Source organism: Aethalodelphis obliquidens, unplaced genomic scaffold (genome assembly GCF_003676395.1).
Source record: "Aethalodelphis obliquidens isolate GAN/ISIS:26980383/991018 unplaced genomic scaffold, ASM367639v1 scaffold1, whole genome shotgun sequence".
Lineage (NCBI taxonomy): Eukaryota > Metazoa > Chordata > Mammalia > Artiodactyla > Delphinidae > Aethalodelphis > Aethalodelphis obliquidens.
The window spans coordinates 100,149,806-100,293,984 of record NW_020837945.1 but is presented as its reverse complement, the minus strand read 5'-3'; the positions used below and the strand labels follow the sequence as shown (position 1 = coordinate 100,293,984).

At 32.8% G+C, this 144,179-nt stretch overlaps 1 protein-coding gene across 1 annotated transcript; it reads right to left on the bottom strand.

The window, feature by feature from the left end:
• Positions 1-46,865: 46,865 nt before the first annotated feature.
• On the bottom strand, positions 46,866-143,388 carry SI (sucrase-isomaltase). The gene is made up of 47 exons (XM_027113432.1): positions 143,271-143,388; positions 142,284-142,420; positions 140,542-140,659; positions 140,139-140,248; positions 133,240-133,391; positions 131,877-132,048; positions 130,344-130,443; positions 129,288-129,400; positions 126,170-126,295; positions 125,174-125,305; positions 124,967-125,086; positions 118,720-118,833; positions 114,042-114,126; positions 112,986-113,103; positions 105,444-105,615; positions 102,127-102,243; positions 100,067-100,221; positions 99,136-99,220; positions 98,312-98,368; positions 97,065-97,189; positions 95,034-95,122; positions 92,564-92,613; positions 91,442-91,612; positions 89,548-89,703; positions 86,551-86,757; positions 85,067-85,221; positions 83,505-83,673; positions 81,779-81,875; positions 81,577-81,689; positions 81,364-81,489; positions 79,742-79,870; positions 78,522-78,632; positions 76,788-76,847; positions 73,240-73,356; positions 71,873-71,960; positions 70,835-70,973; positions 64,121-64,254; positions 62,601-62,635; positions 62,397-62,513; positions 59,798-59,946; positions 57,904-57,988; positions 57,764-57,820; positions 57,035-57,159; positions 54,235-54,323; positions 50,348-50,397; positions 49,946-50,110; positions 46,866-46,934 (listed from the first exon to the last, which is right to left on the bottom strand). The coding sequence occupies exons 1-47, from the start codon at positions 143,386-143,388 to the stop codon at positions 46,866-46,868; spliced, it is 5,478 nt and encodes a 1,825-aa protein (XP_026969233.1).
• Positions 143,389-144,179: the final 791 nt, after the last annotated feature.

The window sequence follows — 144,179 nt, the reverse complement described above, 5'->3', positions numbered from 1 at the left end:
CCAAAAAACCCAAAACAACCTAATTAAAAAACAGGCAGAGGACCTGAATAAACATTGCCATTTGTTTTTTTTTTTTAATTTGGGGAGGCTAATAACAGTTTATATACTATATATGGTCATGAGGAGTTAGTCTTTTTGTAATAAGTCTATTATTCTGAAGATCAGGAATGTAATGTTATGCCTGTGCTTTCTTACAAAGAAAATAATTCATTATATTAGATATAGATTTGTTAAGACATCAAATTTACTTGTTCGTTAAAATACAGGCAACTAAATCATAAAAGATAATTTAAAAACACATGGGGTTTTGTGAAAACACTAGAACAATTCAAAGCAACTTCAGTTTAGAGTATTGTTTTACAAGACAAAACCCATGGTCCATCCAACCTTTTTCTTGTCTCTGAGAGATGGCAGCAGGTACATCTATTTTAAGAGTTCATGAAAGACATCAAAGTTGGATTGCATACTGAAATTTCTAACTTATTAAACATATATTATAGCATCAATATTCATAGATAGATCAAAATATTTCAAGCAGGTAAATTAGTATATTCAGGAGAAAATGTGCAGATCAATTAGGTCTTAAGGAGAGTGGAAACTTGTAGGAAGAGAAAGGCAAAACACAGAGAGAAAACTCACCAAACTGTGGTCTGATTTGCATTTTTTTATCCACACTACTGAAGATGGCTGAATGTCTCATAGTATGTGATCCTCTCCTCATTTCCCCAGAAATAGGATTCCTATTTTAGGAAAGGCATTATAATTAGAAAATCTTTTTTTTTTTCCATGTAAACTTTAATTAATTTAAGGGTCACATGTGATTTCATTCATTCCATTTCAGGGGAAGGTTTGAGTAGGAAGTTCAAAGGTGATTGCATCACACAGAAAGGTGTCAGTAAGGAGAAACATAGGAGATGTGGAAAGACTTAACTAGATCCTGCAAACTGAAGACAACTTCTGTGATTCACTAACTTCTTATGTATTCCACTGTCTTTGGTAAGAATCAGTAGTTGTTTCCTCACTGTTTTGAAAAGGTATGTATACAACTCTCCTGGTGCCCTAACGAGGGATTCAGACAGACACTATGTCTAATCAGACATCATGGACCTTGCCAGGGAAAATAAATATGTTCAGAAAATTACTTACAGTTTTCTGGGAGAATCCAATCAAGAAAAATCTCTATTTTATTTCCTGAGGAGTTTAACAAAAATCCTCTTGCAATTGACAGAAATAATGGTGGTCAACCACCTTAACCTAAATAAATCATTTTCTTTCCTTGGCAATAAAGATTACAAAAGTATAAAACTATGAATAGTACTTTGAGTTTTTCCTTTAATGATAAATGTAGCTTGCCATATGCAAGTGCTTTTAATATCTTGTTATACTTTCTTCCCCCACTGTGTATATATGCGTTTTTCTGGGTGTGAGTAATGTATACATTGTGTAGAATCTCTTTTTTGAAAGCCACAGTACTTTAACATATTAAGGGTTCTGAGTTGTCCTACAATAAATTAACCTATTTAACTTTGTTTTAACTGGTATTTTCTTAACATATTTAAGCACATTAAAAAAAAATAAACAACACCTGACAGAAAAGTGTTTCACAGATCACTAGTCAGCTAAATGTGGCTATAAATTCTTTATGTATTATATAATTTGCTCATATTCCTTCTTAAAGTGAATAAAGGGAAATCAAATTTGGTAGGATGTTGGTCATAAACTGCGTGGAAGCTTGCCTAGAATGTTTACTGCAGTAGCTGTTGGAATTAAAGGTGAAGCTAAGGGGATGTGAGGTGTGTCACAAGAAGTATCTCTTGCAAGGAGTGTTCTAAGAATATTTTAGGCAATCTGCAAAATGTGGATTGCAATATTTTCACAAGAAAATTGTGACATTTATTTTGCTAACTAATGAAACTTCACATGAGGATAGGTAGCTTGAAGCACTTAAAGTAGGCATTTCTCAAATGAGGACTTTCTGATTACATACCTTCCCTAAAGGGTAACTGATCTGAACAATGAATTCACCTGGGGTGTAATCAACAAAACTAGCACATGTGTGCACACACATTCACACACACACATACATGCACACACATGATGTAGCACTGCCAATGCTGAAATATTTTTCAAAAAATCACAAACTTCCTAGCAAATGTTATTTGGCGATTATAAGCATTTGAGTTTGTAATCCCTCCAGGGAAATCTTGTTGAGTGGAGTCTTCCTGTTGACTACCACATAGAATGCTTTCTAGGTTGTAGACTCTAGACTATATATTGTTATAACACAAACATGATGACTTAAGTGTAAACAGCCTCTAATTGTCACTTCCTTGTTTAATACCAGAATTTTATATATGATTGCAATTCTGAGGTTATCCAGAAGAGGACGATATATTAAAAAAATACCATTCTTGGGGGGGTTTACTGCAATATTTGATAGAAATATCTCATTGATATGAGTAATCTCTACATCTTGTTCTACATTTATTTTTGGAAAGAAGAGTATTCAGTACTGACATATATAATCCTCTTATCTCAGTACAATGAATATAAAATTTTGTGGAATGTCTTAAAAATTATACTCTTAACTTGAAAAGAAATTCTCACTATTTAATCATGAGTCTAGATTTTGTGGTTAGCACTGTTTGAAACTCTTTGAATATATCTTTATCAAGTGTAACTGTTGAAGAAAATTGTCACTTTATTGAAATAGAATGAATCTAATTTTATAATTCTTTTTCATCTCTCAGGTTCTACTTAAATTCATTCATCAAGAGTAAACAACTCTTAAAAATGATATAACTGTTGGAAATAAAATGATTACTGTTTTAAACAGCAAATGGGCTATTCTTCATTTTCCTTTACCTTATGCACAGAATTAATATGAGGAAATTAATCAAGTACCCAAGGAAATTCTGAATATACTTAAACCTGTATACCTAATCTCTTTATCTTTAAAATCCATGGGAAAGCCAGCTGACATAAAGTATTTGGTTTAATTTCACTTCATGTAAGTAATGAAGTTATGAGATGAGCTTATTTCAGAGCCGATGAAGTAAGGCAGTCAAGGCTCAATTGTCACTGGTGTATTGGCTTCCCCTTGGAACAGCTTATTCATTTTCTTATTACTCACTAACCCCCAACAGGTAGTAGTCACTTGATAATTGCTGAAAGATCAGAATTCAGCTACTCTCTGCACTAAGGGCCCTTATTTTGTTTTACTGGTGTCCTTTAAATTGCCATTCATACCACCAAGTGTGCCTTTGTAATTTTACACAGAAAAATAAACCAAGTCTAATTTGAGAAGTTCTTCAGTAGGAAATACAACACACTAGGCACATTTGACCACTTAATATTTATCCATGAGCCTAAATGAGTGGTTTCCTTTTGCTTAAATTCTAGGAATATTGAAACATCCAAGCTAATTGCAAAATATCATCCTACAATTAAGTATAATAAACTTTATGGACTATTGGTTATACTGTTCTTTTCAGTTTGAATGAAAAATTGATTAAAAATGTCACAGTGTCACAGTTTGATCAAAAAGAGGAAGGTTTAAGTTAAGTCATAAATCAGAAATAAAACATGGCTACTATGCTGTTACTGTGTGCTGGAAAATTATTGTGAGATATATAACGTCTGCAAATTAGAATAACAGAAAGAAATCATATCACATAATGAAGTTGAAATTGTTAGGTAGTTAGACATTAGCAGCAAGGAGGTGACAACGTGGAAAGACAAGAGGAGAATAATCACGTCACACCCCAACCATCTGGGGACCCTCCCCTGACATTTGCAGCAAGGAGGTGGCAATGGCAAAAAGACAGGAGGGGAGTAGTCAAGTTACACCCTAACCATCTTGGGACCCTCCCCTAACCCCACCCACAACGGGGAAACTATGGTCGGGTGGTGGGCAACTTATCCTGATAAAGAGGGAGCACAGTAACATGAGGGAACTTCCCAGGCTGTGTGTGCATGCCCAGACTAGATAGGCTTATAACCTATAGTAAACCCAAACTCATTATACCATCATTATAATAAAATCTGCACGTGGTTTTTCTCCCCCGCCCCCAGGGGGGCTATTCTTAGTGAATCAAAGGCAAGGGCATGCGCGAGAGTGAACTTGTTACATAACTCGGGACTGTCAATCAAATAATGATCCCCTGTCACTCATTGTATATTTATTCACTATAGTTGTAAGAAATAATACAGAGAGATTCCATGTACACTTTACTCAGTTTCCCCCAATACTAACATTTTGTAAAACTGTAATACATCACAACCAAAATATTGAAATTGATTCAATCCACTGATCTTATTTATATTTCACCAATTTTTTTCTGTACTCACTTGAGTGTGTGTATTTAGTATTATGTATACAATTTTACCACATGTCTGTATGTTCATATATCTACCACAGCAGTCAGGATGCTGAATGGCCCATCACAAGTATCCTTCATGTTGTCTTTTTATAACCACACCTACCTCCCTTCCACTGGCAACCACTAATCTGTTCTCCATTTTAATAATTTTATTATTTCAAAAGTATTATAAAAGTGGAACAATGAAGTTTGTAACCTTTAGGAATTAGGTATTTTCACCCAGTATAATTCCCTGGAGTTTCATCCAAGTTGTTACATGATTCAAGAGTTAGTTCCTTTTTATTGATATGTAGAGTTTCCATGGTATGTATGTACCACCGTGTGTTTATTCACTTTTTGAAGGACATAGGAGTGTTTTCAGTTTTTGACTATTACAAATAAAGCTGCTATGAAAATTTGTATACAGATTTTTGTATGAACACAAATTTTCATTTCTCTGGGATAAATTTACCAGAGTACAAGTGTTGGGTCATAATGTAGTTGCATGATTAGTTTTATAAGAAACTGCCAAACAAATTCCTACGGTGGCTGAACTATTTTGCCTTCTCACCAGCAATGTATGAGTGATCCCATTTCTTCACATCCTTGACAGCATTTTGTATTGTCACTTTTTTTTGCCAGTCGATAAGTATGTAGACTATTTTTGTTTGTAAGATGGTCTCTTGTTCTCTAAAAATAACTGTGGATCTGAAAGCCAACATTTGTATTATTCATTTTTATGTTTTCTGTACTTAACATACTACCTGGCACATAATGGGTCTTCAGTAAATATCTGTTGGACAAATAAATGGATAAGTTAGCGGATGAAAAAAAAAACTTTTTATACTCTAACATTTTAGGGTCCAATATATTTAAATATTATATTAACGCAAAACAAATGGGAGCTAAAAATAAAATCTATACTGTAATTAAAATGGGCTATCATATATATAACTAAAACAAGGAGATATTTCCATTATATTAATTGAATTTCATGGATATATTGCTTGAAATTATGATGTTATCAGCTGATTAAATTTCTGAAGACATTCATTGCATTATAAATATGTGGTAAAAAAATGGTCTCTGGGGCTTCCCTGGTGGCGCAGTGGTTGAGGGTCCGCCTGCCGATGCAGGGGACGCGGGTTCGTGCCCCGGTCCGGGAGGATCCCACATGCCGCGGAGCGGCTGGGCCCGTGAGCCATGGCCGCTGAGCCTGCGCGTCCGGAGCCTGTGCTCCGCAACGGGAGAGGCCACAACAGTGAGAGGCCCGCATATAGCAAAAAAAAAAAAAAAAAAAAAAAAAAAAAAAATGGTCTCTGAAAACTTACTGATATGATTTCATAATGAAAAGATTATTCCAGGATAATCATTATAGTTATTTCACAATAGAATTCTTATTAAAACTGAACATACTATAAGTGAATGTTTATAGAGATGATAACATCTCATGATAAAATATTACAGCAACATTATATTATATTAGCAATAATAACATTTTCACCTCCCTTCAAAAAGCAGGTCAGCTATTATATTATCACAGCAAATTACTATAGGCTCTATACATAAAAAAATTCTCACCATTAGATGAGAAAATAGAATTTTGTGTTTAGTATTCATTTTGGACAAAATACTCTTATTATCTGAAAATGTGCATTGGCATGGAGTAGACAGTGAAGCAGCTGAACTCAAGGTTTCATTTCTTTTTAATTTAGGGGGGAAGAAATATGAAAGGCTCAAAATGAAATTACTTCATCAGAATTCACTTTTGATTTTCATCTTTTCAGCTACCCAGCTGCATCAATGCTCAACTGACTATACTCCCAGCTGCATTATTCAAAGAAGTTATTCAAGAAGAAATACTTGCAATATGTGTTATACTGAGTAGCAAGCTAATTAAAAGAAATTCACAGCTGGATTTTTTAAAAGGATTTTATCTTAATTGTAAGGTGCTGAAAATGCTTGTTGGTTGGATTTTGTTCTTTATACCCTAAATCTGAAGTCTTCCCTTGTAAGAAAATTGGTAAGAACTGTTCATCAATGAATGAGTGAATCCTTCTCTCTGCTCTCTTTTTTTCTGTCAGAGCTTAATCAACTATACATTGTTTTTAATTTCTCACATTTCAAAGAGATCTCCTGTCCAGGAGTAATGATAAGATTGAGATACTACATCTTCCAGGAAGGTTCTGTTGTTTATAGTCAATTAAAAACTCTATATTTAAAAAATATGTGTTCTGAAAACTGTATTCCTCTAATTGAAGATTTATAAAATGTTTGTAATGTTTTGCTTTGGGTTTATTTTTCCTCACCAAATTGTAGGACTTTATCTTTGCTAAAGTGATTTAGACCACATGAGCTCTAATGGGGGTGAGGAGACAAAAATAATAAAAGAATTTAAACAAAAAAGTAATATGAAAGTAAATAGAATGGACCATATGAAAAGAACATTGAACAAAGAAGAAGCAATGGAATAACTGAGTCTTAATCCAGCTCTATCACTGACAAAGAGTGTGACCTGTGAATCCACCCCTTAAGTTCTGTATATCAATTTCTGCAATTGCAAATGTATAAACGTGCACGTTAGTGTTTTTTTATTCCACAGGCAACTTCTTTTGTTGAAAGTAACTAAAATTTACTCTTATTGGCTTAAGCAGAAAAGGGAAATTTAATGTAAGGGAAAAAGGGGGAACCTTAATTAAACCAAAACCAGAAAGTACAGCTGGGACTTGCATGGAATGAGAAATCTACTGGACAATAGTATTTCTAAAGCTACTTGGTTTCTTCTCTCTTCTGTGTTCTGAGTTTGATTCAGGCCTTTCTTTGCTTCTTTGGTCAAGTCCTCATTCCAGTGCTGACACAGCCTAAGTAGAATCAATGTATCCTCAGTACAATTTCCAACTCCGTAGACAGAAAAACAGGTTAGGCAAGTATGAATCAGAATCTGCTCTTTTGCCTCTCACTGTTGTGGCCTCTCCCGTTGCGGAGCACAGGCTCCGGACGCGCAGGCTCAGCGGCCATGGCTCACGGGCCCAGCCGCTCCATGGCATGTGGGATCTTCCTGGACTGGGGCACGAACCCTGTGTCCCCTGCATCGGCAGGCAGACTCTCAACCACTGCGCCACCAGGGAAGCCCAAAATCTGCTCTTTTGAATCAACTAACAATAGGGGTGGGGTCATATGGCTCACTGTCTGTTCAGCAGCGACCGATGTAACTTCATTGAGAAAGGTATCAAAAGAATAGGACAAGGGGATTTAACATGTTCACCTCACTGAAGAAGAGGCTATTACGGAATTTAGGAGTAGCAAAATAAAAAATATTTTCTTTATGTATGCAACAATAAAAATGTTTGTTGTAAATATGACTTGCATATATATGTAGATTTAGAAAGTGTAATGAAAGTAGAGCTATCTGGAGAAAGAAGTCACAATTTTTTTTGTAACCTAAATTGCTTGCCATCCTTCAGACTAATTCAGTGAATTAGTCTCCTGCCTTGCCAGGTACAACTTTTTTTTCTCTTGATATTATTTGAAAATGAGCTGTTAAGCATGTTTTTGATGATTTCACTTTCCTGTAAAAGAATCATGTAAAAGGAACGAAATCACTGGATGATGTTTAGAAAACTGGAGAATTTATATTTGTTCACATTGAGCTCAGTGAACTGAAATTCTCATTTCCAGAAATGGTCCACATTCTTAGGACATGGTTTATCCATTAGTATGAACCACCTCAATTTTCCCTTAAGCTGTCTATTTCTCACTAGTTGATGTTATAATAAAATTTCTGAATTTTGAACTATATATTTTTAGCTCCTGAAGGAACTTAAAATAAAAATGGAAGTAATTAGCAGTTTGAAATTTTCAAAAAGATTGTTTTCTCATTTGACTAAAATTTATCTAAAACCTGAATTATATAAGGTCATTCAGATCAATCTCTATCAGCTATAAATATTTTCAAATTATCATTAAGTATTCTAGGATAGATGTGATTTGTTTGAAAATGAGCATGGCGACTGACCATGGTTGATTTTCCTGGTTGATATTCCTGGTTAATTAAGGCAAAATGATAATAATAATAATTATTATTACTTATATTTGATATTATTTTAATTTTTGCAAAGACCTATAAACTTGTTTTCACCTGATCTTAATTAAAATTGTAAGGTAAAGATAGGAATTATTTTTCACTTTATATCTAACAAGGGCTCATAGAAATGAATTGTCTTGCCTATACTCATATAGCTATACAGAAGCAAAACCCAGACAGGCACCGGCACTCTGATTCAAATTCACCTTTCTTTCTATTATACTGCAGGGTCTAATATTCACTAATAATTTCTATGTACATGATAATCATCCTGCTCATTTAAAATAATCCAACTGGGATAATATTTTGTGTCTAACAGGAGCAATAAAGATTGCTCTGGGAAGAGAATTAACATTTCCTTTCAAGCAATTTTCCTTAAAAAAAAAAATCCTAGCATGTAATTATGTAACACAAATATCCATAACTCCTTTGGTGCATTACTTATGATTTATGTAAATTCTTCTTGAGCCTATTTAGAATTTCATTCTAAACTCCTTCTTAATGATATCCATGAAAATCCTGAACACTATAATCCTTTTATTTTCTCCATTTAATCCCAAGGCCAGAGTCTTTACTCTAGAATTCTATGATTTGGAGATTACTTTCACATACAATGTAACTCCATTTTTAATATTTTCATCCATTTTTTGTGTCCTATTTAATTTGAACCACCCTTATTTAAGGTATGACTAGAGCCTAAACACTATTTGATACCGAGCACCGCCCTGTGGGGCTCCTGTGCACAAAAGCCTTTCTGTGTCCCCCATCATTGATTACAGGAAATAGGCTTCATTCAGCCTCCCTGACCTTCCCTGATTTCCAACGGGCATATTCAAGCAGTTGTTAATTAGGAAGGGAGGGGATGCAAGACAAAGGAGAAACAAATAGTCAAGAGAAACAATAGTGCAGCCTTGGGGCAAGGTCCTGGTTCCCCTTCAAGGAATACACACAACAATATCTTTGAGCTGTTTTGCAGAAACTCCCACAAGGTGGAAGAATTAAATGGTTAATGACGGTATGCTCCCCACAACCAAGTAGACCCCAGACCAGTTGGAACCAGAAGGTTGATGATGCTGACTCCCAATTACCTCACCACCAACCAATCAGAAGAATCCACAAGCTGATCGGGCCCTCTTTGAACCATTACTATAAAACTTCTTACTACCCTCTCCAAGTTAGGACACATAGTTTTGAGGCCATTAGCCTTCTCTGGCCCCCTGTGCTTGGTGAAGCAATAAAGCTATTCTTTTCTACTTCACCCAAAACTCTGTCTCCAAGATTTAATTCGGTGTTGGGGTACAGAGGCTGGATTCAGCTTCAATTTTAAGGGTAGAAAAGCAGCTATTGACATTAAGAACTCTTAATAAATGTTCCTTGAGTAAAAGTACCAACTAGAATCATTTTATTGCCTGTACTAGAACAAAATCATTTTATTGCCTGTACTCAAACAGATTTGTGAAAATAAAAGTATATTTCATTTCTCTAATTTTAGAGGCTAACATTTGAGGCTAAAATATTTACCATAATAATAACTAATATGCAAAATGTTATTACTACATATATTAACTCTTTTAATCTCTGTAACAACCACAGATGTACTGTTATTTTCTGATTTTACAGGTAAAGAAACTGAGATACAGAGAGGTGAAGATATTTATCTCTATATATAGCTAGCAAGTGGTGGAGCTGATACTTGAACACAGGCAGTATGGATAATCTGCTCCTTATTTTTATTATTAAGATCTATTACTAGCTTTTACTGAAAATAAATGACCCTCAGATATTTTCCTGCTAGCACTTGTAATAGGTATAGATCTACTGGCTGGTACCTACTAGAGCCTGACTAAAGGATCCTCCACCTGACAGGCAACATGACTCAGATGCTCCTGTAAATTTCTAACAACTTCAACTTTCTTCCATTGCCAGTCTCTGAGGACTTAATACCTTTGCCTGACTGTCCAAGAGTGTATCTTTTGTCCTCTCTACTTTCCCTCAAGCCAAAGGCTCCTCCTGACTTTGGATGGCCTGTCTTTTCTAAGCTGAACAAATAATTCAAATAAAACACCAAAATCAAGACCTCACAGACTGTTAACAAAAAAGAGGGTGACATAGTATCATTCAGGTGATCACTAAACCGTCTTTGAGGTCTCAATGGGGAATTTGTTTTTAATGAATATCCTTGTCTTCTTGTGTGGACAAAGGACAATTCATAGGGAAGAATATCAAACTTCTGATGACTGCTACAGATAGCATTAGTATCCAGGTCACAGCATCATGACTTATAGTGGAACTGGTAGGGATGGGTCCAATTCCTGGGAGAGAATCAATCCTTAAACCTGAGATGACTCTTTGCTTTAGTCTCAGTAATACAATTGGACTAACAACTTCAAGTCTTATAATCTAACATTACATAAAAAGACTATTACAAGTTTTTTTTTTACTGTATTAATCGTTTCTCTAGCTAAATAAAGAAATCAAACTATCTAACTACGTGATCAGTTAACCTTCTGCAAGTAGCATTCTATAATGAGAAAACATACCTGTGTCTAAATAGACTCTTCTGAGGTTCATCTTGTGGTGCTAATGGCTTGAGCTAGAAAAATAAACTCTTTTTTTTTGTTTCTCTAAAAGCAGATTATACAAAGAAAATAATATTTCTTGAAATAATAAAGCATAATATGCTGAAAATGTTGCTTTTTTCTTCCATCTTCAATACTTAAATGACTACACAAAAATTCACCAATTTTGATGTGTTTTTTTTTTAATGCATGCTGATATGACAGCTGTCACAATACAATAGAAGAAAATTGTTTCGAATGAAGTTAAAGACAACTAAGCACTATTAGAGCCATCTTATGGGAAAAAAAATGAATGAACTTTTGGCCAACCCAACACGTGGTACGAAAATACATTTGTACTTTAATCATGTATTTACACAGCCACGTCACAGGGAAGTTTCTCTGGGAAACTGACTCTGAGATTTCCATACAGTAAGATTATTGGATCAATTGTGAGGGAGAAGGGGAGTAGGGTTGAGCAGGGCAAGAAGGAGAACTGCAAGGCAATTACAATAAAGGCCTTAGCACACCCCTTGGGGAGTTCTCCAGCTGGGATGGTCTTACACAATCATCCTGTCTTAAGACAAGGAAGTTGTCTTTTACGAACCCCTATAAACCAGTCCTCAAATGCAAGCTGCCCTGGAAAGGAGGCATGCATTTAGGCAAAGGGAATCTTTTGAGTTGAAGACAATTCCTGGAGAGGGATTGAGTTGAGAGCCATCAGCAATCAAACTCCTACAGCTGGAGTAATTGAGCTCTCAGTTCTCATCCAGCCATCTACTAAAACTCACATATTAATAGAGAAAATACTACATACCTACTTCCGTAAATTTGTGGAAGCACTGAGATACTCTTCCCAATTCTGCCCTCAGCATCTGATCTGGGAGATTTATTGGATTTTGAATTTTTTAGACAAAAGATAGTTTTCAGGACATTTGGAATTATTGTTTCCTTTCCTCTAACACTTTACTGATACCTGGAAATGAATCAAAGGTTTCTGGAGTTTCTGAAATTTAAGAGAAAAAGACAGAACAGTCATCAATAGAGGTAAGATCTGTTGTCAAAGGAAATAACAATCTTCTCATTCTAGATTTGTCTCAGAAGTGCACATGAATGACAGAGAATTGGTCATTCACAAAAAATTAAATCAGATTTTTCCAATTGACAAAAATATTAATTATATGAATTGTTTTCTTTACTGCAGTGAAAGTGATGTCACATAAAGAGGAAAATGAAATTTCTTCTGCCTCAGTTATTCTACTATTGATTCTTTCTAGTGTATTTTTCATTCCAGTTATTGTATTGTTCATCTCTGTTTGTTTGTTCTTTAGATCTTCCAGATCTTTTTTAAACATTTCTTGCATCTTCTCGATCTTTGTCTCCATTCTTTTTCTGAGGTCCTGGATCATCTTCAGTATCATTATTCTGAATTCTTTTTCTGGAAGATTGCCTATCTCCATTTCATTTAGTTATTTTTCTGGGGTTTTAGCTTGTTCCTTCATTTGGTACATAGCGCTCTGCCTTTTCATCTTGTCTATCTTTCTGTGAATGTGCTTTTTGTTCCACAGGCTGCAGGATTGTAGTTCTTCTTGCTTCTGCTGTCTGGCCTCTGGTGGATGAGGCTATCTAAGAGGCTTGTGCCAGTTTCCTGATGGGAGGGACTCGTCCTATGGGATTCTGATGTTATAATAAAATAAATTTAAGTATGCAAATGATTAAAACATTTATGGCAACAAGTATTTTTAGAAATAGAATGTTAAATTATCCATATTTGCTTACTTTTTTTGAAGTGGAAGCATAAGTCATTAAGTGAATGAGATGGTTATGTGGAGGACAGAAATGAGAATTAGGAAACAAGCTACACTTCTCTGAATATACTCTTTTGTATTCTTGGCATTATAGGCATGTAAAAGTTTTGCATAATTATAAAACAAATTTAAATCAAAGGAGGAAAAATAAAGCAATCCCTAAAAACCATGAACAAAATAGAACAATTAAACCTGTGTTGGTAGCTATATCATGCAGAGAGGACATATTTTAAGTGATCTTAAAGGACAATAATTTGATTATGGATAAAAATAACTTGGGTGAAAAATTAAACAGCTTTTAATACTGTTAGAGACAATATTAATATCCTTATTCTGAAATAAGCATAGCAAATAGTTATGTTAATGTTTAGGAACTAATACTTTAAGTGTAAAAAAAAATAGAAGATATATTAAAGAAGATTTTTAAAAAACCACACAATTCTACATTTAAAGTAGAAATATCAATGTAGTTCCCAATATACTTCTGCTTTCAAATTATACATATTTTGTAGCTCTGTTCATTGCAATAGGTGTGGGAACAGTGACCAGTTCCATGAAAAACAAGCATCCTAACATTCAGATGGAAGACTCTGAATAACATTTCTCACTAAAGGGAATTAGAACTACTTAAAAAAATACAGGGCTTCCCTGGTGGCGCAGTGGTTGAGAGTCCTGCCTGCCGATGCAGGGGACACGGGTTCGTGCCCTGGTCCGGGAAGATCCCACATGCCGCGGAGTGGCTAAACCTGTGAGCCATGGCCGCTGAGCCTGCACATCCGGAGCCTGTGCTCTGCAACGGGAGAGGCCACAACAGTGAGAGGCCGCATACCGCAAAAAAAAAAAAAAAAAAATTCGAGGTCCAGAAGAGGAAATGTAGAATGAGCCATAGCATTTTTTTTTTAAATCCCTAAAACCAAAGAATATTATCAAGATTCCTGGGGTCATGCTAAATAAATACATGAACCAAACTGAGGAGGTTGACAGAAGAATTTATGCAAATTGGCAAATATTCATTGTAATATAAGCCTCATAACTACATACCTCAACCACAAACCTCTGTTCCCAAAAGCAACATTGAGAAAACCAAATAATTTACCAATAGTCTTAATTCACAAGAACCAAAATGTGAACTCCCCCCCTCCCCACAATTATCTTTAAATAGACAAAGGAACCACCTTTATTCATTTACCTATATCTTTCTCAATATAATTATTTTTACTTTGTGTCAATATAAAAAGATTTGAAACAGCCCATAAATTATGTACAAGAAGGTAAAAATGTAACTGAGAAAAATCACATGAAGGAAAAAGAATAAGGGCAGGTAGTATTAAGATTCAAATTGCTTGTCATTTATAAGCAAGTTACAAAAGTTGCTAAAGGAAAATAGCAAATCTTTGGGATTTGCAACTAGCCATCACAAAGTAGGACATAGTAACAGGTAAATTGTTTTACCCTCATAAGTTAAAAACAAGCTAGTTAGTCAGCAGAAACACATTTCTCTCCCAAGAAGCTTTATGCTATGCTATAAAGAATGTTTTTTAATGATAGTTCTGTAGAAAATACAAGAGAGAACATGAACAGGTCATTTTTTGTAACTAAGGAAGAGAAGCAAATCTGAGCCATGCATGGCATAAGCAGCACTGTCTAGCACTCTCTGAACATCTGATGGAATCCAAGGGTCATCTTTCACACATCTCAAAAGGGACAGCTGCATTTTCTTCCAGTTGTATTCCCTAAATAGTATTTTTTTTCAGCACAGCTTTTGATTGAGCCATCGTAAATTCGTTATGTCCCCAACAACAGATTATACTACTCTCTATGAACTTTCAGGCTGGTTATTAAAATATGAATAGCAAATGGGCAATGGAAGGTCTTCTTTAAGTGTACTAGTGTATTATTGACCTGGAAAGATTCCCCAGTATTTTAAGTGAGAAAAAATAAGATAAAATACTGTGTGTAGTACAATTCAATCATTGTAACAAACAAACAAACAACAATAACAACTAAATGAGTAAGTAATTGCATGTATTTACATTTAAAATGCCCTTCAGGATATCCAGTAATATGTGAAAAGTGAGTATCTCAAGGTATGGAGATGATAGATGTTCTTTACACTTTATTGCCTGGTATTTTACAAATATTTTGATAACATGTATATGTTATTTGAATTAGCTATAAAGTTTAGTTATGATCATAACCATTGGGCTGTAATATTGTGTGATTCACAGTAAACTGATCCAGATAAAATTAAGATATTTCAGTAATAATTATTATTGAAAATATACCAGCTTTTACATCTGTATTTAAGAAATTTTATATGGAAACATACACTAATATTCCAAAACTCATATAGCTGTGGTAGGGGACTGGTTCCAGGACCCTCCTTCATACCAAAACCCATGGATGCTCAAGTCTCATATAAAATGGTGTAGTATTTGTATATAACCTATGCATATCTTCCCATATACTTTAAATCATCTCTAGATTACTTACAATTACCCAATACAGTGTAATTCTTACATAATAGTTGCTGACAGGAGGCAAATTGAAGTTTTGTTTTTTGGGCATTTCAGGAATTTTTAAAAGGTATGTTTTCAAACTGCTGTTGGTTTAATCTGTGGATGTGGAACCTGAAGATACAATGGGTGGACTGTACTTATTTTTTTCAGGAGAGAAGTGATAAAGAACGCTGAGCCCCATAAGAACTGAGTGTCCTCAGTTCAGGTATTTGTTTCAAAATAAAACTTAACGGGCTTCCCTGGTGGCGCAGTGGTTGAGAGTCCGCCTGCTGAGGCTAGGGGACGCGGGTTCGTGCCCCGGTCCAGGAAAATACCACATGCCACGGAACGGCTGGGCCCGTGAGCCATGGCCGCTGAGCCTGCGTGTCCGGAGCCTGTGCTCCGCAACGGGAGAGGCCACAACAGTGAGAGGCCCGCATACCGCAAAATAACTTAAGAGAAAGCAAAATATGGGTGTGTCATAATTAGTAAACATTATGGCAATTAAACTTTCCTGTTCTAAGAAAATCTTTCTTCATCTTCTTGGGATTTTAAAATTTCTCTCCATATCTAGTTTTTATTTTTATTCACAGCTCATACTTTTATTATCTTTTTAAAATAATGTACAGCTCATTATTAAAGTAAATGTTCCCTAGGGATGAATAGAAAAAAATTATTTCCATAATTTATAATTCTTATCAAAACGGGAAAATATACCAGAGCACTCTAATTCCACCACTGAACTTTTATTACTCTTAAATTTTAGCTGCTAATCTGTTTTTTCAAGTATCTGAACATAAAATACTAAAAAAGATTAACTACAAATTTAGTCTTTTCTCCTCGTATATAACTTCCATATCACAATATGTTCCACCCATCTTTCCATTTGTTGGTAATATTCAGTATTGATTGTCAGTTAGTTACAAATCCTATCCCTTCAATATCAAAGGAACAGTGCTATACAAAGTACAATGGCCAACATTTCATCATAAATGTATTTATAAATCATAAAAAGTATCTGCAATATTTTTCTGGATAGTTATTTCTAACTATGAAAATCTTTAAATAAACCTCTGCTACTTAACTTAGTTATTTTATTTTAAATTTATACAATATATACCCAGTGATATTTTAAAAGGTAATTGAATATACCTGGAAAATGAAACAAACTTGTGTGTACTTGATTTTCTCATGCAGAAGTGGCCTTGATACTGTGTCTCATTCACATGGGATTTATAAACTCGAGTAAGGAGATAAGATACCACTGTATATCAAATGTTCAAAAAATGCTTTGACATGGTGATCAAAAGGAAGTTACTTCTAAAATATGCTAGAGATCTTGAGGCTAAAAAAATTAAATTGCATTAGAAAAAATATTAGAATGATACTATGCTCTGTGTCTAATCTAAAATATTTTAAGAATATATTTTACTAACAGATTTAGCATTGATAACTCTATATTATTTTATTTAAAAATATAAAGGAATATAGCTGAATTTTAATTTCACCATTTCCTTTAAAAAAGCAAAGTGGTATGTCATTTTAACCGCAATAAAATTTTCTGTGTTATTTCAGCTATTAAAAATTCAGTTTTAATTTTAAGTATTATGAACCCCATTTTATTACGCACCCTTCTAAATCTCCTTCCATCCTCTCCCACCTCTGCAGTGGGAAATACAACATTGAGTTAGGAGACAGGAAAAAAGGGAAAAAAATGTCTTCTCCCTTAACTTGCATACTCAGGTTCTGCTCCACAGGTAAGAACCTCTTTCAAGCTTCTTATTGGCTAAAAAGCATTGTGAATAATCATCTAGCTGCATTGCCTCAACTTACACTAGATATTAATAAATTTTGCTCTGTAGAATACTTATCCATACATCTTAAATGTACGTTGATTCCCAAAGCCACATATAACTAATGTATTAATGTAAATCAGCAGTCCTGTTTTGAGACATGTTCACAGGAGTGACCTGAAACAGTTTTCCCTGAATATGCATGTTTGTGAAGATACACAGAGTGCCTATTTCTTGGAGATTCTCAGTACATACTGTCATAGTAGCATTTTAAACTAAAGCATCCTCTCCCTCTGTAAAATTATTTCTTCAATTTTTTGTATCAGTGTTTATTTGTTGAAATATAGAATTTTTTTTATTATAACATATCAGTATATGTGTGTATGTAAGATGTGTTGGTTTGTTTTATTTAGATTTTGTTCTATTATTACCCAACATGCCAGTTTGGGAAACACTGAAATGACATTTAGTTCATTGTTGATATTACAGTAATGCATAACCATAGATAAATACACATGATTAAATAATAACTCACTGACATTTTAAGAGTTTATATTGCTTGGTTTATCATTTATTTATGCAGTTCATTATTATTCTCTCTCTTGATGGTGGCTATAGGGTATCTAATCTCCTCAAAAACACAATCCTCTCTAAGATATCCTTATTTGAATTCAGACATCTTACTTGCTATGAGGAAAGTTGCCTTTCAAAACTAAAATGAATGCTCCATATTATACTTAGTTACCAAGGGAGACCAAAGAAATGCCTGTTTCCCAATTTCTAGTTACCACCTCTTTCACATCACCCATAATTAAATAATTCCAGTGGCTCAGGTGGAATTCAAGTGCTCAGTATGAAGATATCAATAGTAGTCCAATAAGCTTGGGCAAAGAAATAAAGACAGAGGTAAGAAGTAAGAAATTTATTTAATTATATTTTAATAAGGATCCAAATTTCCCTGCATTGTGAAAAATAAAGATTCTGTGTTTACTCAGAGCTATAAATGTCTTACCTTGAAATTTTGCAGTTTGAAAAACTTGGCTTGTTATTTTAGCTAATCATTATATATATTTACTTGATACACGTGAATCTATAAGAATTCAGTGAAGTGGCAAATAAGTTCTTTGCTGTTCAGTGAATCAGAGTAGGCATTAAAGGAGTGTTTCATAGAAAACAAATTGAAACAATAATAGGTAAAGTCTGCTTTTTAAATTTCTGACTCTGAGTAAAGAGGAAAGTTAGACAATCGCAAAGTCTTGTGAAGAAATCCTGTTTTCTCCTACTTCAGCAGCTATTATTGAGGATTAAATGAAGTAAGCATGTAGTTTAGAATGGTACCTGGTCTAGAAGAGCACCTGGTCTGTAGTTAGCTCTCAAAAAATGTTAACTGCATTTAACAGAGTCTACGTTAAAGTTTTATATTTAAAGGTAAATATCTATATAAATAAATATGTATATTTATGATTTGGGGTAAAAATCTAGGTTCCCCATACTTAATAAGTAAATTGTCTTAAGTTCATAAGTAATCAAATTGTTTCTCCCAACAGAAACATATTACTGACTTCTAAAACACAAAAATACTGGGATCAGAAAAAATTTCTTGAGGTTCAGATTGTAAATTAAAAAAACCAAAACATTAAATTAGTATTTCATTTACTTTTTTTGTATTTATTCACCCAAATTAAATTAAAGTCACATCTTCCCAGAACTTCTTTTCTATTTGTGCTCTGTCTTAAGATGACATTGTGAAAGTCTATTATTCAAGAAATATACAAATATAATGCTGATATTAATAAGAATATTATAATTATCTATGGCAATTGAATTTAAGTTATTTTTGTATAACCTCACTTGGGACAAAAGCTCTGTCACATAGGATCTCTACCAAGCAACGATGGCTTTGATTAAAAGTTATCCTTATCATCAATATCATCATCATTAAATTTATTATCCCAAACATATACCATTACTTTATATGAGTGCCAGCAAAATCTCACTTTAGAAAGGTTTTATTGTATTTTATTTTATTTAGAATATACAAAAAAGTTTTTGACAATTTGGAGAATTATTATTTCCCATTGAAAATCTTAGAGAGAAGTACTAAATGCATATATTGGTAATTCTATAAAGTAAATTCCCTATTAGAGTAACAAGGTACATTTCTAATTCTGGATTCTAAATAAAAAATATTTTACTAAAGAAAACAATTTTACAATCAAAACATTAATAAATGTAGAAATTAAAGAAATTTATAATATAATATATTGATATAACATAAAGAATCAAGAATTTATAGCAGAAAAGCAAGCATAATGGTCAGTGAAGAAATTTACCTATATTACATACATTTTTTCTTAACCTGACATAAGGTTTAAAAGCATGTAGGTGTTGCAAAAGCTAGGATGAACAATAAATGAAATGTCAGGTTCCTTATTACATATTCATTATTTATTACATACAACATGCTGTTGTACTACTTCTTCTGGATTATTTCTCACAAAAATAAAAAAGTATAGAATATCTCCAATAACCCTGTAAGTTATTATTAGAGTAGGCTGAATGAATGTTTCTGTGGAAAAATTGAAACATAAATGTCAAGTATCATAGAATACATAGACATAGCATAATTATTATGGCAATTTTTGCTTTCAGTATATTATTTTAGAAAATCATGAATGCAACATCTTGGATACTTTTAAAAATACTTTTACTAATTTTACAAAATATCTATTAGGAAAGATGAAATTTGAACATTATTGCATCATCTCACTTTCCTTTATCTCTCCTCCTGAAACATTTTTTAAGCTTATGGTTATTCACTATTAGTCCTTCCTGCTCTGTGTCCACAGTATCATTCTTTATCTCCTTACCCTGCTTTAATATTCTTCTAAACACTTATCACTACCTGATATTGCATTTTATATTAATTTTTATATGATTTATTTTCTGCCTTTCCTTTCTAGAATGTAATTTCTATGAGGGCAGGGAGTTTTCTTTTTTCCTGCTCTATCTGTAATACTAAGCAATACCTGGAACATAATATTCCACAGAGTTTTGTTGAAGGAATAAATGCAGCTCACTGCTGAAACTGGATCTTTATACAATTTAAATTTCTCTTTTATTTTAGCATTTTCGTGGAATATAATGTAATCTCATTGTTTTTCTTCTGGAGTAAATAATGCCTTTTGTTTTCTCCCCATTTTCTTAATTTGTAGGTACTTATCATGAATTCTTTGCAAACTCTTCAATAGAATTATAAAAGCCCTTTCAATAAAAATTTTAACATGCTTGAATACATTAGGTAATTTCTTCTTTTTCTTTTTTCCACAATGTCTATCCTGATGCTCCCTATATCACACCTTGCTCTAACCTGACTTCTCAGTAGGCCAGATGTACAGCTGTTATCTTTGTCATATTGGGAATTCCCTTTGCCTCTTCCCTGTGTTGTATCACTGGTTTCCATGATACCATACACATTCCTCTTTATTCCCTTGTTTTGTGAGCACATCCTCCATTGCTTCTCGGAAAATAGCCAGTGTAGGTGTGGCCAACATACTCTAGGGAAGCTACCCATGATTCCCACCTCTTGGTATTCATGCCTTTGTATAATCTCTCTTTGACTGCAGGCAGGACTTGTACATTATTATATCTGACTGAAGCACCAATCTTGCTCCAGTGTCTCTCTTTCCTTGCTGACTTGATGAAGTAAGCAGCCATGTTGGGGAAGCCCACATGGCAAGTGGCAAGGAACCGTGAGCAGCCTCTAGGAACTGCAGGCAGCTTCCAGGAGCTGAGGTCAGTCTTTGACAGCCAGCCAGGAAAAACACCCCGAAGCTCTTAATCCTACAACTGCAGGGAATAAACACTGCCAACAACCACGTGATCAGGGAAATGGGTCCTTCCTTAACTCACTTCCAGATGAGAACTAAGCCCTGGCCAACACTTTAATTGCAGACTTGCGAGACCCTGAGAAGATGTAGCTCAGTTGTACTTGGATTTCTGACCCATAGAAACAGTAAGATAACAAACGTGTTTTCTCATAAGCTGTTAAATTTATGGTAATTTGTCACACAGCCTAGAAAACTAATACAGTAATAATTTTATGAGTCCATGTGTGTCTGAAAATTTTTTTGTCTACTCTAACATTTAATTTTGAATTGGCTTTGCTTAAAGTCTATACAAATAATTTTTTTTTCAGAATTTGGATATAGGATGCTCCATTGTCCTTTAGCATCCATTGTTGAGAAGTGAATTTCTATTCTAATATTCAATAATGATTTTATGCTTTCTCTAGTCTACTAAGTCAATAGTGATCTGTTTATTTACTTCACATCTTCCAGAAATGTTTCTATGCCTCTCATCTGATGTCTCTTATGTTCTGATTGTTCTTGTGTGTTTATAAATTTTTAACTTTACTGTTTTGGATTAGAGTGGAGAAAAGTGCATGTGTTTAATTCTTCTGTTAAACAAGCTATTTTAGATATTGATTTTAGATATTTTATTTTTTGACCTGAGTCCTATTGCATACTATCAATAGCTTCATTTTATTTACTACTTTCCACAGAAATTTCTTATAAACAGGTCAAAGTCAGAGGGCTCCTTTTCAGGAGATGAAGAGAAAATTTTAATGCCTCGGGTTTATTGGCACCACCTATAACCTGGATTTCTTCTTATCTTTAAAATCTGCTCACTTTTGTGAAATAAAAGTCATATTTTTATGGCAAGATGAGAAATTTAAACAAAAAATCTTCTCTGCCCTTGGCCTCCTCTCTCCCCCCACTGTGCATTGTGTATCTGCATTATGCATTGACCAAACCTTTCCCATCTTCCCCCATCAACAGGAATATCTACTCAGCCATAAAGAGCAACATTCTCCTAGTATCAACAAGACAACTCCTTAAAAGATAACATTCCTTCTTGATCTTGTCAGGGGTCACATGACCCACCACAGTGATGCTTAGATCTGAATTATGTTAACTGTCAATAATACTTCATTTAATGTACAGTCCTCTGTCTCCAAACACCTATATAACTGTGCCTTGACTTCTAACAGGTGGAAACAGTTCTCAGAACTTTCTGAGATGCTCTTTCCAGAGTTATAATCCTCAAATTTGGCTCGAATAAAATTTTCCATTTCTTTCTTAGATTGACTGATCGATTTTTTGTTGACACTTTCATGTAGTTGTTTTTTATTTTTCTCTCTCTGTTTGTGTTTTTTATTTTTAATATATATTTCTTTCCCAGTTATAACAATGATGGTACATAAGAGTAAATACCCTTATAAAAACAAGTGCAGAACACAGGCACACTCATAGGAGAACACATTCCTCCTGACACTCCTAGTAGCCAGTCTCCCTCAATAGATACTCATCTGAATGTCAGTGTAATTCGTAATGTAAGAAATTCAGAGATGTCAACAGAAGAAATTCTACAGTTGCTTATTCTGATAACTGAGAGAGAACATAATGAATTTTTTTTTCTTTTTCTTTTTGTCTTGAAGTTTTAAATGTTTGATCCAGGTAGTCCATTCTCAATTATCCATTGAAAGGAATAATGCTACAGCTTCCCTAAATGAAAATATTAGGCAATTCAAGAAATATTATATATAACTTAGCTAATCCAGGGATAAAAATTAATTTGTTTTGTGCATACGCTTAAGGTGATAGTATCATGGTAAGGAAATAATGTAAAGATATTCCTCGGTGCCAGGAAGTTATTGGGGAAGGGTTGGTAGAGGTAGAAGTAAGTTATAAATAACTCACATATAGAAAGTCCAGGGCTACTTATATCTACTTTATAAATATTAATTGATTACAAGCTTCCAAAAAATAAGTTAATGTTATCCTAAATAGTTCTAGAAACAGTTACCTTTGAATTTTTGGTATATTTTTCATACATTTTTTTCAATGACTGAATGGAAAAATCCCTAATCCTTAATAGAGCTGCATTTCTTTTACACAAAATACATTTTAAATGGTCAGCAATCATACTATTTTTATACCTGAATAATGTTAGTTAATACAGTAAAATTCATGTAACATATTTTGTGATCCGCAGAAATGACTCTTGCTTATTAAATGTTGATATTTAGTATCCCTCTTCCTCCAACGGGTCATGTTTCAGTTCCATTTATGATTACCAGCTTTCCTCATATCAGATTTTTTTTTTTTTACCATCAGCCTAAATTTCATCACAAAATCATTTGTATTTGTGGGCCTCGAAGTACACATATTATTCCATCTTGCCAGCTTATTTTCCCAAAAAGTTAAATTAATCTGTGAAATTGTTTGACTCAAGTCAAGCAGTAAATTGGTGAACCAAGCCTAAATCTGTGGCTCACATTCCTGATCCTTTTTATCTAACCTTTTAAGCAACACTTAAATACTTTAAACTTTTTATTGTGTGTGTGTGTTCCATTTTTTATCAGAGCATTCTACTACTTATCTTTCTTAAACTTACCTGTTCCCTATCATTAAATGCTGTGGATAATGAATACTATCTGCAAAAGCTATGTTTTACTAAGAGAATTCCATTTGTGGTTTCATTTGATTTTCACTGCTGTGACCTTGTCTTTTTTTACGACAAACATATACATGTCATACAGATGTCATAGGTCATTCTGTACCCTTTCTTACCAGATGCATTGTTGTCTTTCTAATTCCTCTCTGTTGTCAAGGACATTTCTGCATATCTTGAACAATAATGAGAAGACTATATAAATTACTGAAATAAAAGTGTATATAATACATTCTTGCATTTTCAAAATTTGCAAGTAGTAAGAAGACACAAAAGCTGATGTTAAGCTATGCTGTGTAATAGCTAAGCTACTGCATATCTCAATCTTTTCCATTTTGCATTTGTATTGAGTAAAGTATACCACTGCTTCCCTAATTTTCATTGTATGAACTTACTAAATCCTAAAAATACCACAATATATGGACACAAGAAAATATTTCACAATCAATATGAAGGATAGGTTCAAGAAACTTAGAATAAATTGAGTTTATCCTGCAACCCTTTTGCCTTAATTCATAGGCAAACCTAGGGCAACATGAGTCATGCAAAACATAGTTTAACTGTTACGGTTTAAAAATATGGCTAGAGTATAATGTGCATTTGTGTGTAAAGAAATAACAGGAAGTGAGGATAAAGAAGAGAGAAGTATGGGCCAAACTGAAAAGGGCTTTAGAAGTTCTATTAAATATTTATAATTTAGAGAGAAGCAATTAATGATCTGTTAAATATTTTTAAGTAACAGATTGCAGTATCAGAATACTGTATTTATGACACATGTAATATAATCATAAGTAACCACCACTATATATTTTCACTAATGCTTTATATGTACACTGGAGTCGAATCATCTTAGTCTTATGAAACAAATATATTTTTAGCTCTTTGAGGATACACAAGAGACTCTTCCCTTTCTTCCTATTCTCTCACCCCTTACTTATTCAAGGAAAAAAAAATCCCAAGGAGTATACTAAAAGAACTTTGGAGGATAAACAGCAAGGTCCTACTGTATAGCACAGGTAACTACATTCAATATCCTGTAATAAACCATAATGGGAAATAATAGGAAAAATAATATATTATTTCTCCTATTCTTTCCCATTATGGTTATACACTGAATCACTGTACTGTACAGCAGAAATTAACACAAATTGTAAATCAACTATACTTTAATAAAATAAATTAAAAAAAAAAAAACTTTGGAAAGAAACAAGTTTTGATAGGTTGACTGCACCAGCAGACCCCAGTTCCCTTCCTTTTATTAGTTAACTCCCAGTTTCTGGTCATCATTGCCCATGAAATTGAGCAGGACCCTGTGGGGCTCCTGGGCACAGAAGTCTTTCTGTCTCCTGTTTCTTGTTTGTAGGGGATAGACTCTAGTCTCCATGACCTTCCCTGAGTCCCAAAGGTCAGATTCAAACATTTGTTAATCAGGGAAGGGAGGGGAGGCAGAGACAAGGGAGGAACAGTCAAGAAACAATAGTGCAGCCTTGGGGCAGGTCCTGGCTCTACCTCAAGGGATACACATAACAATATCTTTAAGTTTTTCTGCAGAACTAAAACCCCCACCAAATGGAAGATGTTCAGGAGAGAAGGTCACAGCTTGATAAACTCGAAGCTCATCAGGAGATCACCTGAGGCCAGATTAAAGGAGGGCAGGCCCTGCACCTTGTGCAACCCTGCCCTTGAACCATTACTATAAAACTCCTCATAAAATCCTTTCCAGGCCAGACACACCGTTTGGAAGGCAAGAGCACACTGCATCCCCCTTTGCCTGGCAAAGCAATAAAGCTATTCTTTTCTATTTCACCCAAAACTCTGTCTCTGAGATTCAATTCAGCACCAGTGCACAGAGGCTGAGATTTCGGCATCACCCGTTGTCACCCCGATTCCACAACCAAAGGTGCATGAAACTTTTTTGCTTTGCACTGGCATAATGTATGTTAAACAAAAGAAGTGACATGCAAAACTATGGGAAACTATCTTATAAATGATAGAAGATATAAATAGGATCCAATTCAGAAAATGTATATTGTTGATATGCTTTCTAGAAAATTAAAATGCATTAATTCTTGCCTACCAGGAATTTTTTTTTTTAAAGTAGGATGAATGGATGCAAATTACTGCACTAAGATGAAGTTCTGGGACATTGTCAGTAGTTACTGAGGATAACGGGAGATACCTTGGGTGGAAAGTGAAACTCCTTTTTTTTTGTTTTTTTTTTTTTTGCAGTACGCGGGCCTCTCACTGTTGTGGCCTCTCCTGTTGCAGAGCACAGGTCCCGGACGCGCAGGCTCAGCGGCCATGGCTCACGGGCCCAGCCGCTCCGCGGCATGTGGGATCTTCCCGGACCGGGGCACGAACCCGTGTCCCCTGCATCGGCAGGCGGACTCTCAACCACTGCGCCACCAGGGAAGCCCGGAAAGTGCAACTCTTGTCACTGGTACAGCTATGTATTTGCATAGACATGAACAGTTCAGATATTGTGCCCTAACTCATCATTTCTATGAAAGAAAGAAGGAATATTTCACCGTGCCAAATTTTAGTACAATGCTGAACATAGTAGGTCCTCAAAATACTTTTTAATAACTGAATAATACTGCAGAAAAAAACATCTAGACAATAATAATCAAGAGACAGATTAGCAATTAACATGTTGCTTACTTATGATAGTATCTTCTGTGATTTATGGCAGCTACTCAAAGCCACTAATTCCCAGATCATATCTCTAAAATAATCAAAAATGTAATTAAAAACTGTGATTAGATGATTAATACAAGCATGTAAAGAATATTGAGGACACTAAAATAATTCATCAGTGATTAATGTGAAGGTGCCTATCCACTTCCTCTTAAAAACACATCGTATTAGTTTCCTAAGGCTACTGTGACAAAGTACCACAAACTAGGTAGTTTTAAACAACAGAAGTTTATTGTCTCAAAGTTTTAGAGGCTAGCAGTCCAAGATCAAGGTATCAATAGGAGTAGTTCCTTCTGAGGGCTGTGAGGGAAAATCTGTTCCATTCCTCTCTCCCAGCTTCTCGTCATTTGCAGGCAATCTTTGTCATTCATTGGCTCGTATAATAGATGCCTCCAATCTCTGCTTTCATCTTCACATAATGTCCTCCCTATGTCTCTCCACATAATCTTCCCTCTGTATGCCTGTCTCTGAGTAAAAATTTCCTCTTTTGATAAGTCTTATTGGATTACTGCCCAACCTAAGGACCTCTTTTTAAACTGATTACCTCTGTAAAGACCATATTTCCAAATAAAATCACATTCTAAGGTACTGGGGATTAGTACTTGAACACATTTTTTGAAAGAACACATTTTCACCCATAGTAATATTTTTTATTGCACCCTTATATTTGAAGAAGCAAGGCTGGAAGAGTCCAAAAGAGTAGAAACGGCACTTAACCTGGAGCCTGTGGAACACATGCTCACTCTGTTCCCTACTAACTAAACCACAGAAAGCACCCAAACCTGCAAAGTGTCTTTAGAAGATTACTCTAGAATGGATAAGAAGGCTAGTGATGGCAAGGAACATTATGGAGATAAAAGAATTAAGGAATTCAAGCTTTATTTAGGAGGGCTCAGGAAGAATGGAATACATATTTCTTCCAGATAATTAGTCCTAGGCTGCCTTTCCCAGCCACATTATGAGAAAGAGCTGTCCCCAGAAGTCACAGAATTAACTTTTCACTGGGAAGAAAACCCCATCCATCCTTTTCTCTGAATTATATATTTAAAGTCTTTGACATAAAATTTCTTTTTTGTGAGTCACAGATCCATTACAAAAGTTATTTAAATATATCAAGATCAATCACCACACTTTCTCCCAAAATTTGACAATTCTTTATAAAGAAATAAGCTCAAATTACCATTATTTATTCAGTATATGCTTTTGTATATGTTCTAACGCTTTAGCCACTTGTATCCACAACCCATGGTAGTATAACTTCGCTCTGCCAAAAGAATCTGCATTCATGCTCAGGTCTGTATCATTTAATTATTTTCTTCAATGTGATTATTCTCCATATTTGTTATAATATTGTTTATTAAATACTTAGATATTTTTGCCAAAAAAAAAGTAAAAGAATGTATATCACTAGCAGCTTCAAGACTCTATCTACACTTTTCCAGTTATTTTAAGCAGATCATAATCTTATTTATACTCATCTTTGTTCCCTTTATGTTTATTTACACAGGCATTTCTAATTATTTATCATTTTAATTAAAGTAAGAACTTGTATGGACTACTCAGATATTTTCTAATTGCTTGGAGATCTTTTTGGTTTAACTCTAAATTTTTTTTAACAGGTGTGAAAAATAGTTATTTTTTCCATTTGAGCTGCATTTGTGGGTCATATTGATAAGTGAGGAATTATTAGGCAAAAAAAAACTCACCAATTTTTATTCTCCTTTCACAGGAAACATATATTTTCTTCCTACATCTGCACATGCCTTAAGTTTTTATTCTTTTTGAATAAGTGATTCTCCTTTAATTATCATTTTTAAAGATTTTTAGCACTGTGCAAATTTTTTTTAAATGTCTAAACTATCATCAAATAGAGTCATTATTTTAAATATGAATGAACTTATATCTCTTTTCTGTTTCCTATTATAGCTAGAACGAATATATTCTCACTTCTGCAACCCCAAATACCTTACCTGAAATGGCCTATGCCTACCTTTCCCACATCTTTCTTATTCTCTCCTCCTTACCCCCTCCTCACCAGATACACTGGCCTTTTGGGTCCTCAAACACCATAGGCTGGTTCTTATCTCAAGGCTTCAACACATGCTGTTCCAGGCTCCTCTCAGGTTATTGCATATTGCCTCCTTCCTGCTACTCATTAGCTCAAACGTCATGTTCTTGTGATAGTTCCTCCTATAAGGAACTAGGTTCAGATCTAGGTTCCTGAAGCAAGGATAGGAAATAGTACCATGCCATCTTCATGTTCTCTGTCTCTTCATTGCTCATTAGTTCTTTTTACCCAATGGTTAGAGAACAAAACATATTTGTATCAAGATTCCTGGTACCACCATCTTGCCATTTCAGAGTAAAATAGGGTGTTTTACAACACAAAAAGGTGCAAAACAATGGACACAACTTAAATTTTGATTAAGAGAAAAATGATTAGAAATATTATAGTCACTAAATAGAATTTTAATGACTAAAAATAAACATTATCATATTGCAAATAAAAAGACAGCATAATAGGATGTTTCCAGTGCTGTGTATAAGATGTAAAGAGAAATATCTATCTATTATCTATCTATCCATCTATCTATCTATCATCTACGTACAATATGATTAAAAGAAAACTACATTAAAAGTTAATTGTGGTTATCTCTCTGGCTAAGAGAATTATAAATGTTCTTCATTTTTATTGTCCTTTTGCTCACTTTCTATTATAATAAGCAGGTGATACATTTAATATAAAAATGCTAGGCTCCCAAAATATATTTCAACTCAAAATAATTTATATATCTCTGTCAATCTATTTAATAAACTTGGCTGTATATGTATACTTACTTAAGTTAACTATTTCATTTTGCATTCCAGAATTTATTCAGACATATGAAGTTTAATTTTTGTATACATAAGACTTTGGATTTTTTTCCTACTTAAACTCTAAAGATCTTTAGATATCACTAATCTTTGTCTTTTAATATGGATAACTATTACTCAACATTCATGTTATCTGCTTCATATTCTTATGATAAATTCTCAGGAGGGGTATAACTACATCAAATATAAGTTTAGTGGCTCTTCATAAACCAGTCTCAATTGGACATTTCTCTTTACCACATGGCTTGGTGCCCCCTCCAATTGCAATTTCTACCCAGCTTTGACTTATCATCATGATGATTGACATCTTTGCAATCTCTTCTTTACCACAACATTGTTTTGAGTGAAAACTCTCTCTTGCCTGGAAAATTCTAAAAGTGTCATTTCTTATTTGAGATGTAGTAAATGATGGCCCCAAATTGTCATAAATGTCCTATTTTATGTAGGCTATAAATTATATTTTATTGACATGCATAGAGTTCCTTTATAAAAATGGTTTCCTAGCTGATATTTTAATGTTCTTGATTTTATCCTCTATTTTGCCACCATCTTCAATTTATCTTCATTTGTAAATTGACATGGAAATGCATTAATTATTTTTATATTGCTTTCTAATGACTATTCAAAATCTCCTCTTTTGTTTTTTTTGCTTTATATTTATATTTTGCTTTATATTTATATTTTTCTTTCTTTTTATATAACTCAATATTTAAGATAGGAGAGTTCTATACTTGGTTCTTTCTTGTGTGTCTTTTCAAAAAATTCTTTTGCTAAAATTATCAGATTACTGTCACATATTAATTTACTCTCTCACTTGATGTTTATTGAATCTCCATGTGCCATTTGTTGTGTTAGTTCTGACCTCATTTTAGTCTATGTTCACGATTTGTTTCTACTTTACTTTTATACATTTGATCTGAACCTCAAGATTTCCTTGGAATTTTCTCTTCAGTTTCTTCCAGAATTCTCAGTCTTATCTCTCCTCTAGTTAGCAAATAATTATCTAACTCTCTGTTAATCTTCTTTTTTGTTTCCTTCTGTATTTGGTAAAAATAAACCATAATCAATGTACCTGAGAGTATCATACTCCTTGTTCTTTCACTCTATTTGTAAATATTTATAAATATTAACATTTTAGGACCATCACCAACAAGATGGATTTTTTTCCTGAAAATAACTGTTTTAAATTTATAGAAGTGAAGAAGAATAGAACTTGTAAATGTTTATTAATGAGTTTATGAATTATCATTTTCAAGATAAATTTAAAGTCCATTTCCTTGGTAAGTGTACTCAATGTTATAGTTCCTTTTTATCATAATTTAGGTTGCACTAGGTCTATTCAACACATTCCTTTCTCAGAAGGTTTGGCTGGTAGCATAGAACTGAAGATTTGGGGAAATAGGGATATAGAGATGAATAAAGCCAAACTCTCTATATTGATGACCAGTTTCTAACCTCCTCAGGAGTCTCCTGCATCTATTTTCAATGTATACATACAATGGAGAAGTAAAAGTAATCTTGTACACTTGTGCAGACATTCCATACAGAAGTCTGCAAGGTTGAACTTTCTTCATAGTTCATCTGTAAGTGATTTCATCAGCACACATGCTCACGTACAGTACACACACACTAGCTTTCTGAATATAAAACTGTGTACAACTTTACGTGACTACAAAACAGAACAGCTGGAATTGATTGTTCCTGAAAATGCTATTACACTATATAAAATAAAAAAAAATTAAAAATCATGTATATTCTGTTTTCAAGAACAAATGGTCATATTTGTCAAAATATTTGGAATATTTTTTATTTCCAAAATTCCAAAGCATGTTTCAGTTTGCTGGAGTACCTAAGCAGTGTGATTCAATGATGTTAAGAAATATTTTACTAGGTAACAAAATTAAATTAAAAGCATGATTTTATAAAATGCTGTTAATACTTTTAAAACAAATTATTTATCTTTACACTAATTAATTAATTATTTTGAACTCCTAATTTCAAAAAACTAAGAGTATTATAATGGGAAACTATACTAGTCCTTCCTGATGTGTCTTGGTACTGATGTGGAGATATGCTCCTTAGAAAAAGGAGTGAGGGAGAGGAGAGAGAAAAAAGAAAAAACAAAAATCCATGTTTAAATTATCCTGGAAACAAACACACGTTAGAGGTATAAGATAATGTATTCAAACCTCTCAGAAAGCTTAAATTATAAAAAATGTTTTATCATATAAAATCCATTTTCTTCCTTTGCTGAAAAGAGAAGCAGTATTGAGGAATATACACATCTGACCCATGCATATGACCCTTCATGTGTATCATACTGTAACAGATATTCAAAGAATCAGAGTAAAATTATTGTGTACATTTCCCAGAGAATCATTTGAGTAATAGATGGGAGACCTTTTGTAGTGTTGAATGATAATGAAGAAAAGTAGATTTTAATTCAAAATGTTCTAATTGTTTGTCATGTTACTCTCAGATGAGAAGTTTTAGGTTTCTACCCATAAAAAAGGAAAGCAGTAAATGCTTTTACTAAAATATTCTTATGATAATTTGGAATATGATATACTGAATCACAATGTAATTGTAGCTAATTGAGAAATATAATTATAAGGTTATTCAAATTCAACTATGCAAATAATCTGTGTAATCTAGGAAATAAAACTAGGAATTTCAGAAAATGGGTTACCTTGCCTCCCCAAATTGGTATAACCCAAATATAGGGAGAATAAGTAAATTTAAGAAGGAGACTATACCAATACTCTACTAATCATATTCTTTGGGACAATAATTCTACTGTATGTTGAAAAGTGTTATTATGGAAAATAAATCTGATGGACATATAAGTTTGAAAATTGGTATGTAAACTCATTTATATAGGTTTCAATATTTTAGGAGTTCACTGTATATTTCATATGATAATGAACAAGATGCTCCTTCCTTGTACATCAAAAAAAAAGTTTTTTACCTTTAGCAAATCCCTGCTAAGTTATCTGTCCGTCAACTCCCCCTCTATCCTCTGGAATTTTCCCCCATTTCCCCACTTCATTATCTCAGTATCTCAGTTAATGATACCACCATCTTCCAGTTATCAAGCCACTCAAGAAAATTACACAGGCATCTGCTGAACCAGCTCTTTTCCACTGCTGCTATTCCTTTTGATGCTCTACTCCTGGCAATCAATCAACTTTGTGCTGCAATTCTTTACACTACTGAAATTCTCATTTCTTCAAAGTAAAATGTAGAGCAACTATGTCAAAATTGTTTATAAAATTTCAAAACAGCCATATATTAGTAATCTCAGAGCTAACAGATTCTATTCTCAAGAACAATAATAAATTTATCTGATAGTTTACAGTGCTAAAATTTAAATGCACCTTTTTGAGCTCTCTAGTAAGAAGAAAGTTGGCCACTGTCCCCATGGTGATTCAGATAAATCAGTTTGTGGAGACACAAGTTAGTACTGCCTTACTGAACTAGCCATGCATCAGAACTTGTCCAGCAGTCTTGCAAACTCAGGAGAATGATTTTTTTTTTTTTTTTTTTTTTGCGGTACGCGGGCCTCTCACTGTCGTGGCCTCTCCCGTTGCAGAGCACAGGTTCCGGACGCGCAGGCTCAGCGGCCATAGCTTATGGGCCCAGCCGCTCCGAGGCATGTGGGATCTTCCCAGACCGGGGCATGAACCCGTGACCCCTGCATCGGCACACAGACTCTCAACCACTGCGCCATCAGGGAAGACCTGGGAGAATGATTTTTATAAAGTCACCAAGAGTGGCTTCATTTTTCTCAAGCCTGAAAGTTAAAGTTATAGCCTTCTTTAAATAATTCAAAAAAACCTCTTGAAATTCAAGCCAGAAATGCAATATAAATATTTGAAATGGGATGCCATAAAGCCTTTCATTTGCATTCTTGGTTTGGACAATTCATGAATGACTTGGAAAGTCTATGGCATGGTAATTTGCAACTTTGCAAGGAAACAAATTTCAATCATACACCTGCTAGAAGTCTTAAATGTGGAAGGGAGACATTCACCAGGGAAGTGAGCCTAATTTACTACACAGCATCAAAAATTCAGTGTAGTTTTCCTCTTTTCCACTTGTGTCTGTTCCCTCTATAAACTTAATTCAGGGCTGAAGGTTGTTACCTAAAGTTTTCATTGTTAATTTGTATTACAAAATTTAGAAATTCGAATCCTGGGAATGGGCTTACAAATTTTTGTTTCCTATTAAAGATTAGAATTAAATAAATCTCCTTTGAAAATAACACACACACACACACACACACACACACACACACACACACACACACACACAAAACATGTGCTAGGAAACCTGTAGCTTTACGTTCAGCAGAGGTCAAAATCAAAGTTATAGGGAAAGTGATTTTGTTTTCTTGTCCTAGAAGTAAGAGAATAAAATCTTATCTTTTCTGACACCTTCCTAATGACAATCTGAGCAGAACATTATAAGATGACAGTTTTGAACAAAACTGTAGTGTAGTAACCCGTATACTTACAAGTCTATATATTTTTCCAAGATAGTACTAGTTATAAAATGCATAAGAACAAAAAGAAGAATACAAAAGCTACTGAAGTTGTTATGCTTTGACACTAACAATGAAAATGAGGTGTTCTATAAGAAACAGTTTTTGGTGTCTCTCTGTACATATAAATATTGAGATCTCTAGAATAGCGGTCATCAAATGTAAATAACGTCATTTCTGGATGGTGTGATTTAAAATGTCTTCTCTGTATTTTTCTGCCTTGTTCTATTAAAAAAAATTTCAATACACTATATTTCCTTAAATAATAGACAATTGAAAATAACAAAAATCCTTTCTAATACCTTTAAGTATTATATAAGCATTCTAAATTATTTGCTTTATTGTGTGCTTTTATCATTCACTAAATACAATAGAAAGCCCAGGTTTCAAGTCAATTGAGTTTAATATACAACAGTTTTTGATTGTTGTGGGATTAGCGAGAAAATGCTCTTCATGAATTATCTCTTTTAACATCCCTTTTCGAGATAAAGCTGGACTTACAATGTAATCACAAGTCTTGCTTCACATTTTATATATTTGCATTCAGCTCTCATTTATTGATACACAAAACATATCTAATAAGAAGATATTTATTTAAATTTATTATTTGTGATAGTAATTATTAATAATAACATTGACTTTAATATATCGATCTCAAATTGTGTCTGCCATGTGTTATCTCATAGATGAATGTGTCTACATTTTATAGCTAAAGAAAGAAGAGCTAGAGAATTAAGCAACTTAGCAAATGAATACAACTAGTAAGTGATGCTATAATCAAGAGTTAAATCCATGACCACCTAAATTTTACATGTATTATTATTTTAATATTTTCTTCTGAAATTAAAATAATTGTTAAACTATATTACAATCTTTCTGTGTATCAGACTTTCCTTAAATTATTTCCAAGGATCATTTTCTTTAATCCATACAAATATACAAGGTAGATACTATTATTATCCCTTTTCACAGATGAAAATAATTACATAATGTGCACAAAGTCATACACTTAATAGTCTCAATAATATTTGTTGATATTCACAACCATACCTATCTTTCTAAACTCTTACCACAAGGGCATTAGGCCTGTAAACATTTCCCAGACTTTCTTGCCAAAGTGGTTCTGTTATTTATTTCCTGTCTTGTGCCCCCTTTCCATCTTCAAAGCCAAAAATGGCCGCTCACACAACCCTAACACTGATTCTCTTCTGCCTCCCTCCTCCACTTATAAGGATCCTTGTGATTACGTTGGGACTACTCAAATAATCCAGGATAGTTTTCCCATCTCAAGGTTAGTTGATTAGAAAACTTAATTTCTTCTACAACATTAATTTTCCTTTGCTGTGTGGCTTAATATATTCATGGGTTCTGAGTATAAGGACATGAACATCTTTGCATTAGGCATTGTTCTGCTTACCACAATTGGGTATAAAAATAGACCAAAGATAAGATTTCAGCTCACTAAACTTTAAGTGGATGACTATCTGGTTACTGTGATCTTGTTTGAGCAAATATACCAAGTTCCCCACCCCCCACAAAATATATTTGCTATGATAATTGTCGTGACGACAGCTGTGGCAGTGTTTTGTGGGAATTTCATTATTATAAACATAGAATGTAGGATGCACTTTCTAAAGTTTTCATTTCATAGCATTGTTTCTAGCAAGGAAAAATTTGTTTCTTTTAAGGAAAAGTCTATTTTAAAAGTTAACAGTATCTGAAGAGATAAAACACATTTCTGAATCCTATTTTAAACCAATTTACACCTATTAGAATGTGTTGAATTGAAAAAAGAAGCATCCATATTTTCACTGTGTCAAATGCAAATGTTTTCTGTATTTTGATGTTTCAGGGGTGAGAGTGCTCCTCGGGTCAGCTAAATTTTACCACATACGTGTCTAATTAAATGCAGAAACACATCAGTGCCAAGGTAAATAATACTGATTTCTGTTTCCTTATAAAATACATCATTTAAAATAGAAACAGGGGGGCTTCCCTGGTGGTGCAGTGGTTGAGAGTCTGCCTGCCGATGCAGGGAACACCGGTTTGTGCCCCGCTCCGGGAGGATCCCACATGCCGCAGAGCGGCTGGGACTGTGAGCCATGACTGCTGAGCCTGCGCGTCCGGAGCCTGTGCTCCGCAACAGGAGAGGCCACAGCAGTGAGAGGCCCACGTACCGCAAAAAAAAAAAAAAAAAAAAAAAGAAAGAAAGAAACAGGGGATGTCCATGTAAAGTAATAACCATTCTATTGGAGGAAACACTTTCTTTTCTGCTACTCTTTATTCATGCAAGTGCATGTGAGTGTGTCAAACCAGAATACCTTGCAGCTGAATAGCTGAGATTCTAACCCCAGCTCTACCAATTTCATGCTGCCTGACCTTAATAGTCAGCTTCCTCATTTTAAAAATAGAGATAATTATATAAATATTGTGTTGTTAGGATAGTTAAGATCAGTTAATTTCTCCAAAAATATTTATAGAGTGTCTATTCATTGGCAGGTGCTTTTCTAGGAGTTAGGCACGAGGCAATGAGCAAATAAGACAAAGTCATGCTCTCAAAGAACTCACATTCTGGGGACGGGAGACAGGGAATACACCAATAAATATTATAGCATGTTTTATGGTAATAAGTGCTAAAGATGAACCATGGAAGGGGGATAAGGAGTGCAGGGGTGTGGTCAGGGAGACCTCATTGAGCAGACAACGATTGTCAAAGACCTAAAGGAAGTGAAGGAGCCAGATGTGCTATTACCTGGAGAACAAGGAGTGTCCAAAGAGAAGAGTATGTTCAATTTCTCAAGTGGGAAGAAGCATAGTGTTTCTAGGAACACAAAGAAGGTAACTATAATTGAAGCAGGGAGAGTGAAGGATAGTGTGACACAAGGTAAGTATGGAGAACTACACCATTATCAGGAAGGCTCATGTGAAGGCTTTATTTCCACCCCAAGAGTAAAGGGAAGCCATTGGTGGGTAAGCATGAGGATAACGTAATTGTATTCTTGTTTTTATTAAATATGTTGACTTCTGTAAAGGGGATAGATAGGGAGAGGGAAAGAATTGAGGAAATTGAGGAAGATAGAGTAATTAATAGGCTATTGTGGTATTCCAGATGAGTCATAACAATGACTTGTACTATGTTGGTAGCTGGAGAGATAAAGAGCAGAAAGAAGAATTTAGGACCTAGAATCAACAGAATTTGGTGACACATTAGTTCTGGGGTGTAAAGGAGAAATCACTGTCAAAAATGATCCCGCCCAAAATTTTGGCATGAACTACTGGGTGAATGGTGGGGTCATATTCTGAGGAGAGAAGGAGTGGATGAAGAGTTAGCTTGGCAATTAAAGTGGAGTTGAGAAGGTGGGCAAGATCATGAGTTCAGTTTTGAAAAGTTCACATTTGAGGTGCTTGTAGATGTCCAAGAAACTACTGAAAAGGAGGGAGTTGAATATGCAGATGTGAAACCCATGGTAGAAACCTGGCCTGGAGTTTAAGATTGCTGAAGCTTGAAGTAATAAATAGCTAGAAAAGCAGTGGTATGGGGGAATCAGACAATTTCAGCTAAGGACAACAAAATGTGCTGAGGGAATATTTGGAGAAGTTGAAGAACTGGGCATTAACTGACTGTGAAGGCGGAATGGTTCAGAGAATGAGAAAGAGGTAGAGAAGTAAAGACCTGTGAAGGGAAAAGGATGTAGTGAGCCTTTGGGCAATGTGGAATACCTCTAAGGTTAATTTACATATTTCTGCTCTGAACCATTGCATGTTGATTTCAGAGACATCTTACTTCCAAATTCTTAAGATTTACATTACCATAACTTCTGTGTATTGATAATAACTTTCACACTTATACTACCACATCAGATGAAGTTTAAGAGTAAATGTATGATAAATGCTATTTAATCTTATTGTACTTCTAGATAATTATTTTTCCCAAATCATGTATTGTGACTTTTTTGAATATTACATCATATTCATATATTTCAAGTATGGATTTCACCTAAGTGAGCTATAATATTTTCCCAAACTTACTGCTGAGAAATGAAATGCTAGTTGATAATAAGTTACAAAGTCCAAAGTGATAAAGGGACTGAAAGTAATATGTGTATTTTGTTACCAGTTAACCTATTTTATTGCAATCTCATTTTAAAGTAAAATGATGTGTGGTCACTACATACAGTTAATATTCATGTAAAAAATGAACCAACATTCATATTCATAGTAAACAGAAAGTTATATCAAAGAGTTTTAAAATATTTACTAAAATGACGTTAAGAGACATGAATAACATATATCATAGGAGAAAAAGCTTAGTCAGCTATGGCAGTAACACACATCAGGAACAAAATGTGAAAGACCTGGGTAATTAAGGAAATAATTATTTGATCAAATGGCTGATAATTTCAAGTCCTACATGATATGTCAAATTTAAAAAGGAACAAACTTATATCCAGCTATTCAGAGAATAGCTGAAATACCTAAGAATGTAATAAGGAGCTATAAAAAAAGACAAGAAGCAGAAGAAAAAGAATTATAAAAGAACGCACTTCAAATAATTTCTCCAACTTTAATTGAGCTTGGAATAGAAAATACAACAATTTCATTAAAAGAAAATATAAGGAGAAGAATATTTAAATTTTGAGAAAAGATAAAAAGATATGTTTTGGAAGATATAAAAATTAAGAACATATTAACAAACAACTGCAAACTATAGTACTCAGTTTACGTATGTATGATATTATACATGCTCTCAAGAGAGATTATGAGATGATTTGTTTATTGAGTAGTTTGTCATTATGGTCAAACTCTGGAATCTAAGAGTTGTATCTTGAAAAGTAAAACATATGGGTTAATAAAATAATATTTCATTTCCCCTAATATTATGCAAATTGTATTAATTTTGAAACATGCATTCATAAAAAATTGTAATGACAAAAGATAAAAGCACCACAATCTCCTCTGCAGTCTTTCAACTGCTCAAAAGATGTTTCAACATTTTCCACCTAGTTAAACCAGAAGCTCTCCCAGGGAGAGAGTCCTCTGTGTGCAGTGTGCAGCTGCTCTCACACCTTTGATGTAAGTAAAAATATTAACTTCAGATAGACTAAGTTAAATATATTTTGTTCTTTGCAGAGAGCTTGGTACCAGTTAGCTTGTCCCTCCCTTATTCTTGGATTTCTCCTCACCTAGAATGACTTTCTCAATCCATACAAAAAAAAAAAAAAAAAAGCCATTTTTTTTAACTTATTAAAAATCCTATGTACTTTTTTCTAATTTATCACCCACCAACCACTATTTCTATTTATGTCAAATACAGACTTGCCATTTGAATGATCTAATATGCAGAGGAAACTACATTAGATATGATTTAATTTCATGTTGCATATGGGGAACAAATTTAGAGGAAAACAGAAATGTGCATGATATCTACATAGTTCAGACTTAATTTCCACATCATTATCATTTTTACTTTTATTGTTTTATGTTGTTCTAATCTTTTCAATGTCAAATCATTTAAGGGAATTTTTAATATAGAGTACAGATTATTTTTTTAATAATGGAAACTTGTGTAATACATATATAATAAGACAATTTCTTTAAACATAAATCCCAGTGAAATTAACACTGGGAAGTCAATGAAGATTTTCATTACCAGCAATGAGGTAAGCAACTGAAAGGAGAAGCAGGGAGAAAAGAATATAAAACTCACAGATCTGGTAGCTTGTCTAGAAAGATGCTGCCATCAATTTGCCAGGCCACCCTCTCCTCCTCCCCTCCCCCTCCCCCCCTCCCTCCTTCTCCTTCTCCTTCTCCTTCTTCTTCTTCCTTATTCAGCACATTTATTAACACCTACTACTGTGTGCAGAGTTAGGTATTGGTCATTGGAAAAAAGCCAGCAATCAATCCCTGTATTTTGTCATCAAAAGGTCGTAATCTAGTTGGATGGTATAAATAGCCAATTTCCATTGCAAGGTAATGTAATACAGGAGATACTATGGAAACTTGAAGGAAGAGAGAACTAATTTTGCTTTGAGGAGTTAGAAAATCTGCCCATTAATTTGTCAGTGAAGCATAGCTATAATATGATAACAAGAGTTTGTTGAAAGAATAAGAAAGAAACAACATTCTAGGTAATGAGGTGGGGAAGAAACAAAATGAGGGTGGGAGATTAGGTTAAAATTAAACCTCTTTATCAAAAATAAGGTATATCTGTCTAAAATATTTAGTAGGACTTTACAGTTTTTTTTTTCCCATTCAGTTATAGCCTTTTATTTGCTAGTAAGAGTTTGGGATTTTATTTGAGGGGAATCATTAAAGAAAATAAAATGATAAGATTTGTATCTTAGATTTTTTTTGTAGTATGTTATAACTGGGAAAGATTGTAGGAGATGAGAGTGGAAGCAATAATAAATATTTAAGAGCGTCTAAAAAGTGTTTCCAGGTTAGAAACAATGGTGACCTGAGCAAAAGTAGAGAGGAGATAATAGACTGAAGAGGGGCTTAAAATATAAAATATATGACTTTTAAAGATATGGGCTATTTTATTTTGTATTACTGCAAATTCTCCTTGATGTAGTCATCACCGAGTTACTCTTCTTAACCCTTAAATCAGATTTGTAACATTGATTTTGTGAATCACTAGGGAAGATCGTGAATACCATGTATTTTCTACATCCTATATATAACTTTGTGATCTGAAATGTGGCCACTAATCACTATGTATGGATAATGAGGATAGCTAAAATTATGCAGCACATTCTACATCACACTATTAAATGTTGGAACTAGAATTCAAACTCAAATCTGTTTGATGCCCGACTTTAGCTTATTGGGTAGCCAAGTGCATAAGTCACATATACCAGAGCTAACATGGGTAATGTGAGAATGGGCTAGGGGACTTGGCCTGCTAAATCTCTCTTTTCGTTTATTTGAAGAAACCTCTACAGAAATGTTAGGGTTCTTTAGGGGACAACACTTCTAAACCTCTAGTCTATACTATTCTCTCTTTTTTTTTTTTTTTTTTTTTGCGGTACGCGGGCCTCTCACTGTCATGGTCTCTCCCGCTGCGGAGCACAGGTTCTGGATGTGCAGGCTCAGCGGCCACGGCTCACGGGCCCAGCCGCTCCGCGGCATGTGGGATCTTCCAGGACCGGGGCACGAACCCGCGTCCCCTGCATCGGCAGGCGGACTGTCAACCACTGCTCCACCAAGGAAGCCCCATATTCTCTCTTTAAAAAAAAAAAAAAAATATTCATTTATTTTAGAGAAACAGATGTAGAAAACAAATGTATGGACACCAAGGGGGAAAAGTGGCGGGGGTGGTGGTGGTGGTGGGATGAATTGGGAGGTTGGGATTGACATGTATACACTAATATGTATAAAATAGATAACTCATAAGAGCCTGCTGTCTAAAACGATAAATAAAATAAAATTCAAAAATTAAACAAACAAATAAAATAAAAAAAATAAAACAGAAAAAATTTTGTTTTTTAATAGATCTTTATTGGAGTATAATTGCTTCACAATACTGTGTTAGTCCCTGTCGTACAACAAAGTGAATCAGCCACATGCACACATACATCTCTACATCCCCTCCCCACCGTGAAACTCCCTCCCACCCTCCCCATCCCACCTCTCCAGGTCATCACAAAGCACTGAGCTGATCTCCTGTGCTATGCTGCTGCTTCACGCTAGCTATTTTACATTTGGTAGTGTACAAATGTTGATGCTGCTCTCACTTCGCCCCAGCTTCCCCCTCCCACCCCGTGTACTCAAGTCTACTCTCTATGTCTATATCTTTATTCCTGCCCTGACACTAGGTTCCTCAGTACAATTTTTTTTTTTAGATTCCATATATATGTGTTAGCATACGGTATTTGTTTCTCTCTTTCTGACTTACTTCACTCTGTATGACAGACTCTAGGTCTATCCACCTCATTACAAATAGCTCAATTTCGTTTCTTTTTATGGCTGAGTAATATTTCATTGTATATATGTGCCACATCTTCTTTATCCATTCATCCGATGATGGACACTTAGGTTGTTTCCATCTCCGGGCTATTGTAAATAGAGCTGCAATGAACATTGTGGTACATGACTCTTTTTGAATTATGGTTTTCTCAGAGTATATGCCCAGTAGTGGAATTGCTGGGTCATATGATAGTTCTATTTTTAGTTTTTAAGGAACCTCCATTCTCTAGCATACTGTATCACTGGCAAGAACATAAATCTCATAAAGTTATTTTGGGTAGATAAAGAATCATAATTTAAGCATATTACATATTTAGTGTAATAGTTTTTAATTGCAGAATACTTTTTTTATGAAAGTGTAATTGTTGTGCAAAGTGATATTAGTTTCATTTTTACAACACAGTGATTCAATATTTTTATAGATTGCACTTCTTTTAGAGTTATTTAAATATTGGCTATATTCCCTGTGGTGTACAATATATCTTTGTTATCTTACCTATTTTATACATAGCCGTTTGTACCTCTTAATCCCCTAACCCTATCTTGCCCCTCCCCCTATCCCTACTCCCACTGGTAACCAGTAGTTTGTTCTGTGGTACTTATGAATCTGTTTCTGTTTTGTTATATTTATTTATTTATTTTTATTTTTTAGATTTCACATATAAGTGATAACATCCAGTATTTTTCTTTCTCTGTCTGACTTATTTCACTAAGCATAATACCCTCCAGGTCCATCCCTGTTGTTGCAAGTGGCAAAATTTCATTCTTTTTTATGGCTGAGTAATATTTCATTGTAAATATATATACATCTTTTTTATTCAGTCATCTGTTGATAGACATTTGCCTAATACTCATTTTGAACTTTTTTTTTTTTTTTAGTATTGCTAATATAGGTTGGCTTTTTATGGAATGAGGGACTGATTGTCAGTTCATGCTAATCTTTTGTCTTCACCTGAAATTTGGTTCCAAATGCCAATATGATGTCTTATACATCTTTGTGTGTAGTTAATACTCAGTAAATATTGATAATTGATTATTATAGTGCTTGCCATGGTTTGTCAGGTACAGACATAATTGTCTTTGGTCTAGTGTTTTTAGAATCCTTGGTGGAGCCTTATTTCTGATAGTGAGTTATTTTATCTGTCTGATTGTGTTCTGTTTGGCACATGGGTAAGTTTGGGGATAGAACAGATAGAATTTAAGATGGCTTTCATAATCATCACCTCCTGGTGTTCATGCCTTTGTGTAATTTCTTCCCCTTGAGTGTGAATAGAACCTTTCAATTCCTTTAATAAATAGAATATGACAAGTTTGATGAGATGTAACTCCCATGATTATGTTATGTTATACAATACTCTATCTCAGCAGTCCCCAAATTTTTGGCACCAGGGACTGGTTTCATGGAAGGCAATTTTTCCATGCACAGGGTGGAGGGGCTGGGGTGGGGATGGTTCAGGTGGTAATGAGAGCAATGGGGAGTGGCAGGGGGGAGCAGCTCACCTCCTGCTGTGCGGCCCGATTCCTACCAATCTGCAGCTCGGGTGTTGGGGACCCTTGCTCTATTTTGTTAGCAGACTCACTTCAGAGATTCTTCTTGCTGCCTTGACTAAGTGCCATGTTAAGGAAACATACATGGCAAGGAACTCCTCTAGGAGATGAGGGCAATATCTAGAAGTTGAGTGCAATCTGTAGCTGACAACCACCAAGAAGGCAGGTCCTCAGTCCTTCTAATGCAAGGAAATAAAGACTACCAACAATCTAAGAAAGTTTGGAAGTAAATTCTTCCCCAGTGTAGTCTCAAGATGATAACATAACTCAGTCAACTTTTTTTTTTTTTTTTTTGTGGTACGCGGGCCTCTCACTGTTGTGGCCTCTCCCGTTGTGGAGCACAGGCTCTGGACGCACAGGCTCAGCGGCCATGGCTCATGGGCACAGCCGCTCCGCGGCATGTGGGATCCTCCCAGACCGGGGCACGAACCCGTGTCCCCTGCATCGGCGGGCAGACTCTCAACCAATGTGCCACTAGGGAAGCCCAACCCAGTCAACTCTTGATTTCAGCCATTGAGACCCTGAGCAGAGCAGCCTGCTAAGCCATGACCCACCTCATAAATCTTGGAAACTGTGAAATAATGAATCTGAGTTGTTTTAAGCTGCTAAATTTGTAATAATTTTTTAACACAGCAATAGGATACTATTATAGGGGAAGTTGTTTTGATACCCTGAAGTTCCCTAAGGTAAGTCAGTTCTTCCTTGCCTGGAAAAGGCAAGGAAAAATTAGTGGGTCTATTAGAGATATTATAAAGAGAAATAGTGGTGGCATAGAACAAAGGCATAGACATCCTCAGGTTGTTTAGGAGACAAAGTATAGAAATGTCATTTTTATATGGATAGCTGCAAGTAACTTATCATTCCCTTTTAAAATGTATACCTAGAAGCCTTCACACTCATATATAAAGTATGACATTGAAAACAAAATAACAATTGCTTTAGTAATAATCACATTGAACCAGTTAGGTGTATATTGAAAGCTGATATGTTTTTAACTAATATTTCATTATGAGGACCAAAATTTCTTTTTGCAAAGTGACTTAGGTCTCATATAGGATATTGTCATTAGGAGAATTACCAGGATAGACACTATCTCCACTTCTTTGATATCATAGTCAAAATTGATGCTTTTGTGTTAATTATTTTTTAAATTAATTTATTTTTCTGGAGGTGGAAGGAATGGAGTAGGACTAAAGCTGCAATTGATTAAAAAAAGCAAGTCACTCATATTAACTTAGAGAAGCAGGTGTTCGTTTGGTATTTTGTGGTTTGGAGAGTCTTTCTATTGTTTTCTGTTCTCAAAATGTTTATGGAGTGGTCTTTTTATTGTCTTGTTCCATTGTGGTTACAGATGAACTTGTCTGATGTAAGTGTTCTGTGAAAAATACTTATTTTCACAGAAAAACACCACAGCATAATCTTTAGGACCAAGCTAACTCTAAACTGACAGCAGTCAATGATTTTTTTTTTTCTTTTTCATCAATAAGAATTGAGTATGCTTGTACATACGTCTGTTTGCACATCTGTGAGAATATCTCAAGGTGGAACCCTGGGTCAAAGGGAAAATACAAACAACTTTACTGAATACGAATGACATTATCGCCCTCCAAAAATGGCTGCACTCATTTATAATCTCATCTGTAATGACTGGATTCCTTCTCAGCATCTGGTTTTTTAATTTATAATTTGCTTGTCAATTCCCCTTAATTGTTATAATATTTCTTGGAAGTAAACTTCATTATTATTACTATTGTCATTATCGTTATTGTTTTTCCTGGTCTTTGTATTCTGAGTTACCATAGCGATATTCTAATTTTATTTATTTACTTATTTTTAATCTTTTGACTCTCTTTACCCATTTCTCCCATTCCCCAGCCCTGCTTCTGGCAACTACCAATCTGTTCTCTATATCAATGAGTTTTTTGCTTGTTTGCTTTTTGTTTGTTTTTGTTTTGGATTCCACATATAAGAGATATCATATGGTATTGTCTTTCTCTTTCTGACTTATTTCCCTTAGCATAATGCTTTCAAACTCCATCCATGTTGTCAAAAATGGCAACATTTCATTATTTTTTATAGCTGAATAATATCCATTGTATATATGTATCACACCTTCTTTATCCATTCACCCATTGATGAACACTTAGGTTGTTTCCATATCTTGCCTATTGTAAATAGTGCTGCAATAAATATTGGTGACACATATTTTTCTGAGTTAGTGTTTTCATTTTCTTCAGTCAAATCCGCAGAAATGGAATTGCTGGATCATATGGTAGTTTTATTTTTAATTTTTTGAGGAAACTCAAAACTGTTTTCTATAGTGGTGGCATCAATGTACATTGCCACCAACAGTCCTCAAGGGTTCCCTTTTATCCACAACCTCACCAACACTCGTTTCTTGTGTTTTTGATTATAGCCATCATTATCATTTTATTTTTCCCTGGTCCTTGTATTCTGAGTTATGAATTGTCTTAAATATTTCATTATAACAATATTCTAATATTCTAATTAGGAAAGAATTATATCAAGTTACAGATATTAGTTGATTAAGTAAATTCAAAGCAACCTAAGTGTTAAAAAAATATCAACAATTACTATTTTAGGCCATGACTTAGTCCTCCAACCTTAATGAATGAGCTAAGATGATTTATTCAACTAACTAAATAGAATAGATAGTAATATTTTTTTCTCCTATCCATAAAGCAAAGTTAGAAGAAGAAATTTGGACTTTGTTATGGACTGAAGTTTGTGTCCCCCTATCCCAAATTCATATGTTGAATATCTAATCACCAGTGTGATGGTATTTGGAGATGTGCCTTTGGTACATACACAGTCATGCATGTGGAGCCCTCATTAATGGAATTAGTGTCAGAAGAAGTGACATCAGAGAGCTTGCATCCTTTCTCTTTGTTTTGTGCCATGTGAGGACACAAGGAGAATTTGGCTGTCCGTAAAGCAGAAAGAGGGACCTCACCAGCCACCAAATCTGCAGGTACCCTGATCTCAAACTTCCCAGGCTCCACAACTGTGAGAAATATATATTTATTGTTTAAGCCATTCATTCTATGGTAAATTGTTATAGCAACCCAAACCAAGACAATTTTCTTTTGGAAAATTTTTTAAAATGTACACTGTATGTACTTATATATATTTTATTTTCTCTTTTCTAATTAAATGTACACACTAAGAAATAATTAAATCTGATGACAATTATTGGTACATAACTCAAATCTACTAAACACTGAAGAAAATATATAAAATTACATAAAACTTTTGCTTAATTTAAAAATCACCTATTTTAATTATATCTTAATTACACACACATATATATTTAGTAACTAGTCTACAGTTTTAGCTGATACTTAGCAAGAGTAACTAGAACAATTAAATTCTTCTAAATAGTTAAAACATTGAATCAAAGCCACATTAATATTATAAAATCAGTATTAATATTGTACACTGCAATAACTTTAGATAGATGTTATGAAAATCACATTTTACACAATATAAGAAATAAATGAAGAGGGTAAATAATTAGGGTGAATAAGTAAATAAGTATGGTGAAACTTAAATCCAGATGTTAATTTCTCTTTGACAGCTGGGACTGATGGTGATCTTCATGACCAGTTGATTTCTATTGGCTCATCTAGAGTAACGTTATTCTGTCTTAGATCAATGTTTAATATCTAAAAAAAAAATAAAATGGTAATTAATTGCTTAACCAGAACCATTTTTTTAACAAAAACTAATTCCATAAATAAATGCTCTATTAGTAAACAGGTATAGCTTGTTTTTCTTTTCCATTTTGATTAATTTTTTTTCCAGAGAGTTCACAACCATTTCAGTAATAGTCTCACCCAACCCACCCATTATACAGATGATGAAAATAAGTCTCAGAGGGGGAGAATGGTTGTCAAAATACAACTAAAAACTGAGACTATTAACCAATTATCTTATTTCTACTACTTTACTCTTTCTCCATGACTCCTAAATATGCAGTTATTCTTAACTGTACTACATAGATCTCTATGCATTCTGCCCTCAAATATTATCCAGTCATCTAGAGACAAAACTTAGATTTTAGAAATATGTTTTCCTTTACATCAATCTTAAAGGGCTTTAACATGCTGAATTTATTGCCAATGATTTCATTGTGCATGTTACTTTCTTTCACTGGAGAGAATCTCTGTCAGACCATATAGGGACTAAGTATGGAGGTGACCAATTAAGCCACTGTACTCAAACAATCATCTGTAATCTTTTTATAATATGTCGATTTCATTAGATTTTTCCATTGCTCCAATAGACTCACATGACTCTCAGTGCCTTAGCTCAGAAAGTTGAATTCAGTCATCAAATATGCAAGAGAAGAAGAAAACCAACATTTCTTTACTGCTAAACAAATACCAAACACTCACTGGGGAATTTATAAAATTTATTCTTCACTAAAGCACAGCGTATTAGGATTTATTTCCCATGCTTCATAATAGAAGAGTTTGAAAGGTAAATAATTTTTTTTAGTATCTGTTAGGTTTGAAACTGATCCATCTTACACCAAAACCTAACTTAGTTCCTTTATATCAAAAGTGAAAAACAAGCAGTACCTCACATAGATTTTAATACCTGTACAGATGGCAACTAGGCATAATTGCTGCTAGGAAAGTGTTTTAAAAATTGTATTGATAGAGCAATTAAATGTTCTTTGCATATAATTTCTACACTCATGGAAAGCACAACCAAAATAGAGAAAGAATTTGACTACTCCCTCCTTTTCCCTTATATCTATAAAAACTCAGAAAACAGTAGATGCTCATAAATATTTGTTTTATTTAAATATGCTTAGAAGGGACTACTCCTTTGTTAGTAAAGTTAATATCTTCTTTTGGAATCATTGAGATAATGAACTATGTAAAAATTTATTCTTAATATTTAAAATTCTTTGTGAATGTGTTTGAAAGCAGTGGAATGAACTTTTCTTTATAAGTGGTGTTTTTTATGCCAAGTATTTGGTCGAAATTATCTTGAAATAATACTTGATATGTTAAAATATCTTATTTGACCTTGTTCAGCTGACTGTATTTAGTTTACTTTTATAGTAAAAATTGTGAGCTTTATTTTTCACCATTGTTGTAGTAAATAAGAACAAGAAAAAATGTAAGGAAAACCAGTGTTCTTTATCTCATTGAACATTGGGCTGTTCAGAAAAACTGATTTCTAATTATGATTGATAATCATTGACTATTTATTCCTGAGGAATTAATTTTCCTTTTTAAAGATTCCGTTTCTTAGTTTGCCATATAAGACCACTGGACTAAATCATTGATTCCCTTACTTTGGAATTTTATAAACAGGTGAAATTTTAAAAGAAGAAAAATGGGGGTGAGGTGGTGGGTTATCAACTTTTATTTTACCATGGAGAGTCATTAAATATATAAAACTCTAATTTTCCAACCTTGATAGAATTTAAAGAAATAGAAGTATTTTAATGCCAAAGTAGTAATTAAGAAATAGTTGCATATTAAAGGTGAAATTCTGATTGCCTACAGAACAGCAATAAGAATAGGATAGATGCTAAATTTCAACTGGAAGAAATGGCTTCTCAGGTGCTGTTCAACTCTTACATCTTGTACAATTTATGAAAACCTAAAATTATGCCCAAGATACAGTTACTATATTTTTAAGTTGTAGTCAGACAAACAACTAGCTATTTTGTAAGTTAAATTCATCCAAAGTGTTTAGTTGATAAAAAGCTAGTTGTTTTTATTCAACTTTAAACACAAACAGGTATGTGTACACACAGTCAAAGTTTTAGCAGTGCAGATGTAGCCTTAAACTTGGATCAAAGACTTTAAACAGTTAGCTGGCTTCTAGAATATATGTTCTTTGAAATCTACTTTCACAGAATTTAAGACTGGAAGGAGTTTAAGAGGTTGTTTACTTGCATATTCTTACTTAACTGTAAGGAAAAAGAAGTCCTGAAATTATTTATTCAACATAAAAAGTTCGTTACTAGCAGCAAAGGGATTTTAACATAAGAATCCTGACTCCTTTGTGTAAATCATATGCTCACACAGCTCTATGTCAAATTATTCATAGATGCTAATAGACAGTTCTATTAATTTTGCAAGGATTTTCAAGTATATTTTATCTAAGATATATTAAATGTTCAAATGTGAACATTTTGGTTTTGAAAGGTATTAGCTTTTTTTTTTTTTTTTTGCAGTACACTGGCCTCTTACTGTTGTGGCCTCTCCCGTTGCGGAGCACAGGCTCCGGACACGCAGGCTCAGCGGCCATGGCTCACAGGCCCAGCCGCCCCGCAGCATGTGGGATCCTCCAGGACCGGGGCACGAACCCGTGTCCCCTGCATCAGCAGGCGGACTCTCAACCACCACGCCACCAGGGAAGCCCCAAGTATTAGGTTTTGAGGGATGAAAATGATTTAAAGATTTAATGCAAATTTAACTTCGCTTTGATTACATCAGAACAATTATAAAATAGATGCCCTTAGGTTGATTTATATGTTACCAAGGATGATAATATGGAAATAGATATGGATGTTTAATGAAAATAAATAAACAAGGAAGCAATAGTTGACCCATAATTATGTTTCTTTAGGGCTAAGAAATACAAGACATTCATGTAGACGTTTTGAATAGCTCCATTTAAAAAAGAAACGTCTTCTTACATCACTTACCTCCAGGTCTGCGTTTTCAAAGTTAACAGACTCTTTATTTCCATTATATATGAGATTAACCTCACTAACAGGAGTCTTTTCTTTCCCCCATATATGGATGTATCCAAGCCGCATTTCATTTTTGCTTATGTAACTATTTTTCAGTATAGTGCTTGTTAAGATGGTCTATAAAGACAAAGAAAAAGAAATTAAACCCTTCATCTAGCAAAAGCAATTAAATCTTTAAAAAGCATATATCTGTTAACCAAAATGTATCTCATAGTATTGCAAATTGTTTATTCATGTATTTGAAAAGAGGTATGTTATATAATATATACAAAATACGTAAATATAAAATACAGCATACAACTTCAAATATTATTTAACACAATTGCAAATAAATGATCTGTAGTGACTACATACCTTGTTTAAATTAAATTGTACAAAGAAATATAGGTCTCTTTCATAGGTGTCTATAGAGAAAAAAAAAAGAGTGATGTATTTATATTTCCAAAGAAGAGCAATAGTAAATACTAGTACTGTATATTTTGCTTTTCTTTCGCAGTAAAAGGGTACCAAATACCATCAATGTATATTTAATCTTATCTAAGTTTATATATCTTATTTGAACACAGTCCAAGGAGCACTGAAATATGAAGGATGAGTCACCAGAGAGGGTACTAGATGGATGGGTAAGTTGGTGTGTGCCTGTTTGTATGTAGGAGAGTAACACTAACGCAGTGGCACATGTAAAATCACCTTCACACAGCTCTGGGAGGGTGGAAGAAGTGTAAGAATAAAGAGAATTGGGTGTGATAGTCATGGACACCTACTGGCCACCTCAGTGACTGACAATAAAATAATATTATAAAGAAAAGAGAACATGATGGTAACTTATCCTAGTGTCATTTAAGAAAAATATTCAATTGTGAGAGATTATTTCAGGTCAACTGAAATCAAACTGATAAAACACAGGCTTTATACCCAGCTCTTTAAATAAGATGTAATCTTGCCAAATTTAAAATCAGTTCAAAAAATAATCTTAGAACTAAAATTTAGTATTTAGTATTTGTTATTCTAAGTACTTTATCACAATGCTGTAAGAGATATGTATTATTATTACTCTCACTGTATAAAAGAGGAAAAGAAAAAAATGCATGGCCAAAAGTGAAACAACTAATTATTATCAAGTCTAGACTTATGTCCAGTTTTCTCTGACTTATATGATTGTGTCATATGTAAAACCAAACAAACATGTAAGATAAAAAGGCAAAAGTAGAGTCAAATGCATGACTAAAACAAGTATTAGGATAACACTGAAAAAGTAACAAATTTTAATTCTCTTTTCCACTTATGCATGCCAGCATTATATTCATTAATTCTCGGAAAAAAATTGCTTAATTTGAGACTAATTGTGCCTATATTAAAATTAAATGATATTCTGCCCCAGACTTTCTCTGTATATATTAATGTATACATCGCTTATTTAATATGCATTTTGAGGCACAATTTTTAGTCTTAATTTTAAATATATAATTATAGCTTAAGTTTTTAAGAGCAATTTTAAAAGTACAAATCAATGAGATAAAAGAAAACAAAAGTGAAGCTATTAAGAGGATATGAACGGTTTTGCTGTTTTGCTGTTTTCAATGAATAAGAGAAAGATACCACATATGAACTTAGTCCAGAGTAAGACATATGTCTATTTCACTAAGATGAGTAGGACAAATTAATATTTTACTAAGCTACAATTTCATTAGCTAGAACAGTCAAAATTTACTTAATGTATACACATTTCAAAATAAGTTTATTTTCCTTTTTTTTTTTTGAGAAAAAAATGTGTCTACAAATAATAGTGATTGGGACAGAGTAAAGGGAGCAAGTAGGTGATTAAATAGTTAATTCCAGTAGGTGATTGTAAGTAAAGGAAAAAAACCTGTAAGTTAGTGATCACTCAAGAGAGTAGGTTTGCTTAACCACAAGATCAAGCAGGCTTGCTTAGCAACAAAACCATACAGCATAAGCATGAGACATGCCCCAAAACAATAAAACAATGGTGGAATGAGACCCACATCCTGCCCAGTGAGGTCAGTAAGTTAATGATTCCTAGGACATGCTTTTCTGACCACACTAAAACAAAAATATAAGGAAAAGGTGACATTATACTGAAACCTGAGATGATTTACCATATTTTAGTATATGTTACCGCCTTTTTGCTCATTTCCATTGTGCCATGACAGTCCCAGTTTGACCATGTAGGGACCAGAAAACTTCCCAGCCCCATGAAGGAAGCTTGACATCTATTCAAGAATGAGGAAGAAGGTGGTCTTCTCCCTCTCCCCATTTTTCCTTTGATTATAAAACTGTAGCCCACTAAGTTCTCTGCGTGGCACCCTCTTGCCTGCCTGCTTGTAAACCTCACAAGCATCCTATTCTAATGAATCATTTCTTATCTATCACTTTGCCTCTCATTTAATACTTTCTGTGCTGAGACATAAAGAACTGGAGCTCCTTGGAGCCCACCAAGACGTATTTCTAAGATTTGAATAGTATTCCGTAAATTTTAAATGTACTTAAAAGAGGAAATCATTTAGATATCATCTAGTTTATCGAGTAGATTGGCAAGCTTGCTGTGAGAGAAGACTTCTTTGGAGATTCTGATCTAATAAATCCAGAGACTCCAAGCATTTGTTATGTATTGTTTTTGCTGTTCACTCAAGAAATTTCAGGGGATTAGTTGAGATCTTTATACTTAATTATAACAAATATACTGAGATTGTGAAATAGAACCAAAAAAGTAGATGTAATGGGCCAGAACAATTTTGTATGCTTTCATGAAGAGAACAGAGAGAAATATATGAATTATGTTCAGTTACTTTCCAGTGATAAAACAAAAAATCTGCCATGAAACTTCCATAGGGTAAAGGTTATACCAAGTTCTTTCATCTGCTATCTTAGTTTGATAGAAAGAGCTGGAAAAAAAAATTCTAAGAGAAGCTTTGTCTCCATTACTGTTAAAATGAATTAACTTAATTTGTTAGAGAGTAAGATTCAAATATCCCAAGACAAGCATGCAAATTATGTATAACTCAACTTTGCATCCCTGGGAAATTGTAGGCAAATTCAAAGTGCCTCTTGCTGGGTCCAGTGAGGCAGAAAGGTTGCAAACTTTTTAGAACCTCCCTTAATGTATTAATGAAGTTCAGGGCTCTGAAAACATATGATTTTAACTAATAGCAGTTGAGTTCTTCACCTTCTAAATCACAAAATACTAGGAAGAGGTAATTTTATTTTTGAGTCTTGCTTATTATCATATGATTCTTATATCACTTTCTGATATGCTTTACTCACTAATAAATTCCTATTTATTATGTTTGCAGAATATTAACTATGATTTACCTGAAAAGATGAAAGATGTCTTTGCTATTAATGAAAAATCTCTCATCTATGGATAATTTATTTAAATTGCAGTGAACTGCCCTATAGCTCCACACAGATGTTAGTTTTTAAGACAAAGATTTGTGTCAAGGGAATGCTCAGAAGTCCCATCTAGCAGAGCTGGCGCTACTAATGGCAGTCAGTAAACCTAATCCTCTAACAGTGTTTATTTAACAGCATAATAATGACCTGGGGGCATTTTACTCAAAGGCAGATTCCTGGGCCTCTCCCCAGATTAATGGAATTTAGATGGGTCCCAGAATATGCATTCTTTACAAACTATCCCAGGTAGCAGAACACGCACTGCTAAAAGTTTAGTAGTTCAGTCCGATTTTGAGGAGTAAACAAAGATTTAAGTTTAAATCTTTAAGCTTTTCATGTAAAAAGCTGCTGAATATTAAAACAAAAACAAAACAAAAGCTATAGCCATAAAGCACAGAGAACAAGTTTGAGTTTTGTTTCTGAACTCTCATGTTTTAGAGGCATTCTTTGTGCATCAATATGTGCGCATGGGAACATGGATTTTCAGCTCAGTTGACCTCACACATACTGAGTGCCTATTATGTGAACAGCACTGGGCTAACTTCTGGGACTACAAAGATGATCAATATATCAGCCCTGCCCACACAAAACTCTTAGTCATCTAGACACTGATCACAGGGATTAAATATATTTAGGATAAGAAGAAAGTCTTTGAATATGTAGAAGTCTATTTTTTAAGTTGATTCAACTATTTATTAAACTATTTTAGCTTTGAATAATATTATTGGCTTTTTATTCAGCTTCCAAAGTACAATAATAGGTAACAAAAAAGTAATGTGAGATAATATGTATGTTACCAGTTATATTTATCTCCTAAATGGAACACTTACCTATAGTCTCTCCATCATCCCAAAAGAGAGATCCTTGTGCCATCTGATTATCATCTGCAGCAACAATGAGCTTCATGTAATTTTTTCGACTATAAGAAAGAAATACAATTTTACCAAGGTTTATAGAGTAGCATATTTCTTGTTATGATATGACATCCATGTAAGTGTCCAAAGGAACACAGACTGTTTTAGGCAAAGAAAATAAAAGGAGTTTCCTTTTTTAATGAGTTAATGGAAATTATATAAACCATAAAATCCTTCATATTTAATAGAAAATATCATGCATTTCTTTTTTTTTTTTTTTTGCGGTACGTGGGCCTCCCACTGCTGCGGCTTCTCCTGTCGCAGAGCACAGGCTCCGGACGCGCAGGCCCAGCGGCCATGGCTCATGGGCCCAGCCGCTCCGCGGCATGTGGGATCTTCCCAGACCGGGGCACGAACCCGCGTCCCCTGCATCGGCAGGCGGACCCTCAACCACTGCGCCACCAGGGAAGCCCGTATCATGCATTTCTTTGACATCAAGGATTCACCTACTGTAACAAATCGGAAGTGGCCTCATTTATAATTAAAACCATATTAAGTTTATTGATATATTTATTTATTCTTCTCTCTGATAATACTGTCATTGACCATTAAACATAAAGCTGTTTCAATAGCATGTTTTAATCTCATATGACTTAAGCTTTCCTCACATTTACATATATAAATCACTTGATTATCATTGGCGATTGTTAATAAGAATGTGAAGAGTAGCCAGAATTGCAAGTCTTTTCCTTGGATTGGACAGTACTTCCGAAGCTTGTGCCTACAATAGGCCTATCTATGAACTAAATATCTGCTTCCATGCTCAGTATGCAAACTTGGTTTGACAGCCTCATATTGCTATGGAAGGATTTCTCAGACAAATTATGCTTAGCTATCTGCCTTTTCCAATCACAAGTGTTGAAGGTTATACTGCTATGGAAGTCTTCTAAAATATCCAGAATATCTAGAGTTCAAATCTCCACAGCAACTTTATATTTTCCATGTACAGATATTGGCATGTCTTAACATGCATGTATATATGCATTTCAATTCATAGTCACTGAGGTAAAAGATAAGTAGATCTTATTAGAAATATTAAAATCTGGTTTAACGCACAATTTCCTAACGTACTTAAAATAAGATTAAAAGAGTTTCACAAATTTCATTCTACCTTGTATATACAGTTGACCAATGAACAATGTGTATCCAAGTATCCACAGTTCCTCTGCATCCACAGATTCGACCGACCAAGGACTGAGTAGTACTGTACTATTTACTATTGAAAAATATCCATGTAAAAGTGGACCCATGTGATTCAAACTCATGCTGTTCAAAGGTCCACGGTATACCTAAACCCAATATCCTATTTACTTTACCCACCTACACACACACACACACACACACACACACACACACACACACACAGAGAACACCCAGAATGGCCTCTCTACTTGTCTCTCATAACATAAGGATTCCTCAAGGCACAACTTATGAATGGTCTCCTCCATGAAACTCTCATTTCTCAGGTATAATCATTTTTCTCCTCTTCAACTGACATCAGGGTAAAATATTGATAGAAATGGATCTGGGTAGCTCCAGAAGCTAGAAAGAGTCTACTCATGCCAACTGGGGCTGTCAGCATGTAGATCACCACAAGAGTGGGTACAGCCTGAGATGAGAAGAGGAACAGAACTGAGTCCTCTAGAATCTGAATGTTTAAGCCAGGAATTTAGTCAGGGGAAATAGACTCTATGACTGGTCTCAGAAATTTGCTCTTACATCAGTCACAGGAGACAGAATGGACCTATGATCCGTGGAAATAGGACATGTTGTTGACTGTGAAGGAGAGAATATCACATAAGGGGTCTTAGCAGATGATCAGTTATAAATGGTAATGGATAGAAAATCTGAGTTACCTTTCATTGTTAAATGGGACAAGGTTGCTACAAATAGGTCTGGTTCTTCTGCAGACAGCAGAGGACTTAAATAGCGTGAAGGAGTAGTGATCTTGTCAATGGATATCTACATTTCATAGACTAAAGTGGGTCTGGGTATGTGTCACAGGACTGATGGAGGTAGAAAAGGGGGAGCGGAAAAGATGGAAGGAAAGAGAAGCCCTCTGAGCCATGTTTGCTTAAAGCTCACAGAAAAGTTCACTTAAAAAACATATTTTCATAAAGTAAATAATATTTCTTTCCAAATAGACTCAGAAAAAATGATGAGGTCTCACGTGAGACTGGCATTTAAAATACAAGACATCCATTTATCAATACCTTTGCATGTTTACACAGAGGATATTAAGTTTCCACTGGTATTTTGGTTGGGGAAACATTCTATCATGTTGGAGGACAATTTTCCATGAGTTTCTCAAGTTTCTACATATTTTGCATACAGAAGCAATGACAGTTTTTCTGCCTTCAAAGCAAAGAATGGATGCTTTTGCTTACAGCCTATTATAAAAGATTGAGTTTCCAAAGTGTTGCCTTCCTTAGCTGTGACATAAGCCTCCTGGGTGGGCAGTATCCACCTGGGCCACTTGATGTCACCCATATGAGACTTGGGGGACAGGGGCAACTGGAGCAAACATGAAGCTCATATTTCTTGCTATGCCAAGAGTAAGAAAGACATTTGTCTCAGACCCAGAATCCATGAAACTGTGGCAGGCTAACCTGTAAGCTTGGAAGTATGATAAAATCTCAGACCTTTCCCGGTTCTTGACAATTCTAGCATGCTCTCTCTCAAAATCTAATCTGAGTTCTGTGAACACTTCACTTACCTGTAAAATGTGTTTTGAGCAGCCTCTTGACAAGGTAGAATATAACCACCACGGACATGTAGATTTATTTCATATAAAGGAGCTGCAAATGTATGAAATTTTTCTCTGACACCAATATCTTTGCCCTGGAAATGACAGCGTTGGACAAAAGAACAAAACAATAAGAAGCAGAATCACCAGCAATATTGGTACTTGAGGGGGCACATTTATAGAATCAAATAATATATTTTTTAATTTAAAAAATAATAAAACCACAAACATTTATTCAGGAACTCGTGTTGTTAAAGCATGTACTTATTCCTTAGTTTATTGATAGCTTTGAAAGTAATTTACCACCGCTTGTTTTTGTGGTGCTCACATGAAGAAAATATATGGGTTTTTGATGGGTCACAAAAGTTATTCCTGATTTGTCATATACATTATTCTTTAAAGGACTGTATTACTTTTAATGATCTTTCTGCATACCTAATAAAGGGCAATGACCTTTTTGTGTATACTGTATAATTTCCACGTTTATTTGGTAAAATAAATCAATGACTACATAAGAAACTATGGCAGAATAAATTAACTCTTTCATTGTTTGTTAATTTGATTCTGATATAATTAGCAAGAAATATCTTGCTCTTTTTAAGTGGAAAGGAAAACAAGTATGTTGTTAATAAAAAGGCTATAACTAAGTTGTTACCCATTTCTGTTTAGTCAATCCCCCAGAATTCCTTAACTACTTACTGTATGGTAATCAAACCACCGAGCATTAGGGACATAGCCTTCTACAGTGTCAGCGAACTGGAATTTAAAGATATAGTCATTAAAAACATATAAACCATGGAAAAATTATTTTGTGAACAAAAATATGTTGTAGGACTTACAGCTTCCAATACAGGGGTAACCATAAATGCTGGACCCCACAGGAACTGTTTGAATATATCCCAGGTTGGCTTTTCATTAAAGAACCTGGACAAAATATTTACAAAATTAAATCAAAGAAATTTATCTCTTCTGAATACCATAAAATAATTATTAAAATCACATTTTGCAGTATGGACTTTTGCGGATTGAAATGAAAATCAAAACATAAAAAATCAAAAACAATTTTATCACTTGGAATTCAGTGTGCAGTGTACAATACTTTATAAGAAAATCTAGACCATGACTAAACCTTCCAACAAAGCACAGAGTTGCCATGGATGTGTAAGACCGAGTGAGAAATCTCCTTTGAAGAGAACTCACATAAATTCAAATATTAACTTTGTCTAGTAGAAGATCAACAAACCAGGAAGCAAGAATTATAAACACTCTGGAAGAAAAGTGTGAGACAAGTGTGTTTTAAGCATCTTAATTTGGTAACTTTAAAAAGAGTTTGCACATCCTATGTAAATTAAGCTCACTGAATAGTGAATTTATAAATCCTTAAAGGTTCTTCCATTTGTTAATATTTTTCTGAGTTTGAGATATAAATGGCTGAAAAAACAAAATCTGCTTTTTATAGTTTGAGAATTGCAACTATTAAATGTCCACATTTTTTCTTTAATTGAAATGGAAGTATACATTTTTAATTTTTGTTCTTTTGTTTGTGTTTTGTTTTACTCTAAACTGAGATTAATGCTAAATTGGACTGCTGGGTTCTTCCTCTATGTACTTCCTATGGGAACAAAAACCCAGAAGTTCTCAGCAGGACAAGAGTCTGCATAGTTAATAATAATGCTTCTGGCTGGGGACTCAGACCAGTGCTGATGCTCCAGCTCTTCTGGAAAGTTAATAGGGAGAAGACAAAGAAGAAAATTCTAGAAATAAAAGAGGAAAGAGTTTAATAAAATGTTACCAGAAATAAAGAAGGGATTACAGTAATAAATTACTAGAGGATAATTTGAATCTAGGAAGTATTTTTTTTCCCTTATTTTTGGAAAGTTGGATATTTTATTATTAGAACAGAAGGCATATTGATCTACTTATTATTTTGGTAATTTTATCTTGGCTACTACTGTTTAATTTGAGTAAATATTCGTTGTTTATTTTTTACTGATTTATCAATAGTGAAATCTAACAAATCACCCCAATCAATTACTCTGGTAATATAGGGCACACAAGAAGCTAAGTATATCATGATTATTTTAAGGGTTTTTTTGTATTTATGGTTGAATGTGTGTGGGGTTTTTTTGTAACATCCATAAGAAATTGCTTGTATTTGCCTTAAAAATAGAACAGGCTAAAATTTTTGCAACTATACTCCATAGACTAGAATTTCAATATTTGGTCATATATCAGTTTGAGCTTCAAGGAGTAAATCCAAAACAATTGTCACAGAGAATGGTAGAACTGTTCTAGGGTACCCAATTAGAACACCTCTAGGAGGAGTTGGATGGCCTTCTTAGTCAGGCATTTGTATATGGTGGATTTACTTAACTGCTGTAAACTTCAATTAAGTCAACCATAATTTAGAGATATTACTTATTTCCAAGACCTTTTGTAAATACTCAATGTAATAAGGTATGTAAATTCTCTCAAACAATACCTGGTATACAATAGTTAGTCCTAAGAATTATTACTTTTTAAAAACTGATTGTGTTTCATTTTTAATGGCATATATTAGTCTGTTTATTAGTAGATTTATTTATGTAAATGCTTATTAACCCAAAATGTACACTTAAATAACAATGAAAAAGTTTTCAATTTAAAATGTTTTATATGGCAGTATAACTGATTACTAAGTAAATTAAATGAAAGCTATCTTTCTCTGTGATAGGAAAAGAAAATTGTGCTTACTCATGGAAAAGGGGTCTGATAACAGTGCCACCATGAGCATGAATTTCATGCATCTGTGTATAGAAATAGGGCAATAAAGTGTATCTAATATTTAGAATATTCCTTGACATTTCAGAAAAAGTTGCATTCCAGGAAGCAGGATCTTTTCTCTGAAACAAAGCAAAATGAAAGTGTCATAAGCTGTTGTCCTTGTTTAAGTCATAATTTTCAAATACATATTTGAAGAATAAAAAATAAGGCATAATTTAATTCACTGTCATGTGCTACATCACAAAAACCTTATGGAATAGTTATTTCTATCTCATACAGTGGAAAGAGAAAGCATAACTAATATTTTAATAAGAAAATGCAAATTAAGTCCATGGCTTGATTTCATTTAGGTGAACATATGTAAAGAGCAGTTCACATTTGAATAGGTGACAAACACATTGTCAACTGTGGTGATGCTCAGTGTAGGGTGAAAAGTCTAGGAGAGAAACAGAATGCTATATATAAGTGCATTGAAATAAACAGACATGCAGGGCCCATCATGGTGACCCTGCACATTGTGTGTTCTCATGAGAAATGAATAAGTTATGGTACTAAAGAATTAATAGTATAGGAGGAAGAGGGGATCTAATTAATGTTGGATAAGAAAAAAGAACATGCCCATGTCTGCTCTGGATTATACTCTCCAGGTAAAAAGACTAAAATTGACACTGGAAAGATAAAAGCTTCTAAAAAATGTTATTGCACTTAGTGGCTAAAAAAAATAATAAGGAGAGTGATTAGTATTTTACATTCTAATTTATACCAAGGGAAAAAACAAGGCTGCTACATAACTCCAGGGGGCAACACTTGCAATGTTTTCTTGTTGTTATCAATAGGAGCAGAGCACTTAAGAGTGGTATCATATCTATGAAGATTCCAACTTTTCTAGATTTAAGTAGTAAGAACGTTTGAATGATGACCCATTGCTATCACTGGTACATGTAGTGTTAGAATAGGCAAAACCTTGAAGTGCAATGGTCCAAGAAATATTAAGCAATATATCAATATGATCCTACTGTTGCTAGATTCAAAGTCAAGTTAGAAAAGGCAAAGATCATATCTGTTGCATACTGACTTTGTTGATGTTATTTCAGTTTTAACATGATAAAACACAAGCATTTAATTCTAAACCATACATTCCTAAATTCAATTATATTACCTCATAATTAAACTTAAGTTGAGTTCTGTAGATTTTTATTCAGAAGTACTTCGTCAGTCTTTCCCTCTCCCATTTCATCTTCTCAAAAGCTCCAGCCACATTCACATCTTGGAGTCTTTCACTTGTTCCCCAGAACTGGAATTCTCCCCCATATATGTAAATTTGTTGCTTTCCTCAACTCAAGTCTCTGCTCTAATGCTAATGTCACTTCATCCAAGAGGACCACCTTGAGAATCCCTTCTCTCTCCCACAAATCTCTATCATTTTAGCTTACTCTAGTTTTCCCTCATACGATTTATTTGTACCTGCTGTTATATATATATATACATATATATATATAATTGTCTATTATCTGTTATCTCTATCATTCCTGCATTATATAAAGTATTAGGGCAGGGATTTTGTAAATATTAAATAATAGATTTTCAATGAATTCTTGTTGAATGAATCCCTGTTCAGGATTTTATTGATTCATGCCTTACTCTCCCAACAATACAGCTTTCTGAATTTCATTACTGACATAAAGTTTTCCTGCTAAAATATTCCTATGCCATCAAGTTGTCTCTATTGCCCAACTTTCAAATTTTTCCAAAATGTGGTCCCATACTGCCTTCTAACTTTGTATAGATTTTCATTTTTATTTTTCATTTTCTAATATAAATTCTCCCTTCTATTCTGACAAAAAATTTCTCAGGGTGACATGAAGAATTCAAAACTCATGATGAGCTCTACCATTCGGTTACTATGGCTGGAACCCATCCTTAAAAGACCAGCTCTGTCTACAATTCTTCCATGAGGTGCATTTTGATAATTTATCTTTCTTCTATATGTCTTCATTGAAAGTATAACAAAATTTAGCACTTACTTATATATTGCTTGCAATTGTTTATACTTTTTCATAATTTTTATTATTGTCTCCAAAAGTTCTTCCAGTTTAGTAAAGTATATAGTAAAGTAAACAGTGTCACCACTCAGAAATTAGTTTCCATGATTCCCTTTTCCTTTTATTTTTTTCTGTTTCTCAACTCATTTTTAAAACATTTGCTTTTTCAATCTGCCCATTTCGGGCATTGATTTTAAATGGCTTTTCTAATTATTTAGTTTGAAACTGATTTTTTTTTTATCGTTCCGTCCAGGTTTGGAATAATTTCCAGAAGGAATTTTTTTTTCTGGCTAATTCAAAATTATATAGAACAGCAGTAAGTATGCCAGCTAACCAAGTCCTGAACCCCAAAGTATAAAGAAAACCCAAGTCAGAAACTTCTCAGAGTGATGGGCTCAGATGCCGTCAGTAAATGTAAAGAGATTCAAAACATTCATCTGGAAATCAGCCAGGAAGGGTGAATTCTATTCAAAAACGTTTAAGGTTAGTGGGGCAAAGGAATGAGAGTAAATGCAGTAATTACATACTCCAGTAAATGCAGTGTTGTGATTTCTTGCATTTGGATAAAATGCTCCAAGTTGCATCCAGCGGGCACACAGCTGATATTCCGAATTGTTGAAGAAACCACAGATATCTGCTCCAGTCTAAAATACAGTTATATTTAATTAATTTTAATAGTTTGTTTCTTAATATTAACAAGTGATGAAGATAAAAGGAATAGAGCTACTTACATATGACATTCCAAACAAACTAAATTCCATCATACCTAAAAAAATTAGGAAAAAAATTATAGAAGGCCACTATTTCATATATTTTGACATTTGTTTTTTTTCTATTTATGAAGATGTTCTATTTCTAATACTGACCTCTAATTCAATGAAACATTTTTCAGGTTATTGATATACTTTTCTATCATTTCTTCCATTGAAATTTATGTATTTTTTACTTTATAATGTTAATGACATTTATAAAAATAAGACACTCTAATAATGCCTCCTTGACACTTTCAAGATGACACATTTAGATCACAAAACTGTTATGAACACATTATAGTATGAGAAGAAAGCTTAGTGATTCTTTTTTAAAAAAATAAATTTATTTATTTTTTATTTATGGCTGCATTGGGTCTTCGTTGCTGCGTGCAGGCTTTCTCTAGCTGCGGCGAGCAGGGGCTACTGTTCCTTGTGGTGCGTGGGCTTCTCATTGCAGTGGCTTCTCTTGTTGCGGAGCACGGGTTCTAGGCACTCGGGCTTCAGTAGTTGAGGCTCGTGGGCTCTAGAGTGCAGGCTCAGTAGTTATGGAGCACAGGCTTAGTTGCTCCGTGTCATCTGGGATCTTCCCGGGCCAAGGCTCAAACCCGTGTCCCCTGCATTGGCAGACGGATTCTTAACCACTGCACCACCAGGGAAGTCCTCCTTGGTTTTATTTTTAAAATAAAATGCTGTCTCTGTAATTATTTAACCATAGGTCTCATTATATGAAACAAATTGAATTATCCTTATTAGCTAAAAATCTCCTGAGGAATGATCATTTTAATAAAATAGAAAGCATGTGAATTCCCAGCTCTTCTTTTTTTTTTTTTTTTTTTTTTGCGGAGCGCAGGCTCTGGACGCGCAGGTCGGCGGCCATGGCTCACGGGCCCAGCTGCTCCGCGGCGTGTGGGATCTTCCTGTACCAGGGCACGAACCCGTGCCCCCTGCATCGGCAGGCAGACTCTCAACCACTGTGCCACCAGGGAAGCCCCCTCCCAGCTCTTCTTTTAAAGGAATATTTCTAAACATTGATTGTTTTCCTTGAATCCTAATATAAATAGTAAATAATTTTTATGTTTAGATATGAAACAGAAAAATATTCTCTTTAAAATAATATTTCATTTACTCTTTATCCAACTATTGTCAGAAAACTTTCAAAATTTGGTTTGAGATGTTTCATACTTTAGCATCTATGAGTGATTCTTATTCCCTAGAATCTAGAATTTCTAAGCATTTCTATTCTTAGCTCTATATGTTATCCTTCCCATATCTTGCCCTTTCATAAAAGGAAACTGAGACCAAAAGGGATGAAATTATTTTCTCAAAATAAACTAGATCCTGCTTTCTGGCCCATTGCCTTTTCATTATGCTGTTTGTCATAAAATATGATGCCAAAAGCACATTTCAGAGAAGGACTTACAAAGTATATGAACTAGCAAAAGTGAATACCTAATAGAAGATTTAAAAGAATAATGATAAAGATGGTGACTCTCACATACCAATGATAGATTTGTCCAAATTGTCCCATTTTGCATAGCTGTCTCCAAGCCAGTGTCCTACCCATCTTCCAGCCGTAGGATATGTGGAACGAGAAATAACAATTCCTCTTTTGCCAGTTGCCTTCTGCAATGCACTAATATAGATGGAGAGGATCTATGAGTTTTTATATGAGGTATTTTCTGTGGATATTTCTACTTAGGACCACTTCATTAAAGAAAAAAACTATCCGATTTATGGTGTCTATGCTGTCTCTTATTACGACTAGCTCTTTATAAGTGAATCTTTGCTCATTATACTATAAAATCCTTAAAAGCATGAAGGACATCTTTTTTCCTTCCAACATTTTCCAGAGTGACATGTCTAAGTGGCCCTTTATTTATTGGTTCAGTGAATACAAGTCAACTATTGATATTATCAAATCAACTAATTATATTGAAAGTTTTTGAATGAACACATTTTATTCTACTTAAATGTGTTCTCTTATAAAGATTTAGGCTCCATTAATTGCTCCAACCCTTCTTATTTATAATTTGTCAACATTTAATCTTCATATTACTCTGCAGAGAATATTTGCTATAATACTCCCTGTTTTAGGGAGTATTCATATATATATATTAATTGGAAAGAAAATGTTTATTTTTATATTGCTTAAAATAATTTGTATATGAACAAGGACTAGAGAACTATATCAGGAAGAAATATTTCAAACACTTAATTAGGCAGATTTGTAACCCATTACCATGTTATAAACTGTATCTAATCATTTCCTTGTTAAAGATGGACCACAGTAATTGTACTGATTTGTTTATACATAAAGCTTCTTAAATGACACCTTGAGATTCTTGAGGTTAAGGACTGACTTAATCTTCTTTATATTCCTTACACCTAATACGTATAATAGTAGCTTAAGAAACTTTTGAATTCATGAATATCTCAAAATTACAGGAAACTGAAATTATTTTAAACAGATATATGATGATATATTGAACCATCTGTTGATAATAGAAACAATATTGTATTTGCTAACTTAAACTTTCCTACTTGTATGTCTCTCTTTAAAAAAATCATATAAGAAAATGATCTTCACTGCTTCATTTTTTATAACAAATATAAAGGATCTAGTCAATTGAGAATCAGTAATATATTTAACATATGTCACACGTATTTGCAGACATTTAACAAGAAATGAATGTATATTTATATAGGGAATGGAAGAACTGATGATCAGTTTAGAAATCTTCATGGAAACTTGTATCTTAAGTTTAGTTAATTGGTAAAGAAAATTCATTTTATTTAATTGATATAAAAATTATTTACAAGGATAGAGTTGTCCCAAATCTTTAATGTTTCCACATAGAAGAAATACATATTCTTGAAGGTTCTTTTCTTCTGCCTTATGTCTTACTTTTGCAAAAAGTCTTTACTGAGGCTTTAAGTTAATAACCAAATATATGTCTTTTTAGATTTCTGATTGAGAAGAATTCTGCATAAAATATTTTCATAACAATTTTCTCTTAAGGGAAATCTAACCTCTTGCATTAGAAAAATCTCCTTTGTAACCCTTCACAGAATATTTCTTATTTGGTAAATCACTTGCCACCACTAAAACTATAATTTAAAATTACATAGCTATAAATATTTTGTAGACATTTCCATCATGCTCCAACTTTACAGATGGTTAATCACAATGAACTTAATTTAATTTTAAGAAACACTTTTCAACCATAATACAGTTTGTTCTCTGTTACAAGTTGATTTGGAAAATTTAGCTTATAAAAGGAATTTCAATATTGTGTTACAGAAACATTTTTATTACATGTTTATAATTGTCTACATGAGCAGTTTTTGAAAAGTATTAGAAAAGTTATAAAAATATCTTATGTTATTGGGAAAAAAAGTCCTTCTAAAGGAAAACAATGATTTTTAGAAAACTGTACATGTAGATTACAAATGTGGGTTATGTGAAAGGAGAATATTGAACTGAAAAAAAAATTAAATAGTTTAAAGCCCTAACAATAAATAAATATCTTTATTTTTGTCATGGTTTCTAAAGATAATAATTTCAAAATGATTAAGTTGACTACTGTTTTTAATTACTGATGAAATCAATTGGTAAATATACCCCCAATACTGCTGTCTCTAACTGGGTGATATTAAATTATTTTAGAATACTGACCGTAATGCTCAGAAAAGAGAAAGTTATACAGGATTGTTTCTCTCAATGTTTATTTAAAAAATCTCTTTGACAACCAAAGACTTTTTTTGAATTATATTTTTAGAAAGCAAAAAATTTAGTATTATATATTTACTATCCATTAGAAATAGTAACTTGCCAGTTTCACAACTCAAAGAGACTCACCATTAGATCAGAAAACGTAATTTCAGTTTTAGAGTTGGATAACAAGTTTTTGTAAGCTGAAATATTTCCATTGTTTCTGAGTGTATAAGTAAAACTTAAATTTGAGATTTCTTTAGTGAGAAGAATGTGAAAGTCTAAACCATGGAAATGGTTTTATGGATTCAGATCTCAATCTTTTTTAAACATTGATACCAGCTGTATCAATGTTCAACTCAGCCATATTAATCAGAAAGTAATATCTAAGAGACACGTATTCCATATTTTTTCAAGTTACTAACAGTTAATTAAGAGAAAGTTACAGCTATAACCAAGAAAACTTCCAAATTATATATGACCTGTATAGTGTTTTTCTTTTTTTAATCTATACCAGTCTTATTTTTTGTTAAAAAAATTACAAGAAGAGGTCACTTCCTATAGTACACAATTCTCCCAAAAGAAAAGCCCCTCTTATTTTTCAGGTTAGATTCACTAAACATCGAAAAGCAACATAATTTTCTAAGTTGCTAAATAACCCAGTCTCTAGGAATATCTGAGAAAAGAACTTATATTTATTAACATTTTTATTTCATTCTAAATTAAGATTACAAAAATCTTGGGCATTTACTTAAAAATTGTATACTTAACACAACCTGAACTTCCAAAGGGAGTCAAAGATTTTGATTTTTCTGTGTTCTCTCTAATGAAAAATATGTAGTACTCTCAAAAGTCATTCAAGGTATTGTTGAAGATGAAAGTATGGAATATATAGCTGTATAATCCTTGGATAATTATCTGAGATTTAAACCCACAATTTGAAATTTTAAAAATATATTTCTCCCTATATCTGAAGCATAGGCTTTATTTCAGTACAATTTTGAATTTTAAATAAGACAAAGATCAATTGAAGACTGAAAACTTTTTGTATGGGATTTATACATGAAACTTCTTCATTTGCCACTGATCTCCAAGGTTTTCTCTATGAAACTGTTTGCAGTCTTTCAAGTTGATTATTTACCTCCTATTTCTGCATCCACTCATTCTGTTCTTTCCTTGTTTCAGTTGTTTGTTTCATGTTAAGTGAAGAGCACAATAACAAGAACTAGGTGAATGTCAAATGTGTGCCAATTTTGAAAACAGAAAATGAGTCACAGAAAGGAACAATAAAATGGTACAGTCTGAGTAACTTAAGAAATAAATTACACTCTTAATCCTTTCAGTTTTCTCAAATGATAAAAAGTCTTTACTCTCCATTATTTGCTTAAACATAATTTATTTATAGCATCCTTTTACATTTGTCAAGGTCTTAAACGTATAATGACTATATTTAATCTCTAAAATATCTGAAGGAGAGTTCAACAATTTTTTTTCTCATATAACTGAAAAAAATAAATAGTAAGAAATTATTTAAAAGATATAAAAAGTCTATAGCGATGAATAAATTGGGCTTTTTAACTCAACATTTAAAATTTATTAATCTGTTTAACTTAAACAACAAATGTGGTTAAATTTTACTGAAAAATTTTATGGACAGGAGCAAAATTAACATTATTAAAGGGATGTTCTTTGGAAGATTGTACTGATATCTTCTTCATAATGTTATTTAAGAGTTAAAAATGGGTCTTAAACATCTCTAAACACCTTTGTATGTCAACTATTTAGAAATTTACCTACTTTTGTCTTGAATTTATTTATATAATTTTGATAGTTGTGGTGAGATAAAAATTGATTCACTTACATTTACTAAACATCCTACAGTGTGTCAGGAACCATGCTAGATTCTGTAATGTGCTCCAGAAGTTCAATTTACTGCCCTCTATGAAAAAAATATTTTCTTCCAATTTCCCTTAAAGTACATACTTTCATCTCAAGATGCATAAGTTTTGCCAAAGAGTTCATCACTCACTTCTCAATATTTTTGTTATGTTTAATATCTATAGCTTTATGGTAAAGTGAGGTTAGCTGAGGATAATTGTGCTCCAATATTATGCTCCCGTAGGGTTAACTAAAGAAGCATTTGTCCCAATAAAAAGGCATTATTGAAGACCAGTTTGTTTACTCTTTTTTTTATATTACAAAATATTTATTACGAATTTTTTCAAGTTGACATTGTCAGTGTTTCTCCAAAGTAGTTTCTCTTTATACACAACTTTGAATTACTGCATAATAGAATTTATAATCTTGAAGAGCCTCTATTTTGATATTATTGTCAAACAACACAAAATTCTAGCACAAGACAAGGAAATTCATCCTCACCTCAGATCCTTGTTTCCCAGGAACCAGCATTGTTTTATTTCCACTTAGCCAAATATATTTTAATTGATTATTATTCTTCTCTCCATGGAGATTTTAAATTCATTGGCATTGTCTAGTAACATACTGACACATTCATTAAATCCTAGAAGTGTGCTAACCATATCCTTGTCACAGATCGACAAAGAGCAAATCCATGATTCTTATCCAGAGATCCCAATTGTAGAAGCTATAATGCACTTATTATGGTTTAGGTGGCCATAGATATCCTAGAAATAGCTTATGACAAATTTTATTTACTTTCTTTGCCTTGGTGAAATGTAGTTTCCTTCCTTTACTCCCTAGCATATTTCTTTTTTTTTCTTCAAGATCAGTTCAAATGATAACTTTTCTTTTGATGTCACTTCTATTTTCCTGATAGAGTTAGCTGAGCACTCTCCTTGTTTCTCATAACACTATTGTAGTATCTATCACATTACACAGATTTTGTTTTTTTGTCAGTTTGTTTACTCTTTTTTTTTTTTTAACATCTTTTTTGGAGTAAAATTACTTTACAATGCTGTGTTAGTTTCCGCTGTATAACAAAGTGAATCAGCTATATGCATACATATATCCCCATATCCCCTCCCTCTTGTCTCCTTCCCACCCTCTGTATCCCACCCCTTTAGGTAGTCACAAAGAACCAAGCTGATCTCCCTGTGCTATGCAGCTGCTTCCAACTAGCTATCTATTGTACATTTGGTAGTGCATATATGTCAATGCTACTCTCTCACTTTGTTCCAGCTTGCCCTTCCCTTTCCCTGTGTCCTCTAGTCCATTCTCTGCATCTTTATTCCTGTCCTGCTGACATTCCTTAGTCTTTCTGTATGTTCTTAGTGCCCTTACATTGGGATTTGATCAACAAATCTGTAGTCATTCATTCACGTAATAATATCTTAAATAATTCACATATTCTAGGTTGAAAAAGAATTTGGTGCTAGAAATAAGATAAGCATGTTTCACTAAGTGAGGAAATATTACCCATACCCTTTACTCCAAAATGCTTTTCATTCTTTTTCCAACTTCCGTCATATATTAGAACCATGGTTTTCAACCCTGGATACTCATTAGAACCACCTGGGGGATTTTTAAAAATTCAGATGCTTATGCTATAGTTCAGATTAATTAAATCAGCATTTATTAAAAAATCTTCAGTTTGAACTATATTTAAAATAGATAACCAACAAGGACCTGCTGTATAGCACAGGTAACTCTACTCAATATTCTGTAACAAGCTAAATGGAAAAAGAATATATATATGTATACATATAACTGAATCACTTTGCTCTACACCTGAAACTAACACAACATTGTAAATCAGATATACTCCAATATAAAATAAAAATTAAAAAAAATAATCTCCAGTTGATTACAGTGTGTAGTTAAGAACCAGTGATCTAGAGCTGCACTGTGTAATATAGTGACCACTAGCCATGTGGGGCTATTTAATTTACATTTATGAAAATTAAATAAAATTTTAAATTCTATTCCTGAGTCACACTAGCCACATTGCTCAACAACCATATATGGCTAGTGGCTACCATATTGGACAATAGAGAATTATAGAACATTTCTATCATTGCAGAACATTTTATTGCACAGTGTTAATAAAGACTTGATACTCAAAGAATGGCCTGTATTCCATCATCATTAGCCTCATATAAGATTTTGTTTAATATGGATATTAACGTTTAAGAAGCTTAAGGTCATTGACATTTATTCTTATTTGCTAATAATGGATTTAAATAGCAGATTTAGTCAGATTTCATGTTTTAATTAGTGACATCAAACTATATATTATTTACTCAATTATTCATTAAAAATTATTCTTTGAGCACCGACTATTTGTTAGGCATTTTGCTACTATAAGCTGGGTGCATACTGGGGAACAAAATAAAATGGTTCAGGGTTCTTTTGGGAATTGGATAAAAATTTAAAACAAAGATACAGAGAGAGAGACAATTATTCTAAGTGCCATGAAGGACCAAGTAAGATAAGGTCAGCAGGGAAGGACTCAAAAGAGGTAACATTAAATTTAATATCTAAAAAATAAGAGTCAGAAATGATGATTATGAAGATTGCTTACTCATAAGTAAGTTTTGCTTGTGACCATCCATATAGATTGTGAACATCGTAATGCAAAACGGATGATCCATCACTAAGAATCTGCTCAGTTTCCATACACATGGTTCTGAAATGTAATCCATCAGTTCTTTTTGTGAGTTCTGGGGAGAATTAATTAAAAAAAATTAATATGTTATAAAGTAACTTATACTGAAATATGTAAATTGTAACTATAAATTATTTTGGCAAAACATTAATCATTGAAAATATTACTGATTTTTCAACCATTTGTGCACTTTGTTTATGCTAATTATAAATGAAAAAATGGTCTGCAATGTGATTGCAATTACAGTTGTGACTGGAAAATATGTGCACAATTTTACTATATTCAATAATAAAAATGTTACTAATTAACATGAACTCATAAAAACCTGAAAAGTAAGTGTACTCCAAAAAGTCTACTATATTTTATGCATTTAGATGAGAAATACTGATTAAATAGATTAAAAAAAATCCATTTGCTAACATAAAGCCATGGCATATTTTCTCAGTTTCAGATGCAAATTTTCAGAGCTTTGCCATCACTTTAGATGTAACTGTTTATGCAGTTTACTGCCTACATAAGAGCATGAGGATGAATGTTGAAAGACTGTACTTTTCCCTCCTAGGTCAGGGACAACCAAAGAAGTGTTGTTAGCATTGTTTCACTTTTTTCCTAATAAAGAAAAACTTTAAAAAATCTTTATAAAAGATTTTAATTTTTTATCTTAAAGAATATTTAGAATTCTCACATCTGGGAAGATTCTTAAGAAAATCAAAGTAACAACTTCAAATTTAGAAATCTATTCATATAGATAAAACATGTTTCTTGAGTTTTCTTCTCGAAGTAATGTTAGATGATTTAGATGATATTGGTAATGGGTTGAGATGTGGTCCAGTGTGTAGATGGGTAGTGAGTATTGGAAATGTGAATCCTGTTCTCTATGTCATAAGGTATATAAACCTGATTAATAAATAATAATAGCATGATAACAGCCAAGGCACAGCAGCAATATTGTACCTGGGAAATAAGGTGGATAATTTAGCTCTGTATTTCTGCATTGATTAGTAGTTGTTCCATTTACAAAGCTTGATGGTTCATTCATATCCTTAAAAAGAGAACGAAAAGTAAACAAAAAACAAATTTAGGGCATATCTTCTTAAAAGAACTAATTCAGAGACCCAGTAAATTAAAGTAGGATATTTGAATAATAGTACTTTACTATTCTAAAAAGCAAAAGTATAAGGCATCTCAACAACACTAAAGCATTTAGTTTAGCTCAGTCTTTCTTAACATTTTACAATTCACATCTCCTTTTGAAAACCATAAAATGTCCTATTTTTCTCTGTAGATAAAATCTATATAAAAGTGAATTGTTTTCTATGTTTCTAGACATTAAATTATAATAGTGTATATTCCCCCATGTCTTTCCCTCCATTTCTGCCCTGGAGCCTTGTATCAATTTTTTTAAAACAATGGTTTGTGGGTTTTAAAACCACAAGATAATAGTTTACAAATACAGAAAATTTCAAAGAGTATCTCCATTGAGTACACATTTCAGAATTTTAGTAACCATATATAAACGGACCATCATATAAATATATAAATTAGTTGCCATTTAAAGGTGATTCCTCCATCATAAAAAGGTTATCTTTTCTGGATCAAGATATAATTATTGGGGATATATTTAATGGAATCCCTTATAGTACATAACTTTATATAATTAAAAAAAACTATCTTTATACAACTTTACATCCTCAAGGCTTGTACATAACAGCACCCCTATAAGTTTCTTTAATTAAAAAAGTAAGTAAATTAATGCATATGTATTGAAAAATCAGCAGAGTAGAAATGTCACCTCCAAAAATCTAGATAAGTATTATGTAAATAACTCCTGTATTAAATATTTACTTGTGATAAAGTAAATTCTTTTTATGCTATCTCAAAATTATATTAAAAATCTTATTGCCAGCATTTTAAAGTTAAAATTAGGATATTATTTAGAAGATGATTTTGCTACATCTGTAAGAGTTTATGACTTCTTATACCAAAGACTGACAGTCAAGTGTGAGACATATCTATATTGAATGAAAATAAAATAAATATTTATAAGCATTTATATATCATTATATAAAGAGACTATTTTGGTCTCTTGGTCAAGTTGAAAATATTCAACTTTAATATTCAGGAAAAAGCAACTAAATACTTAAACTGAATTGTTAAAACTGCATTTTAACAGTCTTTTGCATAAGAAAGTTCTATGGAAAAAATGAGTGAGCTAATTTCATAAAGAATAATTTGTTAACATTATTAAAATCTAGTAAGAATTTTGCATAATCAATACACAATAAATAACTTAAAATATAAATTTCTTGAAGTTTACTTACAATCCACAAGCCATCAAACTTCATCTGGTTATTGTAGAAATCTATAATTTCCCTTGTCCACCACTCTGCTGTGGAGTTCCTGAAGAAATCTGGAAAAGCTACATGAGTTCTGGAACCCTGTAAAAACAAAATTTAGACCCACCTATAGAAAGTCATAAGAGAGACCAGTCAGTCACACATTTATCTGTCAGATTCACAAGTGATAGTGAAGGCAGCCTGATCTCAACTTTAATGAATGTGTACGATTTTCCTCCAGCCACTCAAGCCTATGTGTGTCCTTAAATCTAAACTGAGTTTCTTATAGACAGCATATACAAAATTTACAAACTGTTAGCTAGACTAAGAAAAAAAGAGAAGATGAAAATTACAGCTGATGTCACAGAAATAGAAAGGATCATAAGAGGCCATGATAAATAATTATACAACAGACTGGATAACCTAGAAGAAATGGACGCATTTCTAGTTTCAGACAACCTAACAATATCTGATGAGTAGAAATGCTAACATCCTCAACCAAAATATTAGCAATCACATTCAACAGCACATTAAAAGGCTCATACACCATGAATAAGTGGGATTTTTCCCTGTGAGGCAAGGATTATTTAACATACAAAAATCAATCATTGTGATTCAGCACATCAACAGAATGAATGATAAAAATCGTCAGGGCTTCCCTGGTGGCGCAGTGGTTGAGAGTCCGCCTGCCGATGCAGGGGACACGGGTTCGTGCCCCGGTCTGGGAAGATCCCACATGGCGCAGAGCGGCTAGGCCCGTCAGCCATGGCCGCTGAGCCTGCGCGTCCGGAGCCTGTGCTCCGCGACGGGAGAGGCCACAACAGTGGGAGGCCCGTGTACCGCAAAAAAAAAAAAAAAATCACACGGTCATACCAATAAGCAATGCAGAAACTCTATTTGATAAAATTCAACACTCTTTCATGATAAAAACTCTCAACAAACTAGGAATAGAAAGAAATTACCTCAACATGATAAAGGCTCTATAATAAATGCCCACAGCTAATATACTCATTTAGAAAAAAACTTTCAGAGTTTTAGTTCATATCAGAAACAAGGCAAGGATGCTCACTCTTGCCACTTCTATTTAACATAGTCCTGGCAATCCTAGCCCAAATAACTAGATATGAATAAGGGGGAAAAAAAAAGCATCCTAATCAGAAAGGAAGAAGTGAAAGTGTCCCTGTTTATAGATGATGTAATCTTATATGTAGAAATCTCTAAAGAATACACACACACACACACACACACACACAACTATTAGAACTAACAAATACATTCAGGAAAGTTGCAGGATACAAAATCAACATGCAAAAATCAGTTACATCTCTATAGAATAAAATAAACTGTTTGAAAGGAAAATAATCTCATTTACAGCAGCAACAAACAACGATAAAATACTTAGGAATAAACTTGACTAAGGAGATGAAATAATTGTACACTGAAAACTACAAAACATTACTGAAAGATATTGAAGAAGAAACAAAAATAGATAATCCATGCTCATGAACTGAAATAATTAATATTGTTAAAATGTCCATAGTATTGAAAGCAATCTGTAGATTCAATGCAACCCCTGTCAAAATCCCAATGGCATCTTTTACAGAAATATAAAAAACAATCCTACAATGTATTTGGAACCATAAAGTCCTTGAATAGGCAAAATAATCTTGAGTAAGTAGAACAAAGCTGAAGGCATCACATTTCCTGATTTCAAAATATATTCCAAAACTACAGTAATTAAAAGTATGGTCTTGGCATAAAAATAAACACATAGGCCAATGGCACAGAATAAAGAGCCCAGAAATCAATCCACATGTGTATAGTCAACTGACATTTGACAAGGGTGCCAAGAATATACAATGAGGGAAGTATAGTCTATTTAACGAATGGTGCTGGGAAAACCGGATATTCACATGTGGAAGAATGAAATCAGATCCTTATCTTATACCGTAGACAAAAATCAAACCACAATGGACTAAAGACCTAAACGTAACACCCGAAACTGCGAAACTTCTAGGAAAAAACATAAGGGAAAAGCTTCATGACAATGGTCTTGGCAAAGATTTTATGGATATGACACCAAAAGCACAGGCAAAAAAACAAAAATAGACCAGTGAGACTACATCAAACTAAAAAGTTTTTGCACAGAATAAGAAACAACCAACAAAGTGAAAAGGTAACCTACAACCCAATAGAGAAAACACTATAACCCACTTAGAAAATGGGCAAAGATTTGAATAGACTTTTCTCTAAAGTACCCGTACAAATGGCCAACAGATAGATGAAAAGATGTTCAACATCACTAGTCATCAGGGAAATGCAAATCAAAACCACAGTGAGATGTCACGTCACACCTGTTGGGATGTCTATTATCCAAAAAACAGGGAAAACAAGTGTTGGTGAAGATGTGGAGAAACTGGATGACTGTACACTGTTTGTGGGAATGAAAAATGGTGCAGCCACTGAGAAAAACAGTATTAAAATTCTTCCAAAAATTAAAAATAGAACTACCATATGATCCAGCACTCCCATTTGGGGACATTTATCCAAAAAGACCTAAAATCAGGATCTCGAAGAGGTATCTGAACTCTTATATTTATTGCTGCATTATTTACAAGAGTGAAGATATTGAAATAAATTAAATGTACATTGATGGATGAATTGATAAAGAAAATGTGGTATATACAATGGAATTCTACTCAGTCTTCAAAAAGAAGGAGATTCTCCAATACAGGGCAACATGAATAAAACTTAAGGACACTATGCTGAGTAAAATCATCCATTTATAGAAAGACAAATACTGCACAATTCCACTTATATGAGGTATCTAAAATAGTCAAACTCATAGAATCTGAGAGTTGAATGGTAGTTACCAGGGTCTGGGGTTCCAGGGGTAATTGGGAGTTGCTATTCAATAGTCATAAAGTGTCAATTACACGAAATGAATAAGTTCTAGTGATCTGCTGTACAACACTGTCCTTAGGGTGAAGGATGCTATATCTTAAACTTAAAATTTTAAGAGTAAGTATCATGTTAAGCATTCTTACTACAAAAAAAAAAAATTAAATAAAAAAAAAGAATTGTTCCTTGGATTAAATACAATAAAATGTAAAATTGCTTCATAGAGTGACTGAAACATGTTGGTATTTAAAAAAATAAATAAATCTGATTTAATATGGTCTGATATAGAGAATTAGAAAATAAGCCATCACATTTTTTTTTTTTTTTTGCAGTACGTGGGCCTGTCACTGTTGTGGCCTCTCCCGCTGCGGAGCACAGGCTCCAGACGCGCATGCTCAGCGGCCATGGCTCACGGGCCCAGCTGCTCTGCGGCATGTGGGATCCTCCCAGACCGGGGCACGAACCTGTGTCCCCTGCATCGGCAGGCGGACTCTCAACCACTGCGCCACCAGGGAAGCCCCAGCCATCACTTTTTTAAGGAAAGTATTAAAATTGAATTATTGGTCAAAGTCGTCATTAAATCCCAGTGCTGAATTTCTTTCAGTTAAATAGTTAATCAATATGAAACTTACATTAACAGCTTCATCTATTAGACTTTCATCTTTTGTTACATTTGGCAAATCTGGCCAAACCTACAAGGAGAGAAGAAATGGGAAACCAGTTCAAAATAAATTCAGTGTGGTATGACTGTTGTAAACAAAGTGTAATAGAGTTTTAGAAATATATTACAGACTCAAGATCCCCAGATCAGTAATTCCTTCAATTATCTTTTTCAGTTTGTGTTCTGGTATATGTATCATTTGCAAACTATTCCCATTTTCCATATTAATCTCCTCTTTAGTAGGGCAAATAAGGAAAAGAATACCATCCTTTGTGGTCAGTAGCGATTTTGCAAGCAATGCATGTAACCAAAAGGTCTGGTCAAGAATTAATACGAAAAGCATATTCTAAATTTAATTTACTGTGGTATATTAAAACTCTTTCTATAATTACTCCAGGATTAAAATCTAAAAACAAAAAGTATATTTTTATATGAAAGGAATTGAAGATCTGAGTTGGATGATGCCATGCTGAGGCAAATATCTTCTTGGTTTTTGCAGTTAGTACTAAATCCTCCTCTTTCCCACACACCTACTCCAACCCCTGCCCGCGCCTACCAACGTTTTCTTCTACCGCAACCACAAACACAGAACAGAGCCCAAATTCAATCAGGCCAAAAGCTCTGGGATTTAAATCTATGTTGTAGAAATTAGAAAGTCCCATATAAAAATGTAAATAATCCACAGAGTTGTAATTACATACAAGGAATTAGTTGCTGATAGAGAATAGTGCTTGAAAGGTAGAAATCTGAGAAAATGTATAGAATGAGAAAATATAAAATGAGGAGAAAGTAAGAAGAAAAAAAATCCCTTTCTGTAGTCAATACTGTATACCTGTAATGTTTCTTAAAACATGATTTTTCACTGTTTATCACATAAGTTTTTCTATTTTACTTTTACCTTTTTATTCTGAAATATTTTCAGACTTATATAAACATCACAAACATTATACCTAGTGTTTTTCTATACATTTCACTGTTCTTCTCCTAATATTAACATATTTATAACTACTGTACAATTATCAAAACCAAGAAATTAACATTAGTAGAATATTATTAACTAATCTACAGTCCATGTTCGAATTTCACCACTTTTATCACTAACATTCTATTTTTGGTCCAAGATCCAAAAAGGCTCCCATATTTCATTTAATTACATCTCCCATTATGGGATTTTTTTCATTCTAGTTATGACTAGTGGATTTTTTCTTTACTCTTTATATATAAGCCAAATCAGGATGCTTTCTATAATGTGTTAATATACACAGGTTGGGATATTATTGCTTAAATGAAATACAATGAATTATATTCCCTGTTCAAGTCAGGAATACTATAAGTATAGCTTTTACAAACATTGTTTCTTTTATCAATGAGATGTTTTTAAGAGAAGTACAAACATTTAAATGACCCATGTAGTATAGAATAACCATATTATTAATGTCAGTTTTATAATAAAACACAAGAGGTACCAAGAAATACAATAAAAGACAATTTAAAGATGAAACAAATAGTATTTGGACATAGAACATATAAACTATTTCTTTGTTTCTAATAATTTGGATTGAACTCAAAGAGTATTATTTTATTTATTACCTATTAAGTCATTACATCTCTCCCTCTGAATATGTTTTTAACTGTGGCTTAATTAAATAGAAACTTTCAAATAGTATTTTTATACTTATTTTCTTTCAAGATATCAATTCAGTACCTTTGCCCAACAAATATCATTGGTGTTAGGCCATTTGACAAAGACATCTTTCTCTTGTCCTCTTTCAAAGGCAGGGTAAGTCTTCGTTTCATTTCCTGAAATTGCTGGATCCTAAAATTAAAATGAAACACAATCCAGTTAACTATGGCATAAAAGTATAGCCACTTGAGTAGCTGTAATAAAATGTTACAATTTTCCATTATTAGATTATCATTATATTGTATTCTTACATGGACTGACAAAGGGACTGATGGCATAAACTTTTTTGTTCTAGTTAGATTGTCTTCTAAATTCCCTAGAAGGAAAATTTAAGAACTTTTGAAAATGTATTAGCTATGATTTCAAGCAAGATTACAGGTGTTTTTTGCTTTGGTTTTATATATCCATGGGATTTCTGGCTACCTACCTTGCTTTCTGTAACATATTGATGAAATATTCTTCCCACTGAATCACTAACTTTTAAAAATAAATTTATTTATTTATTTATTTATGGCTGTGTTGGGTCTTTGTTGCTGCACACAGGCTTTCCCTACTTGTGGCAAGCGGGGGCTACTCTTTGTTGCGGTGCATGGGCTTCTCAGTGTGATGGCTTCTATTGTGGAGCACAGGCTCTAGGCACGCGGGCTTCAGTGGTTGTGGCACATACGCTCAGTGTAGTTGTGGCTCACGGGCTCTAGAGCACAGGCTCAGTAGTTGTGGCGCACAGGCTTAGTTGCTCCGTGGCATGCGGGGTCTTCCCGGACCAGGGCTCAAATCCGTGTCCCCTGCATTAGCAGGAGGATTCTTAACCACTGTGCCACCAGGGAAGCCGCTGAATCACTAATTTGAAGGAAAACTTTTAAACATGACAAGCATAAGAAGCAGTCCCAGAGAATAAGTTAAGAATTGTATAGGAATAGAAAATCCATCATCACTTTGTGATAGTGTCTGTAAATTGAGACCAGTCTGTAGCTTGGGTGATTACTAGAAAACAAACTGCCTTTGATTCCCAGCTTTATTTAGTCTTAAATCTCTAAGGATACACCTAAGAATGAAGGTAGCCTGTGGCAGCCATGTAAATGAAATGAAGTGTTAAAGGAAGAAAGATTTAGACTTGGGAGTACAATCCAAAATTACATACTTCATATTTTGAAACACCTTTTCCTTCCTCGTTCAGGAGAGAAATCTTAACAAAACTAAGATAATAAGGCTCAGATAGAATATAAAATATAAACACTGACCAGGACAATAATGTATCTCATCCCCTCACTTCTTATTTTGTCAACAAACTGAGGAAGGTCACGGAATTCTTCATCAATCGTAAAGTCTAGTTGCCTTTCCATGTAATCAATGTCTGTGTATTGAACATCCTGAAAGGTATAAGAATTTTAGTGGCGTAAGATTCAATAGAGGGAGTTTGTCACATTCTGTTATACTTATGAAAATAATAGCAATATGAAAGTTTCAATTCCTAAGAGAATTAATCAAGTAATGTAATGTTCAAGAAATAAAAGTAGCATGTATAGATGCAAAATATTCTAAGAGCAAGTTCGTGTTAGTGCTCTGTTTTGTTAACAGTTCATTAAATAGTAATTTTGATTTAGAATTACAAATTCTTTCAAATCAGTATCTTTTGTTATATAATTTCCAAAGGAAATAGGAAGACACAGGAGTAAAGGACTTATGAGGTTATGAAATTATATTAAATGGCAATTTGGAATTTTGTACAATATATAGAAATAGGTATTGCTTTATTTCTGGAAACACAAAGCAAATATGGGATAATTTCAAATAATTCTAATATTGCCAAAGGGGAAGAAAGAATTATTAGTAAATCCATCAATAATTATAAAATTATTCTTTTATTATCCACCAGTCACTTTTGAAATAACAGCCCAAGCTTAAATAAGCAAAATATTGTTTACAAGTAGGTATTTACAAATATATTTAAAGTAATAAAGGATTTATGAAATCTTTAATTTAGGCCTAAATAACATTTTAAAACATTATTTTCTGTTAATAGACAATTTCTTCTTCTAGGTGTTATAAAAATATGGCTAGCATAGTAGACCTAATAATGAAAAAATCTCCTTTTTTAAAAGATTTTTTTCATTTGCGTATTGCTACATCATCAACCTAAACAATTAGTTTCCCTATAATAATGTATTCAGGAACCATATATTGGATTCTACTATAGGTACTGATGTCTTATAAATAAGGTCCTTCTTACTCTTCTTAGAATGAGTTCTTATATACAAAGCATTCTAGATTTCAACGTTTAGATGTTACCAGGAGGATCCCTGAGATTCCTTACTCTTCCTAAAAAGTAAAAATCACAGGAAGTGATTATTTCTGGATACTTAAGAATATTTAGTTTCCCAAACACTGAGGGAAGAAGATATTCTGCAAGCCCACTAATTCTGTATTCTAATATGACAACTATTGTCTATTCCATGGCAAAAATAATTGTTTCACCTCGAATTCTTTTTCTGTAATTTGTCACATTAGTTGATGAAATAGGTTCCTATGGACTCTTACTCTCATTTAATGAGAAGAGAAGAAATGTGTTTGACTACGTACGAGACCCAAAGCTTCTGAGAGAAAAGCAAGTGCACAGTGACTTGTTTAGTACAACACACAGTCATGGAACAGGTGAGAAAGAAGGAAAAGGAATGGTATTATCCCTTTATGTTATCCATCTGATAAAGACTACTAATAAAATCTCATATCCAATTCATTTGGTGCTACTAACAAGCACTGATTTTTGCCAAATGCTTAAAATAATTTTAAAGTATATGTGCTTATTTCATTCTGATTTTATAGATGACATATTTAACACCGTTTTAAAAATTGATATACATACATAGGGGATCTGAGCAGCCACCATGTCATTATATACTTCTTCAACTTGTGAAGTATTTCTGTACCCATAAAGACATAACTGGAATCCCAAAGCCCAATAAGGTGGCATGACTGGTTGGCCGATTACCTTTGAAAAAAATAATTATTTGTGAACAAAGAGAATGACTTTATATTATTAAAAAACTTTATATTTTTTTAAAATGTGCAATCATACTCTATGGTATTGCTTTGTTGTGACTTCTGGAGATGGGCCCAAAAACATATAAAAGTCCAAGATTCCTCCAATTATGCGATATGTTAGAGCAGGAGTTGGTTGAAATGTAACATCTGGAAGTCCAAAATATGATTACATTTTAATCTGTTATTATTTTATTAAAGTCACATAAAATATGTTAAACTAAAAAAAATTGTTTTACCCATTGCATTGCTGTTAAGTAAGAGAACTCCATGAGCATGGCTCTCATCTTCCAGAGCCATGTAATAGGGATGAAATCCATAGGAATTAAGTTTATACTAAAATTAAAAAAAAACATAATATATATTTAAATAATAATAGAATGTGAATTTTGTAAATGTAATATTTAAATTCACTCTACGATTGAACCTAGGAATTTAAATGTTCCTTCATTGCACACACAAACTATGATTGAATTAAACACATTTTTTTAGAAAATAATTTATTATTTGAAGCATTACTCCATTAGAGAATGTGAATGAATATACAAATGTGTAACACTCACAAATACTGCCACATTAACTTATGTAAAAAACCATTGGTTTTAGACTAGTTGGGTTTCTTTTCACAGGTTATGCGTCTTAATTTATTTATAAATTTGTACTTCTTTTTTAATAATAGAATGTTCTATAAATGATTAAACTGATCAAAGTACTCAAACTCCTTAAGTACTTAATGTGATGATATTTAAGTTTATATAATATTTTGATAACATTTTAAACAATAATATGTTGTTTATATACAAAGCATTTAATTTCATTTTCAGCTAGATCTTTTCATTTTTCAGAATAGAAAATCTATACTCAGGGTCATGAAATATCTTGTCAAGGTTACAAAGCTTACAAGTTGATGATCCCTAATCAAATTGATATCATTGACACACACTGAATCTCAGTAACTGATTACTATGTGAAAGAAAATTTATATATTGAGAATCAAGGTTATATTAACTTAATAATGCCAATACTAATGTTGAAGGGTTTTTTTTTGGTTTTTTTTTGGCCCCACCACAGGGCATGTGGGATCTTACTTCCCAGACCAGGGATTGAACCCATGTCCTGCAGTAGGAGCATGGAGTCTTAACAACTGGGCTGCCAGGGAAGTCCCTGAAGGATTTTAAAGAGGTAAATTTTGGAAGAACATATTCTTTCAAGTGGAATAAATGAAAAACAGCCTTTATAAGTCTGAACGATTGTGATACAAATAAAAGTTGTATGAGCACCTAACAATAAAAAGCAGTTATGACATTATACACATTTATAATCTCATACTGAATATATCCTTTAAGTTCACATCACATGTGAAAATGGAAATGAGCTAGTATTTTTATTAAAATGTATTTTCCATTATATGTTTAGAATATAGTTTATATCAATTGTGCAATGTATTAAATAGTCATGAAATGTACACCATTAATAAGACAAAACATTGGAAAAGTGATATGAACATATAAAAACATTTTCTAAAACTGTAACTTGCAATATAACCTCATAAAAATGCACAACTGCAGCTTAGGGTAACAAAGGAAAAAGCATCAAATCTTTATCTAAGGAGTAGAAAAAAATTTCAAGGAGAAGCCAGTTATTTTCTAAAAGCTGAAAGTAAACATGTATTTGACAGGGAATTCTGAATCTGAATGTTCTTTCTATGCAGTTGAGAGGGTAAGGAATTGGGTCACAACCTCACTTCTCACTGTAGTCAATGATGTTATCCATTCGATCCTCTACTTTCACCTGTAATTTATGGTGACTTTTCATTTGTTTTTCAGAAAATCACTCTAGCAGCTCTTGGGATCTCTAGCCCCCTTTCATTGCTTCAATATTTAAGTACAGGCCTACAAAGAAGTGGCTGGGATCTGAATCATGGTCTTAGTTGCCACTTTGGGGTGGTCAAATATTGGTACCTACACCAGGTGGTTGGTCTCTTGTGAACATTCCCCAAGTATGCCAGTTCAGATCTCGCTTAAATGCTCTGTGCTCCATTTCCCCAAAACCATATATATATTCTGATGGTAGGCGTGTAGATATTTGAATGAACTGGTTGTTAAAAGCAAATCCAGGAAGGCGAGAATCCCAACTGAAAACAAAAGAAAACAATTTTATTCCTGTATACACATACAAATAGTATCACAAATAATAATGGTAATTCTTTCTTAGGTGTTATAAAAATCAATTGTATTTTTCTCTATAGGCCTATCATACCCAAATACAAATGGAAATAGATAATTTTTCCAATACATTTTTTTGGCTAAGTTAAGGAATATCTAAAATATGTTTCATATATTCATAATCATATTATGGCTACATGTTTGTCTTTAGACATATATTGCTTTTTAAAATAAAATTAATATAAAGTTATCAGTAATATATGACCTAGAAATAATATATGTCCTAGGAATTGAGAGTCCTTTATTGTCCTGTTCCCTTGAGATAATCAGTAAATTTTTACTACATATAGAATAAAAAGAAATCAATATCAAAATAAACTATAAGGTATAATGGATATTTTAATTCTAAACTCTATTACTATTCCCAATCATTTTCTTCTTCTTTTGTTTTGTATTTATAAAACCATGTGTTTATGAAGAAATCCAGAAGAAATGTGTTACAGAGAATGTCATTTGCAAGAAGAAGATAAAAGAAGAAGAAAAGAAAGTTGGCAGAGAAAGGAAACATAAGTATTAAAAAGAATTTGAGACATATTCAAATTTTTATATTAATGATTTTGGAAAAGTATTTACTAAAGAATAATGCTTCCTGAAAAACAATAAATAATGCCCTCTGCATCAGGAATTTTCTACAAAATCATTTTGCTTCTTATCCTTTGGAACAAAACTATTATCATAACAACAAAATTTTAAAACAATATAAACATAATTTTCTTCATTATTTGTATCCATACTGACAATACCTGAACACATCATGACAGTATCTTGTAAAGGATAGCAGGGCAAGCTTAAATTACATAGAAGTATCTTTTAATACACTGTAGTTTGTAGAGCTTTTTACCAAAAAAAGGTAATATTTTAAAATTTATATTTATTCATTAGACATAAAAACATATCTATATGTGTATATCTTAATTACCTTTCATCAATTCCTGACAAACATAGTATTAACTTTATCAAATTCCAGGACCAAAAACCTCCAATTTCAATAGTTCTAATAAAATATTTACATAACACATTTCCAACTACTTATTTTGACAACACTCATCATGCTTTTCAATAGGAGTCTTGGGTTTGGTTGTCAACTTGATTAGAAGAATGGGTCTGATATTTAATAATGAAATTCATCACATCCAAAGTGTAAATAAAATTTTACACCAACTGTTAATGATTTGCTGACTTTAGTTTTTAAATGTTACTATAAGCCAAATTATTTAATACATACACCTAAAACCACTTTTGGTGTGATGACATGCTAGCACAGTGAAAATATCCTTCATATCAAATAATTGAATCACTTACATAATTCTTCCTGTGCTTCTCCTTCGAATCTGGATGCCAAAAGGATTTTCCTTGATTTCAACATCATAAAGTCTATTTTCATAAGTACTTGTCGGTGTAGCTGGAATGTTTAATGGTACTGGAACTTCATATCTCTTATTTTGGGGGTCATAAATCTATTACAGAGAGATAATGAAAACAGATATGTTTAGTTCTTATTGCCAACATATTAGGTACATATAATTAACTAATTTAAATAATGGTTCAAACAAGAATATTTAGAATTCTTATCATAATTCCTAATTTTGTATCCGTGGCCCATATATCTATATAGAATTCCATACACATACATAGATATGTAATGGACTAAAATTATGTACTGTATTTTACCTGTTTTAATGTTTTATAATTCACTTTTCCATACAATGAGAAATCTTCAGAAAGAGAACTTTAAAGCTAAATATTCATTTATATGCATACACAAAATTATTTATCACTTCATGGTTAGACAAAGTTGTTTCAATATTTTTGCCTTATATATGATCTTACAATGAATATTAATGCTAATTTATCTTCATTCATGTCTTTATTTCCTCAGTACATTACTTATAAGTGATAATATTAGGTCAGAGTATTCTAACATTTGTAGGATCCTTGATAAACTATTGGTAAACTGTTTTCCAGAATTAGTGTACTAATTAATATTCGCACTAAGATGTATACTCTAATACTGTTATATGTTAAACTAAAAAGCATTTATTTCTCAAACCGTCATTTATTTCCTTGCTGATGAGGATAAACCATTTTCTACACGATTATTCAAATTTAGCTTTCCCATTCTTTGTATTTGCCTTTAGTTCCTTTTATTTTTAATGAGTATAATTACTTTAATATTTTATTCCAAATTTTATTTCTTATTCTGTTAAATGTCTGCTTGTGAGGTCTTAATATTTTTCTTGATTGTATGAGTTGAAATTGCTTTCCATTTGTCATATATGAGTCCGTACTATTTCTAATAGTTTTCTTAATGGATTCCCTTGGAGCTCTTAAGTAAAAAATAATTGCTAAGTGTAACTATTGAAAGAAATTATCTCTTTTGTATTTCTTATTGCATTGGCCAGAAAATTCAGATCACAGTTTAAAAAGAAATAATGGAAACAGTAAGCATCCTATTGTGTTTATTTTTTTCTGTTTTGTTTATTTTAATGGGACAACCAACATAGTCCAATTCTAAGTGATTTATCAATTTATCAAGAATTTAAATAACTAAAAAATCACGACTATATGTTTAATTATTCACAAAGCTAGCAAAAACAAAAAATTTTATTTACTGTTCATCTACCTATGAGCTCTGTAGGAAAAAAAAAGTTTTACTTTATAGAATTAAAATGTCATCAACCCAGTTAATAATTCTTAGTATTACATGAAAAATCCAAGCACCAAATCTATTTAAAATCTGTCTTGAGAGATGAATCATGCATTGAGATAGTTTATATTAAACATACCTTAAACTGCAGCATATCATCTTTATGATACTTCACCTCCACATGAAGAGTTGGGATGGGATCAGAAGGTAGCTTTATTCGAGCTTTTACAGTATTCAGCTGGAGGTCAGCTGTTATACCCACTGATGAGTAATGAGTTGACTGGACTAAGTAAGAGTTGTCTTCTTTAGGAAAGTAACACTCAGGTGCTTTGGATCCTAAAGGAGTCTAAAAACAAGACAAGTTCATTGTCAGAAATTGTAAGCATTGTAATATTTAAAAAAATAATAAGGTAGACATGTTAATCACATGTTGTATGATTTACAAATGTTATTGTTTAATACTAAAATGAAATTGCAGTCATAGCACAAAATATCTATTAGGCAACATGACACACCATGTACTAAAATGTTTAGAATATTTATATTTTGACTCTAAAGATAGACAGGTAGAGCAGAACAATCAAATGTCATAGTTTTTCAATTCAGAATATAGATGATTGTATTGTCTCTGAACATAATTAAGTATATAATTAAGTATGTCTAAATCTTAACTCTTTCCCTCCATGTTCGTTTCCGCACAGTTTTGTCAATCTTTGTTACTGTCAACTTTCTTTTTTCCAGCTGTTTAAACCAAAAACTTGAAGTCATTTTTACTCTTTTCTCATATTCTATATCCAATCAAGGAACAACACATTTTGGCTTTATCTTAAAAATATGCAGAAAAGTCAAACACTTATTACTAATTCTACCATTACCACTGTGGCTCAATCTACCAATATTTTATTTTGATTACTGTAACAGCCTCTTTCCTGGTCTCCCTGCCTTATCCTTCTAACAGTCTGTTCTCAACACAGAAGCCATTATGGTCCTATTAAGATGGAAATTTAATTTTCTCATTCATCTTTTCAAAACTCTCCAGAAGTATTCTATCTCGGAGTAAAAATCTTAATCCTAAAAATGGTCTAAGTAATTGATATACATTATTTGTTCCCATATGTCTATAATTTCATCTTCTGCTGTTCTTCCATTCACTCATTCTGTTTCAGACACGATGGCCTCCTTGCTGTTTGTGGACTATACCAGGTACATTCTTACTTCAGATGTACTTCAAGTTGATGTATTTTCTCTATGGAATATTATTCCTTCCTTTCTTTCTTTCAACTCTTTTAACAAATGCCACCTTCTCAAAGAAACCTTCTGTGTACAATCATTAAAGTAACACCACTGTCATTCTCCATCCCCCTTCTCCTTTTCTGCTTTATTGTTCTCCATAATACTTATCTAACATAAAACATAATTTTTTAGGTTATCTATTTGTTTTCCCACACTAGAATATAAACTCTATCAGGGAAGAGGGTTTTGTTTATTTTCTTCATCTAGAACAGTGCCTAGAACATAGTAGTTCTCAAGAATTTGTTAAATGGATCAATGAATAAACAGGATGGTCTAAAGAAACATAAATTTTCTAAATCATCATATTTAATGGACTTCTAATGTTAAAGCTTCACTTGTTTGACTTAAAAATCTATAAGGTGTTGAATAGTAATAGTAATGGGAAAAATAAAGTTTTCACATTTTCTTATTAGAAGTTATTGGAGCTTTAGTACCCATCATTTATATTCATTTTTTTAACTTTTATATTGGAGTATAGTTGATTAACAAGGTTGTGTTAGTTTCAGTTGATAATGAGAGTAAGTGACCACGCACTGAATGCAATGGAGAATGGGTATGGATTTGAATGAAGAGTTGGAATTTAAAAAGAAGATTTTGGAGGCATATTGGAAAGATACTTCACTATTTGGCTTTTATTGATTTCATTATCATTTCTCCTCCTCACTTCTTTTCTTCAATTCTTCCATAAACTTTCCTAATGGTAAAGATTATGCTACTTCATCAAGCAATGGAGAGGAATGAGGGCTATTTCTCTGGTGGCAGAGATTCTATATATTCCCTCATATAAGTGCAGACATTTCTGGGAAGTTGCTGGCAGGTGTGTCTAGACTCTTCTCAGTGTTATAACACATGCATTTAATTTATTGATTATATGAAATAATTTCTTTTTTTGCTGACAAAACCCAATGATGTAACCAAAAGTTCAGAATTTAAAAAATAAAATGAGTGTAGCAAGAGGGGACTTTTCCCATATCCCTTTCTGTAAAAACGTCTACTATCAATGACCATCATTGTTGTTGAAAATGTTTTTCTTTTAATTAATTTATTTTATTTATTTATTTTTGGCTGCATTGGATCTTTGTTGCTGTGTGTGGGCTTTCTCTAGTTGCGGTGAGCGGGGGCTACTCTTCCTTGTGGTGCACAGGCTTCTAATTGTGGTGGCCTCTCTTGTTGAGAGCACAGGATCTAGGTGCGCAGGCCCCAGTAGTTGTGGCATGCAGGCTCAGTAGTTGTGGCTCACAGACTCTAGAGTGCAGGATCAGCAGTTGTGGCACACGGGCCTAGCTACTCCACGGCACGTGGGATCTTCCCGGGCCAGAGCTTGAACCCATGTGCCCTGCATTGGCAGGCGGATTCCTAACCACTGCACCACCAGGGAAGCCCTGTTCTTGAAAGTTTGACCAAAATTACTGGCAGAAATTGTCACCTCTTAGTGGAACAGATACAACCCATCAATCAATTTCAGAAATTTTAATAACTTGAGACAATGCTTTTGAAACACTACTCCCTACTGGCATAATACCTTGCTCAATTAAGCTAGTCAGCCACAACTAACATCTAACAAAGTGCAACAAATAGAGTTCTAGTTTATTAAATAAAGTAATACTATCCAAAATGCCTGGAAAGCAACTTACACATCCATTTAGTCTGGCTTTTACTAAATTATGTCTTTGGAGAATTAAGATAAAGATAAATTATCTATTAGAAGTCCTAATTTCAAATTCCAAATGCTTCTCTAGCTGAATTTAGTTTATATGCTGTAGAATTAAAATTATAATATATACGGTTTACTTTGAAACGTTTATGTGAAAGCCTTATCTTGAATAATTAAAATTCTTATTACCGTTTCCCATAAGCAGCCACGTTCTTCACAGCGTTGTTTAGTTGCAATGTCTGCATCTGGATAACAAGTAAACTTTTCAGCTTCCAAGAAAGTTTGATCCCATTGAACAGTAAAGTTTCTTCCAAGGTTAAACATGAGATTGTAAATTAGTAGATTCTTTGAAGAGAAAGAAAACATTAAAATATTTCTAACCACTGGACAATTTAAAAATACTTAACATTTTTAAAATGCAGCAACCCCACAGCAATTCTTCAAATCAAATCATTAATAATTTTAATATAATACTAAAAGAAAGAATAGAAAAGAAAAAACATGACATGCCACTGAAATAGCTAGAATCTCAAGACAGTTCTCAAAACTATGAGAAATTATAGAATACTGATAAAAAACATTATCTTTAAATCCAGATGTGTTCAATTCTCAGTTCTGATACTTAATGCTCATGAATCTGGGGAAATTATCTACTCTGTTTTATCTTCAATTTCCTCCTCCTGTAAAATGGGGATAATGAATAAATGATCTGTGAAATTTAAAACACCTGGCATTATGCTTGGGGCATACCAGGTATGAAATAAATAGTAGTCCCCTCAATGAAGAAAAAGGGAAGAAAATGTTGACCACTTTGATTGATTTGGAGGCTCCCAGAGTCAGAGGAGGGGAATATTATTTATTTATTTTCCTAATTTTATCCACTGCTTATAATATTTGAGGGACAAGTTAGAGAGGAGATAACATGGTATTATGCAAAAAGAAAAAAAAGTGAAAGGATAGTGTCCAAGAAGAGAAGAATTAGAAAGATGTATCTATAAGTGTCTTTGTAAATCTTTACATTAACATAATAATAGAAACAGATATAAACTGGGATTGTAAAAACATATAATAAAACAATTTTGTATTATGCCCACTTGATAATCTTTGTTAGAGTCATAAAGTTCTCAATAAGCCTGTATTATTTATTGATTAGTTCTTATAGTCCTAGGAATATATACATTATAGTATACTTACTAATAAAAAATAATTAACCAATACATATCTTTATGGAAATTCCTAAGTGAAAAACTGGGCCAGAGGACTTAGAAGCTAGACAAAAATACTCTAAGAAAATGTCCTACATCTCAATTTAGAATTTATGCTAACATTACTAATATTTAGGAATATAGGAATGGTAGAAAAGTAAATGCCAATAAATATCACTTCCATGTTTTAAATTATTTTTGTCTAACATTTTAAATAATTAATTTTTTACCTGAAGCAACATTATGATTAAATATGACATTTTACATATGAGGAAGCTGAGATGATGAGAGATTAATTTATTGTGTTTAAATGCACAGACTGCAGGGCTGCAATTTGAGCCCAATTCTATTACTCCTTTTCCCTCTCTAGTACACTTGTTAAACAAGGCAAGAACGAGGATAAGAAAGGGACTACTTGAAGGGGAGACTGTAAATAAAAATTTGAAAGAGAAGTACAAGATATATTGAGGACAAAGGGAGTTCATGAAAGGAGAAGTAGAGAGAATTGAAGAAATGGATTCAATCATTACCTTAAGAAGTCTTAAATGAGAAGGTAAAACTTTTAGATTCTTTATTGTATGCAGTAGGTTAAGAGTTCAGGGTAGGAGAATGGTATCAAAAACAATATTAGAAAGGCATACATAAGTGATACACAAGATAAAATTAAATAGAGAGGGAGAAGTAGTATCAGTTCACCTTAAGGTTGATATCTCAACATAAATTGAGATAACCTAAAATGGAATATTGCCAGCAAAAGGAAAAGAAAAGAAAGATATGTAATGAAGAAAAAAAAAATCACAAAACCAAGAGCCTGAATGGATATATAATGTTAAATATGAGAGTATGTGATAACTAAAATATTTTAAGATTGTATTTACCTGGTTGGAAGTATCATAAGTGAAATTGTAGTGAGCTCTCATTGGTTGATTATCTTCCATCACTGAAACTTCTGTAACAATGTCTATCAACCCAAGGATTTTTATAGTCTCAAATGCTAAAGTGGTTCCTTCCTGGTATGACGAATGTGTGCATATAACATCCAATTTGTTCTGAAAAATGTATATAATATTATATATCAAGTAGAAGGTCATTGGATACAAATTAGAAATAACAAGTGTATTTATACTGATTAAATCTTAGTTCTAAAAATGTATAAACTATAGTTTTTACTAAATAAAAATAATTAACCAATACATACTTTAATGAAAATTGCTAAGTGAAAAACTTTAGACAAGAGAGCTTAGGAATTAGCCAAAATTCTAAGAAAATATTCTACATCTCACATAATTTAGAATTTATTTATGCTGATAATACTAATAAATTAGTATTATTTAGTATTAAATTATAGCATTATTCGGTATTTAATAATATAGTATAATAAGAAAAGAACCAATCATCTATCCCTCCATTCCCAACAGCTCTTCACATCAAAGTACCCTATATAAATACACTTATTAGTAACTCTTTAAAATTGTCTTTTATACACGCTCTAAAATTATTTTCAGAGATAAATTATGCATGACGCAAATCATGTATATTCCTTCTCATTCTCTTCATTGGTGAAGAATAAATTATCTTTGGCAAAAAAGAATATATGAAGAAATCTAACTTCTACAAAAAGCATTGCTACTAATTATTCAAAATTTAATCTTGTGCATAGCTTTTTCATTTTCACCCCAAATCCATGACAGTCACTGCTGTGATTGGTATATTAAAACATTTTCAAATATGTTGAGATTATTTTCCCAGGACATATTGCTTAAACCAGACATAGTGCTACAAGAAGTCTGAAGATTTCTGTGCATCAATTTCATCAATAGAAACTCATCTATTACATTGAAATATAAAAATTTAAGGTAATTCATATATAATTTAATAATTCAATTTATTTTGTTTCTTTCCACTGATTTCTGGAGAGAAATGTAACATTATTCCAAAAGGCACAATCTAGACATTAACAAGGTATTATATTTAGCTATGTGTTCAAGGAGAATGCTTACATTAGAAACTGAAAATGTATATAAAATGTAGTTGCCATTTTGGATGGTATCTGAAATGGTGAAAAAAAAAAGTTATCAGATCAAAATGTAATGTTAAATTGTTTTATTTTTACAGTTAGACAACACAGGGAATTTTTTAAAATAGATATTATTTATTAATGAAGCAAATTAAACAGATTATTCTTTTAAATTAAGGTTCTTAATTATCTTTAAATGAAACTATTTTGGTAGTTTATTTTCCCAGGAAGTAAAGGTAGTGAATGCATCTTTGCCCAGTTTGATTTTTCAAGGACTGCTAAAATAGTTCTGGAAATTCAGAGAGCACAAAACTTGTAGTAAAATATATATAATTATAACTATTTTTTGAATGATATTTTATCTGTTTTTAGTAAACTGTGGAACATTCAGTTTATTTTGGGAAGCCATGGCACACCACAATTTTGGTTCCCATCTTTCAGTGTGTTTTTTCATTATTTGAAGAATGAGTGAATGTGGAGACATTAAAGTTTCAAATAAACTTTAATGAGAAAAATTGAAGAAAGCAATTATTTTCTGCATGATATATGTAACAATGTAACATAACTTTTTATCAACATGTTTCTTTAACAGGGAACTAAAGATTATAACTAAAATAATTAGGAAGAAAGAGTGGAAAATATAAAGGGAATACTAGGATCTATATACAATACTTTGAATAACATTAATTTACTTAAAATTTTAATCCTAGGAAATAAAAATAGAGTCAGAACCCAAACTGAAGTCATTTTATTGTCTTGTGTTTGATTGATTATTCAGAAAATTTTGATTTTAACTTTTTAACACACTTCAGTATATAGATATCATATTAAATGTCTGATTAAATCATAACTCCATATTTTTAACCATTTTATATGAAGTAAATTACCAATATAATTTTTTGCAAGTAGAAAAAAGGAGTGAATTTGGAAATATTTATATAATCTGAGAAATGAGAATAACCTTAAAATCAGGTTCCACATGCTACCAATAGAGGTATTACCTCAACAACATTCTTTACCTGATGATTACGAAACAATTTACTTCTGCTGCAATCCTCTCTTACAGAATTTCTATGTAGTAAATGCTTTGAATCTATTCTCAGGGCAGAGCTCACCCTAGTGTGTTTGACTCCAAGGTATTTGAGAAAGAGGGAGAAGGCTGGTGTGCTGGCGTAGAATGAGAAATGGAGAATGGTAGGGCACAGTGTGTGTGCATGCATGTGTGTGTAAAATGTGCAGGACATAGTGAATGCTCTAGGTCTTGGTAAAGACTGTGGTTCTTAATTGAGTAAAATGGAGAATTGATAGAGGGTTTTGAGCAGAAGTGTAATGATTTGAATCATCTTTTAAAGGGATCACTCTATCTGCTTGTTGGTAAATAGAATGAAAAAAAGGGGGATTGACAAGAGCTATCGACCTAGAGACCAGTTAGGGAGCTATTGCAGTAATTAAAATGAAAAGTAGTGATGATAATGGTGGAGTTTATGAGAGAACAAAGATCAAGGTGGAACCAAGAGAAATTCCTAGGTTGTGACAGACAAGAGTGAACTCTAAAGTTTTTGGCATCTTGCAGAGATGAAATTACCATCAACTGACAAGGGGAAGACAATATATCTGGTGGAGCAGATATATTGTGGTAATCTACATATTCATAGGAGATAAGACTTAAAAAAGAACAGAATTTTTTTCATAGATTCCACATTTTCAAAATTGTAAGAGAGCACACCAATACATAGGCTATTTCTTGGAGTTAATTTAGAGATATTTGGATGTTTCATATACTATAGACAAAGGCATATAGGGCATTCTTTAATATATCTGAAAAGTAGTGAGCTATAATAGAAGGTAAACTATAATTTTTTATATGTACATATATAAAACACATACCTAAAAAATATATATATATACTTTTTCAGATTCTTGTCCATTATAGTTCATTAAAAGATATTGAATATAGTTCCCTGTGTTATATATTAGGTCCTTCTTGTTTATCTATTTATATATACAGTATTGTGTATTTGTTAACCCCAAACTCCCAATTTATCCCTCCCCAGCTACATTAATTAACTAAAGCCTTAATATTGGTTTTCTTTTACAGTAATAAAACTTTAGTTTTAACCACTATAATCATATAAGATAGTTGAAAATAGGATGCAAGTTATACATCTGTGAATTTATTAACTATTTTAATTTTTATACAGTAATCTAATAAGATATTTATATTTGTCAAAGACTTTTTATGATAAACCAAAAGATAAAAACAGATATTGTAATTAAATATATATAATTTAAATACCAATGTTAAATTTCATAAAGTAACCTAAACTCTTAAGATAGATATAAAACAGCAATTAAAAATTAAAACTTGTGATATTTTTGTTTAATTTTATAATAAAGGCAAAACTTCCCATCATTAAAATGAACATTTAAAAGCATATCACTTTGAAACTTACCTTTAGTTTCTCCATCATCCCAGAAAAAGTCTCCTTTTGCTTTGTTATCTTCATCTAAAGCAACTATAAGTCCTAGAGGGTTATTTCGGCTGTTAAGTAAGTTTGGGTGCATATATGATTAAAAATAAATGTATAGTGAAATATCTTATAAATAAATCCATTTCAACATAAGGGACTTGTAGGAGTTCTGCATTCACATGAGAACACTGATATTAATAAAATTCATGTCTATACTTATTAGTAATTTATCAATGAGAAAAATAATTCATATGCTTAGAAAATAAATGAAAGGAATAAATACAATACGAAGGGCTTCCCTGGTGGCACAGTGGTTAAGAATCTGCTTGCCAATGCAGAGGACACAGTTTCGAGCCCTGGTCTGGGAAGATCCCACATTCCGGGAGGCAACAAAGCCCGTGCACCACAAATACTGAGTCTGCTCTCTAGAGCCTGTGAGCCACAACTACTGAGCCCATGTGCTACAACTACTGAAGCATGTGTGTATACAGCCTGTGCTCCAAAACAAGAGAAGCCACTGCAATGAGAAGCCCATGCACCACAATGAAGAGTAGCCCCCACCCACGTTCGCTGCAACTAGAGAAAGCCCACACACAGCAACTGAAGACCCAACGCAGCCAAAAATAAATTACTTAATTAAATTAATTTAAAAATATACAATATGGAATTTCTTGGGGGCCAAGACACCATCAAAATTGAAATGGTATAAAAATATTTCAATTCAAACAACAAAATTAAATATATCTTATGATTGCTCAATTCAACATGTATTTGCACATACACATTAACCCTAAATTGCAGTGTACCAAGGTTACAAAACAATGAAAAGCACTATAAAATAAAATTTTAAATGCTAAGTGGAATCTCTAATCGTCTTACAAATGAAGCTAATTCTATCATGTGAAATGAAACATGATGAATAATTTTTTAGTTATATATTGCTATAGGTTTTTAAACTTAAAATGAGGCTATACAGTCCAGGTAACTGCTCTATACAGAATACATTCCTTCCAACATGCACTCATCAAAGTGTATGTTTCTCTTGTTCAATACAGCTCTAGAGTATAACCAATTATTTTGAGAACATCGTCATGAAACAGTTACAATATGAAAGTGATCAATTCTAGAAAACAAAAATAATTAAGTTACTAACACACATCCATTCACTTATTAATTTGTTCCTTCAACAAATATTTAGAGAAAATCAGGAGCCTATTCCATAATAGGCTGACACTATTATTGGTTTCGGGACTAAAGCAGTGAAAAGTCAAGTCTCTGCCTTCATGGAGTTTATAGTCTGGGGGAGTAGACACACTACATACAAGAAAAAGTAAAAATATAATTCCAGATATTCTTAATGTTATGAAGAAAATATAGCAGAGTAAGGAATAGATATCTATTGGGGTGTTGTAGAATATGGGGAAATGCATAGATTCAATATGACACATTCTGTCCATGTACCCAGAATGAATGTTGCAAGATAAAGCACCAGAATTTTCAAGTTTCTGCTTTTTTTCTAAATAGTTCTCAAATTTATTTTTACTGAACAACTTAGTTTCTCTCTTGTTCTTTACTTAACAAAAATATCTACCTCATTTATTAACTTAAAACGTTTTAGCTGAAAGAAAAACATTGTGACATTTATGTATTGAAAATCCAAATATGTAACAACTGACACTTTAATCAATTATATAACTTACTTAATACTTCATTTTTTATTAAGAATCAGCAATTAACTTTAATTATACATATTCTTTAGAGAATGTCAGTACATTTTGGCATAGGAAATAAATTTCCAATCTATACTTATTTTTTAAATCAAGAAGTTTGTAGTAATATACATAATTTGATTCTTCTTTTTATAACCATGATGGTTATATGTAGGAAGTCCTTACGTATATCAAATATCTTCTGGTGAAAAAGCTAAATATCAATATTTGATTATTAATAAAAATGTGAAACATTAAAACTTGAATTATATTTCAGATTTCAGTTAATGCCTTTTCATTTTACCTTGCTGTTGTAGTTACAGCAGGTTGTTGAATGGGGATAATGTAACCTCCTCTAAGATGTAATCCTATTTTGTCTGCTGGAAGATACATATCAACACGTTGTCCTTTCCATGGTCTTTTTGCACCCTAATATTTGGAAGATAAAAATATTTTTTTCATTATTGTAAAGAATTTAAACCCCATTTTACAAGAATTACACATAGAAATAATTCTTACTATGAGAAATTCGTGTCATCTTAGTGAATATTAACATGTCATTTTCTAACTTTTAAAGAAAACTCTTTTTCAGTTTACTGATGAAAGCTGGGTAAAAATAAGTTTGGTTTCACAAAAAAAAAATCAACATAGAGCAATCCATTTCCCTTCTACAATAATTAACAATATTCTTAATTAGCACTATTTTTTATTCTTTGTTTTGGTTTAAAGTTAACCATGCCTCTAGAAAGAATTTTTTAAAAATCATTTCTTATAAAAATAAAGGGTTTGGGCTTTCCTGGTGGTTCAGTGTTTGAGAGTCCGCCTGCCGATGCAGGGGACACAGGTTAGTGCCCTGGTCCGGGAAGATCCCACATGCCGCGGAGCGGCTGGGCCCGTGAGCCATGGCCCCTGAGCCTGCGCATCCGGAGCCTGTGCTCCGCAACGGGAGAGGCCACAACGGTGAGAAGCCCGCGTACCACAAAAAAATTAAAAAAATAAAAATAAAGGGTCTGCTTAGCAAATATAAGTGTTACAAAATACTTTCCTTTAAAATAAATATTCTCAGAAGGTCTTGGTCAATTAAAAAAAATAGGTCGTGTGTATGAATCCTGCTACGCTGCCTTTTCAAGATTGAGATGAAAATCTTTCCCAAACATTACAATATACATTATAAAAACAAATGTTTAAGATTAGCTTAATACTCAGTTCTTCTGGCCATAAGATGAATATGTAAAATAGGGAAATTATTAAAATAAGTTACTACTCCTTAAAATTACTCTTGACCTTTTATTTCCACAATTTAAAATGGATAACTCTACACTAAAGAATATAACTTCGTATTAATCACATGCAACAAAACATATACTTTCTCACATGCAACAAAATGTACACCCGCACAGACTTCCACATTATTAAAATTTGGAATTATTATTTTTTGTAATAATAACAGAACTACTGAAAAAAAGATATGCTGTGTGTTTGGAGTTGTTTCCATGTACAGATGTTGAACAATATGTACTTGTGATCTATTATTATATTAAGGTTACTTACAGTTTCAAAATCATACCAAGTAGCATTAGGGATGTATGCACTCACTGTATCTGCTCCCTAAAATAAACAAGATAATTTATATATAGATATATATATATATTACTTCAATATGTAATGGAAGAGAATCACATCAAATGTTAAGTTGGATTTTCATAGTGAAGCGAAAAGAAACTTCCTTTGTATTGTTATACTCCAATATTTTCTATATATAGTAATCAAAAGGCTATTTTACTAGCTTTAGATATTATAATGTAAAATATTCCTAAAGCAAAGATGAAATGAATTTAAGTGGCAACTAAAATAATGGATACATGCATTTGTATTTGTATTGCTGTAATCTATATGGTAATTGTGAGTATGAACACATTCATTTCTGTATATTTCCACTTTTAAATAACAGATAAAAAACATATAACTCATTCAACTATTTTTCAGCATTTTCATATGATCCACTGGTTTTCAAGTTCACCTTTATTTACAATATAGCAAAATTTCAATGTCTATGTCTACTTGAATGAGAATTCCTTGTTATTACTATAAGATTTGATTTGATGTCATAAATAAAGCTTTCCTTTTCAGAAGAATACTAATTTTATACAACTTTTTTCTCCACAGTACATATTATCTATTTGAACAGCATAAATCTACTTAATATATTTATAATCTTTCACAATTTCTTCTGCATTTTAGAATTCAATTTAACACTTACCAGGTTGAAGCAGTCTATTGAGTAACATTTATTACCCAGATGTTTTGTAATTTAGTGTGGATTTGATTACACAAAGTTTCCATTAAAATATAAATTTATTAAAATTGTATCCTACCTGTTTCAAGACAGGGGTAATAAGTAATGAGGGGCCCCATAAGAATTGAGTGTCCTCAATCCAGCTATTAGTATCCTCATAAAACCTAAGAACAATGACAATATTTACAATACAAAGATAAAAAATAAGTTTATCCAAATTCTTCATTTGGTTTATGTTTTAAGTTTCTCCCTGGGAATAATTATTGTCTTTAATTTTACTTATTTGATATGCATTTTGAATCTATAGTTATTACATCCTTATGGTTCATCTGACACTCAAAAAAAGAAGGTAGAAAGGAAGGGAGAGAGGGGAGAAAAGAGGGAGAGAGGGAGAGAGGAAATTCGTTCATTTGGGACTTAAAAAAATCCATCATATATGATAAGCCTCCTTTTTATCTGTAATAAACAACTATTCTGTTTAATTCATTTTTCTCCTGTAAGATAGGTCCATAAAGTACCAGAAATATTTCATATTCTACTTTCCTCCTTTTACACTTTTTTTCTTTATAAACTCCCATTTTGACTTGGATTTGAAAGGATCTTTAGTCATTTCTTGAGGAAAGTCCCTGCCTTGGTCAAGAAGTACAAAGACAAACACAATTCATTGTTTTGTAACTATACTATCTATAATTAGTTGATTTTCACAATATATACATGATTATGTTTTCAGTATTCTATATTTAATATTGCTTATTGATATAATTTCTCAAATTATCCCACATATCTTTTTCCTTTTCAGTTCTATGCAGTTCTCACATTTCTAAATTAATCTTGTCCAATTCACCAAATTAATTATATTTACTACTATCATTCCACAGTTAATCAACTTATTTACGTAAGTGTAAGAAAAAGCAGTAGAATCTACTTGACATCTTGATTTACCCCTATTAATTTTTCATATGTCTGAATATAATTTGAAAGACACTGAAATTCTTGAACACAGTACTCACTCATGAAGAACTGGCCTTGCTACTGTTTCTCCAAACATATGGGCTTTATAAAATAGAGTATAGAGGAAAGGTAACAAGGTATAGCGAATATTCAAATAGTGCCTTGATGAATTAACCAAAAGAGAATTCGGTCCAAAAAATGCTGGATCCTGATGCTGTGGCATAAATAAAGGAATTGAAATAAGAGAGTTAAAACATGAATGAAAATTAAAATAGAAGCATTAAATGTATTTTTGAAAACCAAAATGTATACATTTTACCTTGTTTGTAAAAAGTTGAGATTACTCCTATTTCATTATCAAAGGATATGAATTTCTAACTTTTATGTTTTCATTTGGATATATATATATATTAATTAAATTTTATTTTAAAGTGGACATTACCCATTTAAATATACATACTTAGAGAAGATGGAAACTATTTTAACAAAGCATTCTTCTCTTCTATTATTTGTGGTAGATTGAATTATTGGTCCCAATTTTCATGCCTCCTTGTACCCTCAACTTTTGCTATGTGACTTTGCACCTGCCTCTAGCAGTGGATTGTACTTCCCCACCACTTGGCTTTGTGCTCAGCTATATGACATACTCTGGCCAATGGAGTCTTACTACATGTGACACCTTCAAGTAAGGGCTGGAAATGTGCTTGCCTGAGGACTTGTTGCCTTGTGCCTTGCCATTGCTATTAGAACAATAAGCCCAAATGGTCTGCTAGCCAAGGGATACAGGGAACAGAGCTGCCTGGCCAGCCTATAGGCTTGCAACTTGAAGGACAGCCTCCTTGCTGAGCCCAAGCTAGATTAGCTGACTCTCTCAGCCAAGGTTTAATGATGTGAGCAAACCTGCTTAGATTTCCTGCTATGGGTAACAAAATTAACTGAGCGAACCAGCTACTGCTTCCCTAGATTCATCATCATATTTACTGCAAAGTCACATTTCCCTTTGGCTGCTCCCAGGAAATCAATGAGCAAGGTGGGACTACTATTCAGGCCCATTCCAGGGAGATACAGGGGTCTCCCAGTGGTCAACTTTACCTTGAGGACTCCTTACTGGACTGTAATTTCCTTAGAACTGGGCTGTAGTATATAACTCTCCCTATCAAACCTTCTTTGCCCTCATCTTCACCTGGTTCAGACCTGAATTGTGATCTGAAGGCTCTCTCCACTTTCTCCTGCTTCCTCTCCTTTATCTACCACAAGTGCTTCACCAATAAATCTCTAACATGTCTAATTGTCTCTTGGCATCTGCTTTTTGGAGGACAGAGATAAACACAAGTTATAATGTAATTCATATCAGGATCTCCCATGAACACAAATTTCTTGAAGCATCACTTAGGTAGATTAGGAAGTGACGAATACCCAATTTATATCTTTTACTTCTGTACTATCACACTTCCTTCCAGGCTGAGCTCTGAGTAGTTGTCCCTCTTCTCAAAGAGAATTAAGCCCCAGTGTGTGCACAGTGAATAATTTTTAACCAACATGTACTTAATTGACTTAATGCTTTCACCTAATTTCCTCATTCCCTTTGAGAAATATACCTATGAGAGCTCACTGCATACTGAATGCTCAGTTCAGATGCATATTTTAAAAGTGTTAGTTTTATTTTTTCCCCACCTGTCATTACAGTTTTACCTATTACAGAAAGACTATGGCCTCAAACTGCTTTGCAAGTATCTTTAATTTCTTGTGTATCTTTAATGAAAGAAAAACTGGAAATCCTTAATAGTATATTATATTTTTATGAAAGTTACCTGAACTTATATTGTTAGAATGTAAGAATCCAGACTCAAAAAGCTTTGTCCTTAACTTAAAATATTGTGATTTAACACATGTGTATATGCTTTAGGCTTAAATAAAATATTTATGCTATGACTATGTCTCATGATTTCCTTATTTGATCATATTTATATATACAAAATATTTATAGACCTTGAGAAGAGGACTTCCAACTCTTCTTTATGAATTATACTACAAACTTTCAGACCAGATCTTCTATAGATATAAATTTAAGTTTAAAATTATGTTTTATTTTGAAACATGGAGAACAAGAGGCATTTACCTCATATCCATCAGCATTATGGTTTCTGGAAAATGGATAAAAAGCCCCAAGTTGCATCCACCTTCTGCAAAGCTCTTCTGTGGTCTCAGCCACAAATCCACAGATATCTGCTCCAACCTAAATAACATATATATCTATTATTTACAGTGTAAGGATTCTCAGATTTGCCCAGAGCATCACATTTTATGCCTCAGCTGATTAATTTGCACTAACAACCTTTTTGTTTTACTGTCTTCATATACTCTTCCTTGGCCAAGTTTATTTTCCATTTTTGCCACATTACTTGCCACTAATTGAATGTATAAAGCTAAAATTGTATTATTAAAATGTGTTGCTTCTTTTTTTTTTTTTTTTTTTTTTGTGGTACGTGGGCCTCTCACTGTTGCGGCCTCTCCCGTTGGAGAGCACAGGCTCCGAACGCGCAGGCTCAGCGGCCATGGCTCACGGACCCAGCTGCTCCACGGCATGTGGGATCTTCCCGGACAAGGGCACGAACCTGTGTCCCCTGCATCGGCAGGCGGACTCTCAACCACTGCGCCACCAGGGAAGCCCAATGTGTTGCTTCTTAATCGAAAACTCACCACCTATGATTTGACTTTTCCTATTTATAATACATTACTGTAGGAGTAAAATAGTATAAAAAAAATTGCCAGATGTATGCTCATATATAATTGCATTCCTCATCATTCAAGGATCCTCCAGAGGGGGGGAAAAAAACAAAACAAAACAAAACAAAAACTATTATCCTTAACTTACTATCAATATTTACTGTTTACAAGCATTTCTTTATTTTTCTAAATAGTATATATGTATCTATAAACAATATATAACATTGTTTTGCATTGCTTATTAACTTTGTATAGATGGCATGTTGTATGCATTACACTGTATTTCACTTTTTTCTCAGTGTTACTTTTGTGAGATTCAATTATGTTAATATGGCTGTAGTTCCCTATTGTATGAGATCCCATCGCTATAAAACATGCTTCTATGAAGTGTCTATATAGATTTCTTTGTGAATATGTAAAATGTAGTCTTATTCTGTAATATATATATATGTGTGTATATATATATATATATATAGGATTATTTTCCTGATTTATTGGAAATGTACATTGTTTAATCAAAACTGGTTGTTACCATTTATAAGCACAGTCACAGTACATAAAAGCTGCCATTGCTCCATTTTCTTGCCAATTTCTGATATTTTCAGACTTTTAATTTTTATCACCTATATATATTAAATGTATCTTACCAAAGTTTTTACTTGCATTTCTCTGATTACTAGGAAAGTTGAGAATTTTTTTCATATTTTTATTGAATCCATATGGATTTCTCGCTATATAGAATTGCTTGTATATATCCTTTGCTAATTTTTCTACTGTTTTTACCTTCTACAGATTTATAGTAGGTTCTTCAAATTAAATACTAATCATTTGTTGGTTATATGAATTGAAAATATAATTTTCCAGTAGTAGAAATGCTTTATTTCTAACTTTTTAAAACAGACTTTTGATGAACAGAAGTTTTCATTTTGTTGTAACCAAATTAATGTATCTTTATTATTTGTGCCTTCTGTGTTCTGTTTATGAAATTCTTCTCTTAACCTAATGTCATAAAGTTACCCACTTATATTTTCTTCTAAGATGTTTAAAGTTTAATTTTCACACATCGATTGGGTATGAGGTGAGACAGAAAGCCATTTTACTTTATTTTTTAAATGGATAATCAATTGTCCATATGAATGGTTGATACTTTCCTCACTGATCTACAGTGATAGTGCTACCATTAAACAAATTTCCATTAATGTATGGGGCCATGTCCTATTTTGCAATATTAATCTATTTGAATATTCACAGTTAAGTATCATTGTGTTATTATTTTATCTGGTAAGGCAAATACGTGTGCTCTTTTCTACTTCTTTAAATTGTATTGTCTTCCATATGAAGTTTAGAATAATCTTTTATATTCTTCAAATTCCCTGCATAGTTTAAATTGGAATATCACTGAATTTGGATAATAGTTTGGGGAGAATGCATATGTCTAGTATATTGAGACTTCTTTTCCATGAAAATGGTATATCTTTAATTTACTAAGTTATTAAAATTTCTCTTAAAAAGTCCTACACTTAGTTTGAATATTTACTCCTGGTTATTGTGTATTAATTAATTGCTATACTGCATAGTATAAGATGAAATACATCTTAACATTGCTTATTTTTTTCTTTTTTTGCACAAAACTTGCCACGTATTGGTCTATTTTATTCAAACTTTCAGAGTCACCTTTGTACATTGTTAACTTTTCTCTAGAGACATTGCTTTCATTGCGTCCATTTCTTCTCTTATTTTCATTACCTACATCTTTAGGTTTATTCTGCTTTTCTTTTTCCGTTTTCTTAATTCATGCCCTTCATTAATTAATATTCAACTCTTTGTTTATAATCTAAACATTTAAGGTCAAAATTTTTCTTCTAAATACCAATTTAGCTGGTATCCCACAGTTCTGATATGAAGTACAATTGTTAGCTTTCAGTTTTAAGGTTTTCCTCTCATTTCCATTCAGTTTATTTTGGTGAATCATTTGGTAATGTGTTTTTTTACTTTCCAAATTCAAGATGCTATGTGTGTGTGTGTGTGTGTGTTAGCTTTTTTTTGTTGGTTTGCTTTTGGTTTTCATTTGGTTCAATGAATATGAAAGAATAAATGAACAACTATAATTTTCTAAATGTTTTACATTTATTTTGTTATGTAGTGACACTCTTTAGTGTTGAATATGAACATTACATAGTTCTTGTTTTTGCTTGATATAGAGACTTACCAAATTTCTTATGTTTAGAATTGCATATATAAGTTTTCTCTGCTTTAAAAATTTGAAAATTTTCTGTCATTATTTTTTATCTTTTAAATAGAGGAAAGAGCTTTATTTTTTTAACCTAAACTGACAGTCTAGTGTTTTAAATATATCTAGACTTTTGATATTTACTTTTATTACAATCCCAAATTTGGATTTTTCTCTACCATTTTCTCTGGTGCTTTATATTTATTATATAAGCTTTTCTATACTTTGTTTATACTGACATTTGTTTCATGAATTAGTTTGATTTGATTGAATTTTCTTCATTCTGTTTTTCTATTCTAATGGCTTGAGTGTTATAGACATCATCCACAATCTTATTTTCCTCATAAATTCCCTAGGAATAAAGACTTAAATTTTCTGTCACATACCTTTAATCATTTTACTGAAAATCATTGATGATAATACTACAAAATTAATTGTAATTACAGTGTTTATAAATAACATGGTATAACACCACTTACCAAAGGTATTCCAAACAAACCAAACTCCAGCATTCCTGTAATAGACCATTCCATTTGTTCCCAAGAAGCAGTATTGTCTCCTAACCAATGAGCAGCATAGCTTCCAGATCCAGCAAAAGTTGACCGGGAGAGAATAAAGCTTCTTTTATTAGGAAAAACTTTTTGTAGAGCTCTAAAACAAAATCAAATTAATAAATAACATTTACTTTAAAATAATATTGATTTTATAAATTCTAAAAGCTTAATTTCAATGCATGTATTACAGCTCCTAGAGCCAAGCCATAATATTTGCAACTATTTTATCAATATTTTATATTAATTTTGTATTTAGTTATAAATATTTACTTAGTTAAATGCATTCTGATCAAACACAGAGAAAACAAATCTTCTAGAAAAGACTTAAACTTTGAATAATATTCTTTACCAAATTAAACATGTGCTTTTTTGTATCCACTCAATATTTGTTTTTGAAATGTATGATTTAAACCCATTGAAATCTCTTTACACTACAAAATATTTTTACAATACAACATATAGTAATCTGAACTTGAACACAATACACATTTTTGTGGTTCAATGATGTTAATTATACCTTAATATCTGCATTTTCAAATATTATCAAGCAATGTTGAAATAAAACTAATATATTTGACAGGCATTTTATTTTGTTCTTAGAAGTTCCTCATCCACCAATATTGGCATTATTCATCTCACCACTATTGGTACCTCGATGTTGTTGACAAATTTTTTCCATAATTGGAAAATAATCAGAAAAAAGATACAAAAGTTTAATTCAGTATCTAAAGTTATTGACTACCATAGTAAAAGTATAATAGTATTCTCATGTGCTTTTTCTATAATATTACCTATATATGAACTATAGTGCTCTTTTTTCTTTCTAGAATTTATTTACTTATACTCCATGACATATAATGCTCTGTTAAGTAAACAAACACTATGAAGATACTGTATAAAATTCTGATATCATGGTATGATCTGGGACGAAATATGGTTTTGAATTAAAATTTGAATACAGTTAATTATGAGAAAATTTTAAATTTATAGACACAGAATCTGTTTTTTATTAACTATAGCATTATAGATCCTTATACTATGCTTGGAAAAGAATAGGCAATCAATATATGATTGTCCCCTTCCTTTGTTTTGTATCATGCTCCTTTTTTATATACAAGCAACACATTCCATTAGAGAATTAATTTGTGAGATAATACATAGAAACCTATATATTAATCGAAACTCTTGTCATTTTTGTGTTATTTATTTATTTTTAACATTTTTATTGGAGTATAATTGCTTTACAATGGTTAGTTTCTGCTGTATAACAAAGTGAATCAACTATACGTATACATATATCACCATATCACCTCCCTCTTGCCTCTCACTCATACCCCCCCTATCCCACACCTCCAGTTGGTCACAAAGCACCAAGCTGATCTGCCTGTGCTGTGCATTTGCTTCCCACTAGCTATCTATTTTACATTTCATAATGTATATATGTCAATGCCACTCTCTCACTTCGTCCCAGCTTACACTTCCCCCTTCCTGTGTCCTCGAGTCCATTCTCTACATCTGTGTCTTTATTCCTGTCCTGCCCTTAGGTTCTTTAGAACGATTTTTTTCTTCTTAGATTCCATATATATGTGTTAGAATATGGTATTTGTTTTTCTCTTTCTGACTTACTTCACTCAGTATGACAGACTCTAGGTCTACCTACCTCACTACAAATAACTCAAGTTCATTTCTTTTTATGGCTGAGTAATATTCCATTGTATATATGTGCCACATCTTATTTATCCATTCATCTGTCGATGGACACTCAGGTTGCTTCCATGTCCTGGCTATTGTACATAGAGCTGCAATGAACATTATGGTACATGACTCTTTTTGAATTCTCATTTTCTCAGGATATATGCAGAGTAGAGGGATTGCTGGGTCGTATGGTAGTTCTATTTCTAGTTTTTTAAGGAACCTCCATGCTGTTCTCCATAGTGACTGTATAAATTTACATTCCCACCAACAGTGTGAGAGGGTTCCCTTTTCTCCACACGCTTTCCAGCATTTATTGTTTGTAGATTTTTTGATGATGGACATTCTGACTGGTGTAAGGTGATACCTCATTGTAGTTTTGATTTGCATTTCTCTAATGATTAGTGATGTTGAGCATCCTTTATGTGTTTGTTGGCAATCTGTGTATCTTTTTCGGGAGAAATGTCTATTTAGGTCTTCTGCCCATTTTTGGATTGGGTGGTTTGTTTTCTTAATATTGAGTTGCATGAGCTGCTTGTATATTTTGGAGATTAATCCTTTGTCAGTTGCTTCATTTGCAAATATTTTCTCCCATTCTGAGTGTTGTCTTTTGGTCTTGTTTATGGTTTCCTTTGCTGTGCAAAAGTTTTAAGTTTCATTAGGTCCCACTTGTTTATATTTCCATTTCTCCAGGTGGGTCAAAAAGGATCTTGCTATGATTTACGTCACAGAGTCTTCTGCCTATGTTTTCCTCTAAGAGTTTTATAGTGTCTGACCTTACATTTAGATCTTTAATCTATTTTGAGTTTACTTTTGTATATGGTGTTAGGGAGTGTTCTAATTTCATTCTTTTACCTGTAGGTCTCCAGTTTTCCCAGCACCACTTATTGAAGAGGCTGTCTTTTCTCCAACATATATTCTTGCCTCCTTTATCAAAAATAAGGTAACCAAATGTGCGTGGGTTTATCTCTGGGCTTTCCATCCTGTTCCATTGACCTATATTTCTGTTTTCGTGCCAGTACCATACTCTCTTGATTACTGTACCTTTGTAATATAGTCTGAAGTCCAGGAGCCTGATTCCTCCAGCTTCCTTTTTCTTTCTCAAGATTTCTTTGGCTCTTCAGGGTCTTTTGTTTTTCCATACAAATTGTGAAATTTTTTGTTGTAGTTCTGTGAAAAATGCCATTGGTAGTTTGATAAGAATTGTAGTGAATCCATAGATTGCCTTGGGTAGTATAGTCATTTGCACAATGTTGATTCTTCCAACCCAAGAACATGGTATATCTCTCCATCTGTTTGTATCATCTTTAGTATCTTTCATCAGTGTCCTATAGTTTTCTGCATACAGGTCTTTTGTCTCCCTAGGTAGGTTTATTCCTAGATATTTTATTCTTTTTTTTGCAATGGTAAATGGGAGTGTTTTCTTAATTTCTCTTTAAGATTTTTCATCATTAATGTATAGAAATGCAAGAGATTTTTGTGCATTAATTTTGTATCCTGCTACTTTACTGAATTCATTGATTAGCTGTATTACTTTTCTGGCAGCATCCTTAGCATTCTCTATGTATAATATCATGTCTTCTGCAAACAGTGACAGCTGTACTTCTTCTTTTCCGATTTGGATTCCTTTTATTTCTTTTTCTTCTCTGTTTGCTGTAGGTAAAACTTCCAAAACTGTGTTGAATAATAGTGGTGAGAGTGGAAAACCTTGCCTTGTTCCTGATCTTAGAGGCAATGGTTTCAATTTTTCACCACTGAGAACGATGTTGGCTGTGGGTTTGTCATATATGGCCTTTATTATGTTGAGGTAGGTCCCCTCTATGCCTACTTTCTGGAGGGTTTTTTTCATAAGTGGGTTTTGAATTTTGTCAAAAGTTTTTCTGCATCTATTGAGATGATCATATGGTTTTTCTCTTTCAATTTATCACATTGATTAATTTGCGTATATTGAAGAATCCTTGCTTTCCTGGGATAATCCCCACTTGATCATGGTGTATGATCCTTTTAATGTGTTCTTGGATTCTGTTTGCCAGTATTTTTTGAGGATTTTTGCATCTATGTTCATCAGTGATGTTGGTCTATAGTTTTCTTTCTCCGTGACATCTTTGTCTACTTTTGGTTTCAGGGTGATGGTGGCCTAATAGAATGAGTTTGGGAGTGTTCCTCCCTCTGCTATATTTTGGAAGAGTTTGTGAAGGATAGGTGTTAGCTCTTCTCTATAGTTTTTATGGAATTCGCCTGTGAAGCCATCTTGTTCTGGGCTTTTGTTTGTTGGAAGATTTTTAATCACAGTCTCAATTTCAGTGCTTGTGATTCGTCTCTTTATATTTTTTATTTCTTCCTGGTTCAATCTTTGAAGGTTGTGCTTTTCTAAGAATTTGTCCATTTCTTCCAGGTTGTCCAGTTTATTGGCATATAGTTTCTTGTAGTAATCTCTCATGATCCTTTATATTTCTGCTGTGTCAGTGTTACTTCTCCTTTTTCATTTCTAATTCCTTTTTTTTCCTTTTCTTGATGACTCTGGCTAATGGTTTGATGAGTTTTTTCCTTTTCTTGATGACTCTGGCTAATGGTTTATCAATTTTGTTTATCTTCTCAAAGAACCACCTTTTAGTTCTATTGATCTTTGCTATCTTTCCTTATTTCTTTTTCATTTATTTCTGATCTAATCTTTATGATTTCTTTCCTTCTTCCAACTTTGTAGGGTTTTTTTGTTGTTGTTCTTCTTTCCCTAATTGCTTTAGGTGTAAGGTTAGATTGTTTATTTGAGATATTTCTTCTTTTTTGAGGTAGATTTCTCTTGCTATAAATTTCCCTGTTAGAACTGCTTTTGCTACATCCCATAGGTTTTGGATCATCGTGTTTTCATTGTCATGTGTTTCTCGGTATTTTTTGATTTCGTCTTTGATTTCTTCAGTGATCTTTTGGATATTTAGTAGCGTATTGTTTCACTTCCATGTGGTTTTTTGTTTTGTTTTTTTGTTTTTATAGTTTTTGTTGTCTAACTGATATCTAATCTTGTAGCACTGTGGTCGGAAAAGATACTTAATATGATTTCAATTTTCTTAAATTGACCAAGGCTTGATCTGTGATCCAGGATATGATCTATCCTGGAGAATGTTCCATGAGTACTTGAGAAGAAAGTGTATTCTGTTGTTTTTTGGATGGAATGTCCTATAAATATCAATTAAGTCCATGTTGTTTAATGTATCATTTAAAGCTTGTGTTTCCTTATTTATTTTCATTTTGGATGATCTGTCCATTGATGAAAACAGAGTTTTAAAGTCCCCAATTATGATTGTGTTACTGTCGATTTCCCTTTTCATGGCTGTTAGTATTTGCCTTATGTATAAAGGTGTTCCTATGTTGAGGGCATAAATATTTACAATTGTTATATCTTCTACTTGGATAGATCCCTTGACTATTATGTTGTGACCTTCTCTGCCCCTTGTAATAGTCTTTATTTTTATATCTATTTTGTCTGATATGAGAATTGCTACTCCAGATTTCTTTTGATTTCCTTTTGCATGGTATATCTTTTTCCATCCCCTCACTTTCAGTCTTTATGTGTCTGAACAGTGTCCTTGTAGAAAGCATATATACAGGTCTTGTTTTTTGTATCCATTCAGCTGGTCTATATCTTTTGGGTGGAACATTTAATCCATTTACTTTTATGGTAGTTATTTATACATATGTTGCTATTACCATTTTCTCAATTGTTTTGGTTTTGTTATTGTAAGTATTTTCCTTCTCTGTGTTTCCTGTCTAGAGAAGTGCCTTTAGCATTTTTTGTAAAGCTGGTTTAGTGGTACTGAATTCTCTTAAGTTTTGCTTCCCTGTAAAGGTTTTAATTTCTGTTGAATCTGAATGCGATCCTTGCTGGGTAGAGTAACCTTGGTTGTAGGTTTTTCCTTTTCATCACTTTAAATATGTCCTGCCACTCCCTTCTGGCTTTCATAGTTTCTGCTGAAAGATCAGCTGTTAACCTTATGGGGATTCCTTTGTATGTTATTTGTTGTTTTTCCCTTGCTGCTTTTAGCATTTTTTCTTTTCTGTTTAATTTTTGATAGTTTGATTATTATGTGTCTTGATGTATTTCTCCTTGGATATATACTGTATGGGACTCTCTGTGCTTCCTGCACTTGATTGACTATTTCCTTTCCCATATTAGGGAAGTTTTCAACTATAATCTCTTCATATATTTTCTCAGTCCCTTTTGCTCTTCTTCTTTTGGGACCCCTATAATTCGAATGTTGGTGTGTTTAATGTTGTCCCAGAGGTCTCTGAGACTGTCTTCAATTATTTTCATTCTTTTTTCTTTATACTTTTCTGAGGTAGTTATTTCTACTATTTTATCTTCCAGGTCACTTATCCGTTCTTCTTCCTCAGTTATTCTGCTCTTCATTCCTTCCAGAGAATTTTTAATTTCATTTATTGTGTTGTTCATCATTGTTTGTTTGCTCTTCTGTTGTTCTAGGTCCTTGTTAAACTTTTTTTCTTCTTTCTCCATTCTATTTCCAGGATTTTGGATCATCTTTACTATGATTACTCTTAATTCTTTTTCAGGTAGACTGCCTATTTCCTCTTCATTTGTTTGGTCTGGTGGGTTTTTGCCTTGCTCCTTCATCTGCTGTGTGTTTCTCTGTCTTCTCAATTTGCTTAACTTACTATGCTTGCAGTCTCCTTTTCATAGGCTGCATGTCCATAGTTCCCTTTTTTTTTTGGTGTCTGCTTCCAGTGGCTAAGGTTAGTTCAGTGGGTTGTGTATGCTTCCTGCTGGAGGGCACTAGTGCCTGTGTTCTGCTGGGTTAGGCAGGTACTTGTCTTTCTGGTGGGCAGTACCACGTCCAGTTGTGTGTTTTGGGGTGTCTGTGACCTTATTATGATTTTAGGCAGCTTCTCTGCTAATGGCTGGGGTTGTGTTCCTGTCTTGCTAGTTGTTTGGCATGGGTTGTCTAGCACTGAAACTTGCTGGCCATTGGGTGGAGCTTGGTCTTCATTTTGAGATGGAGATCTCTGGGAGAGCTCTCACCATTTGATATTATGTGGGGCTGGGAGGCCTCTGGTGGTCCTGTGTCCTGAGCTCAGCTCTCTCACCTCAGAGGCTCAAGCCTGACACCAGGCTGGAGCACCAAGACCCTGGTCTTCAACTTGCTGAGCCATCCTAGAGATTTTGGACTTGCCAGCCTCCATAACTGTGTGAACCAAGTTCAGACACTGGATCAGCAGGCACCTTGATCTTGGATTTCCTGGTCTCAAGAACTTTTTCTTTTCCTTTGTGCTTAAGCCTAGTTTCACTTGTTCACAGAGGGCTCAATGCTGAGGCCTCACACCTGGCCCTTCAGACCAGAGTTCCTCCTATGAAACAACTGTGTTGACACCTCAGCTTAGGGTCCCATGTGCAGAAGCCTGAAACTCTTGTTTTTTAAAAATAAAGACTTGTTTTAGAAGCATCATTCTCTCAGGCCAATTGTGGATTTCATGCTTAGAGCACATATTCAGAGATACCAAACTGAATCAAAATTTGGAAGGAAAATTTCAATTTATGAATTAAAAAAGAATCAGATTTATTCATATATCATGTAGCTCTTGATAACTAAGCTTCAAATTTATGAAGATTAGTAAAAGAGGCGATGCTTTTAATGCCCTAATTTTTCACCATGAAAATATATTTTGTTGCTTTCCTACTCTTGTTATTTTCCACTATATGTAAATTACCAAATATGTTTCTAGACAATAAATATTAAAGGGCTTTCTGAGTGAAATTGCACTTACTTCTCTGTGGCTATAGCCATACTGTATCCATAGAGGCTGTGAACATCATACTGTTTCCCCCAGTGTTGCACAGCATCCATGCAAATTGTTTTGGAATACAGGATTTTGTCAAGAATATCTTAGAAAAAAATATAAGAAATAATTTCTTAAGGAATATTTTGCCATTTTAAACTTTATAATCCTTACGTGATGTGCTATGTAATACCATATTTAGTTAAAAAGTAATGAAAGACACAACTTATGCTAAGTTCCAGTTGGGTCTTCACCCTTTACTCTTACTGATTAACAATTACATTTGCACTTACAATTATGAATACCCTGTTTCCTAACTTCAGTAATAAATAAATCCATGGAGAAAATAGACTTTAATATGCATATATAAATATATATATATTTATTATAAATCATATAACTATAGACCCATTTGAAAGCTTTATAATTTATTTAAATATAACGTAATTCCACACATGTAGACCTGTTACACAATAACAAATCATTTAAATCTCTGTTTTTCAGTTTTTATTGTGCTTTAATTTGCAGGCTTATATTGTACTGTGATAATTATTGTTATCTTTATTCAGGTCCTTATAATAATCTACTCCCCTCAGAGCACTTCTTTTTCTTTGGTGAAATTTTTTTTACCGATTTTAATGATGAAAACATGCTTTTTGGAATAAGTGAGATGTAACTATTCACATTAGGTACATCTAATAACTGCAGAGACTTAAAGCAAAGTGCTCAAGGAAAAATTTTGATCACTTAAATTATGATTTCAAACAAATTTTGTTTCTTTTCATTAATCATTTAATCATGGGCAGTTCATCAGCGGTAAAGACAAATCAATAATCTACACCAAAATTTAAAAACATGCTCCTTCTCTTAGACATAAATATTTTGGCCAGAAATAAAACAAAAAAGTAAACAAAATACCACAGTTATTTCAGGGTCTCAAAATTATATCAAAGTTTGTGATTTAAAAATATATGCGACAATTTAGCAGTAAATAAAGATAATTGTTCTCAATTAATGGTAAGGAGATAGTTAAATGAAATTTACCAGGAGTAAAAGCTGGGTAATTCAGTTTGTTGTCACTGCATCCTTTCTTTGAACCATGAATAAAGCTGGAAACTTCATTCATGTCCTGAATGGATATAAGATAAAGAACAGAAGATTTTAAGTAATTCTAAATCATATAAGCAGAAACTCTCTACTTGTTTGTAAATATTTTATCTTAGAAGATATATATAAGCTACCAACCTACAAACAAACTTGCTTAACTGTTCTCACTACTTGATTCCAAAATACTTCCAGCATGAACAAGTCATTATAGCGAGAAAAGTAATATTATTTGTTTTTTCATAAATGTATATACCAGATAACAGAGGGTATCTTAGGTGGGATTAAAGGATTTTTACAACCAAAATGTATGTGATTTACCTAGTTTTAATTATACATATAAAGCATTAATTATATTACATTACATTAAAAGTATTAAGCAACTGTCTTTTCTAAATAGTTGTATCAGTCTTCTCACTGTGAGCCTATCATTGTACATATTTCCAGCACATTCATTTATTCAACATATTTTATTAATTTCAGCTGGCATTTATCTATTTTCTATGATGTGCCTTGCTAGCAGCTAGGCACAACACTTTTTGCCTAGCACACAGCTCCTACACTTTCATGAGAGAATGAAAGTGAAAAAAGTCAAAGAGCATTTTAGTATTCTAATGAAAATGGTTATGAGCTTATTGAATCCTTGGAAGACTCTCAGGGAATCCTAGCACTCCTGGGCCACATTATGAGAACCAGTGACCTAAACATCTCTTGGAGTCAGAGTTGTGGGGTATTGTGTTTATGGATTTTCTTGCCTTGTAAACTGAGGCCCCCGTATTGTCTTGCTGTTTACTAGTTCTAGTCCATAACCAGTTAAGTAAAATCTTTGGACTAAAAAAGTTTATTCATATAAAATCATATATTATACTACACATGCTCAAGAAATGTGTATGTCTTTCTCCAACTCTGTTAATGGCACCAAAGAATTTTTGAGCCTTATTTCCCACATCTCTATAATACGTTCTCTCTGCTCTCACAAAGGCATCACACTCATTCAAGTCCCTTGTTAATTTTGTTTTCCTCAGAAGTATATTCTCTTTATCACTCTTCCCTTCTCCCATCAAAATGATGCCCAGATGGAATTAATGTGAGAAATGAAGGCTGCTCAAGGGAGAAAAGAATAAATTTCTCATTGTGAAACAGATTTTTGTTTTCTTAATAGCCACAAAGGACAATTATGTAGTTATTCTAAAGTACATATTGGGGTTATTTTACTAAAATGACCTGATATATTCAATTTTGTTGTCCTATGTTCAGTAAAATTAATACAAAGAGATACTACAGTTGTACAGCCAATAATTTTAGATGAAACTAAGTATTTTTTCTTCATGAATGTACCAACTGAATTAAATTCAAAAACAGCTTCAACTACTGAAACTCATAAATGGAACTGAGTTGCATTATCTTAAGTTTTAAGAGTCTTTTTCTAAACCATTTTATTACCTCTTGTATATAATATTCACCAAGGAAGTGCAAGGGCAAAACATTTAACTCTAAAATTAATGTTATTTTATTTGAACTAAGTATTTGCAAACTTGAAATAAAATTCACAAGCTCTTATAGCACTCACTCAAAATAGGCTTTATTTTATGTAATTTAAGAATAAATAAAAGAATTTAATAAATGTAATATAATAATAAAATAACTTAAAATAAAATTTAATCACTTTTACATGATTTTAACCATATTTAAAACAAATAAAGCATTTAATATTTGATTATTTTTTATTAAAATGTCTATTTGACAAGATTATATTATTAATAGGTTAAACTTACTACTCATAATTTAATAGAATTTATTTCTATCTCTTTTAATGTATTTTGTATTTTTGCTTCTTTCAAAATTCTGAAAATATTTTTCTCTAACCTATTGAAGGATTTAAGTGATGTTATGTTTATTTAATGTCATGTGAAAGTGAATTTGATTAGTATTGTCAATATTACAGCCAGTAGATTCAAGCATTGTAAGTCATGAGACAAAGGACTCAGTGGATTGATAGTAATAAGTACTCGTACAGTATCATTAAAATCATCTCAAGTCTAGTAATGACCATTTCTAGGAATTGTCAATACCATTTTTAGGAATATTTCTTTAAAATCTATTGAAAACTGTATAAAAATCTGGTGGCATTTCATAACTTCACTTTTAAACTAAATCTAAATAAAAATAACCCTATTTTCAAAGAAATTTTTAAATAACTGATTTTTTTTCTAAGAATCCTTTAAAATGTACAGATAATATATCCAATTAAGCCCCCAGTTATTTGGATATATGAATGTGTTTGGATATATCGTCTCAATGAATTTTAAGTTTCCCAAAACTATATGTTAAATTATTCGACTTCTTTATGGAAGAATTCTGCTTGTTAGATTTTAAAGAATAAAATCATAGTAACAACATGATCACAAAAATATGCTTACTTTTTCAGAAAAATGAAAATATTCTTTGAATTTTAAAAATACTAGTGTTCTTATTTTGAAATCACAGCATTAGTCTTAATTATACCAAATAAAGTAGGCTCTTATTTTTCAAATATTAGGAGATTATCTTAAGAATGATACAAAAAAAGAGAATTCAACCATAATGTGTGTTTATAAGCAAAAATCTATTTTTTCAATTACAATTAAGCTCATTTCATTTCCCAAAATTATTGTAATATTTAAACTTAAAATTAAAAGCATTAGCATTGAATCTAAATTAAAAATCTAGAAAATTATAAAACTAAAAATTTGACATGAAAATAAAATTTCATCAGTTAAATAACGCTGCTTTACTATATATTCATTCTGTCAGAAAAAATAATCTGAAGAAAGAAAAAGAATTTGAGAAACAACCTAGCAGTAGGGTTTGGCAATTATTCAGGTAAGAGCTAGAAGCAGAATATTCACTGCTTATACATAGCATATATTAATTCAGTGATATTTAGTGAGCTTTGAGATCATACTGGTTATCATAAGCATTAGTCAAAATGCTTCTGTATTAGTATCATAACTACTCTGTTTTTCTCAGATGCTCCTCTTCTTCCCATCCCTCCCTCTCTTTGGAGATGAATCGTGTATTTCAGTCTTCAATGGATGTAGGAAATGAAGTATATTCTCTATATGTAGCACAATCAGATTCTTTTTCACTATCCCTAAATGTAATTTATACTTGTAACTCTGCTCTAATGGATTCAAATTTTTCCTATACAAGAAAAAGAAAGAAAGAAATGAAAGAAAAATAAAGGAAAGAATGTACTTTTAATTTAAATTAAATAATATAATTGAAATTGGAGCTAGAATTAAAAACAAAACGCAAGAGCAGATTGCAATTTTTTTTGTTATTTCTACCAGCAGCTAGGTATCATCACTGCAATCTCACTGATTTTGTGTCAAATAACAAAGCCTCTCCATCTTCATTCTATTACCTTCATAGGAATTCTGACGGCTATGCTAACCTTCTACTCAACTCCACGTTTTCATGATGATGCAAAATAAACACTTGTAATTGATTGAATAAATAAATAAATAATTTAAATAATGACTGAATTAATAATGAGAACTTTAGGAAAGTAGAGATACTGTGATCTAAACAATCAAAAAATTTAACTATTCCCAGATATCCATTATCTCTCCTTCCAAAATTCTGTACAGTTGTAATACCTTTGAAAAACATCCCTCATGTTCTCTCTGTGCTCAAGATTATTACATATTTTTTTCTGAAATATAGAATTCTGGGATCACCAAGTAGTTTCATTCCCCAAATATTGTTACAGTTTCCTTAACTGTAAGGAAGCCCTAAATTATAAACCTATCAGCAGGCATCAATAGCTACAGATATAAAACTTCATCCAAAGAAACTTTTAACAATTAGTGTGTTGGGCTTCCCTGGTGGTGCAGTGGTTGAGAGTCCGCCTGATGATGCAAGGGACACGGGTTTGTGTCCTGGTCCAGGAAGATCCCACATGCCACGGAGCAGCTGGGCCCATGAGCCATGGCTGCTGAGCCTGTGCGTCTGGAGCCTGTGCTCCAGAACGGGAGAGGCCACAACAGTGAGAAGCCCGCGTACCGCAAAAAAAAAAAAAAAAAAAAGTGTTTTCCTTTAATAACTTTACCAGTAATCTAGGATATTATTTGTTTCTTGTTGTTGTTTACCTTGAGATAAAACACTTAACCTATTGCCAATTTTGATTTGTTCCACTTAATAACTTACTAAAAAGAAAGTTTCTAAAGGCTGAGAGCTTATTTAAGTTCATGTTGCTGCAATTGCTTGACTACTGCAGACTTTAGTAAAAGTTTTTGAAGTTGCACTACTATAGGCTAATCTCCAAATTTTGTTAACTCTTTTCAACATAAATTATTAGTCATAAAGGTACAACACCTTAGTGACAGAAATGAACTTTATCCTATAAAGTATATTACTGGATAAGAAAAATCTCAATTTACAGTTTTAGGTTTGTATTCTTTTTCTGACCCATGAACATGACAGGTATGATATTTATACATTCTAGAAAAATATAAGAACGTTATTTTTATGTTCAATATGTTATAAAATATTTTTGTCAACTTAATAATCATTTTTATGGAAAAATAATTCTATGCTCATTGTCCAAAATCACAAGTCTAAAGTAACCACTTACAATCCAAAGTCCATCATAATTCACTTGTTGATGGAAAATACTGCATTCATTTGCCCACCATTCTATGCAGTTTGGATTAGTGAAATCCGGGTATACTGTTAATCCTGGCCATACCTGGAAGAATAGATCATTCACATATATACATAAATAAAAGGAAACATAAATAAATGAAAATTCAAAAATTAATGAAAAATCAAATTGAGTGAAGAAGAGTAAAAAATTATTGAAGTTATGACATTGTACTTCTTTATGTATATGTGATCCATGCACCATCTATATTTACAATAATCTCAGGTCTACTTTAAAGTTCATTTAAGGGAAAGTATTGATAGTTAAAATAAAGAGAGAGCGAGAACATGAAGCATTTAAGTTGGGAAAAATATAAGAATATGGGATGCAGCTGCTATTTTGACTTCACTAATTTAGTTTTTAGCATCTAGTGGGTTAAGTTAAAAAACAAATAAACAAAAACTGTATAATATATTCATTGTCTGATAAAAGAAATTACATTAGTTAATTTCCAAAGACATTTGTTTCCAAGAAATTCAAGCAAAAGTATTCCTTGTGTATTTATTTTTATTTAATAAGTGTGAATATAACTTTTATTGTGTGCTGGCGACTGTTTCAAGTGCTTTTAGTTATTAATTCATTAAATCTTCATTAGAACTTTAGGAGATAGGTACTAATTTTATCATCACTTTACAGCTGAGGTAAGTAGTATAATTAAACCCATTTTACAGATGGGAGAAGTGATGAACAGAGATGTTTTTCAAGGTCACACCGCTACTAAGTGGTACAGAAGGAATTCAAATCTAGGCAATCTCATATCTGATTCCACGCTATTAAACACTACATGTACTATGTTATCTCTTTATGATTTATGCTTCTTCAAATTATTTTACTTACTATTTAAAATAATGACATTCAACAAGAGGAATTCAATTTCAGATATATTGGGATAAATAATATTGTTTTATATCCAAATTATGCATATTGGCTATCTGATCTGTCCATATTCAATAGAACAGGTCATAACAAAATGTATTCTGTGAGATATTAATGGGCATTATGGGGAGGAATATTGTGTTTTGTTTCCTGATGGAGCTCATAATTATTTGAAGAAAACTTTCAGTAGTAATTTTAACTTTGATGAATGTGATGGTCAGGATATTCTTTATTATTGTAAATAATTATTGTAAATAATATAATAATAATATTATTATTATTGTAAATAATAAAATGTTTTTATAAATTGATATTTTTCTCCTGTTTTATTTCCTTTGATTAAATAACAGAAGTGGAATTATCAAGTCAATGTATCCAGAATCACATTTTTTTTGTTCCTTTGTTTTATTATTCAAGCAGAAAGTCACAAAAATTATAATCATCCTCATCAGTTCACTCAGTCCCATGTAATTAATTTTTTTTATCTTGATCTTTTGTTCTCACTTTTATGAATTCATCAGTTTTCCATTAGAGTTCTGAAAATGCTTATTCATTCAGTTCAGCAGTATAGTCAGTTACCAGAAACCTGTACTTGTCAGAGTCTTATCCATGAATTCCTTGAAGATGAAACACTTTCATAGGAACAGTTTTGCAAAAGCAACAGAGTACACCCAGAACTATCTCTAAATGACAAAAGACTTAAAAATGACCACAGTTAAAAATTTGAAGAAAGTTCATAATAATGCAATTGACAAGGAAATTTAGTTATTTCTGAGATATACATTTTAAGGTAATAACTAGAATTATGACTTATAACATTTTACCAGAACATATAAGATTTTTAGGAATTTCATGTAATATCTGAAACATTTATATTAACATATTTCCAATACAAATAAACCAAAGAAAGTTTAGTTCTTTTTTTAATTTTATTTTATTTTTTTTTTTATACAGCAGGTTCTTATTAGTCGTCAATTTTATACACATCAGTGTATACATGTCAATCCCAAGCGCCCAATTCAGCACACCACCATCCCCACACTCCTGTGGCTTTCCCCCCTTGGCATCCATACGTTTGTTCTCTACATCTGTGTCTCAACTTCTGCCCTGCAAACCAGTTCATCTGCACCATTTTTCTAGGTTCCACATACATGCGTTAATATACAATATTTGTTTTTCTCTTTCTGACTTACTTCACTCTGTCTGACAGTCTGTAGATCCAACCACATCTCAACAAATGACTCAATTTTGTTCCTTTTTATGGCTGAGTAATATTCCATTGTATATAGGTACCACATCTTCTTTATCCATTCATCTGTTGATGAGCATTTAGGTTGCTTCCATGACCTGGCTATTGGAAATAGTGCTGCAATGAACATTGGGGTGCATGTGTCTTTTTGAACTATGGTTTTCTCTGGGTATATGCCCAGTAGTGGGATTGCTGAGTCATATGGTAATTCTATTTTTAGTTTTTTAAGGAACCTCCATACTGTTCTCCATAGTGGCTGTATCAATTTACATTCCCACCAAGAGTGCAAGAGGGTTCCATTTTCTCCACATACTCTCCAGCATTTGTTGTTTGTGGATTTTCTGATGATGCCCATTCTAACTGGTGTGAGGTGATACCTCATTGTAGTTTTGATTTGCATTTCTCTAATAATTAGTGATGTTGAGCAGGTTTTCATGTGCTTCTTGGCCATCTGTATGTCTTCTTTGGAGAAAAGTCCATTTAGGTCTTCTGCCCATTTTTGGATTGGGTTGTTTGTTTTTTTAATATTGAGCTGCATGAGCTGTTTATATATTTTGGAGATTAATCCTCTGTCTGTTGATTCATTTGCAAATATTTTCTCCCATTCTGAGGGTTGTCTTTTCATCTTGTTTATGGTTTCCTTTGCTGTGCAAAACTTTTAAGTTTAGTTTCCTTAGGTCCAATTTGTATATTTTTGTTTTTATTTCCATTACTCTAGGAGGTGGGTCAAAAAAGATCTTGCTGTGATTTATGTCAAAGAGTGTTCTTCCTACGTTTTCCTCTAAGAGTTTTATAGTGTCTGGTCTTACATTTAGGTCTCAAATCCATTTTGAGTTTATTTTTGTGTATGGTGTCAGGGACTGTTCTAATTTCATTATTTTACTGTAGCTGTCTTTTATGTAGCTGTCCAGTTTTCCCAGCACTTATTGATATTGAAGAGACTGTCTTTTCTCCATTGTATATCCTTGCCTCCTTGTCATATATTAGTTGACCATAGGTGTGTGGGTTTATCTCTGGGCTTCCTATCTTGTTCCATTGATCTATGTTTCTGTTTTTGTGCCAGTATCATATTGTCTTGATTACTGTAGTTTTGCAGTGTAGTCTGAATTCACGGAGTCTGATTCCTCCAGCTCCATTTTTTTCCCTCAAGACCGCTCTGGCTATTCGGGGTCTTTTGTGTCTCCATACATATTTTAAGATTTTTTGTTCTAGTTCTGTAAAACATGCCATTGGTAATTTGATAGGGATTGCATTGAATCTGTAGATTGTTTTGGGTAGTATAGTTATTTTCAAAATATTGATTCTTCCAGTCCAAGAACATGGTATATCTCTCCATCTGTTTGTATCATCTTTAATTTCTTTCATCAGTGTCTTATAGTTTTCTGCATACAGGTCTTTTGTCTCCCTAGGTAGCTTTATTCCTAGGTATTATTTTCCTTTTGTTGCAATGGTAAATGGGAGTGTTTCCTTAATTTCTCTTTCAGATTTTGCATGAATAGTGTAGAGGAATGCAAGAAATTTCTGTGCAATAATTTTGTATCCTGCAACTTTACCAAATTCATTGATCAGCTCTAGTAGTTTTCTGGTGGCAATTTTAGGATTCTTTATGTATAATATCATGTCATCTGCAAACAGTGACAGTTTTACTTCTTTTCCAATTTTTATTCCTTTTATTTCTTTTTCTTCTCTGTTGCTGTGGTAGGACTTCCAAAACCATGTTGAATAATAGTGGTGAGAGTGGGCAACCTTGTCTTGTTCCTGATCTTAGAGGAAATGCTTTCAGTTTTTCACCATTGAGAATAATATTTGCTGTGGGTTTGTCATATATTGCCTTTATTATGTTGCGGTAGGTTCCCTCTATGACCACTTTCTGGAGAGTTTTTATCATAAATTGGTGTTGAGTTCTGTCAAAAGCTTCTTCTGCATCTATTGAGATGATCATATGGTTTTTATTCTTCAATTTGTTAATGTGGTGTATCACATTGATTGATTTGCATATATTGAAGAATCCTTGCATCCCTAGGATAAATCCCACTTGATCATGGTGTATGATCCTTTTAATGTGTTGTTGGATTCAGTTTGCTAGTATTCTGTTGAGGATTTTTGTATCTATATTCATCAGTGATATTGGTCTGTAATTTTCTCTTTTTCTAGTATCTTTGTCTGGTTTTGGTATCAGGGTGATGGTAACCTCATAGAATGAGTTTGGAAGAGTTCCTTCCTCCATAATTTTTTGGAAGAGTTTGAGAAAGATGGGTATTAGCTCTTCTCTAAATGTTTGATAGAATTCATCTGTGAAGCCATCTAGTCCTGGACTTTTGTTTGTTGGAAGATTTTAATCACAGTTTCAATTTCATTACTTGTGATTGGTCTGTTCACATTTTTTATTTCTTCCTGGTTCAGTCTTAGAAGGTTATACCTTTCTAAGAACTTGTCCATTTCTTCCTGGTTGTCCATTTTGTTGGCATAGAGTTGCTTGTAGTGTTCTCTTAGGATGCTTTGTATTTCTGTGGTGTCTGTTGTTACTTCGCCTTTTTCATTTTTAATTTTATTGATTTGAGTCCCCTCCCTCTTTTTCTTGATGATTCTGGCTAATGGTTTATCAATTTTGTTTTTCCTCTCAAAGAACCAGCTTTTCGTTTTATTGATCTTTGCTATTGTTTTCTTAGTTTCTCTTTCATTTATTTTTGTTCTGATCTTTATGATTTCTTTCCTTCTGCTAACTTTGGGTTTTGTTCGTTCTTTTTTCTCTAGTTCCTTTTGTGTAAGCTTAGATTGTTTATTTGAGATTTTTCTTGTTTCTTGAGGTAGGCTTGTATAGCTATAAACTTCCCTCTTAGAACTGCTTTTGCTGCATCTCATGGGTTTTGGATCATCGTGTTTTCATTGTCATTTGTCTCTAGGTATTTTTTGATTTCCTCTTTGATTTCTCCAGTAATCTCTTGCTTATTTAGTAACGTATTGTTTAGCCTCCATGTGTTTGTGTTTTTTACGTTTTTTTCCCTGTAATTGATTTCAGGGAAATCAGCGTTGTGGTCAGAAAAGATCCTTGGTTTGATTTCAATTTTCTTAAATTTACTTAGGCTTGATTTGTGACCCAAGATGTGATCTATCCTGGAGAATGTTCCATGTGTCCTTGAGAAGAAAGTGTAATCTGCTGCTTTGTGATGGAATGTCCTATAAATATCAATTAAATCTATCTGGTCTATTGTGTCATTTAAAGCTTCTGTTTCCTTGTTTATTTTCATTTTGGATGATCTGTCCATTCGTGTAAGTGAGGTGTTAAAGTCCCCCACTATTACTGTGTTACTGTCGATTTCCTGTTTTATAGCTGTTAGCAGTTCCCTTATGTATTGAGGTGCTCCTATGTTGGGTGCATATATATTTATAATTGTTGTATCTTCTTCTTGGATTGATCCCTTGATCATTATGTAGTGTCCTTTCTTGTCTCTTGTAACATTCTTTATTTTAAAGTCTATTTTATCTGATATGAGTTTTTGATATGTCTTATAAAGTTGTCTCCAAAAGAATATTTGTCCTGGTTAAAAATTATGCCTTTTGGAGCTAGGCTGTTTCCTGACACTGCTCCTTATTAATTCTCTGACATGAGGAAAGTTACCTTACCTCTCTCAAATTCACTTTTTTCCACATGTAAAGTAATAATTTTAATCATAGCTATCTTATGATTTCACTGTGAAGATGTACACTATAAATCTTATTACCCAGCATTTAAGTACTCAGTTTATACATACAATTATTTTACATCAAATGATCAGAATTTTACAATAATCCAAATAATTTATCATATTTTTTACCATTAGTTTTTTTTATGTCACTGAAAATTATCTTTCTACAAAAACTGTTTTAGAGATAATTGAAATATTTCCTCTAAAATTTCTCTATGCAGTTAAATATCAAATCCAGATTTGAAAGGAAATAAAACCACACACACACACATACAAACTCACACACACACACACACACTCAGAAACACTTTGATGTTGCACAACAGAAAATCTGAGCAACACAAACTTAATGAATATCATGCTTTACCTCTCCAATAATTGCTGTAGTCCCATCTGACTCATTTACCCACACATTTTGTGCAGTTCCCCTTTCATAGGTTTCATATGCTGCTCCATTGGCACGTTTCTCTATGGAAATTGCAGGGTCCTAATAATTGAGAAAAGAAACTATAGAAAATCCATTAATTTACAAAGGTGTAAATAGGAAAAATTAATATATATAATCAGTTATTACCAAGATGATGACATATTTCTGCCCATGGTCATGCAAATCTTGAACAAATTCAGGGAGGCCATTAAATGCAACTTGATCATAAGTAAAGTCTTTCTTGTCTTCCATATAGTCAATATCAGTGACCTGTGTATCCTGAAAATTAGCAGAGTATATTTCAATAAACAGTACTGAAAGAAGCCTCTAATCACCTCAATCTTTAAGTCCAAAGAATTTATATTATAAATATAATGATTAAAAAGTAAATGAACTTAGGGCTTCCCTGGTGGAGCAGTGGTTGAGAGTCCGCCTGCCGATGCAGGGGACACGGGTTCATGCCCCGGTCTGGGAAGACCCCACATGCCATGAAGCAGCTAGGCCCGTGAGCCATGGCCACTGAGCCTGCACGTCCGGAGCCTGTGCTCCACAACGGGAGAGGCCACAACAGTGAGAGGCCCGCATACCGCAAAAAAAAAAAAAAAAAAAAGTAAATGAACTTAGATATCTTTTATTTCACTAAAGACAGAATGATATTGCTTATAAAACTAGTTTTTCTAATTCTAAAGTACAAAAGCATTAAATGATTATTCACATTTGTTTCAGTTATGATCACTGGGTATGTATTAGGTCAATATATATACATATATATGTATATGTACATATATGGGTTCTTTGTATAAAAAACAAAACTGCACATTACATAAAATACATTAAAATTTTATTACATTAAAAAGTATATAAGCTCTAAAAATAAAGTATATTTAAAAAACTGACTATAATTTTGTTCACACTTCAACATGTGTTCTAGTGTATTATAACTCATAATCAGTTCTCAAAATTCAGGTAGGCCTATACATTGCATATGGACATAATGTGTACTTTATCATTAAAAAAGCAGCTTAATAATTTATATTTATATCTATATGGTATATATGATAATCCTGGCAATTTCCTACACTTATTATTATATGACAACATTTAACTTGAAATATATTCCCACAAACCCTTCATTCTACTTACAAATGGTATGCCAGCTTCCCGATTTCTTCGTACCACTTCTTTCACTACATCAAGTGACTTATAATTCCAGCGACTAAGTTGGAATCCAAGACTCCAATATGCTGGCATTGTTGGTCGTCCAATGAGCTTGAAGTAAATGGATATTTAATTAGTCTCAATAACGAATATTAGCAACAAATATTAATATGCTTCTTATTGTTACATCTCTAATATTGATTTGAGTTTAACTATATATTTTAAACAAAGATTTTGTGTCTGCATTCTAAATGTGTCCTGGATATTCTCTTAGAATTTTGTTATGAAACACTTAGCAAGTTTATGTTCTGTCACTCATCTTTTGTTAATTTTGTGTTAAAAAATCAGAAAGGTAGCACTTAAAAAAGTAGCATCTACAAAAGTATATTTTGCCCTGCGTGGAAAGTTAAAAAAGAGAATAAAATAATAGCATTAAAGAGATTTGAGAAAAAGAAAATTGTCCCACCATACTCCCACTTCTTGTAACAACAAAATGAATGATCATCACATAAGAAAAAAATGACGTTTAAAAGTATACAATTTCTATTCCCTTGCATTTTGGCACTTATTTCTCTCTGAGTTTGCAAAAATATTAATAAAATATATTTCTACGAGGATGCCAGGCAGTTATTTCATAAGGTACTTATATTCCCATGTAGGACATCGGTTTCTTCCCTCCACCAAGGACCAAATGGGCCCTTCTCCTCCCACTCTCTGGTGGCCCAAGCAGGCTCACTGCAAACTCACAACAGAGCACCAGTGCCTCATCACAACAGAGCACAGGATTTTGCACATGGAAAGATGAGTGCAATTGATATTAAGTTTTTTCACCAAAAACTAAGTATTAGGTTACATTAAGACAAATATCTTATTTGGCATGATGGGTTTTCTTTGGTTTAGGTATTTATATATATATATGTTTATATATATGTATCTTTATGTAATATACATTTTTTTTGGATCCATGATTTCTTCATCATATATGTCTAAAAAGTGCTATGGGCAAGACGGGAGTAAAGACGCAGACCTACCTGGGAATGAACTTGAGGATATGGGGAGGGGGAAGGGTAAGCTAGGACAAAGTGAGAGAGTGGCATGGACATATATACACTACCAAATGTAAAATAGATAGCTAGGGGGAAGCAACCGCATAGCACAGGGAGATCAGCTTGGTGCTTTGTGACCACCTAGAGAGGTGGGATAGTGAGGGTGGGAGGGAGGGAGACGCAAGAGGGAAGAGATATGGGGATATATGTGTATGTATAACTGATTCACTTTGTTATAAAGCAGAAACTAACACACTATTGTAAAGCAATTATACTCCAATAAAGATGTTAAAAAAAAGTGCTATGTAAAAATAAAAAAATATACTCAGGTTATTGTATTCTATTCAATTTAAGCATTAAATTAATTTTTAAAAACTTGGTATCAAATAAAAATCCCCCAAAACTCAGTATGTTTAAACTCTATTCATAAACACCTTATGTTCCATTGAACTTCTTTAAAGATTTGGACATGTGATTAAAATTTCTGTGTGTGTGTATGTATTATATGTATCACATAATTTATTTTCATAGAAGTGTATAAAACATATTTTATTATATATTATATTAATTTATGTACTATTCATCTTATACCTCATATGTATATATTATCTTTAAACCTTATGAAACGATCTAGTCATTCAAATGCATTATGTTTTAAATGTTGACATACTGGGACCACTAATGTATTAATTTATACAGAGAGGATAATTTGTTTTTCTTCAAACAAGAAGTAGTTTCTTTTGCTTCTCTCTACATAATTTGAGCCCCATTGAAATGCAGCAGTGATTAATAGTGCTATATTCTATACAAGTCATTTATCTTATTCTTTAAATTCAAGCTTCTACAAGTCTGCCCATAAAATGATGTATGCAAGTGGACTGCTATATCACATGAATGCTGCATTCTCATGTCAAACATGACTCAAACTCAACTACTGCTGACCACAGACTTTACCCAGTATGTAATAGACAACTATCCCAACTAATACTTCACAAATAAAATATCAAATTCTTACAAAAATGTGCTGTCCCCTCTTTTGATGGTGTGATAACTGTATATAATAACCATGATTTCATATTATAGAGACTGTAAATCTTGTTGCCTTTCTGAAATTCACATTTATGAACAGCAATTTGGGAATTGCTAGACATTGTAAATTACTCAATTGTGTAAAACTCTACCTACACTTATTTCAGGTTTTTAAATTCTAACTAAAGTTTTTGATAGTAATTGCTTCTCTTTTGAGATCATTTTGAAAATGGGACTTATATATCAAGAGATTTATCAATAAAACAAGATGTTATAAATAGGCACTATTCTTAAATCTTGTATCTATAAAAATGATTTTTCATAACACCAGAAATTATATACACTAACAGTCACAGGAGAACAATTTACATGGGAGAAACGTCTAGAATTAGGCTCAAAATAAGCCTTGGATTCCTCAACTTTCTAAGGTCCATCTTGGGCTCAGGTACACTAAGATGCTATTTAACAGGTAAATGAGAGTTGTTTAGACATAACCTCAAGAAGTTAAGACTTCAGACTATGTTTCAATATCTGTCCTTCTAAGCCTGAGTGTCAGAGCCAATTTTCCTGGAATTTACCTATGGTACATTAACAGCAAGTTTCACTAGGCTTTCTCATAACTCACTTGCCTCTAAGATTCTTATCAAAGGGATGTATGACCTATATGTCCATTATGTATCCTCAGACTTGAAGATAAGATACTTCCTTTTGTTTTATCCCACCAAAGAAGGTCATGAATAAGTAAAGATTTAATATGCAACATCTCAAAGGAATCCAACTACTGAACTCACCTACCTAGAAGCAAGAAAAAACTTGATATCTGAAATGTAGACATCTAAATATACCTAGGTGTCTCACTGTATAACAAAAACAAAAATAAAAACCACTTTCTCATATCTGAAAAATGGTACAGTTTAAAAATATATTTAGCTAAGAGGCCTCAAATATCTTAGCTAAAATCATTTTAATATGTAGACATGTTTGAAAGTATGGTAGAAAAAAATTTATAAAATAAACCTGAAACACACCTCTTGATACTGTTGAACTACTTGTTCTGGAGTATCTCCTAGAAAAATGTAAAAGTCCAGAATGCCACCTGTAACTCTGTAAGTTACTATTGGAGTAGGCTGGATGAAAATCTCTACAAAACAAAAATTGGAGAAGCATATGTAAATAGTAAACATGTACATATGATAAAATAATTGCAATGTCTATTTAAAGTACTTTGTATTAATCACATAGTTTTACAGTTTTTTTAAATGATTAAGATAAGGTATTGAAGATAAGAATATAGGAGAAAAATGGAATGCCACCATACATGAGGTTTAAGACAGGATATTCCAGAGCTGCCTTTTACAGATGTTGGCAAAAGCTCCTCTAGAAACTGCTTAGCAGGGGATAGAGGATCCATCTTTTTACAACAAAAAGATTTCTTTTCAAAATTGCATTTCAATTAGTTATTTTAATTGAAGATTCTGTGAAAGATCATATTATCACATGTTGATTTCTAAGAAAAAAACTACATAGGTTTTTAATTTGTCTATATGCAAGACATAGTAATTGTCTGTATAACCATATGGTATACAGCTCTTGCTTGAATTTTTGTAGTTTTTACTATCACTGATTCACCTATCCAATTGAGGTATTGCATTATTCACAACATTAAAAAACAAAAGGTTCTACACTACTTGAATTATGATAAACTTAAAAAAAAAATCATTCTTCCTTCTTTTTATACCCATATAGACCTTTCTCTTTTTTATCTGGAGTGACATATTAACTTATCTTAACAAATGAGGCTATGTGAATGGGAATATTCATTTGTATGGATGTGTTCAGTGTTCCTCTGCAGGGAAAATGAAGTGCCTGAATATCACAATACAGCATACTTTCCCCCAGACAGAAGCACAGATATGCAAAAATCCATGTCTCACTAACTACAAAACATGCTTATAATAATTTCACCTTCTAAATCAGTAACAACAAAGTTTACTCTGGTATACAATACCTATGATTGGAATAAAGAAAGCAATTAAAACATTTCAAGTCTCATTTAAATATATTATCAGATAAATTACTCTTACCCATTGCATTGCTGTTCATTAAGAAAACACCAAATGACTTTCCAGAAGTATCTTCAATGCACATGAAGAATGTTTGATGGCCATATAAATTATTATTATTCTATAAGGCATAAATTTATTTAAAATAAAAAGATTATACACTGAAAATGGACTTTATGGATTCCAATTTATTCTTATAATTTACTCTTCATATTTAACTTACTCCCATACTCCTATAACAATTTTCTCTATATAAGTGCCATATGAAATATTGTAGCACAAAAAACATTGAACATATTTTAATTATTAATACATTAAGATATAAATATATAACTATATATTATACTATTAATAGTTTACTTTCCTTTATGTTTTATTATGATTAAATGAGTTTTAATAAGATATTAATCAACTATACTTCAATTTAAAAATAAAGCTGTCTGTGATAGGGTAATAGCATGCTTATCCATTATGTCTCATGTATGCCCAAGGTATTGCAGGGAATTCCAAAATGATGTCCACCCTCATAGAACTTTTGCAGTACAGTGGTTGAGAGCTGATGAGTAGATGAAGTGGTGGAGGAAAATTGGAAATGAACTTAAAAAGTGAAAGAAGAAAGGCTTCTTGACTGATTGGGTATGGAAGTTCAAAGGAAAGATGTATGAAAATAGCTATGAGGTATTTATTAGCCTGGTGTTTATTATAGACAGTGATGCTGTAAACAAAGATTGGCAAAATTTATTAATATTTTTGTATGAAATGAGGGTCTTTAAAACAATAACTCACATTCATTTTGAGGAATGAAAGAGCATCAGCATTTTAAAAATCATTAACATTTGACTCAAAGCAATCATGAATGAATAAAAAAAGAGGTTGTTTTTAATGGTATGGTCTTTGTCCTGAAGAGTCACATATTCTAGAAGTACAGACAAATGTATATACAAATAATACACTGTGATGGTTATCATATTAAAATATGAATAAAGGGTTAGAAAGTAAAGATTAATTCTGCATGGAGGAGTTTGGGAAAAGTTATTATGAGGTGAAACCAACCGAACTATCAATGAATTGTATAAATGATAAAGAACTTCAAAGTTTAGCACGTACAAAGAGAACCAACCTCTTGTGAAAATATGTGAACTTAAGAAAGATGATCATATGTTATGGTAAAGGAAAAAGTGGGTATAGATGCAGGACATGATGTTCAATAGACAGGCAGACACTATATCATATGAAGCCATGTAGAACAAGGTGTTTGGAATTATTCTTGTGCAATAACTAACCCTGGATAGGTTTAAGTACAAGAGTGGAATGATAAAGTATAAAAGTGAAAATCAAAAGAAAACATTCATAAATTGGAAATATCTTTTTAAATATTCATAAAATCAGTTGGTCACTTATTTATTTTAGGACTTTGATATCAATCCTCACCCCTAAAGTAAACAAGCTTCTGGAATGTGTATCACTGACATCAAATAAATGATGGTTTCAAATAGGCTAAAATTATCCTCAAATATACCTATTTTATCTATAACAAGAAAGAGAGTAGCTTACATCACCAGGAAGTTGATCCCGAGTAAAAATTGGCCATGTTTTCCAATATAAATCATGACGAAATCTCTTATGAATATGTTCCCCAATACCATAAATATATTCACTGGAAAGTCTGGCTGAGATCTGTAAATACTGGTCAGAGTATACCAGTGGACCAATGCTGGTGTCAAACCTGTAGTATGAAATAAATAAATAAATGAGCTAGAAACATATAAAATGTCTACTAAATACAGGTCTATATTATCATCCAGAATATTTCATTTTAAATATGTCAGTCTTTAGCTGTGATCAATTCTTAGTAACACATGAATTTTATACCATTACCAGAACTTGTTAATTCCATCAACACAATTTGTTTCATCATCATCAATATGATTCTTCACATGCATTCTCTCCTTTTATCTTCACCAAAATCCTAAAGCATAACTACCATTATAAATTTCATTTCACAAATGACACAAATTGGACAAATTTATTCATGTTTTCAAGGTTAGGCAGCAGAGCCAAATTTCAGACATAGTTCTGCTTTGCTATAGAGACAGAGTTTTAAAATACAGTACTATACTGGTTTCTGCACCTCTAATATATATATTAAAATTAAGTTCAAAATTATTTTTCCAAAAACAGAAAGGTTATATGTTTTATGCATATCAAATATATACTATGAGAAATGTTAAACAGCATTTCTTTTGTGATTTAACATAAACTCAATCACAAGTTATTAAAATATATTTACAGAAAATAATTGCTGAGATTCAGTCTTGACAATTGTTTAATTAACCTTTCTTGGAGATTCAAGAGCTATAATCTTGAAAGTTATTAAATTCTTTGCAACAAGTATCCCTCAAAATACATTTATAATGAAGGCATTCAGGTAATATTTAAATTAATATATGTATAGTAATTTAAATTTATTATATGTTAATATATACTCAATTTAATTTCATACATATATATGAAAAATCCTCTAATTGTACTATGGAAATTCATCACTCTCTGCTTAGTAACTATTTGACGCTACAAATTGACAACAGAATATGATAAATACTGGGGAAAAGACACAACAGGAGTTTTAAGTATGCAAAAATATAAACAAGGCTTAGATTGTATCAGTGATGCTCTTCACCTTCAACTTTGGTTGGCCCTATTTCTATACTTTCATTCATGTTCTTGTTCCTTTCTTCCATGAGAAATTAAAATCCCTTTAACATTATAATCTTTAAAACATGTATACCCACCCTCTTTTGGAAGGAAATTTAATCTTTCTGAAAATGTCCTAAAATTAAGACTTTCATAATTCTATGATAATATAATAAAAGTGATCAATTATTTAATCTTTTATTAATATAAAATAATTACTTACAAAAGTCTATCATTGCTTTTTCTATAAACTTTAATGCTAAATGGATTGTCTATAACCTTCACATCATACAATGTATCAGAAGCTGCAGTTCCACTAAATTCTTTTACAAACTGATGAGGAACTTCATATCTTCTATTATTTGGATCAGTAATCTGCAAAGATTTTGAAAAATTAGCATTATTTGATTCAAAACTATTACTTAATTTTTCAATTCTGAACTAAGTATTAAATGCGAGTTCTAAACACGAAATAATAAATTTAATAATTTTATAGATGAGCTATTAATCTAGTCATAAACTTAACTTTAATATTGCTGAATGGATATGTACAGAATAAATTGTAAAAGAATTAATAGAAGTAGTTGGTCATAATGGTACTAAATCAAATAAAAATTTTTATTGACCAATATAAAAAAATGATAGTATTACTACATATTGATTCTTGAATACTGGGATTTTGTAATTTAGTTATCCTTGTTACATTTCAGTGATCACCTGCTTAAAACTCCTGCAAGAATTTTGAATTTTGTTTAAAATAAAATCTTAATTTTTGTGAAATTGTGGCTAAAAGGTAATGTACAAAGGATATAGTGTTTTCACTGCCAAATCCAAAAGACGATACTAATAAGCTACTTGGTAAAATAATAGCAGAAATTAATTTCTTTACAATCATGACTACAGCACTCCCTCTTGTGAGAACACTGGAATCACAACTAATTAATGAACAGTCATCAGCAGGAAGACATTGGAACTCACCAAAAAAATACCTGACATCCAAAGACAAAGGAGAAGCCTCAGTGAGATGGAAGGAGGGGTACAATTACAATAAAAATCATATCCCATAAGCACTGGGTGGGTGACTCACAAACTGGAGAACAATTATACCACAGAAGTCTACCCACTAGAGTGAAGGTTCTGAGCCCCACATCAGGCTCCTGAGCCTAGGGGTCTGGCAATGTGATGAGGAATTCCCAGAGAATCAGACTTTGAAGGCTAGTGGGATTTGATTGCAGAACTTCAACAGGACTGAGGGAAACAGAAACTCTACTCTTGGAGGGCACAAACAAAGTAGTGTGCATATAAGGACCCAGGAGAAAGGAGCAGTGACCCCATAGGAGACTGAACCAGACCTACCTGCTGGTTTGGAGGGTCTCCTGCAGAGGCGGGGGGTGGCTGTAGCTCACCATGGGGACAAGGACACTGGCAGCAGAAGTTCTGGGAAGTACTCCTTGGCATGAGCCCTCCCAGAGTCTGCCATTAGCCCCACCAAAGAGCCTGTAGCCTCCAGTGCTCAGTCACCTCAGGCCAAACAACCAACAGGGAGGTAACTCAGCCCCACCTACCAGCAGACAAGTGGATTAAAGTTTTACTGAACTCTGCTGACCAGAGTAAAACCTAGCTCTACCCACCACCAGTCCCTCCCATCAGGAAGCTTGCACAAGCCTCTTAGATGACCTCATCCACCAGAAGGCAGACAGAAGAAACAAAAAGAACTACAATCCTGCCACCTGTGGAAGGAAAACCACATTCACAGAAAGAGAAACAAAATGAAAAGGCAGAGGACTATGTACCAGATGAAGGAACAAGATAAAAACCAGAAAAATGCTAAATAAAGTGGAGATAAGCAACCTTCCAGAAAAAGAATTCAGAATAGTGATAGGGAAGATGATCCAGGACCTTGGAAAAAGAATGGAGGCAAAGATTGAGAAGGTGCAAGAAATGTTTAACAAAGACCTAGAGGAATTAAAGAACAAACAGACATAGATGATCAATACAATAACTGAAATGAAAAATACACTAGAAGGAATCAATAGCAGAATAACTGAGGCAGAAGAATGGATAAGTTACCTGGAAGGCAGAATGGTAGGCTTCACTGCCATGGAACAGAATAGAGATAAAAGAATGAAAAGAAATGAAGAGAGCCTAAGAGACATCTGGGACAATATATAATGCACCAACACTTGCAATATAGGGGTCCCAGAAGGAGAAGAGAGAAAGGACCCGAGAAAATATTTGAAGAGATTATTGTCAAAAACTTCCCTAACGTGGGAAAGGAAATGGCCACCCAAGTCCAGGAAGTGCAGAGTGTCCCAGGCAGGATAAACCCAAGGAGAAACGAGCCGAGACACATGGTAATGAAATTGACAAAAATTAAAGGAAAAGAAAAACTATTAAAAGCAACAAGGGAAAAATGACAAGATACAAGGGAAATCCCATAAGGTTAACAGCTAATATCTTAGCAGAAACTCTACAAGCCAGAACGGAGTGGCATGATATATTTTAATGATGAAAGGAAAGAAAAACTATTTTCTTTCTAAAGGAAAGAAACTGCAACCAAGATTACTCTACCCGGCAAGGATCTCATTCAGATTCGATGGAGATATCAAAGCTTTACAGACAAGCAAAAGCTAAGAGAATTCAGCACCACCAAACCAGCTCTACAACAAATGTTAAAGGAACTTTTCTAACTGGGAAACACAAGAGAAGAAAAGGACCTACAAAACAAACCCAAAACAATTAAGAAAATGGTAACAGGAACATACATATTGATAATTACCTTAAAATATATGGATTAAATGCTCTAACCAAAAGACACAGATTCACTGAAAGGATACAAAAAGAAGACAAATATATATGCTGTCTACAAGAGACCCACTTCAGACCTAGAGACACATACAGAATGAAAGTGAGGGGTTGGAAAAATATTCCATGCAAACGGAAATCAAAAGGAGTAGAAATACTTATATCAGATAAAATAGACTTTAAAATAGAGAATGTTAGAAGAGAAAAGGAAGGACACTACATAATGATCAAGGGTTCAATCCAAGAAGAAGACGTAACAATTATAAATACATATGCACCCAACATAGCAGCACCTCAATAAATAACAGCTATAAAAGAGGGAATTGGCAATAACACAAAAATAGTGGGGGACTTTAACACCTCACTTACACCAATGGACAGATCATCCAGACAGAAAATTAATAAGGAAACACAAGCTTTAAATGACACAATAGACCAGATAGATTTAATTGATATTTATAGGACATTCCATCCAAAATCAGAAGATTGCACTTTCTTCTCAAGTGCACATGGAACATTCTCCAGGATAGATCACATCTTGGGTCACAAATCAAGCCTCAGTAAATTTAAGAAAATTGAAATTATATCAAGCATGTTTTCTGACAACAATGCTATGGGATTAGAAATCAATTACAGGGACTAAAACATAAAAAACAAAAACACATGGAGGCTAAACAATATGTGGATAAATAACCAAGAGATCACTGGAGAAACCAAAGAGGAAATCAAAATATATCTAGAGACAAATGACAATGAAAAAACGATGATCCAAAACCCATGGGATGCAGCAAAAGCAGTTCTAAGAGGGAAGTATATGGCAATACAATCCTACCTCAAAAAACAAGAAAAATCTCAGTCTAACCTAAACCTAAAGGGACTAGAGAAGGAAGACCAAACAATACCCAAAGTTAGTAGAAGGAAAGAAATCACAAATATCAGAGCAGAAATAAATGAAATAGAAACAAAGAAAACAATAGCAAAAATCAATACAACTAAAAGCTGGTTCTTTGAGATGATAAACAAAATTGATAAACCTTTAGCCAGACTCATCAAGAAAAAGAGGGAGAGGACCCAAATCAATAAAATTAGAAATGAAAAGGAAAAGTTACAATGGACACCGCAGAAATACAAACATCATAAGAGATGACCACAAGCAAATTTATGCCAATAAAATGGACAACCTGGAAGAAAAGGACAAATTCTTAGACAGCTATAAGCTTCCAAGACTGAACCAGGAAGAAATAGAAAATACGAGCAGACCAATCACAAGCACTGAAATTTGAACTGTGATTAAAATCTTCCAACAAACAAAAGTCCAGGACCAGATGGTTAAAGTGAAATCTATCAAACATTTAGAGAAGAGCTAACACCCATCTTTCTCAAGCTCTTCCAAAAAATTGCAGAGGAAGGAACACTCCCAAACTCATTCTACAAGGCCACCATCACCCTGATACCAAAACCAGACAAAGATACTACACAGAAAGAAAATGACACGCCAATATCACTGATGAATATAAATGCAAAAATACTCAGCAAAATACTAGCAAACAGAATACAACTCCTTAAAAGTGTCATACACCACATCAAGTGGGATTTTTCCCAAAGATGAAAGGATTCTTCAATATACACAAATCAATCAATGTGATACACCATATTAACAAACTGAAGAATAAAAAACATATGATCATCTCAGTAGATGCAGAGAAAGCTTTCGACAAAATTCAACACCCATTTATGATAAAAACCCTCCAGAAAGTGGGCATAGAGGGAATCTAACTCAACATAATAAAGGCCATATACGACAAATCCACAGCAAACATCATTCTCAATGGTGAAAAACTGAAAGCATTTCCCCTAAGATCAGGAACCAGACAAGGATGTCCATTTTCACCACTATTATTCAACATAGTTTTGGAAGTCCTAGCCACGGCATTCAGAGAAGAAAAAGAAACAAAAGGAATAAAAATTGGAAAAGAAGTAAAACTGTCACTGTTTGCAGATGACATGATACTATACATAGATAATCCTAAAGATGCCACCAGAAAACTGCTAGAGCTAATCAATGAATTTTATAAAGTTGCAAGATACAAAATTAATTCACAGAAATCTCTTGCATTCCTCTACACTAATGATGCAAAATCTGAAAGAGAAATTAAGGAAACACTTCCATTTATCATTGCAACAAAATGAGTAAAATACCTAGGAATAAACCTACCTAAGGAAGTAAAAGACCTGAACTCAGAAAACTACTAGACACTGATGAAAGAAATCAAAGATGACACAAACAGATGGAGAGACATACCATGTTCTTGGATAGGAAGCATCAATATTGTGAAAATGACTATTCTACCTAAAGCAATCTACAGATTCAGTGCAATCCCTATCAAATTACCAAAAGCATTTTTTACAGATCTAGAAAATGAAAATTTTAAAATTTGTATGGACACAAAAGATCCTGGATAGCCAAAGGAATCTTGAGGGGAAAAACAGACCTAGAGGAGTCAGATTCGCTGACTTCAGACTATACCACAAATCTATGGTAATCAAGACAATATGGTACTGGCACAAAAACAGATCAATGGAAAAGGATAGAAAGCCCAGAGATAAACCCACGCACCTATTGTCAACTAATCTATGACAACGGAGGCAAGGATATACAATGGCAAAAAGACAGTCTCTTCAATAAGTGGTGCTGAGAAGACTGGACAGCTACATGTAAAATAATGAAATTAGAACACTCCCTAACACCATCCACAAAAATAAACTCCTAATGGATTAAAGACCTAAATGTAACACCGGACACTATAAAACTCTTAGAGGAAAACATAGGAAGAACACTCTTTGACATAAATCACAGCAAGATCCTTTTCGATCCAACTCCTAGAGTAGTGGAAATAAAAACAAAAATAAACAAATGGGACGTCATGAAACTTAAAAGCTTTTGCACAGCGAAGGAAACTATAAACAAAATATAATGACAACCCTCAGAATGGGAGATAACTTTTGCAAACGAATCAACAAAAAAAGGATTAATCTCCAAAATACATAGACAGCTCATTCAGCTCAATAAAAATAAAAAACAATCTAATCAAAAAATGGGCAGAAGATCTAAACAGACATTTCTCCAAAGAAGACATACAGACGGCCAAGAGGCACATGAAAAGCTGCTCAACATCACCAATTATTAGAGAAATGCAAATCAAAACTACTATGAGGTATCACCTCACACCGCTTAGAATGGGCATCATCAGAAAATCTATAAACAACAAATGCTGGAGAGGGTGTGGAGAAAAGGGAACCCTCTTGCACTCTTGGTGGGAATGTAAATTGATACAGCCACTATGGAGAACAGTATGGAGGTTCCTTAAAAAACTAAAAATAGAACTACCATATGACCCAGCAATCCCACTACTGGGCATATACCCAGAGAAAACCATAATTCAAAAAGACACATGCACCCCAATATTCATTGCAGCACTATTTACAACATCCAGGTCATGGAAGTAACCTAAATGCCCATCGACAGACAAATGGATAAAGAAGATGTGGTACATATATACAATGGAATATTACTCTCATAAAAAGGAATGAAATTGGGTCATTTGTAGAGATGTGGATGGACCTAGAGACTGTCATACAGAGTAAAATAAGTCAGAAAGAGAAAAAGAAATACTGTATATGAACGCATATATGTGTAATCTAGCAAAACGGTACAGATGAACCGGTGTGCAAGTCAGAAATAGAGATACAGATGTAGAGAACAAATGTATGGACACCAAGGGGGGAAAGTGGGAGTGGAGGGTTGTTGTGGTGGGATGAATTGGGAGATTTGGATTGACATATATGCCCTAATATGTATAAAATAGATAACTAATAAGAACCTGATGTATAAAAAAAAATAAAATTCAAAAAGAAATCATGACTAGAAGTGATATCAGTAAAAAGAACTAGAGAGTGTGTCACATTGATATAGAACAATTAACATCTTTCTCAAATTAAATTTTAAACTAATGTTTTATCACAGTCTTTAGTTGAATAACAAAAATTACTAAAGTTTTTTGAGTGTTTATTCTCAGGACACTGTACCAAATATTTTACATTGACTATATTATTAAATTCTCCAAAAACTACTGCCAGAGAAAAATTTCTTATGTTATATTTGACTAGACTGTCTCATAGAAGTGGAGTAAAGAGTCTAAACTAGTTCTTTGCTTTGGAATAAATATTTATTAAGAGGGAAATGTCTTGTTGGGGTGAAAAGTCTATTCATAATGTGTTTTATTAATAACTTTTCTTTAGAAATCTCAAAGACCAAACCTTGAACCGGAAACGCTTGGGTGTCTGACTTTGAGTTGTGAGGAGAACAGTGTTAATGTCATTTCCAAATAGTGTTGGTGAAGGTATCCTGTTTAATTTGGCTTCAAGTCCTTAAAGAAAGAAAAAATGTTTGCATGAATTATGACTTTATTTACAAAGATTAATAAGTATTAAATGTTTTCACATTTTCTAATTTTCTTTCCTGTCACATATAATGACTTTGTTTTTTCATTTGGAAGATACAATCATGCAAAAAATGTCCTTAATAAACCAAATTGAACATTTTTGTGTACATATTTCCCATTTGATTTTATTTAAGATATCTTTCCAAAGAAAATTTTTAAATGTACTTTTTTCATTCAACTTAAAATATGTTGGATCATCATGATAGAATACTTCTCACCAGTATTTGTTGATGTTGTTCCCTCAGCATTATAGCCATGGTTATCTACGAAGAAGCACCAAGGAATAACAGAATTATTCCATGGCCTCCAGCAGCAACCTCGAGCTGCACAAAGTGTCTGATAAAACATTTATTAAAGGAATCATGGGGTTAGTATTGATATCATATGGGTCAATCTCTACTTTTTAAACATACACTCATTCCAATAAATGTCTGAGTGAATGTTTAAAAAAAATCTTATTTCTTCAAATATATAATGTGCTAAAATATCATTTATCCTTTTGTTCCTTTCACTTGGAAGAAATATAAATATTTGATGAATTGAATTAATTACACCCTATCAGAGACTGATGTTCTGAGTTGTGATTTATCAAATTTACATAGCAATACACATTATTGTAAGCTCATGTTATTTTAAAGGTTCCTGCCCTCTGGATAATTACAGTCTATTCTGTTGTCATGTAGTCAATGCAGAAGAACTAAAATATTTATTGTGTACCAATTATGTATCAAGTTGCAAGTGAGGCTATAAAGATGAAGATATGGCCCTAAACTTAAGTCTACATAAAATGTTTAAGGTAGTTATTTCCAGAAAATTAGTAGTTCAATATGATTTAAACTAGTTTGTGCCAGTTGTTGCAACATCCAATGAATAAAGTAAAATACTAAATTCTCAGTAATTTTATGATCTATATGGAAAGTTTATATGAAGTGGAAGAAAAATTATATATGTTTATAGTAAAAGTTGAGTCACATGGTGCTGCTGTGTGTTAACAATGGTATAATCAAAAATCTATTTAATATTTAAATTTATTAGTGTGACATGTTTTCATAATTTGAATGCTTGTGAGCTTTTTCTTCTTGGCTATTTGTCTTGAAAAAAATGTTAAAAGCCTCCACTTTCACCAGCTGACGGTATACATGTTAACTTCTCTCCTATTTTTAACATCAAATTAAAATGGCATCAGGTACACATACACACACGCGTTCACCCATACACATGCAAATATGTATATTGCAAATGAGAGCAAATAGGAGCTGAGCATTTTGGAGGGTCATTACCTAACAGAATCTAAAGTATGCGTGACTTTTGATATAGACATTGCAAAATGGGAATACATACACACACACACACACATACACACACACACACACACACACACACACACAAATTCACTCATTGACATTTTAATCCCATGCAAGTCATGAAGACCAAGGGAGAGTCAAGGTTATGTGAATCCATTCAGTTACACTTAATTTTCTCCATTTGAGCCCCTTCTGCCCAATTACCAAATAATAAAAATAAATAATTTTTAAAAATTAGAAGAATCAACGTTACTTAGTTTTCCACAGACTATTCTTAATGTTATCATCACAAATACTTTAATAGAATGTAGATATCTTTCTCAAATGTTCTATATTGTCAAAGGTTATACATTTTTTTTAAGAAGTAGATTGGAGAGGATAGAATTTCATGAAGATTTATATTTTAACAATAGCTTGTTAAGCATGGGAAAATATTAACTTGTTAATTTGAATTGAAAGGAAGTACAGAAAAGCAAGCTCAGTAATTTCCATTATCTCTCATCTGTTCATACATAAATACAATAAAAAGAAATGCAGCCTAATTAATGGCTAGAGTTTTAAAAATATGGAATTGATCCAATATTAAATAATTATCTTAATATAATTATCATACTATATATCTATTCATAAAAATATTAAAGACTTTTGTTGCAGACCTGTGTTGGAAATTGTTCTGGAATGCAGTTTATTCTCTCATTGATGAGATCATTTAGCACACTTGGACATTTTCCTGAACCAGGATACACAGTGGTTGTGTGAATGGTAGCAGGGGTTGAAGTAGAACCACTGACTTCTGGGAAAGAAAAAGGTCAATAAAAGAAAACATCATTTTAAATTAATTTTTCAAGTAACAAATACATTGAAAGTATTCAAAAATGTATATATAATGAAAATTAACATAAACTTTGCATTTAAATAAACCCCACAAATTCAAGTCCTAGTCACCAAAAGGGAAAGATCCAAATGATATTTAAAACTGTCAAAGCCCTGTTGACTGTTCCTTCAGAGAATCAAAATACATTTACAGGAGGTCCTGAGGTAGATTCAAAAGGAAACAAAATGTATATTCCCACTGTGCTTAAAAATTGTGTTTTAGAGATGAAGAAAGAAGGTGGAGAAACATGGATAGAAATATTCAGAAAAAAAAGATAAACGTTTCAAGCCTGTTTCATTCCTGCTACCTGTTTTCTCATACAACGTCTCTCTTCTTAATAAAAAATTAAGCCTATGACAAAGAGATTATCCCCCTAAATTTCCCCCCCGCCTCCCTGCAGGTATCTGAAACCCAGAGCAAAACCCCACTAATGAGATTTCCTACTAGTTAGAAGAACCTCACTGGTAACTATAGATGATTATTCCACTGTTCATTAACATCCTGATCCTTTTGCCTCTTTGCTATTTCTTAAGGAACACAATATGGGGAAGGCCATTAATATCAAAGGACATAGATTCCTTAATTAAATGATGCTTCATTGAAAAACCTGCAATATAATGGATAGAAAAAATTGGAGTAATTGTGTAACGTACCTGAGACCTTTCTTCATGCATTTCATCTCATATAGATTACTTTTCAAAATCCATAATTATTATGTAGTAAACTTTATGTCAACCTCACTATAATAAGTATTTTCAACATTATTTACCTTCAACAGCAGGTGTCTTAGTTGCTAAAACAGCAATTAAGGCAATAGCTATTATTGTAACTATAGCAAAGAGGACAATCAGAGAGATTTCTAATCCAGTAAATTTCTTCCTTGCCATCTAAAGAAAGAAAAGGAATATATGTTTGAAATGTAGAATATACAACTACAATAAGTGACCATTATTAATATAAAATTATACATATTTGGGTTTTTTTGTCTACTAAGCATAACACAAGCAGAGCCACAGACAGCTCTATCAGTTTATAATCTAAAATAATACACATTGGCAAAAGTGTAAACAAAACATGCAGTTTTAAGTAAAAAGAATGAATTAGTGATGCACATTATAGTAGTACACTAAAATGAAAATACAAAAGGAAAAAGGTCTCCAAGTAGGTGCATCTTGCTCTCTCATTTTAGAACATTTTTTCAAGTCAAAGAAAGCTTATGCTTGCATTATGTTCCTTAATTCCACAACAATTGTATGAAGGAGATGCTGTTATTCATATTTTACTCATTAGGAACTTCAGGCTTAGAGAAAATATTATATTTTTCAAAGTCAAGAAATCCAGTTCTTCATACTATAACTATTGCGCTCCAATTCCAACAGTGCTTTCTTATAAGGATATTGTGGAAAAGAATATAAATATAAATATGTGGTAAAGAAAATAAATATAATTATATAAAAGAATACAATACAAAATGTAAAATATATATACACCACACACACACACAGATATATATATACACACATACATATGGTATACATTTAGAAGTTGTTTCTTAAAAAAATAAAAAAATTAAACTACATGCTCTCCAAGTTCCACCCTTAAATAGCAAATAAAATATACCAAACTCTCATATCAAAAATATATATTCATTTCAGATAACATTATGCATCTGAGTTAG

Bases quoted from the DNA above. Each gene is read 5' to 3' on its own strand.
- SI (XM_027113432.1), bottom strand. From the start codon at position 143,388: ATGGCAAGGAAGAAATTTACTGGATTAGAAATCTCTCTGATTGTCCTC. The intron at 71,961-73,239 runs GTAAGTAAACTT...TCTCTTTTTAAG, and splicing joins AGTTTGATGGCTTGTGGATT to GATATGAATGAACCATCAAG. The intron at 62,636-64,120 runs GTATGTGAGAGT...TAATTTTTTTAG, and splicing joins TTTGGACAAATCTATCATTG to GTATGATGGAATTTAGTTTG.